General features: G+C 49.5%; 33 protein-coding genes across 33 annotated transcripts; 17 read left to right on the forward strand and 16 right to left on the reverse strand.

Annotated features, from left to right (window-relative positions):
* Positions 1-3,849: 3,849 nt before the first annotated feature.
* BKA55DRAFT_510536 (uncharacterized protein) lies at positions 3,850-5,380 on the reverse strand (the record flags this gene model as incomplete). Its single annotated transcript, XM_046187614.1, has 3 exons — positions 3,850-4,508; positions 4,568-4,630; positions 4,720-5,380. 3 exons carry the CDS (start codon positions 5,378-5,380, stop codon positions 3,850-3,852), a joined length of 1,383 nt encoding a protein of 460 aa, XP_046050220.1.
* A 282-nt stretch (positions 5,381-5,662) lies between these two features.
* On the reverse strand, positions 5,663-7,810 carry BKA55DRAFT_349424 (uncharacterized protein). The gene is made up of 3 exons (XM_046185793.1): positions 7,176-7,810; positions 6,758-7,121; positions 5,663-6,710 (listed from the first exon to the last, which is right to left on the reverse strand). Exons 1-3 carry the CDS (start codon positions 7,393-7,395, stop codon positions 5,825-5,827), a joined length of 1,470 nt encoding a protein of 489 aa, XP_046050221.1. The 5' UTR covers positions 7,396-7,810; the 3' UTR covers positions 5,663-5,824.
* Positions 7,700-8,862, reverse strand: BKA55DRAFT_727057 (uncharacterized protein; the record flags this gene model as incomplete). The annotated part of the gene is made up of 3 exons (XM_046201149.1): positions 7,700-8,197; positions 8,269-8,408; positions 8,490-8,862. The coding sequence occupies 3 exons, from the start codon at positions 8,860-8,862 to the stop codon at positions 8,051-8,053; spliced, it is 660 nt and encodes a 219-aa protein (XP_046050222.1). The 3' UTR covers positions 7,700-8,050.
* Positions 8,863-8,973: 111 nt separating this feature from the next.
* On the forward strand, positions 8,974-11,841 carry BKA55DRAFT_689479 (Sec39 domain-containing protein; the record flags this gene model as incomplete). The annotated part of the gene is made up of 3 exons (XM_046199355.1): positions 8,974-10,492; positions 10,545-10,704; positions 10,755-11,841. The coding sequence occupies 3 exons, from the start codon at positions 8,974-8,976 to the stop codon at positions 11,839-11,841; spliced, it is 2,766 nt and encodes a 921-aa protein (XP_046050223.1).
* A 1,298-nt stretch (positions 11,842-13,139) lies between these two features.
* On the reverse strand, positions 13,140-14,974 carry BKA55DRAFT_349513 (uncharacterized protein). Its single transcript, XM_046185794.1, has 5 exons — positions 14,792-14,974; positions 14,505-14,613; positions 14,101-14,447; positions 13,529-14,050; positions 13,140-13,476 (listed from the first exon to the last, which is right to left on the reverse strand). The coding sequence occupies exons 1-5, from the start codon at positions 14,841-14,843 to the stop codon at positions 13,451-13,453; spliced, it is 1,056 nt and encodes a 351-aa protein (XP_046050224.1). The 5' UTR covers positions 14,844-14,974; the 3' UTR covers positions 13,140-13,450.
* A 1,131-nt stretch (positions 14,975-16,105) lies between these two features.
* Positions 16,106-17,757, forward strand: BKA55DRAFT_663346 (uncharacterized protein; the record flags this gene model as incomplete). The annotated part of the gene is made up of 7 exons (XM_046197657.1): positions 16,106-16,571; positions 16,604-16,813; positions 16,844-16,872; positions 17,203-17,215; positions 17,252-17,372; positions 17,480-17,579; positions 17,719-17,757. 7 exons carry the CDS (start codon positions 16,106-16,108, stop codon positions 17,755-17,757), a joined length of 978 nt encoding a protein of 325 aa, XP_046050225.1.
* Positions 17,758-18,596: 839 nt separating this feature from the next.
* Positions 18,597-19,779, forward strand: BKA55DRAFT_689483 (uncharacterized protein; the record flags this gene model as incomplete). Its single annotated transcript, XM_046199356.1, has 2 exons — positions 18,597-19,222; positions 19,275-19,779. The coding sequence occupies 2 exons, from the start codon at positions 18,597-18,599 to the stop codon at positions 19,777-19,779; spliced, it is 1,131 nt and encodes a 376-aa protein (XP_046050226.1).
* A 2,658-nt stretch (positions 19,780-22,437) lies between these two features.
* On the forward strand, positions 22,438-24,343 carry BKA55DRAFT_509230 (WD40-repeat-containing domain protein; the record flags this gene model as incomplete). The annotated part of the gene is made up of 3 exons (XM_046187511.1): positions 22,438-22,742; positions 22,792-22,919; positions 22,974-24,343. The coding sequence occupies 3 exons, from the start codon at positions 22,438-22,440 to the stop codon at positions 24,341-24,343; spliced, it is 1,803 nt and encodes a 600-aa protein (XP_046050227.1).
* Positions 24,344-25,188: 845 nt separating this feature from the next.
* BKA55DRAFT_538830 (uncharacterized protein) lies at positions 25,189-26,880 on the reverse strand (the record flags this gene model as incomplete). Its single annotated transcript, XM_046190068.1, has 1 exon — positions 25,189-26,880. One exon carries the CDS (start codon positions 26,878-26,880, stop codon positions 25,189-25,191), a length of 1,692 nt encoding a protein of 563 aa, XP_046050228.1.
* A 6,448-nt stretch (positions 26,881-33,328) lies between these two features.
* On the forward strand, positions 33,329-34,661 carry BKA55DRAFT_642749 (uncharacterized protein; the record flags this gene model as incomplete). Its single annotated transcript, XM_046197161.1, has 3 exons — positions 33,329-33,512; positions 33,575-33,670; positions 33,725-34,661. The coding sequence occupies exons 1-3, from the start codon at positions 33,418-33,420 to the stop codon at positions 34,659-34,661; spliced, it is 1,128 nt and encodes a 375-aa protein (XP_046050229.1). The 5' UTR covers positions 33,329-33,417.
* A 266-nt stretch (positions 34,662-34,927) lies between these two features.
* Positions 34,928-36,352, reverse strand: BKA55DRAFT_538833 (uncharacterized protein; the record flags this gene model as incomplete). The annotated part of the gene is made up of 1 exon (XM_046190069.1): positions 34,928-36,352. One exon carries the CDS (start codon positions 36,350-36,352, stop codon positions 34,928-34,930), a length of 1,425 nt encoding a protein of 474 aa, XP_046050230.1.
* Positions 36,353-38,627: 2,275 nt separating this feature from the next.
* BKA55DRAFT_510849 (uncharacterized protein) lies at positions 38,628-39,705 on the forward strand (the record flags this gene model as incomplete). The annotated part of the gene is made up of 3 exons (XM_046187646.1): positions 38,628-38,841; positions 38,911-39,490; positions 39,624-39,705. The coding sequence occupies 3 exons, from the start codon at positions 38,628-38,630 to the stop codon at positions 39,703-39,705; spliced, it is 876 nt and encodes a 291-aa protein (XP_046050231.1).
* Positions 39,706-40,086: 381 nt separating this feature from the next.
* Positions 40,087-42,331, forward strand: BKA55DRAFT_566704 (uncharacterized protein). Its single transcript, XM_046192662.1, has 2 exons — positions 40,087-41,028; positions 41,079-42,331. The coding sequence occupies exons 1-2, from the start codon at positions 40,289-40,291 to the stop codon at positions 42,271-42,273; spliced, it is 1,935 nt and encodes a 644-aa protein (XP_046050232.1). The 5' UTR covers positions 40,087-40,288; the 3' UTR covers positions 42,274-42,331.
* Positions 42,332-42,465: 134 nt separating this feature from the next.
* BKA55DRAFT_566706 (uncharacterized protein) lies at positions 42,466-47,386 on the reverse strand. Its single transcript, XM_046192663.1, has 2 exons — positions 46,665-47,386; positions 42,466-46,598 (listed from the first exon to the last, which is right to left on the reverse strand). Exons 1-2 carry the CDS (start codon positions 47,050-47,052, stop codon positions 42,778-42,780), a joined length of 4,209 nt encoding a protein of 1,402 aa, XP_046050233.1. The 5' UTR covers positions 47,053-47,386; the 3' UTR covers positions 42,466-42,777.
* A 1,585-nt stretch (positions 47,387-48,971) lies between these two features.
* BKA55DRAFT_689491 (uncharacterized protein) lies at positions 48,972-50,645 on the forward strand (the record flags this gene model as incomplete). Its single annotated transcript, XM_046199357.1, has 1 exon — positions 48,972-50,645. The coding sequence occupies one exon, from the start codon at positions 48,972-48,974 to the stop codon at positions 50,643-50,645; it is 1,674 nt and encodes a 557-aa protein (XP_046050234.1).
* A 128-nt stretch (positions 50,646-50,773) lies between these two features.
* Positions 50,774-51,683, reverse strand: BKA55DRAFT_349877 (uncharacterized protein). Its single transcript, XM_046185796.1, has 4 exons — positions 51,490-51,683; positions 51,269-51,426; positions 51,041-51,212; positions 50,774-50,986 (listed from the first exon to the last, which is right to left on the reverse strand). The coding sequence occupies exons 1-4, from the start codon at positions 51,522-51,524 to the stop codon at positions 50,902-50,904; spliced, it is 450 nt and encodes a 149-aa protein (XP_046050235.1). The 5' UTR covers positions 51,525-51,683; the 3' UTR covers positions 50,774-50,901.
* Positions 51,684-52,119: 436 nt separating this feature from the next.
* BKA55DRAFT_349851 (uncharacterized protein) lies at positions 52,120-54,522 on the reverse strand. The gene is made up of 3 exons (XM_046185795.1): positions 53,266-54,522; positions 53,035-53,214; positions 52,120-52,982 (listed from the first exon to the last, which is right to left on the reverse strand). Exons 1-3 carry the CDS (start codon positions 54,104-54,106, stop codon positions 52,237-52,239), a joined length of 1,767 nt encoding a protein of 588 aa, XP_046050236.1. The 5' UTR covers positions 54,107-54,522; the 3' UTR covers positions 52,120-52,236.
* Positions 54,523-55,295: 773 nt separating this feature from the next.
* On the forward strand, positions 55,296-56,567 carry BKA55DRAFT_538840 (uncharacterized protein; the record flags this gene model as incomplete). Its single annotated transcript, XM_046190070.1, has 2 exons — positions 55,296-55,379; positions 55,434-56,567. 2 exons carry the CDS (start codon positions 55,296-55,298, stop codon positions 56,565-56,567), a joined length of 1,218 nt encoding a protein of 405 aa, XP_046050237.1.
* A 306-nt stretch (positions 56,568-56,873) lies between these two features.
* BKA55DRAFT_509239 (uncharacterized protein) lies at positions 56,874-57,819 on the reverse strand (the record flags this gene model as incomplete). The annotated part of the gene is made up of 3 exons (XM_046187513.1): positions 56,874-57,551; positions 57,615-57,704; positions 57,763-57,819. 3 exons carry the CDS (start codon positions 57,817-57,819, stop codon positions 56,874-56,876), a joined length of 825 nt encoding a protein of 274 aa, XP_046050238.1.
* Positions 57,820-58,268: 449 nt separating this feature from the next.
* BKA55DRAFT_593619 (glycosyl hydrolase family 47-domain-containing protein) lies at positions 58,269-63,470 on the reverse strand (the record flags this gene model as incomplete). The annotated part of the gene is made up of 7 exons (XM_046195570.1): positions 58,269-58,355; positions 58,413-60,486; positions 60,539-60,727; positions 60,778-60,930; positions 60,973-61,023; positions 61,587-62,723; positions 62,776-63,470. The coding sequence occupies 7 exons, from the start codon at positions 63,468-63,470 to the stop codon at positions 58,269-58,271; spliced, it is 4,386 nt and encodes a 1,461-aa protein (XP_046050239.1).
* Positions 63,471-64,919: 1,449 nt separating this feature from the next.
* BKA55DRAFT_613882 (EF-hand protein) lies at positions 64,920-66,326 on the reverse strand. Its single transcript, XM_046196688.1, has 6 exons — positions 66,180-66,326; positions 65,937-65,993; positions 65,851-65,866; positions 65,573-65,698; positions 65,305-65,517; positions 64,920-65,244 (listed from the first exon to the last, which is right to left on the reverse strand). The coding sequence occupies exons 1-6, from the start codon at positions 66,180-66,182 to the stop codon at positions 65,210-65,212; spliced, it is 450 nt and encodes a 149-aa protein (XP_046050240.1). The 5' UTR covers positions 66,183-66,326; the 3' UTR covers positions 64,920-65,209.
* Positions 66,327-66,777: 451 nt separating this feature from the next.
* Positions 66,778-68,213, forward strand: BKA55DRAFT_642782 (t-SNARE; the record flags this gene model as incomplete). Its single annotated transcript, XM_046197162.1, has 3 exons — positions 66,778-67,060; positions 67,153-67,700; positions 67,750-68,213. The coding sequence occupies exons 1-3, from the start codon at positions 67,038-67,040 to the stop codon at positions 68,211-68,213; spliced, it is 1,035 nt and encodes a 344-aa protein (XP_046050241.1). The 5' UTR covers positions 66,778-67,037.
* Positions 68,214-68,390: 177 nt separating this feature from the next.
* On the reverse strand, positions 68,391-70,949 carry BKA55DRAFT_593623 (uncharacterized protein; the record flags this gene model as incomplete). Its single annotated transcript, XM_046195571.1, has 1 exon — positions 68,391-70,949. One exon carries the CDS (start codon positions 70,947-70,949, stop codon positions 68,391-68,393), a length of 2,559 nt encoding a protein of 852 aa, XP_046050242.1.
* Positions 70,950-71,265: 316 nt separating this feature from the next.
* Positions 71,266-71,940, forward strand: BKA55DRAFT_566728 (uncharacterized protein). The gene is made up of 4 exons (XM_046192664.1): positions 71,266-71,355; positions 71,489-71,573; positions 71,631-71,691; positions 71,757-71,940. Exons 1-4 carry the CDS (start codon positions 71,351-71,353, stop codon positions 71,813-71,815), a joined length of 210 nt encoding a protein of 69 aa, XP_046050243.1. The 5' UTR covers positions 71,266-71,350; the 3' UTR covers positions 71,816-71,940.
* Positions 71,941-73,191, reverse strand: BKA55DRAFT_566729 (clathrin light chain). The gene is made up of 3 exons (XM_046192665.1): positions 72,904-73,191; positions 72,637-72,851; positions 71,941-72,583 (listed from the first exon to the last, which is right to left on the reverse strand). Exons 1-3 carry the CDS (start codon positions 72,944-72,946, stop codon positions 72,125-72,127), a joined length of 717 nt encoding a protein of 238 aa, XP_046050244.1. The 5' UTR covers positions 72,947-73,191; the 3' UTR covers positions 71,941-72,124.
* Positions 73,192-73,616: 425 nt separating this feature from the next.
* BKA55DRAFT_689502 (RNA polymerase II-binding domain-containing protein) lies at positions 73,617-74,979 on the forward strand (the record flags this gene model as incomplete). The annotated part of the gene is made up of 4 exons (XM_046199358.1): positions 73,617-73,714; positions 73,764-73,855; positions 73,904-74,104; positions 74,162-74,979. The coding sequence occupies 4 exons, from the start codon at positions 73,617-73,619 to the stop codon at positions 74,977-74,979; spliced, it is 1,209 nt and encodes a 402-aa protein (XP_046050245.1).
* A 382-nt stretch (positions 74,980-75,361) lies between these two features.
* Positions 75,362-78,446, forward strand: BKA55DRAFT_566733 (P-loop containing nucleoside triphosphate hydrolase protein). The gene has a single exon (XM_046192666.1). The coding sequence runs from the start codon at positions 75,749-75,751 to the stop codon at positions 78,143-78,145; it is 2,397 nt and encodes a 798-aa protein (XP_046050246.1). The 5' UTR covers positions 75,362-75,748; the 3' UTR covers positions 78,146-78,446.
* A 530-nt stretch (positions 78,447-78,976) lies between these two features.
* Positions 78,977-80,217, forward strand: BKA55DRAFT_566736 (Alpha/Beta hydrolase protein). Its single transcript, XM_046192667.1, has 2 exons — positions 78,977-79,171; positions 79,228-80,217. Exons 1-2 carry the CDS (start codon positions 79,106-79,108, stop codon positions 80,056-80,058), a joined length of 897 nt encoding a protein of 298 aa, XP_046050247.1. The 5' UTR covers positions 78,977-79,105; the 3' UTR covers positions 80,059-80,217.
* A 1,095-nt stretch (positions 80,218-81,312) lies between these two features.
* On the forward strand, positions 81,313-82,677 carry BKA55DRAFT_509943 (uncharacterized protein; the record flags this gene model as incomplete). The annotated part of the gene is made up of 1 exon (XM_046187556.1): positions 81,313-82,677. One exon carries the CDS (start codon positions 81,313-81,315, stop codon positions 82,675-82,677), a length of 1,365 nt encoding a protein of 454 aa, XP_046050248.1.
* A 2,247-nt stretch (positions 82,678-84,924) lies between these two features.
* Positions 84,925-87,660, forward strand: BKA55DRAFT_538852 (uncharacterized protein; the record flags this gene model as incomplete). The annotated part of the gene is made up of 6 exons (XM_046190071.1): positions 84,925-84,963; positions 85,019-85,046; positions 85,099-85,205; positions 85,267-85,851; positions 85,905-86,356; positions 86,418-87,660. The coding sequence occupies 6 exons, from the start codon at positions 84,925-84,927 to the stop codon at positions 87,658-87,660; spliced, it is 2,454 nt and encodes an 817-aa protein (XP_046050249.1).
* Positions 87,661-88,480: 820 nt separating this feature from the next.
* BKA55DRAFT_593628 (uncharacterized protein) lies at positions 88,481-91,218 on the reverse strand (the record flags this gene model as incomplete). The annotated part of the gene is made up of 4 exons (XM_046195572.1): positions 88,481-90,186; positions 90,234-90,927; positions 90,992-91,096; positions 91,186-91,218. 4 exons carry the CDS (start codon positions 91,216-91,218, stop codon positions 88,481-88,483), a joined length of 2,538 nt encoding a protein of 845 aa, XP_046050250.1.
* A 320-nt stretch (positions 91,219-91,538) lies between these two features.
* BKA55DRAFT_566742 (AhpD-like protein) lies at positions 91,539-92,774 on the forward strand. Its single transcript, XM_046192668.1, has 3 exons — positions 91,539-91,933; positions 91,988-92,302; positions 92,395-92,774. The coding sequence occupies exons 1-3, from the start codon at positions 91,661-91,663 to the stop codon at positions 92,569-92,571; spliced, it is 765 nt and encodes a 254-aa protein (XP_046050251.1). The 5' UTR covers positions 91,539-91,660; the 3' UTR covers positions 92,572-92,774.
* Positions 92,775-97,284: 4,510 nt separating this feature from the next.
* BKA55DRAFT_538855 (uncharacterized protein) lies at positions 97,285-98,436 on the reverse strand (the record flags this gene model as incomplete). The annotated part of the gene is made up of 5 exons (XM_046190072.1): positions 97,285-97,601; positions 97,743-97,821; positions 98,048-98,064; positions 98,123-98,209; positions 98,421-98,436. The coding sequence occupies 5 exons, from the start codon at positions 98,434-98,436 to the stop codon at positions 97,285-97,287; spliced, it is 516 nt and encodes a 171-aa protein (XP_046050252.1).
* Positions 98,437-104,268: the final 5,832 nt, after the last annotated feature.

Consider the following 104,268-nt stretch of genomic DNA (forward strand, 5'->3'; position numbering starts at 1 on the left):
TGCTGTGTGTCCATAACGTCTGAGATAGAGACATGCAATTGGATAGGTACGTATGGATGGATGGATGGATGGATCTTGGACGGACGGCAGCTGGGGTTTATACCTAGCTTACAAGGGGGGAAGATGGCAGTCTCAACGGTTTCTTTCCAATTCACGATTACTGATCGCCAGGGGCCTTCCTGATACTGAGTGTCACGTCACGACGGCTCTGTGTTTCTGCCTTTGTGTTTCTGTCTTTGGTTGGGAGCTTGGGCCATGTCCCGAAAATCTTCGGGCGCCCGTTGCGTTTCGGTCTTTGGGCTTGTCGCTGCCAGTTTTGATTGGGTCGTTTGATCCCCCAATGGAGCATCACATCACGCCCTGTTCCCCGTTAAGAATGATCTTCCTTGGTTTCCTCTGGGTCTCTGTAATCCTTGTCCCCAAAGTCAGACCCCTCTGACCCTGTCAAGCTGATGCTTCCCTGGTGCTTCCACCGTTCTGGCGGCGCCTGTCATGGAGACATGCACACACACACACACGGATGGAGACCGTTGTTGATCAGATCCATTGTTTGTCCAGCTGCTGTAACTTGGCTATTATGCCATGCCAGCCGAGCGAGCGAACGAACAACTGTCTTGTTTACTGATGCGGTTGACTAGCTCAATAGCACTATTGATTGATTCGGTCCACCGTTCACGCGATTCAGAGACTCATATGCGGTCATCAACCATTCACTCACAATCAAACTGGCTTTTCTGTCTCTGCTTTGAGCCTTGACCATGACGGTTGAAACTATTTGCGGTCTGTCGACACTTGGACGACTGCTTGCGGCTTAGATCATGCCGCTACTTGTAAACATCGAGTCAGCCACAGGCGGACGGGGGATGATCCATGCCAATGTCTCGGATTTGAGCATGGATCGTTAATCCAGCTAAAAGGTCCACTACCGACCGCTCCCGCTCACCGTTGGCTAAATCGACTCCCCCTCCATCTTCTTTCTGCCCTGTCTCTCTTTCTTAGCATTAGCGCACAAAGGCCGCCCCCCCGGGCCCCTGGCAGCTTGGCATTGCTCAAGCCTGAACGCTTCTTGAGTCGTCCATCTGTCCTGACTGACACCCCCCCTGCTGGGTTCTGTTGTTGGTGCTGGAGGTGGTGCTTCTGTGTCGCAAGGGCCGTTGCGATGGATGGTCTCAACCTGGATCGTGGGAAGGTTTCATTGCACCTCATCTTATCTCCATTGTCCTACAAAAAAGAAACTACTCGTATGTATGCACATACACGACATTAGTTGGGGGAGCTTGCCCGCTTTCTGTTCCGAGGTCGCGTTCACTGCATTTGTACTGGGTCGTAGTGGAAGCCCTGGCCTTTTAGTTCGTCACGACAACGTTGAGATTGTACTCGATATCCTTGTCAGTTTCAAATGGTGAGATCGAATGTTTACGTGTCAGGTAGGGCCCATCAGCTTGAGCATTACGCTGACTCTCTCTTACGAACGTATGCATGAGAAAATCATTACCGAATTGTGGTCCTGGAGACACCTTGACCGAATTTGAGTTTCATTCCTGTGTTCTTTGTGTCTTCACTTTGGCTTTACCAGACACGCTGAAAACAACGCAGAAAACTTTCCTCGAGGATGTGATGTAATCCGTTTACTCTACCAACAGCCTATTTTCATACTTTGATCGGCGATTTTGCCCGCGGCAGAGGATGGAATCTCACCAACAACTACCTCGGTATGGATATGCAACCTGTCGCTACGTAAAACCTGTCCCTCCATTGTACTGCTGCATTGGACTGGACTTATCGTACAACCAACGAGGCAAATACCGGCTGGCACGAATGACAAATCTTTTCAAGGCCTATGACCGGACCCAATGCGTCCATGAGGCCTCGCGACAGAGACATTGCATTGGGACACAGTTCCTGCTGCTTCCGTCCATTTCTTGTTGTCGCTTTTCTATTTTTTTGTGGCTTTGTTGGTCATCGTGTTACTGCAAACCGGCCCTCTGTACCGGGTATTCCGTCGCGACGGGAGCTCTGACTAGTAGGTAGCAAGCAAACAAACAAACATCACGGACCAAGAGACCCAGCCCTGCGGAGCCAGGCGCCCTGAAGCAGAAGGAAAAGAGACAACTAAAATATTAACTAACTAATAAGCAAGCAAGCAAGCAAGCAAGCAACAAACAAACAAACCTACACACTCTGCTCGACGGTTGAAGAAATGACTTCCTATGTCCGATCTTCCTAACCAAGAACAGATAGGGGTGCGTGAATTGGATGGGATGGGAATGGATACAAAATGGAGACAAGAGAGAAAAAAAAAAAAGGAATGGAAAGGGAAGGGGAAGGGACGGACGGGAGGGAGGGAACTCAACGAACGCGGATGTTTATGGCCTCCGTCTAAACCAACAACAGGTCTACAAGACCCAGGGATCTGGATTCAGCAGTCTCGCTTATCGCCGCCGTTCGGGGGAGATCGAGCAGGCACTCACTAAGCTAAACGTAGGTAGTGGTAGGGTGCTCGATCCGCCACAAACAGCGCCAACACACTCTAATTGGCGCTAATTAGTCATCCACTATTTTCACCTCGGGCACCCCTACAGCTTTACTGAGTCGGCCGCATATGGATCACCTCACTCACTACTAACAGCTCGGAAAACTTTATTCCTCCTTCATCGCCCAATGTCCAATGACTTGGCCGACGATCGAGCTTTGGTGAAGCCATCACCATCGTCTCTGACGTATCTGCTCCGTATCATCGTAATCAGAATAACACATTCGTCGGTTTAGACAGACATGGATTTGCCCCAAGATCTACTTCACAGATGTCGAATCTTGGTGCTCGCAACATTTCGGTGCATATCTTGGTACAAGTAACATGACACTCGCTCGAACACACAAATTAGCGTGTGCTTCAATCGACCGCGGCTCGCTCAATTAAGCGAAACCGATGAACACCAAGGACGTTGCACGATTCAGGCACGATTGATCTCGCCGCTCTTGCCCTCAGGCACAGCTCTAGACTTTGCTAGACCATCGTTTGAATAACGGCATGCCCTGGTCTAGTTGCATGCCATGTTGTCGCTGAGGAGACAGACTGATAGACACTTCATCTGCCTTACCCGTCCCGTTGATGGTTCCTTGATTTAGCGACAGTCACATTCCTCGCGCTGTCGATGAAGCGTGGCTCGATTCAGCACGCGCTGTATTGGCATTCCTATCGCAAGCGCGCCACTCTGAGCGGTTCCAAGGTCTTTTAACCTTAATTCGTCAATTGACTGAGTCTTGAACTCGATATAAGGTTCGGCACCGGCGTCTTTGCCTTGTCTTGACAGGCTTGACAGGCTGTTCCGGGCTTGTCTAGTCTTCTCCAGGTTTTACCACAACTGCTCGTTTGTTTGCTCGCTGCCTTTGTCTTCTAAGGCTAGATCCCGTCTCGCCCGCCGCGCCCGCCAAGCCCGCCTCACCCGTGTCACATCCGCCGTCACATACTATGCTTCTTCCGTCGAGTCCTGAGCCTCGTCGATGCGACGCCTCTCGGTCATCCGAATCGCCTTCCACTCCGGGCCTATCGCTTGCATCATTTGTCACAGTCGAGTCGAGCCAAGTTGTTAACCTTCGCCCTGTAGGACCTCTCATCGTGTGATCTTCCCAACACCCCATACTGTCCGTCTTGCGACAAACTCTCCATCGAACTCACCCCTCGTATAAACTTTCGCCGTTGATATAATGGAAAACTCTAATTGCCCTCCGTCCAAGACTCCGCATGCTACTGACAAAAGAACCCTTTGCGGGAGTTAGTCAATCACCTCTAGGCTCGATATGAGAAACGATACCGAGGTCTGACGGCTGGCTTATTCTCTGAAGTGGCTAGAGTCGCAGGTCTGATGCTTTGGGGTTGTCGTCAGTGTCCGGCCGTCGCCGCTCCATCGTCCATATCCACTCGGCCGATCTCGACCTACGGTTCTCTTCACAGAAACGACCAGTCTCTCTACTAGTTGTTGGTACCCGGCTGTTTTGGCTTTGTTTACCCAGAGCGCTTCCTGACGCCCTGGGCCCGCCCAATCGTACAGCTGTTATATCGTCTTCAGGCACAAACGAGAATTGACGATGATGGCGAGAATTATTTGGGTGGGCTTTTCGATCGCACCTGAGCTCAGTAACCGTATCCTGGCTTGACTGGTTTGGCGTGAGAGTTGTGGATGTAGAATTTGTCCGGCTAACAATACCAACCTCCTCCATTACTGTTGATTTTTCGGCAGAATCGCGCTCCTTCTTGGCACTACCTTTGTGTGGCGGCACGTCTGCTGTGCCTCGTCCATCTGGACCAATTGATAGCACAGAAGCGCTTCGTGAATGCATTTCTTCTCGGCCTTGCTCCTGACGTGTCTTTCCATCGTCGTCTGCATGTGTCTCGAATCGGCGAACGCCGTTTGCTGCTTTCTTCTTCTTCTTGAGGTGATCTTGAACTCGGAAACCTCTACTCAATCTGACCTCGTTGCTGGTGTCCATGGTTCGTGTTCGAGATACTATTGATAAGATGTTAGTATAGAGCGGAGATTATATAAGTCCGAAAATGAACACTTACACACTGTATCCTGGCGTGTTAGTAAGGTAGGATTACCCTCGTTCTCGACAGTGATTTCAGGGGCTGATTCACGTCAAGTGTCAGGGTATATTGAGTGCTTCACGGTTGGACATACTTGCATCTGTTCGACGTGTCCTCGCCGACCACGTCACTTTTAACCGCCCTTCGCCCTCCTGTGGAAGCTCCAGCTCTTCCCCCTAGGAGACTTCCGGCCCTGGCAAGTGCCACAGCCTCCATGCCTTGATCAGACATTCGATGAATAAACATCTCGAGACGTTTGACCTCAGCTTTGTACCGTGCATCCTGGACCATCCAATGTTCTTCTATGGAGTTGTGTCGATTTACCTCGTCCTTGAGTGCTTCTTTTGCTCCTGCAAGCTCTTTTTCGAGCTTGGCAATCTTTCTGTGTCGAGTACCATAAGCTTCGCATAGAAGTAGGATATGTGAGCGATACTCTGCAGACAGCGCTTCGCTTGCAGGGTTGGTCATTACTGCAACTTGCAAAGTTTCTGCCACTTGGTCAACGGAGGGGTTGTGCCAGATCTGCTGGCCTGCGTTGATGAACAACTTGTCTACTTCGTCCAAGCTGTATTCCGCCTCAGACGCCGAGGTAGTCGCCTGATTCGCCTGAGATATTCCTTGCCAGCTAGGGAGTCGTGTCATGCTCTTCTTCCCGCGGTGGCCATGCGTCTCTTTGTTTTTGGGAGCATCTTTGTACAAGTCTTGTAGAGCTGCTTCGGAGCGACGATACTTCAGATCGTGCTGTCGAGCTCTGTTGCCTCCAAGGAATCGTAGCCAGCTTTGGTCCGCCATAATGCGTTGCATTCGTTTTGGTGCTTGTCTGCTATGAAATGGTGATGAAGGTATTTGGGCAAGAAGCGCTGCAATGGAATACTTTGACTGCCTGATTAACTGATCATTGGCAAGCAGGAGCCTGACGCAGTATCTGCCACTCCCGGTGACAGTGGCAGTGGCAGGGCAGTGGCAGTCATTTTGCCTCCAAAACAACAAACTCAGTATACACGTACGTCACCGCTCTTATTCACATCCCTATTCCATCTGTCATTTAGAGGGCACATAATACAGACATTTTACTCAATCGAGTTGATATAATTCATCTGTTCGGGTCTACAGATGCTTCCTTTGTAAGCTCATCATTATCACATATCTAACAAACATTCCTCCGCGAGATCAGAATCAAGTAGTTCTGTGTTACGAACTCTCTCCTAGTTGCCATTTGTGTACCTAAGTCAGGGGTCATTCTCCTACTTGAGTGCGACCTCCTTTCACATCATTCATGTCGGGGCCCTCAAACCTCCCCTTGATCCACTCACTCTCACTCAACCTCCAACCAGTTCTGAATGAATATTCTGCTTCTGCAACAATGGATTTCATCTCTGATGTTTGCTCAGGCTGATCCGTTTCGAGGTAGCCCATCGATGTAAATAGCGCACGGTTTTGTGCCAGTTCAGAATGTTCTGAGTAGTTCACAAGTGATTCAAGGATGGTCGAGCTGGTATCTCTCCTTAGAGCTGGCTGAAGCGGCATTATACCACAATCGTTCAATTCGAGAACTCTCGCCTTGATAGTGCGAGGAGAATCGATTCGATCTGGGAAGCTGGTAGTGCTGGTTGTTATGCTGGTATCGGTGTGTTCTACCTCCTCTTGGATATCAGACAGAGAGGTGTATTCATGAGCCTGGACCTGCTTTTCAATGTCTCCATGGTCTACAGGCTTCTTCACCGGAACCTCGGGGAGAGGACGAGCTGAGGTATTTGGCGGTGCAATTATAGGGGCTGCTTCGGTCAACCGCCTTGGACGTGTTGACGAACGGGGCTCCTCCTCGACCGACAGAGCGTCATCCAATACTGAGCTACTTGGACTCTCTGTTCGAGGATTTCCAATACGAAGTGGTTTGATGGAATAAAACCCTTTGCTTGTGTGCTCAACCATGTCCTCTTCCATATCGACTGAACTGTCGTCCAACTCGGTGGGATCCGGTGCGAGGCTCAGTTGGCGGAGGTTTAATAACGATCGATAGAGAAAATGGAAAGAGACGAAAGGTGATTCCTTCGAGTCGATCAGGATCCAATCGTAGAACCAGGCCTCATCTGGTGAATCGAGGAGTCCACCTGAGGGTGACCTGCAACTGATTAGCCTAACGTCATTGAACACCCAAGGCATACAAACCCAATACCATATGACTCCTGGCCACGATGCCCTTCCAGTACAGGCAATCTTCGGATTCTGCCCTTGGCCCGAAAGACTTGGACCTCTAGCAAGCCGCCATCTTCTGCAGCTGATTGATGCGCATGTGGTAGAAAGGAGAAGCAACGCGCCTCTATCCCGTCCCTGATGCGTAATACGCCATCTTCCTTGTATTTCCAGCGCTCACTTGGCTCACAGAGGGAGCGCGTGATGGAACCTGAAGCTTGTCTGAGAACCCTCACGCCGCAATTTGTAATGTTTCTGCCATTCATGAAAATCTTGAAATACAAGTAGCGTGGCAGCTGTGACGTTTCGTTGAGTGCATAGTGGATTCCAAATCGTGATCCTAAACTCAGTCAGGCAAGATTCTTTGAAGACTTTGATTCAGACAAAAACAAACCTGGGTCTGAGGGGATGTAGACAGAAATACGAGGACTGGTCTTCCGAAGCTGGTGTGGCAATGAACGAAGACGGCTCGAGCTGGCGAGACTTGAATGAGACAGTTGATCAACAGACGGCAGAACACTCTGGGAGGAGGAATCTGAGAGAGGAAACTCGGGGAGCTTAGCCAGTTCAGGCTGAGTGACGATTGCAACTTCGATACCCTCAAAAGAAGGCATGTTGCGCAAGCTCTGGAAGACCACCAGCTGTTTACAGACGAAAATGAAGGAAATACGTCTTTGAGGGGTAGAACTGGTAGAAATTAATTAAGTAAATACTTGGGTACCTGAGTGTAGAGAATCCGAGGCGCTTGGAGATTGTTAATGAGAGGTATGATGAGGAACTGGCAGCCAGCTGTTGTCGGCTGGCGAATATGCCCGGTTACCCATGCACCTTTCTTCCCTAGCATTTGAGCATTGCTTGGTTCCTGCTGCCCGTAGACCTAGAGCTTGGGAGAAATACGACACATTTGCAATACGCCAATCTGAATAAGGCCGCCCTTCGCCTGGTTCATATCACATGGCTCCGTACATCAACGGGGTTAAGTAATGGTGGCTAAGGTTCTCTAAAGCACAATCCCAACTTGCATGGTGTTGTCATTGTCGAATTCGCTCAAAGCGGTTTGTTGAATGCACTGTTCGTATCGAAGCAGCAGGCAGTCCTACCTTCGATAGCTTGTCAAAAGCCCCAGGTGGTTTGGACGTTGTCACGATTGGCAGCTTGAGCAAACCCAAGGTTTATTCCTTCATGTGTAGTCGAGCGATACAGGTAATCCGGCAAGCATAAATAGCATTCGAGTATCATTCATCGAGTATTTCCAGATCCGTACGTCGTCTAGCTTTGTCCCAGCACCTTCTTCGTGTCTTCCTCCTTGTCGATGAGTCCTAGACTCCTTATTTGTTTAACGCTGGGCGCATCATCGCGTGCTGTAGCGGACTCGCTTCGGGCGTAGGCGGCTTGCATAGCGAGAGCTCGAGCATGCTGCCAATTGCTGTTAATTCACTGTCCTACTATGCCGAAAGCAACGTCGAATCTGCATGTTTAAAACCTACCTCCTTCTTGTGGTGGAGGCACTCGTAGTAATCTTCGAGAACCAGACCGCACTTCTTCTTGCCAGAGTCATCAGCGGCAGTGGTGTTGACCACATAGCAACCCATAACCTCCTGCCAGAAGGGAAAGCAGCGGCCAACGCCTAAAGCCCAAGTAGATGTCGTCAGTCTAAGGTATGTTTGACTGGTTGTACGTGGGGTGGAAGCTGCCTTGATAGACTTACCGCCGTTCATTCCGTATCCCGACGCCATCTTGAGCCAATTGAGTATATGTCGAGGCTTTGCGCGGGTCGGACAATGTCTAATCGTTGAATCGCGGTTCGTTTGACGTTGTAATCGTGAAGTGCTTCCGGCTCTTGAGTTCACCCGTACCTTGGCCGAGTAGCAAATCGGTGCGCGTGGATTGGATGGTGAAGTGGATCCTGTCGGCTCACTGAAAATAACGCTTGAACAGCCAGCCACATATATGCGTGTGTGGCGTAGTAGCTGTGGCTGTAGCTCCCTACCCAAAGGTATACACCTTACCCTGACCTTGTCCACTCTGTTCAGTACTAAGGTAACCTGCCACTTTGTTAGTTGAAGTTGGCTAACCAACATATGACCTCTCCTTTTCCAGTCCCAAAGTGAAAGTATTTCTAAAAGCTTCACTCAAACTTGAAATATCTTTTACCCTTCCATCCGACTGGGAATACTATCGTCATCATCATCATGGCGGCTCATGTCCCGCTGGGCCCTGCGAAACTCGTGCTCTTGGCTGTACACTTTGCAACCATCGCCGACATCGATAGCTTGACCTATCTCATAGGTCAACATGCCACAATACTACGGCCAGAGCTGGTGCTCCGAATCATTCTCACATATCTTCCTGAAACCCTCAGTCCGGCGGTGTATGTACCTCTCATACAAGCCATAGTCACTGGCGAATCACCATTACAAACAAGTTCAGACTACCAGCTTGACACTTCTTCTGTTCAAAGTACAGCAGAAGAACAGGCTTCAAGAAAAGTCAAGAAGCTTCATCTTCTCTCTCTCAAAAACACTGATGTGCCTCTCACTCTCACTCATGAGGCTGATCCACTCACCTCTTTCTTACTTTTGAGAGCTTACAGAATGGACGAAGAAGCGGGCATGTTACCACAAGTCCCTGACCTGGTATCCCCGTTTCTGCAACATTCGCAAGAACTCCATACATGGATGATTTCAACGGTACTCCCCCTAGTCAGACGAAACTATGAGTTTTATCCACAGAGACCTATACGGTATTCGTTGCTCGAGTTTCAGAATCTGCCTGACAGAATGGCCATCGATTATCTACTTTCTGAAACAGGTGCCGTCAATGACGAGTCTGGTCTAGCTGGTCGTGATCTGAGTGGATTAGTTGGGCCTTGGCTGCATAACGACTCGAGGTGGAAACGCGAGGCCTTTGACCAAGATGTATCAAATGAAACGGATGCAGCGCCCGAGCTATCGTGTCCTGGTTGGGAGCAGGCCCTCGAGTGGCTCGCCTCTAAAGCGTCAACATCCTGGCCAGTCGCTCTCAGAGCCATTGAATCCTGGGATGGGCCATCGGATATAGACCTGGGAGATGATGCTGGCTCGTGGCTTCAGGAAAATCAACAGCAGTATCTCGACCGCTCTTATGCCAGGGCCGTCCTAGCTTCGGCATATCTTGTCTCTGATGCCGACGTGGGGGCTTTGGGGGGAGCTTTCAGAATCTGCAACAAGATTCGGTCTCTCTTGGATGAAGACTCTGATACAACACTTCAATCGGCAGTAGTAAATCTTGCCCCTATTCCACCTTTCGATATGGATGCATTTGGCGGAGCCAAAGCTGCGACATACCTACGTAACGACCTATTACAAAGCTCAAATCCTCTTACAACCCCCAAGGAGGAGTCTCTCGATCTTCTCCCTGCTCTCATTCAAAGTGCTTATCTTCTCACACACTCGGGCGTCCCCTGTACAGTACGTAGAGCTGGAGATCTAGCGTTTATTCAAGATCAGCAGGAACAAAAGTCGCAACTTTGCCGGCTTATACGAAATCTTCCAACCCGTGCATCTGACGACGACGATTTTTGGATCAGGGCACGAAAAGAAATACTATGGTTGTACGGTTGGGGAAACAGTCCAAAGTCCACTGGGGACGAAACTTTACAAGGCATCTTTGGCAATGTGACCCTAGAGTTCATTGAGACAGAGCTTTTGAAAGCCATGCTCTCGCGCTCACGTATGTATCATGAGCATGTCTATATGGCCACTTTACACCTGACACATCTTAGGATACAACCTAGCAAGAACCCTTTACGACCAAGAAGGGCCAGATGCGCCCCTATCGGTATCTGCCGTGCTAAGTACCGTACAAAACGCAGCTCTTGAGGCGTTCGATAATGCTTCAAATCCGAACCGAAATAGAGGGGGATTGAAAAAATGTGACGAAATGTAAGTCAGTTACTATGTCCTTGGGACACCATTGTTGACAATTAAATCAGCATCAAAGCTTTTCCGACAACGTTAGGTGTAAATCATCCTGTCAGAAAACGCATCGAGGCATTATTAAAGGCTACTCATGCCTTGAGCGACTATCGCCTGGTACTCAAACAAGGCGAACCTTTCAGTCCCGTTGTACTTCGAGTGCACTCTGATCCAGTCTCGATCATCGAGAAAGTTCTAGAACAGAATCCCAAAGCATACACACGTTTGCAAGAGTTTGAGGAACTGGGAAGCAACATGATCCAGGCGAACTTGCCAATTTACCTAAGGCCAAGAAAGCAGCAGCCGATACCAGAGGATCGAGATGCAGTCAAATCATTGGTTGTAAAACGGATCGTCGCCATGTGCATCGAAGCTGCTTTGCGCGAAGACGACTTTGAAACAGCATACTCTTACGTGGTTACCCGCCTAGGTGCCGACGAGAACGTACACAAGTCGCAGCCTGAAGGCATATCCGACGAATGGTCATGGAAGGCAGCACTAGACGCTGGCAAGTATGTCCGCACGGAGAGATCTCAAAAGCCAACGCATCTCGGCACGGCAAGTGGAAATCCCGAGATTCGCCATCTCGAGCAGCGGATTGAGTGTCTGGCAACTTCTCTACGCATTGCACCCCAGTCTCAGCTTCAGGAAGTATTAAAGACTTTCCGTCGTTGCGAAGAGCAGTTGGATGCTGCAATCAAGGAGGAGGCTGCTCGAGAAGCTGCCTGGGATACTGCAGGCGATCTTTCGGGGCTCCCTGGCTCGTTCGATACACCAGACCCAGACAAGGCTTATCCACCCCGCAACATATCTGCCAGCGCGACAGCTCGTCAGGCTGAAGAAGCACCAATGTCTCTCTTCGATCTTTCCAGAGCCACAGCTAGGGTCGCATCCAGGAACCTCACCGTGTTGTCAAGCTTGCAGGGTTCTTTTACATCAGATAAGGCGAATCCAGAGTCAGAGTCTTCTGAGTCCGAGTTGCATGAGCAGAACAGAACAAGGAAGAGAGATCAACTTCGAGAGGCTGCGACTGGTACACTGGTATCTGGCGTAGGGTGGCTGCTTGGAGCAAATCCAAATCGACCTGCAAGTGGCCAGCAGTAACCAGACATGCCCTATTGGAGACCATTTATCAAAGAGGAGGGCGAGGAAGTGACCTTGGAATAGCAGGTCAGGTTCTGTGAAAATGATAGGTCATTAAAAGCATACATTCAGTGTAACCGAGTAGCCATTCAACTCGTTTTCATGTATCAATGCACATGCGAAGGATGCAGGCGAGGCTGGCTCCCCATTATGAGTCAAGGGAATAATCTCGATATCGTCCCCTACCTACACATATAATACGAAGCTGTCATGGCTATAACTGTTTCGAAAATGTGACGGACAGGTCAAAGTACTGGGTTAAAGAAGTGCGGAGACGTCAGGCGCAAGAAGGGTTTTTTAAAAGTTCAATTACACAAATATTTACAGTCATAGACTGAAACTAATCGAGAGGTTGCTTGTATGGCAGCTGTTACAGGCAATGTCTCGATGTTCTTTGGAATAAATATAACGCACTGTCAAAGGTATGCATCGCTGGATGCTTCGTAGCCGCATATATGCTCTTTCGTAATCCACCTTGAGTAATAGAGAAGCTGAAATAGCATTTCCGCACGGTAACAACTCTTATTTGACTCGGCCCGCAAGTAGCGTCCGCCCAACTCACTGTTCGGACTTATTGCAGCGAACCCTCTGCGGTTGTCCTCGTCTATCAAATCTGTTCTGCTTAGGGAATCACCCTACCATTCAGTCAGCAGGATCACAACTTGCAGTCCTTACCAGTACACAGATCCAGTCTTGTAATTTTTTAAGAACTTATACTAGATGTTGGCGATAAGTTTGCAGAATCATAATCCCAGGATATGTTGGAAGAGCTTGGCGAGAAGACGTTGGTTGAGAGGACTTCGTGTACCGTGTCGCTGAAAGCCGAGAAATATTATAAACCCCACGCGTGAGCCTAGCGATAGCGGTTTTCATTGATTTTCAGAGTTGTAGGGGGTGTCAAGTTGTTTTACAGCGATGTGTGATTTGATTGGCGGTGGGTGAAACATTTTACAGGCGTCTCTGAGTCAATAACTAAAGTCAGTCAGGACGAGCAGAGCAGAGCAGAGCAGCAGCCACAGATGCCCGTCTCGCATACCCCATAATAGTATGTGTATGTGATACGAGGACAGCACAGGCAGGGCAGTTGAGTCGCGAGGCCGCATTCGAAGTTGAGTTTGATAGTCCATGTGATTCACCGATTAGGCCGGAGTCGACATCTGGTTGATGTTGTGCTAGCAATAGCTATCATAAAGTCGTCGAAGACGCGATGGATGACTGATGAAGTGTTTGATTTGCAAAGATCCGGAAGCTGCCAAATGTGGTCCATATGTGACCTTGTTGCAAAACCGACGACCAGCAACAAGAAAACTCAAGTGACGCAGGCCGAGTACCCATTTTTGATTCCAATCCCTTAACTGTCGCAATCACACTAAACTCCTGTGTGAGCAGAGCCCGATTCAGTCTGCTGTGGTCCATGAAAGATAAGAAAACAACGAGTAAATAACAGTTAACAGAAGAAAAATTGAACAAGCAAAGTTACGGGGTTAGTAGAGGAAAGGAGAATGGACGTGTGATCCCAAAGACTGATCGTTCAGTCTCAGTCGAGTCGTGGCAAACATCAGCTATGCGTTTACTGAATGTTGCGGTCGGGGGCGCCTAGTAGGATTAGCGGGTACATAACTAGGTGGAAGTCAGTAGTAGGCCGAACCTCCATACGCATCGCGTGTCTCGGATCGAGAGGCAGATTCGCCATAACCAGCTCCTCCAGCGCTGGCAGCTGGGTCGCGAGTTCGAGCGGCATCTCGGTCGCCTCCGCGTTCGTATCGGTCACCACCACGTTCATAGCCAGAACCGCCAGGACCTCCACGAGGACCATAGCGGTCTCGCTCATCACGACCGCCGCCGCCGCCGCCACCTCCTGCGTAGCGATCACGGCCGTAACCCTCGTCACGGTCACGGCGTTCATAGCCTCGATCGTAGTCGCGGCCACCATAGCCGCCTCGATCCTCGTATCGACGCTCATCACGGTAGCTGCGGTCGTAGTCGCGGCCGCCGCCGCCTCCTCCTCCGCCGCCGCTGCTGCCACCATAACCACCTCCACGCTCCTCGTAACGTCGCTCGTAGTTGCGGTCGTAACCACGGTAGCGGTAGGGGTCATCACGACCGTAACCACCGCCGCCGCCGCCGTAACCACCACGACGGCGATCATCGTAACGTCCAGGACGGGGTTCTGTGACTAATCAGTACAATGTATACTATGTCGTTGCCGGGATTCCTTACCTCGCTTGGGTGGGCCAAAGTACTTGCCAGGAGTCGGAGTACGAGGACGAGCTCGGCGGGCCTTCTCGATGCTCAAGGTGCGGCCCTCAATCTGTTCGCCTTGAAGACCCTCCTTGGCAGCTTCGGCTTGTTCGGATGTGACCATCTTGACAAACCCGAATCCACGGGACTCTTTGGTGTGAGGGTCACGCATGATTTGGCACTTCTCAACATCCCCATATTTTTCAAACATCTTAGACACCTCAGCTTCGGAAAGCTTGGGGTGGATACCTGTGACAAAGAGGTTGGATCCAGGGTTGATAGCTCCATCATCGTCGTCCCGGGAAGCAGACACGTCCTTCATGTTGCTGTTGTAGATATTAATGTCAGTATTTATTGATCAGGTGATAGTCATCAAAACGAACCTGTCTCCATGGCCGCCGGGTGAAGCGGAGCGACGACGGCTGCCTTCGTTGTCGTCACGAGCGCGAGGCGAGGCACTTCGGTTGTCGCGTTCATATCGAGGAGCCTCGTCTAGAACAAGTAGGTTAGCTATGTGCGCAAGCGGAATATATACGACAGGGCGAGTTCATCGGGTGAAGGGGAGGTGCTGAAGATAAAGTGCTGAAGGCGAATTTGATGGAGTGTTGTTCAAGCAAACAGCAATGAAGAGCAAGCGCGTGCATCAACGCGCTTGGAGCTGGCAACGAACCTTCGTACCGGTCGCCATTGGCAGCCTCGTAATCCATCGCGGTAGTAGCCATCTCTTTTGATTTGGTTTTGTCTAGTAAAACACGAAATAGACAATGGGGCCAGAAATGGTTTAGGTGCGGTGGCTGACGATGAATAGCTCACGCGCAGGCTGGTTTGGTGAAAAGGCGATGTTGAAGAAGGGAGAAAAAAAAGTCGGCGTAAGGGGAAAGGGAAAAGCAAAGGCGCCGCAAGGCAGCAAAGCCGAGTATTAATAAGTGCGATAAAATAAAATAAAAAGGAGGGCACAGGAATGCGGCAACTAAGTTGACAGCTTTTATTTTGAAAATGCTGTGCAACAAAGAAAAAGAACAAAGAAATCTCTACGTTGGTTGAATAGAAAGACTTTGGTTGGGCCAAATATCAAACGTGATGGGCAAACAGCAGCAGATGAGATGGCTCGGAAATGGATGGGCCTGGTGATGGGGACGGATGATGAATGGAAGCGTGCGTGCCCGTGTTTGGTTGGAAATTGATGGGGACAAGGGCGAATCGAATTGCGACGTTGGTCCTGTCTGTCAGCGAGGCAACTAACCTAGCAGGGGACAGGGCCTGTTCACTGATTGCTGAGGCTGAGGTACCTGAACATGCGTCAAAACTAAGTCAAGTTTTAGGTATCGACTCAGCTGCAAGCCAGTGTCATTGCCTGAAGAGAACACTGTTCATTCAAACGAAGTGTGTCCCGTCGTAGTCTACCCGACAGTTTGGCAACTACGCAATTGCCTTATCACCATTAGAGCTACCCATCCTATGGATACCTTATTTGTCCATGCCTAGAGGTAGAAGGAAAGATATCTCTCGTTGCATTCTTAGCAGTCTATGCTGTGTATAAGAAACCAAGGTTATCTACAAACTATATAACATGATTCTAAAACTACCTTATTTTTTAGAAGATATTAAGAGGTACTAGCTATAAGACTATACAGAACAGGTATAACTGCCTACCCTGGAGCTACATATGCAACCTACAATGCTTCTTGCACCGATTTGTTGCTGCAAATATTTGACAATGGATTTCACATTCCGACTTAGCGATTAACCAATCACGGGTGATATGGGACTCGATTTATGTGTTCCTACAAAAAAGTTGCGCCTCGAGGACAATGTCAATTATCCCCCCAATTAACCAGCGGCTGTTTCAAGCGGGGGGATCTCGATCCAGCCAGCCGTGAAACCCAAACTCATATCTATAAATCTCCTCTTATACCATAGCATTTGACTCACCACCCATTTCCTATCTAGTAGCCAACTCACGACCTCCAAGGCATCACAAATCATGTCACTCAAAGGAAAAGTTTACGCGCTAACTGGCGGTGCAAGCGGAATCGGCTTCGCAACAGCCAAAGTTCTTGCACAGCGCGGGGCTACTCTGAGCATCGCTGACATTGACCCCGATGCCATGTCAACTGCTACAGCATACTTTAATGAGCAAGGCATCGAGGCATTGGTTTCTCATGTCGACGTCTCACAACGGTCTCAAGTCGAAGACTGGCTAGACGCTACTATTAAGAAATACGGGAGACTCGATGGCGCAGCAAACGTGGCTGGTATTATTGGGAAGCATCACGGTCTTCGTGCCGTAGCAGACCTGGAGGACGAAGAGTGGCATAAGATCATCGCTGTGAATTTGACAGGAACAATGTATTGTCTACGGGCACAGCTCAACCGGATAGTAGACGGAGGCTCTATCGTCAACGTCGCTTCTATTCATGGTATCAAGGGCACGTTGCAAACTGCGCATAGCGGAATCTCTAAAACTGACCAGTGTAATCAGGATTTGCCAAGCACGGCGCCTATGACACCAGCAAACATGGAATAGTTGGATTGACAAGAGCGGCAGCAAAGGAGAACGGCCACCGAGAAGTGCGAGTCAACGCTGTTGCTCCTGGCGCTATATATACCCCATTGATGAAGAAGGCATGGGATATGCACAACCGACCGGACGACGCCGCTTTCGACGAGCCGACTGCCTTCCAGCGCCAAGGCACGCCAGAAGAGTGTGCTAATGTGATAGCTTTTCTCCTCGGCCCCGAGAGTACCTTTGTAAGTGGAAGCGTTTACGAGGTGGACGGAGCCTGGATATGAATAGTTAGTATTCGTCAAATCACGATAGGGGCTGTAAGCTCATACACCAGAGTTTGAGTTGAGTTTCGAGCTTGATGGAGTTATGGAAGGGCAATCGCACATTGATACCGTTTACCAAACATCCTCGGGATCAACCATATGAGTTTCTCCATCATCTCGAATGTGCTGGCGATCCTTGTCTCGCTTCATGGGCTTGCGCATGTCGAATGCGTCCTCGCTCGTCCTGGAAGGGTCCGTTGCGTGATCACCATAGTAGTCCTTGACCACGCGGAAGACGCTGTAACCCAGATTCTTGTAAAGGGTAATGGCCCTGTGGTTGCTGCTTCGAACGAATAAGTCTACGAACCAGGCGTTCTCAGCATCAGCTGCAACTTCCAGCTGATCAGTCAAGATCTTGGCAATGCCGGATCTCCTCGCTTCTGGGGCAACAGTGAGCGCCGTTATATGAGCGTGCCATGGTAGGTAATGCTCGGAGAATTTGTAGGCGTCCGGAGAGGACTCAACCTTGCCCATGACTGCCAGCCAAAATGTTAGCCTCAACAAGGTCGGTACTCTGAACGTCAAGGAGAAACCCCACTATATCCAACTATGTTTCCATCCATATCCTCACAAACTTGAAAGAGGGACGGCCATTTTGCATGGTATTGGAGGTAGAAATTGAGCTCGTAAGTTTCCGTGAAAGGGTCAAGATTGCACTTGGAAAATTTGTTCACATCGTCAGGTCGAAACCGCCGAAATGTCGCCATATTCAGAGCTGCTTTTGTGGTTTTCGATCAATGAATACCGGAGCCGCACTTTATGTAGAGGAATAGCTATATGAAGCTGGAACTTGGTCGTCTTTAGCCGAATAAGTCAAATTAAGACAGTTTTGGGGGCGTGTCTGATGAGAATGCGAGTTGTATTTGAGAAACATGAGCTTTATCAGACTGCCCCGCGAGAGCATCTAACAAAAGTTCAGTTTGCTTCTTTTTATTGGTGTAACGTGGCTGTGCGATTTATTTCGAGTCAAGCCACAAATGATAGCAAACGTTTTAACATTCCCTCCAGGTAGACATTCTGCATAACATTATCTCCTCCACTGGGTTGGCACTAATACCAATACCCTTTGCCCGCATTAGCGCCAGTCCTGGAAAGACCCACCTTGTGTTTCGCTACCAACTTCGAACCGCCACGACGACATCGAGAAATATTAGACGCTGTAATCGTCGAGTCGAGTCGAAATACTCTGGGATGTATTCGTAAGATTGTGTATCATCGAGAGAAGACATAGAATATCGCATAAAGAAATGAACCATAAGCATATGAGATGGCCTGGGAGCTCGGTTCGTTCATTGTCCTGACCTTTTTATGGCGGCCAATTTGGTGTGATCAATAATTAGTTAGCCAGTACCTAATAAGGGTCCCTGGTCACCTAAGCCGATATCATTTCAAGCGTCGCCGACTCTCCCTCGACATCCCCGATTTTGAAAGGAGATCAAACGACCATTAACTCTGCGACACAATATTTTATTGCGAGAGAGCATCGAAAAAGATTCCCGAAGCTTCCTGATTTACGCAGCGACTCGTGAAATAAGGCGGTGTCCGATACGCTGCATTTGGCGGTGGAACGGTGGCAGTCATAGGCTTGTGAGTCTAGCCAGGTTGTGGGAGGACTCCTGCATCTGCAGTTTGACGCATCAAAAATGCCATCCTCGCCGCATACTCCAAGACACTCTCGGAACTCGTCCGCCTTCGATAGCTTCTCAGGCTCGCCCCAAGCCCGAAGGCTCTCCAAGTCATCGGTGCAAGAACCTTCCACCCCGTTCCGAAACAGCTTCAATCAGCAGGATGCATCCGACTTGGGTGGAAACGGCATGGGCAATCTAGCTGATGAGCTTGCCGATGCCTTTTCTGACTCAGGAGACGAAGGGCAATATACAGATGGTGATGCCAACAGCGACATGTTTGGACCTGAAAGGGACGGGCAGATCGATGATCAGATCGACGAGATCGGAGATACCGAGGACACCAGCAGTCCAAAAAAGCAAGGAAGTGATCGGGCCAAGGCTATGGATCTCACACTTCTATCACCTCGACGGAAACATCAGCGTCAAACTAGTAATTACGATGGTAGTGAATACGGATCGGAATCCGACCTGGACTCCCCTGGTATGCCACCTGGCTTGGTGTCCAAAATGGATGCTGTAGAGTCGTTGGCTCGAAGAGGAACAGAGAACTACGGCGGTCCAGCAGACGATGTGTTCAGGAGAGTGACGAACGCACTGCGGGATCTCGGCTCCCAGTCAAGTGTTGAAGCTAGCGCTTCAAGGTATGTAGATGCGATGTCGCTTTTGATACACTGAGACTAACATAGATCACAGGTTGATAACGGCACACTCAGCATTGACGACACATCTGAATCACCAAGCTCGCCAGATCCATAACCTATCATTCTCTTTGCTGTCTCCTCTTGTCGCACCACCGGACCCAGAGACTATTGACGACTTGATACCGTTGCTCCTAAACCTCTCTGATACCATGCCACGGCCGTCCACATCGGCCTTCAACTCTTTAACAAGCCTCCACACCCTAACCACCGAGCTTGTCCAAAACCTCAACTATCTCTCTGACACACTACACATGTCTCGCCAGACAACGACAATGGCGACAAGAAGGCTGAAGAGTGCAAAGGAGATTGTGGCTGAGATGAGGAGGGAAGAGGAGCTTAGAGAGGAGGGCGAGCGATGGCTTACAAGGGGCAATTGGGGAGAACGTCTGGAGAAGAGAGAATGCGCAGGAGTGTGCGGAGAGGTAATTGGCGGATTCGAGGAGGTCTGCAATGGATGGCGAGAGAGACTGCTCGCGCAAGCAGAGGCCCAAGCATGAACAATGGAATGAGTCGAGTGCTCGTGTGCTAGTGGTGCGGGTCATACTCACATGCTGACCTTTCCAACATTTGGGACTTTATTTTGTTGCGCATACATATATATCCCTGACTGACTGACATCATTCTTTTTCCTTTTCTTTTACCCCTTGAAAACGCCATCCCATATTTTCTTTGTTCAATTTCACAATTTTCAGGGTGGCTTGACCGTGCTTGGAAGGATCAAGGCGCAGCAAGGTATAGAGGGAGTTCTCTAATTGGGAGACTGGCCTCAACATGATAGAACAATTCTTTAGAGGAATCGTCAAAGAACGAACAATAGAATGAAGTGATGACCCAAGGTTCCCATAACCGTAAGTTGCAGGATATCTGACCTCGAAGTGTTGGAGATTTCAGCTTCCAGTCGCGTGTACAAGAACATTCATGATAGCGTATAGCGCGAACTGTTGTTATTATTTACCACAGCTTGTTTCCACCAGAATCGGCATCTGTTTGTGGAGTGGAGTTTAGAGGCCATCCGAGCGGCCACAGGCGAGTATTCATGACCTTCCTGCGACCCATCATCTGGCCAAAACATTCCACTGGAATTCAGGTGGGGGAAGAAGAAAAAAGGGGACAAGAGGGGAAAAGAACGACGCGGTTTAGACGCGTTGAGTGGCGTGTCGTCGCGGATTAACGCGAACCGTGTCAACAGTATTCCTCATTCGTTATAGCACTGTAGACAGCACCAGGCGCCTATTGGACGCTGACACGCTGGTTGTCTGAGAGGCCACAGACAAAGGACACAAACAAGCAATGCAATCGATGACAATTCAGAGCCAACCAATTGACTTGAGTCTCGAAGGCTGGGGCAGAGATATCGCGCTACATACGCGCGTGTTACGTTCAGCTGCGAACCAATCACTGAATGAACTACATTTGTTCAAGATCACTGATACCTAGGGATATGTCGATATATAAATGCTAAAATGAGTAAAGCATGTCGTTCTCGTCATCTGTGATCGCCGAATGATGAGGTTTGAACTAACTAGCTGCGGAACGTCCCGCTTGTTTGTTATACCTTAGCTTGTAGACTGCTCCGAGGCCGGATCCAAAAATATTGATTTTCTGCATACAAACAAAATAATAACAATTGACTGTCTCACATCCAGACAACAGGCCCTACAAATATATGTATATTGCTAGGAATCAGCCTCATTCAATTAGCCTCAATCTTCATTGCTCTCCCACTTGTTATGTCTCGCACCCTTCTCGTTGCATTGCCTGCGTGCATGTTGTTGTTTTGTATGCGTGTAAGTCATGCATAAGGTGTAGGTGCTCTCTGATGAAATTCAATATATGCAAATCTTCTTGTGTGTTTTTGTTAGCCTGACAGACTAGTAGTCTCAATTTCAATTATTAGTATGGCGGTTGTGAAATAATCATAGGTAGTTAACAACCTATCTCTTGGTGTTTACATAGGTCGAAATTGAATACACAGCATTGTTTGGTGATCCAATGCTTTCTTCCAGAGCCAATGCCTCTTCTTCTCTCAGCCGTTGAGAATAACGCAGCAGCTGACACCAAAGGCAGACAGATGCCGTGCCATGTGCTCGCCGGCACCAACCGAATACCCGGATTGCCTGTGTTGGTAAGTAAGGTACTAGGTATCATGAATCAAGACGGGAGGGACCTCCTGATATGGAAGAGAGGGGGGACAATATAGTTTCAACGGTCTCAAGCAAGAGAGGAATGGAAAGAACAATTGAGAATCAATGAGTTCGATTAAGGAATAAGAATACTGTCTATACGAACAATGATCGTCCACTCAATCGCGTGTCATTATGTCAAGTCTATTGCTCCTCTCGTTCAATAACAGAATCACGGTTCTTTTGCTATTATTTTGGTTGTTGTTATTGACCCGCGCGTTTCCTGGTCGTCCGCGGTCCCTCCTTGTCAAGTCCGTCCGGGGGGGCGCAGGGGGTTTGGTACCGATGTTTGAGCTGTCTGATTGGCCACGCGCTTTCTAGCGCGCCATGAGAGCCCCAGTTCAACCTCCCTCCAGCAGCAACAAGCAACATCCCTCACGAGAGCTGCGACCCTCTTCCCGCCACCCCTAGTGCATTTCTGCCCAGCACTGGACATTACCGCACCCGCCCGCTTCAACCTCCGTCCTCCACTACTGCTGGCTCTGGCCGACTTGGATCTTGCACCTCACGCCTGATATCGTCAACTATCGCGTCGTGCATCATCACAAGTTTTCCTTTTTCACTTTCTTCAAGTCGACGGTCACCAGTCTCTTCAACATACTATTACTTTTATCGATTAAGCACGAGCTCGCCTCACTAACGTCATCGACTATTGTGATCAACCTTTCCAGTTAGGTTGCTGTCTGGGGTTCTGCGAGAATATCGGGACGATGCGATAAACGCCTTACGACGAACAAAGATTGATAATAGCTGGACGGTGCTTGGGACTGCGCCCTCGCCGTCTCGCCTCGACTCTCTTTTTATACTCATCGCTTGACCAATATCAATCAAACGACGCTCTTACGACTGCCTCGCAATCTTCATCTTCATACGCGCCGTCACCATCGCCTGCTACAACGACCTTTCAACACATTGACTGCAAACTGTATTGCCGATACGACAATCATGGCGGCACTACCAGAAGCCGCAGGCATGGCTGCCTTGAATCATCAATCAGCAAAGCGAGCTATCGACGAATCCAAGAGCCATACCGCCACTCCTCGCTCATCCACACCTCCCCGCTCAGATCGCGCCCGTTTAGAGCCCAGACATAGCCTTGATAACGCACCAAGCCGTGCTCTCCGCAGCAACGCAAGAAAAAGCGAAGGCGCCCGCGCGAGTCCTTTCGACATCGATGCCGTCGACAGTGCGCTGCTCCGAGAGTTTCAACGTCCGCAACGTGAGAGCACTCCAGGTGCTAGCCCTCATCGTAAGCGGCAGCGAATAAATGGCGATCGGTTTGTTGACCCCTTGCTTTCACCGCTGCATATACTCATCGTCCTGCAGATTCATTCCGACCCGCTCTGGCCAGGACCTGCAGGCAAGCTTCAGTCTATTGCATGAGGATGGATCTCCTGCCACACCATCAAAACAAAAGAAACGTACACCACATGGCGAACTCCATTTTCAGAAGAGTATGTTGAACCCTGAGCACCCTATCTAATTCAGACATTGACATGCATTTCCAGCGGAAGAAGCAAACCGGACCTTCTCCCACCTGCTACGTGCTGAGCTCTTCGAGAGCTCTGTACCACAAGCAGCTACCCCAACCCTCACCCCAACTCAAACCCTTCCTACAAGCTCTCATATTCCCGCGAATGATGGCACGCGGGCTCATACCCCTCCCACAAATGCGACAGCTCCATCACTGCCATCATCATTAACACCGTCAACTCCTCACAAGAATCTCTTCTCCTATATGTCACCTCGACATCACAACCAGGTCGCAGGGCATCCCACACCCTCAAAAACACCGCAAAGCCGACATGGCCCCAACCTCGATACTCGGGCTGAGATCTACAGCTTATCGCCAGTGCGATTTGGAAGTCAACAGATGCTACTAAGTCCCAGACGCCAACCCAGAGCTGTCAGTAAGGTTCCTTACAAGGTTCTCGATGCTCCCGAACTCGCCGATGACTTTTACCTTAACCTGGTTGACTGGGGGAGTGCCAACATTCTTGGAGTTGGCCTGGGCTCCAGTGTGTACATGTGGAATGCACAAACTAGCAAAGTCAACAAGCTCTGCACACTCGATGATGACACTGTCACAAGCGTTTCGTGGATTCAAAAAGGCACGCACCTTGCTATAGGAACGGGCAAAGGCCTCGTACAAATCTGGGACGCGGAAAAGGCCCGCAGGCTACGAACAATGACCGGACACACAGCGAGAGTAGGGTCCCTAGCTTGGAATACGCACATTCTCACATCTGGATCACGCGATCGATTGATCTATCACCGTGACGTACGGGCCCCGGATCAGTGGCTGAGGAAACTGGTCGGCCATAAACAGGAGGTCTGTGGACTCAAATGGAATTGCGAAGACGGTCAACTAGCGAGTGGTGGCAATGACAACAAGCTCATGGTCTGGGATAAGCTCTCGGAGACACCGCTTTGGAAGTTCTCAGATCACACCGCAGCCGTCAAAGCAATATCGTGGTCGCCCCATCAACGCGGCCTTCTGGCCTCAGGAGGTGGCACTGCGGACCGTCGCATAATATTCCATGACACCGTCAAGGGCTCAGTCATCAACGAGATCGATACTGGCAGTCAGGTTTGCAATATTGCTTGGTCGAAAAACTCGAATGAGATCGTATCCACGCATGGATACAGCCAAAATCAGATTGTTGTTTGGAAGTATCCTTCTATGACCCAGGTGGCCAGTCTTACAGGCCATACCTATCGTGTGCTTTACTTGGCTATGAGCCCAGATGGCCGAACAATCGTGACTGGCGCTGGAGATGAGACCTTGAGGTTCTGGTCCACCTTCGGCCGCAGACCTGGGACTCGAGAAGACGGAGATAATGGAGGTCGGCTCGCCGACTTGGCCGTTATTCGCTAAATACTCCAGCTGATGGCGATCAGAGGTTACCTTGCATTATTTTTTACGAGTTGTTCAGAAGCGTTTCGATATATTCCCTCTAGACTATGACCATATACCACATGGAATGCGCGTTTTTACTACAGGCACGGTGCAAAGAGTTTCAGGAACTCTTGAAAGTCGCATATTGTGCGCTACAATTCATACCCCCAAGGCTATTGCATTATGCATTTATTGGCGTTGTATCAGGACTCGGTGCTTCACTGGGCTATGGATGGCGGGTGTTGGTAGGATTGCTTTACTGGTTTTTGGGATTTGGGGGTTTGTGACGGATCATGACACCCCATTTGGATGACAGGATGGGTTTGACAATGGAAAGGGGCGCCACTTTGCCTTTCGGGCGGGCAAAGCGAGCAAGCTGGCGAGCTATAGCGATTGTGTTTTCTGTTCATTTTGGCCATTCGGTTCGCATAGCGCAACGGATTGCCTGGCGGCAAGGTAAATAGATGCCTGATGAATCTGACGGGGCAAACTTCCCCATTCAAGTTCAACAACAAGACTTCCCAAAATTGTGGTGATACGTCGTGATCAAGTGTAATAAGTTATGATAGAGTGCACATATTAACGCCGACACTGATATGCAACTCACGAGGGCTGTCATAGTAACACAGTAGTTGGGGGGTATTCATAAGTAGTATCTTGAGTAAAATTAATTGACTGGTAAATGTCCATTGAGCGCTAAATAACATCGCATTCCTTGATTATCACAAACCATTGGTGGGAAAAGTGAAAAAGAACCTCATCACATAAGTCATGCCACTAACAAAGCATTTATGACTGTATGCTTCTCAGTTCATCGACCAAGTTCAACGTGTTCGCCTGCCTCGTGTTGTGTCACCTGAATTCCCAGCAACTCCAGTGGCAGAAGAGCTTCGTGTTTCATCTAACAGAGGGATCTTATCCACACTAACAGGTCGGTTAACATCATCCTTAGACAGAGATGTTCCCTCCATCAAGTCTTTCTCTCGATTAACCTCATTCATGGACGGAATCTGGCCAGTAGATGCTGAGGGAGCCGCTCCTTGGCGAGGGGCAGAGGATGCTTCGGGTCGGGGATCCAGCGGAGGCGATAGTGGCATGTGTTCGGGTGAGTTTTGCCATTGAGCCACCTCAGCCTTCATAGCCTCCAGCTCTTTCTGGAAGCGCACCCCAAATACATCGATATAATACGTGGCGCCATTATAAATACTCCAAGTGAAGACCACCATAAGGAAGCCTGCAGAAGCCCAGCGGCTTAGAAACCATAAGGGGCAAGGGAGCATAGTCAGAAGAGCATATGAATACTGAATCATCATAAATGTTGCTTCTTGCATGTGCTCTGGTTGTCGGAGGACAAACTTTCCCAGCCAGGTTTTGGCGTATGATCTCTTGAGCCAAGTAAACGAGGTTGGGCGACCAGCCGCAATCTTGTCTCTTCGGCGCACAGTGATGAAGATGTAGTACAAGAGTTGCCAGAAAATATAAGGGAGGGAACTCCAAGCAAGCATCGAGACTACATTGGCATACGCTGTTGGCGAGCCTGGGGGGGACGTCTTGATGGTCCAAATTGCGGGGAAGCGTTCTTTCTGCTTATCAGGAGAAAACAGGTGAACGATGCAATGCAAAGTCGCACATGGCATGATGTGAATGAATAATGAGGTAACTTTGTCAAAACTGTGGAAGACAAGTGAATTACGCCACATGATAATGGCAACTGCGTTGTTACCAAAAGCCAGGCAGTATGAGGCGGTGAAGAGACGCTTGGAGCCGGGAAAGATCCATATCGAGAGAGCCAGTAGCAGGTTGGTGAAGTAGCAGAGGTCTGCGAGGAAGTAGTGGTAGCCACGCCGATGATACGTGAAGAATCGAATCGGCATGAAATACAGGAGTTGCACTGTATACCACAAATGAAAGTACTCTGGGTATGCGCCAATGAGGTATCCGCTGACGAAGATGTTCATAACACCAAAGATAAAGGACACCTTTTCTCTGGCACTGATAACCTTTGTATCGTTCCATCGTTTCCCCAGCTTATCGACACGGCGTTGCATCTGTTTGCGGTACCGATCGAGCTGTTCATCAGCCTCAGGGACTCGACGTCTCCACTCCTCAACCATGCGATCCCGAGCAGATTGTGTCTTGGTCTTGATTGCCTCTCTGGAACGCCTGACCTTGTCCGTCTGCGCGGAGATGCCCTTTTGTAGCTTCTCGAGCTGCTGGGGAAGAGCGAAGTTATCGAGAAGGTCAAGTACAGATAGGCGATCTAGAGGTGGAAGACCGTCCCAGTCCTCATGGTTGGAACTGCTACCAGAAAAGGACGGATTTCTTGAGTGCATCGAGCCTCTGGGCGTGGTCGCACCCAGCATTGGAGTGTCAAGAAGGGCGGAGTCGGCAGGCGGATTGTTCGGAGAGGAAGGAGCTTCGTGATCAGGTGTAAGGATGATCTCGCTATCGGTTGAGATATTGTCGGATTTGAGGCCTTGGGCAGTACCCGAGGCTCCCTTTGTATCGTCATCCATGACTTGGGCGTATCCTTCCTGTCCGATTTCACGTGCTGAGAGCGATGTCTAAGTGGTTGGTTTCGACTTGGGAAGAAATGTATGTTAGCTGGGCAATATAGAATGAGAGTCAAGGCAGTGCTCGCCCAAGAGGGAATACTCACGACGAAGAGGAAGCGTGGCCAAAGCAGTATGGGTAAAGAGTACCTAGTGCAAGGGAGCGCGACACAAATACTTATATAGGACCCTGAGACAAGCTCTGTTTAGCGGACAGGGAGTAGCTAGCGGATCATGTCACTTGGACCTGGAACAAGGGGTCGGGTGATTCGAGAAGCAGATAATAAAAGGGTATTCAGGCTGAAGATAAGCCAAGGCAAGACAAGACAAGACAGACTCGAGCTAAATCGGGAGTGATAAGGTGAAGTGGAAGAGAGGTCGAGTCGAGGTGAAACCAAGGGAGACACCAGCGGTGACGAAGCATACACGTGGGATAGAATGTGATGCGAAGCAGGCAAGACCACCAACACAAACAGCTCACCCATTCATTCAGCCAGAGCTGGATGGACCCCGGAACCGATGATGAAATGTATAGGTAACTAAAATGACTGGGCTGAAAGCTTGCTTGTTGGGGAAGTGGAGCCAGTTGCACATGCACTTACGCTAAGAACAAGAGTGCATGTTCATATCTCAAAGTACTATACGGAGTAGCTAAGGGAGTAATAAAGAACTGTTAAATGAAAGAAATAGTAAAAAGGAAATACAAACTATATGGGTTCTCTTCTCGAGCTTTTGGAAGGTTGAAAAGGGAAGGTCAGGTTAGAATAGTATAAACTATCACAGTCAAAGAGACCTTATTCCCTGAACCACGAGGGGTAGTACGGATACGCCACCCAAGTCGACGATCCGCCCCAGATACCTATTAAAATAGCGTCCATCAAACAAGCATTTTGCCTACAGTAAAGATCTCCCTCCTACTGCCGTGCGACTTGGTAAGTTGTTGCATCATGCACCTTCTTCCAACTTACAAGGGTAGGCACTAAAACAACAGATATACCCAGTATCCCTGTGTCATGTAGACTAATGGCCTTCCAAGATGTGGCTGTTCGACTCTGTACGGCATATGGTACTTCTCCTTGACCTTTACAGAGTCTCGAGTCCCAAGGTAATCATGTGGATCTATTCATCCTTTGTTTCGACGTTGCGTGGTGATTTCTCGGAACCTGGTTGGCTATAGATTAATACTAGACCACATACCACATTACATTATCCTAGTCTCAGCCTGCCTATCTGTCCTGATTCATCACCTGGTACGTGTCGCTAGTGTCTGATGGAAGCATTTGACCTGGTGAACAATATAGACAGTACCAGAAGGTTTCATCTCGAAGCACTATATTAAGATTGCATGCCTGAGGCAACAAGGCGTCGCTTCCTCTTTCGAAACGGTAGAGTCTCGTTTGATTGGTCCGAATTAAGGTCCCGCATCTGCAATTGCTAGACTCAAGTACAATACCAGGACCTACTCCAAACTCAAGCCGAGTCGCGCGACGCGTTACCCATCATTTCAACTTCCCTAGCACGCGAAGAGACTTGATTGTCTGTCACTTATTCTCGTAATCGATAATGCATGTTATTAGTTGCAGTTTGTCAGATTTCGCAACATAACTCGACTTCTGTTGCGCACAACATTCGCGCGCTTCTGATTCCGGTTTTATTCTTTTGCGCGATTCGTTGGCACAATTCGAGCCACGGCCACCACTCTGACGCGCCCTCACTCAACAGCACGAGTTGAACTCAGAACCAGGCGTACCCCTCTAATTTACCTTAGCATCGCATTCTCTCGTCTCGACTACACGCCTTCCACTCTCTCTTCATAGATACCCGGCCGTACTGCCACACGACCTCATCATGGGCAAACTAATTCGTCTGGAGTTATTCAGTGTGTTTTTCTTCACGCGTAATCTCGGACGAGATGAACGGCATTCGAACTAACCTGCGCTACAGACTTCAAATCGTACAAAGGGCATCATGTTCTTCTCTTTGGAGATTCATACTTTACCTCTATCATTGGACCCAATGGATCCGGCAAGTCCAACTCGTATGCCGCTTCTCCCGCTTTCCATTGAGCCTCTCTAACATGGTTCTAGCATGGACGCCATCTCTTTCGTCCTGGGTATCAAATCCTCACACCTACGTTCCGCCCACCTTAAGGACCTTGTTTACCGCGGACGAGTTCTAAAAACGGCCAAGATCAACGATGATGGTTCTGCGCAGACCAACGGCGACGCAAACGGTGACGCTGATGGTAACGATAAAGCCTCCCGTGGTGACCCCAAAACGGCCTGGGTCATGGCTGTGTACGAAGACGATGCTGGCGAGGAGCAGAAATGGAAGCGCTCCATCACGAACCAAGGTGCCAGCGAGTACCGAATCAACGATCGTGTCGTCACAGCCCAGCAATATAATGAGTCTCTTGAGAGCGAGAACATTCTTATCAAGGCACGAAATTTTCTTGTATTCCAAGGAGATGTCGAGGCCATTGCTTCACAGTCCCCTCAGGATCTCACGCGCCTGATCGAGCAGATCTCTGGAAGTCTTGAGTACAAAGCAGAATATGAGAGGACACAGGCCGAGGCCGAACAGGCTGCTGAGAACCAGAACTTTCAGCTTCATCGACGACGTGGCATCAACTCGGAAATCAAGCAATACAGGGAACAGAAAAAGGAAGCAGACAACTTTCAGAACAAGACTGACGAGCGCGATGCGGCAATAGTTACACATAGTTTGTGGAAGCTATATCATTTCCAGAAAGCCATGGAGGATTCGTTTGCCGCTATTCAGGATCACCAAGAAAACCTCAAAGAACTGCGCCGTAACGTGGAATCGTTTGAGAAGAGGCTTGAAGCGGCTAGGAGGGAACAGGCTGCCGCTAACAGGCAAGTCGCCCGTTTAGACAAGGAGATCAAGGCCAAAGAAAGAGATATCGAGGACAAAGAGAACAGTCTCGTTCCCATCGAGGAAAAGATAAACGAATCCACGCAGGCTGTTGAAACACTTCAGGCCGCGATCGCCAAGGCCACCAAGGAACGTGACGAGCAGGCCGAGGTTGTTCTCCAGGTCCAGAAGGATATTGAAAGTGTGGAGAAGGCCCGACAAGTCTTCGAGAACGACTACAAAGAACAAATGAAGAAACAAGGCCGCGAGATCAGCGATGAGGATCGTCGAGAGTACAACAGATTGCGCGCTCAGCTCATGTCCAGGACCGGTTCCAATCAGGCCAAGCTTGAGAACCTTGACCGGCAGCGCAAAGCAGATGAAGTCACCGTCAACAATCTGAAAGGCAAAGTCGACAGCATTGCGGCAAGCATCGAAAAGATTGAGGCAGAATTGTTGAGCATCGAGGAACGCAGATCCGCCGCGCAGGCAACCTCTAAAGACCTCTCGCAAGAGATTGAAGCCAAAAAGAAGGAGTTCAATCAACTCCAATCAGAACGCGTCAGGACCAACCAGAAGCGAACCGAGCTTGAGGAGAAGCTCGAAGATGTCGCTAGAAAGCTCAGAGAGGCTGATGATGGTCGGCGCCAGAACGATAGGGAGGCCAGGCTGAAAGAGATGGTGACCTCCTTGAAACGCATGTTTCCGGGTGTCCGTGGTCGAATTGGCGACCTGTGCAAACCCAAGCAGAAAAAGTTTGATGAAGCTGTCGGTGTGGCACTCGGAAGAGACTTCGACGCTGTCGTTGTCGATTCCGAGAAAATTGGTGTCGAATGTGTCCAATACCTCAAGGAACAAAGATTTCAGCCCATGACTTTCATCCCTCTGGACAACATCAAGGTCAACGCAGTCAACACTGCCGTCAAGGGGTTTTCTGGCGCTCGGCTGACGATTGATACCATCGACTTTGATTCTAGCGTTGAGCGTGCCATGTCGTATGCATGTGGAAGCTCTGTTGTGTGTGACACTCTTGATATTGCCAAGCACATTTGTTACGAAAAAAAGATCCCCGTCAAAGCTGTGACGCTGGAAGGCTACATCATTCACAAAGCAGGTCTGATGACAGGTGGCCGTGGACCCGAGTCGAAGAGTAAGAGACGTTTCGAGGAGGCAGATGTTCAGAATCTCCAGCGAATGGCCACCAAGCTTAAGGACGAGATTGATCGACTGCCCAAGGCTGACCGCCGGGGCTCACAAGAAGAAACGCTTCAGATTGACCTGTCCGGGCTCGAAAGGCGATTGGCAGCCATCAAAGACGAATTGACAGCCTTCAACAAGAACCATGCCAGCAAGAAACGCGAGCTGGACAACCAAAGGAGGCAACTTCGAGAGCTCGAGCCCAAATACCAAGAACAGGCTTCACAGCTTGAAACCACCACTGCCACGTGCGAAGAGTTTCGTAATGCTATCGCACGAGTTGAAGATGAAGTATTTGCAGATTTCTGCAGACGACTCGGTTACAGCGATATTCGCAGCTACCGAGACTCGCAAGGCAAGTTGGAGCAGGAGGTCTCTGAAAAGCGCAATGAATTCGAAGTTCAAAAGCAAAAACTGTCAAGTCGACTCCAATGGGAGCAGCAGCGTTACGAGACTGCCACTTCGCGAATCGAGCGGAACCAAGCCCATGTTCGAAAGCTCAGAAACGATATCAAGTCCTATGTAAGAGAGAAGGATGCGATTGAGAACGCGATGCGCAAGGAGCAAGAAGAGTTAGAAAACCTTCGCGAGGCACTAGACGAGAACAAGTCAGAGCTCGCCGAAAAGAACCAGAAGGTGGCAGAGGCCAAGCTCGAAGTACAAAAGCGTTCAAAGGACATCGAAGCACATCTGAAAGAGATCAACTCACTTGAAACCGTAGTCCAGAAGAACAGCGCCAGCAAAGCGGCATTACTTCGACGATGCCGACTAGAGCAGATTCGCATTCCGCTTGCAGGGGGCACATTAGAGAACCTACCCAACGACGACCGTCTGCTGAACCAGGACCCAGATGCCATGGACATAGATGATGAGGATGATGATGAGGAGATGATGGGCATGGCACTCGATGATCACGGAATTACCATTGACTTTAGTGGACTTGATGAAGAACTTAAAGCTGTAGGTACTATCCTTTTGAAGTCAGTGATGTCGCTAACACTATGCAGTCGGATGACCCGAGCGTTGAAGAAAGTCTATCAGAGAAAATTACGAATTTGACTTCGGAGCTCGAGAAGCTGAACCCCAACATGCGAGCAATGGAAAGGTTAGAAAGCGTTGAGTCCCGACTGAGAGTCACAGATCAAGAGTATGAAGACTCAAAAACAGCGGCACACGAGGCCAAAGAGGTCTTCAATGAGGTCAAGCAAAAAAGATATGACCTCTTTAACAAAGCCTTCAGTCATATTCAGGAGCAAATATCTCATGTATACAAGGACCTCACCCGGTCAGAAGCATACCCTCTCGGTGGTCAGGCCTATCTGGACATCGAGGAAGACACGGACATGCCCTATCTGTCTGGCATCAAGTACCATGCCATGCCGCCTCTGAAGCGTTTCAGAGATATGGAGCACTTGTCTGGAGGCGAAAAGACAATGGCAGCACTAGCACTTCTGTTTGCCATCCACAGCTACCAACCCAGTCCCTTCTTTGTTCTTGACGAAGTGGACGCCGCTTTGGACAATGCCAACGTGGACAAGATCAAGAAGTACATCAAGGACCACCGTGGTCCCGGTATGCAATTCATTGTGATCAGTCTCAAGGCAGGTCTATTCCAAGACAGTGACAGTCTGGTGGGTGTTTATCGAGACCAGGAGGTCAATAGTTCAAGAACCCTTACTCTAGATGTGAGTTTCCCCATACTACTGGCTCGACGATCTCCGACTAACATTGAACAGTTGCGACAATATGTGTAAGTGAGGCTAGAGCAGTTAGACTCTTTGTGATTATTCCTCTCGGATCTAAGGGGAAAGTTGGGTGTCTGGCGCACGTCATCGTGGAAGAGGCATGGAATTTCGTATGGGTTAATGAATTCATTACATCATTCAACACCGCAACACTGACTAGGGCATATGAATATTGCAGGCCTCATGATATAACGTGATGAATCTATCCATTCAAGGTGTATGATTGTCATTATCTCAGACTTTGTGACTGCCACTGGACAGATTTCTGTTGAACGAACATAGAAGCAATCAAAGGTCCTACTTTTTGCTGATACCCGATTGGCTTGGCGTCAGTGCATTGCTCTGTATGTAGTATCAGATGAATGTGGCTATTCAGGTATCTCAAAGAAGTGTCCATGCTAGAATGATAGCTCTACATCAGCAACTAACTTGTACTCCTTGCAACACTACCTATTTCAATCCGTATCGAGACCATGTAGCCTAAGAAGCTTCATTACTAATATCGCCGTCTGAATTCTCTTCGTTAACTTAAGATTATCAATAAATACTTCTTAGGCAGGCTGCCTTCACTCTTCTCTTGGTTGCCTGGAGTTGATAACCGATTCTGATTACGTCATCACACCTTTAATTCATACCCCTGCACTTGATATTCGCGACCACATTCTCGCATTGAACCAACATCATCATGGATCTCGCAATCACACTTATCAAGTCCGTTGCGCGGGCGTTCTATGAAACCCGCGACATACTTGTGATTGATGCGCTCATACTGCATGAAGCGTAAGTATAACTATCATGCTTCTGCGCTTGAAAAGTACTCGCTAACCACAGTGTCTTGCCAGGCTTCGAGACGATGATTTGGCCTACTTGATGTCTACCAACACAAAGGAGCTTCACAAGATCTGCGGAAAGCTACGCGAGGATCGATTCTTGGTGGTGTATGTGAAAATGATCCTTGCTGAATAGCGCTTGACTGACTGGACCCTGCGCAGACACACACGATCAGAGCTGCGAGAAGGCAACCCGAGACCGAGCAACAAAACATGGTATTACATCGACTACCGAGCCACAATAGACGCCATCAAATGGCGCGTTTACACTATCGATAAAGAAGTACAGGGTACTACACAAGTCGCGAGCGAGAAAAAGGAGTACTTTTGCTCATTTTGCAAAGCAGAATGGACGGCGATGGAGGTCCTGGACAACGTGGGCCCGGAAGGGTTTTTATGCCATCGTTGCTCCCATGTTCTGACTTTCGAGGCCGATCGGACATCGACTGGGCACGAGCAGTCAACGCGACTCAACGACCAGTTCAAATTCATAAGTGAACTGCTTCCCAAAATCGATGCAGTTCACATTCCCGAATGCGATTTCGATCGCGCATTTGCTAAAGCCCGCCCAGTGAAGCGCGACGAAACACATCAGCGCGCTCAGACTGTTGCAGCCGACTCTGGCGCGAACCGACCGATGGCGGTCAAGGGTTTGACCAACACAGGGCCACAATCGATTGCAGTTAACATCTCAACATCTGACGGTCCTACGGAAGCCGAGAAGGCAGCAGAGCAGGCGCGCAAGGAGCAGATTGCGAAGCAAAATGCGCTACCGGCATGGATGTCCAACAGTACTGTCACTGGAGAGTCCTTCTCAGCAAGCGCTACTCCTGGCACTGCATCCGTTGTCAAGAAGGAGTCCAGCAAAGATGCAGGCCCAGCAGCACCAGCCGTGGCTAATGCTCAAATAGACGACATATTCGAGAAGCTCAAGGCGGAGATAGCACAAGAAAAATCAGAGGACGAAGAGGACGACGAAGAAGAGGAAGACTTATTCGAAGATGTCCCTGCTGCCAAGAAAGTGAAATTGGCTGGACCAGATCCTCAAGAACAAAAAGAAGACGAAGACAGCGAAGAGATAGAGTTCGAAGATGTTTAGAAAACATAAGTTTGTCTATGGTTAGACTACCTATTCTTGTACATAAATAGCCCCTCTATCATCTAATATTCTAATTCCAATTCCTCTGTCTAACCTAACCAAGCCCGGCCATGCTTTTGAAAAAAGGCCAGTGCGGTGCCCGAGGTATCAAAGCACATATTTGAACGCCCCGTTGTATGCTGGAAGAAAAAGGTCGCTTTCATGATGTTTACACCTGTCCCAAATAAAACCCAAGTCGTTCATTTCCAGTTTTCCAATACTGCACATCACGCAGTTTCTACGCCGCGTCGCATCTCAAGTTGAGATGTCTTACATGTTCGTGGCAACTTGGCCAACGGTATTTCGGTGTCATCGAGAGACGAGCATGAAATCTCAGACATGCTACGCTTTAGGCCTGTCAAGGCTCCAACGATATTGCCGGCGGGTGGTGACTCGTCACCTTCATCGCCGTGATGATCTCTGGACGATGGGTCTTGTTCCTCCTTTTTGTCGAGCACGCTATCGCGCTCCCATGCGGACTCTAGTCCATCCAGATAGACTGGGGACCGCTTCAGAAAGTTCCATGACAAAGAGTCGTGCTCCATTGCAATATATAGCGAGTCCATCTTACCACTAGCATCCAGTACGGCGCAGTGCTGCTTGAGGAATGCGCGGTCATACTGACCATGGACAAGCCTGGGCTCCAGGGGTCGTAGCATTGGCAAGCCTTGTAGACGCTCAGCATCGCATAGCTTTGCTTGCAATGGAACCCATGGCCGTCCTTTTAGCAGAGGTTCAAATGCTCGTGATACAGCCTCTGTGACAGATTTGGCATCGTCTCCTTCCACTGCTAGCATACGGTGAAGTCCACGGGACAGACATCTCTTGTATGAGGTTGTATCCTTTTCAAATGGGAAGGGTGTGTCCTTGGAAGGCATCAATGACACATGCACTGTCCATGACCTTGGGCGATCAGTTGGAGCGGTAGGTTTTGTCGATAAGCTGTGTGCTGGGCTCAACTGCAGCTGTGAGGGTACAGTGGTTGTGGGCGAGAGATGAAGGGTGTTCACGGTGGCATCGCTTGGATCGGGGTCTTGGGGAGGTGACAATAGAGGCTCGGCGCTCTCTAACTTTTCGATCCTTTCTTCCAAGCATTCGTCGCTGTCTAGCAGCTCAAGTTGGCGATTGCGCAAATCGTCAACTTCGCTTCCTGTCCTTGCCAGCTGTTCACCTTGTGATCGAAGGGTTTGTTCCAAGCTTTTAACGTGTTGCTGCAATTGTGTAACAAGCGCCCATGCAGCAGATGCGTTGCGATATGAGCCTTTAAGTTCAGTATCGGTTTCGTCCTTGTTCTTCTCGACCGCCTCTTCCAACACGCTGATGCGGCGAACAACATGGGAAAGTCGATCACGGTCTTGTGGGTTCGAGAGTTCTTCCAGGGCTCGTACTCGCTGTTGAATAGCATCGATCTCGGACTTGTTAGTGCTTGGTGTGGGGGTATCGGCATTGGCGACGTGAAAGCAGGATAGATGTCCACAGTTGCAGGTGGCACCTGGTAAAGATTTGTTGTGGTCGAACCCCACACAGCCGCACCGCTGACCCTTGAGCTCAGGTATCATGAGAATATAGCGACATTGACCCTTTGGCAACTGAGACTCGTCGGGCTGCGGCGTCGAGGCCGGTGGGGGAGAGCGAGATGGTGAGGGTGACATTAAGTTGCGTCAAACCAAGGTATCGAAGAGAGGAATCGAGGTTGAGATAGGTCGTCCATGGAAATGTCGGTGGCAGTAGGAGCCTGATATGGATGGAATGGGTACGGGTAGTCTTTTAGATATGAGAGATGGAGCACGGAAGAAGAAAACAACCTGTAGGTACAGTATACTGTAGGGCAAAAGACAAGGTAAAAGGTAGGCAAGGTTGGCGGGCGGCTCTAATCATAAAGCAGGGCGATGTCGAGATTTGAACCCCCAGGGATGTTGGGGTTGTGTGATTCCGTCTGGCCGCGTTAGGACGGTACCTATGTCCAGGCGGGAGTACCTGAAAGCAGTGGCATAATACACGTGAGAGGCTGTAGCCTGTTAACGGTTCGTAGGTATCTAGGGTCCGCTTTTGAGACGTTATCATCCGCTCTAGTCTCGCCATCAACACAACCCACGAATCTTAGACCGGCTGCGCCCGCAGGCCGGCTGATGGCATCACAAACTCCCACGTTGAAGACCCGCAGGTGGTCATGGCACCACAAGCCGACGATTATAGACAGTGGGGGTTAGCCGTGGCTAACTGCTGAGGTACATACCCAGTAACACCGAGAGGATAAAAGCAGAGATTGCCCAGGGCCACGACCATATGACCACGATCAACAATATACTCTATAGTCATGGAACGCGGTGAGAACAATCACTCGCAACTTCAGTCCATTGCCAGAAGAAATCTAGGTCCACGCTAGACCACGGGGAACTCAGGGGATGCAGTAGAGTCCCAGCTAAGAGAAGATAGCGCCGTTATCTTGTTGGTCTGTTGTCAAGTTCAATCTATTCGTTGCAACCTGTGTAGAGTCTGCAGTGTCGTTTGGTTACCTGGCGCAAGGCGCGCTGTTTTCTTCTCTTCTCTTCTCTTGGGGACCCCCTGGACCCATGAGAAGATATCCCACATCAGAGTCCGATTGATAAACAAATGTCTCAACTCTGACATGAAAAGCTTGGCTGCTCGTGCCGCACCCTTTTTCAAGCTCCCATTGGCCCTTGATGCTTTGTCCCTGAAGCCGTCGAGTTGATCAAGGAGACTATCAAGACACAGAAGTCAAGTTGGAGGGCGGCCACGCGATCTGTAACGGGCGGGCGCAAGAAATCAAGAGTTGATATCAACCAGGGCCCTTGCGCAATGATTGTGATCGTGGCCGGAATCGCAATGGTGATTGATGGAAGCATCTGCATGGGGTCTCACAGATTAGCAGACCTTCTCTGGCTGGTCCACCCCCACACCCTCTTTGTTGCCAAGCCTGCCACTTTCTTTGGACGGGAGTGACAAAATTTGACTCTTGGAGGTTAGGTAGTGTGTGGCTCTTCCCGCACCCGTACCCGTTTATTATGGTCCTTGTCCTTACTCAATCACTCTCCGGTCTGGCGGGCCCCGTTCCGTAACTACTACTGTAGCTAAACAGTAGCGGGAGGGACCTGATGCCAATGGACGGGAGGGCAAACCTGTCATTGGATTGGATAGCCCAAGTTAGTTGGTGTATCTCATGAGTTTTGTGTAGGTAAGTAGGTATCCATCAGGTACTTTACAAGAGGGAGCCCCCAAAGTGCGGTCGAGAGAAGTGAGATGCCCTTGGCTCGTTGCATAAGATCGCCTCTTCTCTGTGCCCCTGGTCCCAGATATCGGATGCATGTACTGTAGGTATAGAGGTCGTGCGTGGTGCGGTACGCCTTATCGGCGCCTATTGTTGATGCAAGGTTATCGACCAAGTTGCCCGCACGCATGTGATACCTCCCCAGGTCCTCATCAGAGGTTGGTTCCTTGCAAATCATAGCAATTCGTGTTTTCCTGCGTGCGTGCGTGCGTGCATGCGTGTGTGCAGTGCAGTCTGTGGCATGGATCTCCAAATTGAACATCAAGACCGGCTGGAACCGGCATACTAACGTTAGATTGTCCAAGACCGAACCCATCTTTGTTATGGGCCATCCCAAATTTATCGTCAATCCTGAGACGTAGCAATTGAGAACAGCCTGAACTGGAGGTACATATTATGTACGTAACGGCCATCAGGGTGGGTTGTGTGAAGTAGCAGTAGCAGAAGCAGAAGCCTTGACCCCTGGCTCTACCTTAGTTAGCAGTGGAGGATTTCTTCGCCCACGTGCAGGCAACTCCTTGCCACCTACGAACTACCAATGTATACCGATGGAGCAATCTTGGGCCTGTATGTTGCAAGCCGTGACTTTGAACAGCGACACAACGCACCTGGAATTGAGTTGTTATTTGTAAACAACCATGGGTAATTTCGGAACTGCAGTCAACTCCTTGTTAGGCACTTATACGAAGTGTCTGTCTCTTCTGAAAGGCTTCCCTAGGGATGAGGATGCGGGGACATTGAGTGAGACTCGCTCAACACTGAGCACCTCACTTCGATCTGACAGAGCTCGAGTGCGTCGAGAATATGCTTCGCGACTTTCACAAGATGGCTCTCGATTTGAAAAGGGCGATGGTGAGTCACTTCTATCTAAATTAGTTTCGTATAAAAATGCATGAGTTGTTATTCTGAAGCCTGTCCTAGCTCCTGCACGATCGGCTCTTAGATGCATTGTGAGGAAACTCACAAACACCCTGGCCGACGTTGTCCGCTCATTTCATGACCCGAAAGGACAGCCGATCAACTGCGAGTCTCTTCTAGCTCTATCCACTGGCTCGAGTCTAGACGCCGTTCGTGCAATGAACGACTTGTCAAGCAGAGTAGGATCAACATCAAGTTCCAGTTCACGGGGTAGCATCGTGAGCAGAGGGCGACAGAGATCCCGCCGTCATAGCCAGAAAACCGGAGCCAGGTCTAAGAGACGGTCAACAGAAGAGCGGTCTAAGCGTGAGAAGGCGAGAAGCAAGAAATCCACGAGCCGGAGCCGGAGACGGACGTCCTCCGATCGGCGGCATCATCAACATGGTTCCAGAAGTCGGCACTCACCGGAAATAAAAGGGACTCATAACCGAGTCTCCATAGTGACCATTGCTTCGGATTCTACAAAGTTAGGAGAGATCAAGCGGCGCCTATCGAAGCAGGTGCCTTTGGAGGAATATGAGAACAGGGTCGCATATCCATTGTATGCGTACCATGCCCAAGAGGCGCCGCCACGCAAGAAATGGTGGAACCCTTTCAGACGCTGATGACTGATGAAACCTATTCTTGAGTTGGATTTAATATATGTGATACCCGATGCTGTAGATAAATATTGATGTTTTTGGTGATGCACTATCATACTCCGTAGATGATGTTAGGCTTGAAATCTATCTCATGCAGACCAATGAACAACCCAGAATAGACTCGCCAAACCACTCTCGAGGGGATTGTAAAGCTTAAGTTAGTTATAAATACAAATTAGTAGTTATGAATCCCATCTCATATTGTTTGCCTATTCATATAGCACGATGGACTTGCCTCCTTCAGTCTATTTATCCCATAACGTACTCATACAGCTAAGTAGGTAGGACGTAAATAAATCATCTTACATTACAAAAGGGAACATTTAGTAAGAATTCAAAAAGAATATCGAATATATTGAAGCCGTTCTTCTCATTTTGCTTTACATACAAAAAACTATATGTACCTTACCTATACTGATATGTGAGTGGTCGAATAAAGTAGGAGTATACTATTTGCACTGTATGATACACTGTCGAGGCTGCAAAGCCACAGAAAGAGCTTGGAATTACTTGTGCCCCGCTGTCCAAAAATGCCCCGCCAGCATCACGGCTAACACACGACAGGTCATCGCATTCAATACTTCATTTTACTTGACGACAACGACGGAGGAGAGCAACGAAAAACGAACAAACTACAACCGATCTATTCTCTGAGCTCGTCCCATTTTCTCTCCATCTAACGGTATCGTTATTAACTTCACTCCTCACGGACATGCATTCGTCTTGATAGCATTGCCATCATGCCTCAAGATCCTGCTGCCGCTCTCAGCGCCTTGTTGCGCCAATCCTCTATCGAAGATCACGACGAAGCCCTCAAGATTGCCAACGCTGCTCTCAAGGCCAACAGGAACGATGTTGACAGTCAGCATACCCGCATTATCGCCCTGCTGAAGCTCGATCGATTCGACGATGCTTTGCGCGCCATTGCTGATGGCTCTCCCGCTCTCCACGCACGAATTGCACTCGAACATGCCTATGCGCTCTACAAGACGGGGAAGCTCAATGAGGCTACTTCGGTCCTTCAGGCTTTTGGTTTAGAGAAGAAGAGGAGTCTACAGCATGTTGCCGCACAAGTTGCTTACCGTGCCGAGCGCTTTGATGAGGCTTGCAACATCTACAGCCGTCTACTCGATACCGATCCCGCAGATGAGGAGAACGATATCAGCATCAACCTTCGGGCCGCTTTTGCCCAGTCTAGTTGGCTAGGATACTCGGTTACTGACAAGATTTCTGTCCAAGACTCTGATGGATTTGAACTGTGTTATAACGCTGCATGTGCGCATATTGCCGACGGCTCTCTTGAGACTGCGGCCGATCTATTGCAGCGCGCAAGTAGATTGTGTGATGCCTCTGATGACTTAACAGACGAGGATAAGCAGGCAGAAATGCGCCCTATTCTTGCACAGCAGGCCTATGTCTTTGCCAAGTTGGGCAAGCTCAAGGAGGCCCTCGATCTCTATAACTCTCTATCAAGCACAAAGTAGGTTGTTCTGCAATTGTGGTCAGCGCTGGACTGACTGTCGTGAATAGAGAAGAAGATCCCGATCTGGCACTAATAATTGGCAACAACCTGGTCGCTTTGGAGCCAAAGGACGAGAACCCCTATCTTCTTGAGCGAAATTTCTCGACCCTGACGGCCAAGGCGGGAAACGCCAAGCTCTTCCAGCACCAGTCTGACATCTTGCGACGCAACCGACTAACCGTCGACTTGCAAATCCTCAAGGGCGCCGGAGTCAAGCGCCGCACTGATGCCCTTCTTGCCGAAGCAAAACACCCCACGACAGCCGCCGAAACTAGCATCCTTTCTGTTCTTAACGCTGCTGCGAGCGCACAAGGAACGTCTGGGAAGCAACTGCTGAAGAATTTACAAGGACTGGCCCAGAAGAGATCACATGATGTCGGCCTTGTGCTGACCATTGTGCAAATACAGCTCAATGAAGGAAAGATAGGCTCGGCACTGTCTATCCTCGAGTCTTTCCTACAGCGTCTCGAAAAGAACGAGACTGATGATTCTCAAAATGCTCGTTTCAGCCCTGGTATTGTTGCGCTTACTGTGACCCTTTTGAGGACACAAGGACGAGAATCCTCAGCAAAGGCTGAACTTGTCAAGGCCGCGACATACTGGCAGTCTCGCCCGGCTAGCTCGGCTATCTCGCTTCTCGAAGAGGCTGGCATCGAACTAATGAAGTCATCCAACGCCCAGGATTTGCAACTTGCTGGTACTTCATTCCAGAAATTAATCGATGAGCGGAAGGGTTCGGATATTGCTGCGGCTGGTCTTGTCGCATCCCTCGCTCCCTCGGACCCCTCCCGTGTGGAAAAGCACCTCCAGAACCTGCCTCCTGTGGATTCACTTATCGAGGGCATCGACGTAACAGCTCTACTCAGCGCTGGCGTTGCCACCGCAGCCAGTAAGACAGGCTCATCAGCTTTGAAGCGCTCGGCTCCCCCAGGACCTTCCGAAAAGACACGCAAGCGGCGCAGAAAGATTCGTCTGCCCAAGAACTATGTCGAGGGTACCAAGCCCGACCCTGAGCGCTGGCTGCCTTTGCGTGACAGAAGCTCGTACCGTCCCAAGGGTAAGAAGGGCAAGAAAAAGGCCGTTGATTCAACACAGGGAGGAATTGTGAAGGAAGAGGAGACTCTGGAGCTTGTAGGCGGAGGAGGTGTCAAGGTTGAGAAGGCGCCTCCGCCTTCTAAGAAGAAGAAGAAGGGCAAGAAATAGTACAGCAGCTTACTGCATATCGCATATGTTCGTCCAAATTACCCTGCTTCAACATGATATTCTTGACCCTTCACATGGTTTGTCCGTCCATGTATACGTCCTGGGCCAATCCGTGAAGTTCCCCAAGACTGCCATTAAAGTCAAGAGAATGAATGGCATGCTATTTGCTTATTGACGCAATTCGATTCGGATGAAAAAACCAAGATTGATTTCTAACGCTGACTTTTAATGCTCTGCCCAAGCCCTGGTGCAAGCAAGTACAAATGAACAAAAGGCTTCGGCCACTGTAAGAATATCTAGAAACATATGGCCTCGTCATCGCCCCCTTGACATGAGTCCACCAAGCTCGACATCTCACGTCTGCTTCTTCCGTGGCCACTCAATAACACAAGTATAAAACGAAGGTATTCACAACGCCCGTCCCAACAAGCCCCAATTCTATATAAATAAACGTTATGCACACGGACTGTACTCCACACGGGAGCCCTCCGTTTCTTCCCAGTTTCAGGCATTGACGGGCTGCACAGGCCGGCTTGGCAACTGCTCTATATCTTGAAGCGACTCAGAATCCGAGTCTCGGCTTTCAAGATCGTCCTTCTTGATGCTTCGGCCTCTTCTTACACCGGTACCGTCTGACTCCTCGTCCGTCTCTGTCTCCATGGGAGGCAGGGGACTACGGCGCCCATCTGAGAAGCTGACTGCAACCTCGCTCTCCGTGTCCGAAGGTATTGTTAACCTACCGCCAGCTGACGTGCTTCTAGCTGCTTGGGCGGTCGAATACTTCCTATGCAGTTCGCGGAAGCTTCGTGCGGTTGCAGTGCTTGCGCTTGCAATGGATTCTCTACGCTCACTCGGCTCCATGGGCACACCGACAGCAGAGTAGAAGTCCTCATCCTCCGGCCCACTAGGCATAGGCGACAGCGGAGGTTCTTGCTGCTGCGAGGACTTTCGGGCACGGATCTTCTCATCATGGGTCATGTTCTGCAGACCATCGCCGAAGTTAATGACTGATGCCTTCTTGCCATGCACCACAAAGCTCCCCGTGCCTCTAGAAAGTTGGTGCTCTTGGGTCGATTCTTCCCCTGATCCAGCGACCTCCTTGCCCTTGCGGCTGCCACGGTGGTGCGAGAGATGTCCAGCGCCTTCTCGAAGGGTGCGTTGGAGACTACGACGAATCTTGCTCCTGTCACCCTTATCTGTGGGTGTCCCAGACTCCCCGGGCACATCAGCACCTGTTGAAACAGTTGCTTTGTCTGTAGGGTCACGGCTAGGTCGTTGCTCAAGTAGGCCAGCCTGCTCCAGGAAGTCTCGTTCATCGGCGTCAGGATCATGGTTACCGTCGTCTTCCTTGCGCTGCGCTGGCTTGTTGCTTTCATCTTGAGCCGAAGGGGGTTTCGCAAGTGGTGTGGAAGGGAGGGACGCTATGGGAGACTGGGCGATGCTGGATATTGACCCGTGTCTGGTGCTGGCAGCTTCTGGTCGAGCGAAGGAGAGATCGCGGGAACTATGCCGGCGTTTAGTGGCACTCTGAGGAGGTGTTGTGAAGACCTGGTCCAGAGGTGAATCGACATCCTCCGTGACTTCGGCCGTGTTAGGGACGTGGACGACTTGAGGCTCGGTGGGTGTTCTCGGGCCAGCCTCGGTTCCAGAATGATGCGTTGATCGCGATCCTCTACGCCCCACATTGACCCGTGGCGTTGGTGACCCTGTTCTCTGTGAAAGTCGGTGTGACTGTTGCTTGGTTGGAGTAAAGGTCGACGATGGGTGCTCTTCTTCGAGATCTTGAATCAAGATATCACGGTGGCACTTGTATTTCCACATATCTTGACGTGTCCACTTGAGCTGAGCAGATATTCGTGCAGCAGCAGATAAAAGCTGTTCCCTTGTTCTTGGCTGGATGGGAGCAAGAATTAGCAGATGGCGCGCGTTCCTGAGCTGGTCTTCCAGCTGTTTCTGAATCTCCTGCACATGCTCATCGGCTTCAGCAATCTTCTGCTTCATCACATCCCTCCGAGCAGCCGAGATATCTTCAGCCATTTTATGGTCTATTCGACTCCTAGCGATAGACACGGGTCCGGTTGGTGTTTGAATGAGAGTGGCAGCATCGGCGCTATCCAGTCGACGTAGACCTCGGCGACTCTGTCCGTCATAGTTGCCGCCGATGACACCACGCATTTTGACGCCCGTGGTCCGAAAGGCGGCAGCATAATTAAGTTTGGCGAGCCAGTCGTTCATTTCCTCTTCATTATCTGCCAAGAGCACTTCTTCTAGACCCCCCTGCCGCACGTAGATGAAAGCGTTCTTGTGCTTCTTATACGCCGCATCATGGAGGGCCACAGCAGCATAAGTTGACATGAGACCGTCTGGTTTAAACTCTTGCAGCGGGGGTGTAAAGATTAACGGTGTTCCATCATGTCCTGCCTTGATGTGGTTCTCATACTGATGCATTAGAGACTTCACCCAGCCGGTATTACGGAAGAAGTAGAGCTGCGCCCCAGTAAGAATGGCGCCCCATTCCTGCCACGGAGACCTTGCCTTACGTTTCTTCGCATCTTTCCGCCAAAGTAATCCTACCTTGGTGACCTTGATGTCGACAATACCGGGATGTGCTTCAGCCGGATTGCTAGCTGTCTGTTCTGTCATGAAAGCATCAGGTCGAGACCGGGCCGACACGATCTGCAGCACACCTGTTCTGAAAAAGGTTTTCTGCAAGTCCTTTAAGTTCAGGCTAGTCGCAGAGCCTAGATAATTGTAGTGATCCTCCAGCTCCATGGCGTCCTTCAAGTTTGGTCTCAGAGCATCAAGACTTCCGTCCAAGATCAGGGTATAGGGGTCGATAGGCTCTTTGACAGCTCGTTTCGCAGGGTCGTTTACTGTAGAAGAGATCAGAGGTTTTCGTCGAGATTTATGTGAAGCATAGCGGTCGCTTGTAGGGTCTAAATCATCCTCAACGTGAATAAAAGGGGTATAAGTGATGTTGTCATAAAAACATTCCAGAATGTCGTCAAAGATGCCCTCTCCGTTTGTGTTCTTCAAGTAATCAGCTTTTTGCATTTTGTGCTTGTTATTCTTGTTGAAGACATCAGTATGTAGAATGAGTAAGGAAAATGCAATGAAGTAGGCCTGATCAGGCGATGAGTAAATGCCTGGGTTACACTCATGGTAGCGGTTGGCAAATGCTTGTAAGCAGCGGTCGATCTGTTGTGTTTCCTTAGGTAGCTCAGCTTCCATGAGCAGCTTTCGAATAGCCATATCCATGGGATCGCCAAAAAAGCTGAAACTACGCATGTAGCTCCGAAGGACAGCAGTCATGAATGGATCAGCACTTTTTGAAAGAGTCGCAGCAATGATGCCTCGACTTGCAACTTCTTCGACCCGCGCAAGATATTTTGCAGGTGACTCGTCTTCGTTGCGTTCTGGAAGAACAAAGGAGTCCCTGGCAAGCTGGAGTGAGTTGTTTTTAGATCCAATGGAACCAGGAGTTGTAGGGGTCATCGTGCCCTGACGACTGAGCTCCGAGTTCTGTCGCAAACGACTCAGACCAAACAAATCGCCGAAACTTTTACGGCCAGTAGAAGACGACGTCCGGGTCGTCGGCGGCAGAAGATGATCGTCATTGGAGTCGCGGCCGATCGAACTCATAGTAGAGGACCTTCCTCGCAATAGATCACCCCTAGTGGGTGAAGAATGCCCCGACTGAATCCCTCCAGGTGCCACCAGGGTGGTAGCTGGTGATTGGCCTGACCTTAAATCGGAATCTCCTTTGGTGGTGTTTCCACCAGCTGTTCTGCCGCTTTGAGCGGAAGCTGGACGTGGCGTTGTGGAAATTGCAAGGGATGAAGCCGAGGAGATGCCTGGTGGTGCTTTTCCTTGCTGCTGGAGATGCGCAAACGGAAAGAGAGGTTCTGGTGCTTTCTTATGCCGTCGCAATCGAAAGAACGGGCCTGATTTCTTAGGTGTCGTCTCTGGACTCTGGTAGGACGAACTCTGGTGAGACAAGCGATCGTTGGAGCTAGCATCGGACCTGGATGACTCGGAAGGGCGGTTTGGAGGTGTTAAGATTGTACCATTAGGACTACTTGTTGTGGCTGTTGTCGATGGTCGTGGGGATTCGGGTTCCTCCAGTGTAGCGAGCATGGGGCGTCGTCTGTCATCAGTGAAGGATTTCCGAAGTGTCTTCTGGCGCCCCGTTCCATTGTTGGTGTTGGTTTCATCACGGGGTAAATCTGTCGAGCGACGGAACCTGGCAGTCAGGCCTATCCGTGACGATTTCTTTTTCGGCCCATTGAAGTCATTTGTTGGAGCGGTGGTAATGATTTCGGGTGCTAAGTCGAACATAAGTTAGCTAAGCATGTCCCAACTGCGAAGTATGGTAGATAGGGGTGTATTACGTCGCGGAACCGGCGGCGGCTTCTCGGATTGTTGCTTGGCTCGCAGAGATAGTTGAGAATCGCTCGCGTTTCGGAAACGTAAGACGGAGAAGCGATGATGTTTGCTGTTTTCTTCTTGTATAGGAGGGGTGTCCGGGCGACTTCCAGGGCGACTCTCGGTTTGACTCTCGGGGAGACCTTCGGGACGACTGTTTGTTGATTCGCGAGCTAACTCACGAGATTGCTGCGGGCGGGAAGACTCTCCAGGTCCTTGTCCTTCGTCATCGTTCTGGTCGGGTTGAGAGGGAACTGGAGGAGGAATATCGCCGGATGCGCTGGGTTCGAAGAGTGTATGACGGCGTTTTTCAGTCTCTTCAGACAAGTTGCCTCGGCGGCGACGAAAAGCCATAACGGCGACTGATCATGATACGCAGCCAGCCCAGGCGTTGTCAAGACTAGGCGACGTCGATGAGAGCGAGCGAGCGAGCGTGGCAGTTGAGGGCGGCAGGCGTCTCACGACCTACCAAGCAAAAGGCTGGTACCCAGTCGCGGTGGTGTTCATTGAGACAACTCCTGGTGTCTATATCGATGATAAGAATTCAGCAAGAGTAAATGTCGCGTGGAAGGGTCGGATTGTGAGCGTTGTTGATGTAGTGTAGTAGCATGGAAGGTAGTTGGAGGTTGATCCGTTTTCGATCACTTTGAGCATACGCTTTCCGCGGGAGCTTTCCCACCAAAGCCAGGGGCTGCTGGTCGTGGCAGCCTCAATTAACCCAGCGAGCCAGCTGGAGCCCAGCGCATGTCAGACTACCAATGCACAGTGTCCAGACCCACTACTACCGTAGGTAAGGCATGTGGCTGGGAGTAGGGGGTTCCTGGAAGACCCGCTATAAAAGGCCTTTCAGGTGCAAAGACGCTAGCCCGCCAGGGTATATTAATGTGGCTGGTGTAAGGAGGTGATCATTGAGAAACATTATCCTAAGAATGGGCTGAAATTGCAGCTTAGGCATCACAATGTTTTTTTTTTATGTCTTTCGATCCTTTCTCAGGTGGCTATCTTGTATCTCTGTAACGTGGCGCTGCGTGTAACGTAAGCCGAAGTGGTATTATACAGTATCATCAACACTGGTGATCACTTAGGCGCTCTAGCATGGAGTACAAAAGGTCGATTTCATTTGTCTTAATTGCCTATTTTAAATTAGGATCAAGAATGCGAACTTGCTTTGATAGCCTCAGAGTACATAAATCCACTAATGGGTTCGATAGTATTTGAAAAATGAACAATAACATCATATTGTTTCTATACATCGCGAGTCTTGAGAACAAGTTGTTTATGTTTTAACCTCTCCCTACCCATGATCTATTGAGGTGCCACGCCACATATCATAAGTGTCAATATGGGAAGTTTGATCTCTTTAGAATGATCATAGGGTAATATGGATTGCTATACTACTCAGGCGACCTATGCAATGCAGAATATGCAAGCGCCTGTGGGTGTAGTTGCATTTATACCGAGCTATGTTAATATAAGGTACAGTAAACTTATATCTGTGTCCTAGATCTGAGATAAAATAAGTTGTTTCTTTGAATCAGTGCCAAGCATATTGAGAGGACATCATTTACTGAATAATATTGGCATCTATTGAGAAAAAGTTGATGTCTAAGTAGCTCGGTGCTCAAAACCATATCTTTCTTTCCATCCATCCACCTAATGGAAGCCTTAGAAATACTTGGCGGTTTCTGCTTATCTATGGTCTAGAAATCAACTATCAGCGGCTGCAATATTGCCTTGTTATTCACTCTTATCTAGAGTGTGCTTGAGAGTGTCGATAACTATTTATAACCACCAGCTATACGTAGGTAATTTGAGATCCTGATGTGCTAGAACCTTGGTAGACAAGGCCCCGATATATTTCTGTGTCACATCGTCCTCATGAACTGAGGATTGAAAAACCGTCACGCATTACCAAAAATAACCTATTATAGTTGCCCTATAACTTTACAGTTAAATATAATTTCCTTAACTTTAAACTAGTACTTCAAGTTGACGTTTGATTTAAACAACCTCTCAATGAAGCAATCCAATGACTTCCACGTTGGACCCACATAAGCCAACGGCAAGCGTCAGGTTGCGTGCGTTATCATCCAAACTAAGGTAGGGTAATCTTCAAACATCGTCACTCGTATCTTCAATAATTAACGCTACATCATACATTGTCATCGAATATTCAGCTGAGGGCTGACTGTCCTCCACATCCAATCTCGGCCACTTCAGGCGATCAGTAACAATTGATCGCGTCGACTGCGCATCCTCTCATAGGACTCAAGATGAGATTGCCTTTGCTGGCAGCGAGTCTACTGCTTCTGCAGGCCTCCAGCGCCCACGCCGCTGGCATCGATACACAACGTGCCGTCCCAAATCTACCGAACAACGAAAACAATATTAACGACGCGAACAAACGACTCTTTCCTTTCCTTTCTAAACTTCGCGACAAGGCTATCGAGACCATCTTCGGACGTCATCCGAGTAAAAACACCCCGCCGCCCGTCATCAATCAACTACGCGCACAATACCTCAATCAGTTGGTCCTCCGCTTCAACGTTACTACCTCGCACGAAGAAGGCGCCCTTGCCGATGCCGCTGCTCGATTATTTCTCGATGTTTGGGCTTTTACCGATGACTATGTCGACATTCGCTTACACGCTGACGAGGTTCGACCTCTGCTGAGCTTGCTTCCCAAGACACTACACGCATCGCACTCGATTCTGATCCCAGACTTGGCCGCGGCGGTATATAAATCACTGCCGATTGGAGGAAACCCAGCTTATTATGATCCAAAACCCGCCCCTCCGGTCTTGAAAGTCGCTTCTTCGCCTGGAGACAACCTCTTTTTTCAGGATTACCAGTCTCTGCCGGTCGTGATGCGATGGATGCGTCTCCTTGAGGCTATGTTTCCGTCTTATGTCAGGTACATCAACATCGGCAAGTCATACGAAGGCCGTGATATACCTGCCCTACGAGTGGGAATTCCGAACACAGCACCGGATGCGCCTCGGCGCAAAACAATTATGATCATGGGCGGCTCTCATGCTCGCGAATGGATCTCAACAAGTACTGTCAACTACCTGGCATGGTCCTTTATTACTAGCTATGGTAAGGAACGGATGATCACAAAGCTATTGGACGAGTTCGATTTGGTCTTCCTCCCAATTGCGAACCCTGATGGCTTCGAGTATACCTGGCATATCGATCGGCTCTGGCGCAAAACACGACAACAGACTAACCTTCAATTTTGCCGTGGACTGGATCTGGACCGAGCTTACGGGTACGAGTGGGATGGCTCACAAGTTCAACGGGACCCATGCTCTGAGAGTTACGGGGGAGAGAAGCCTTTCCAGGCCGTTGAAGCGGTGCATATTGCCAATTGGGCGCGTAACCAAACCTGGAACAACAACGTTCGATTTGTCGGCTTGATTGATTTACATTCATACTCGCAGCAGATCCTCTACCCTTACTCTTACACTTGCTCAGTTGACCCTCCCAATCTAGAGAACTTGGAAGAGCTTGCCGCAGGTATTGCGAAGTCTATTCGTCTATCAAATGGCGAGTCGTACACTGTTGCATCAGCTTGTGAGGGTGCGGTCTCAGCACGCGAATTCAGCGGTGGTCGTTATTGGTCTCGCATCGAATCTGGCGGCGGATCAGCTGTCGACTGGTTCTATCATGAAATGCGAGCTCACTACAGTTACCAGCTCAAGCTTCGAGATACCGGCAGCTACGGTTTCCTGCTTCCCAAAGAACACATTGTCCCAACAGGAGAAGAGATATTCAATGCGATGAAGTATTACGGAGACTATCTCTTAGGGAACAATGGCATCGAGTCCGTTGCTGAATCTGGAAAGGATGACAAGGTGGATATAGATGAAAATCAGCCAGTCCAAGATTCTGAGGATAACCCGACAGTTGGCCAGGAGCTAAGAAGGAGAAGGTTACGAAGGTGAAGCTGAGATGAGCTTGTACGGGATGCAGAGGAGAAGATTGAATAAGGGGTTGGTATGAGATTCACGATTGAGCATTATGATTTTTGGGAATTGGTCAAGTGGCATGTAATGGACGGATACGCAGGCGTCTAATGGTCACAGCAAAAATGCAGGAAATGGTAACGATAGGAATTCGTGGCACGTCTAGTTTAATAAAACAGAAACTAATATCATGCATATATTGCATTTTTTTTCAAAACTTGTCCATCAGTCCAACTCAGTTGCCCAGGGCATACATGATGGAGGTATAGGCGGCCATGCACTTGAGCGAGGTATCGCAGAGGAAAGAGCCGATTGAGCCACTAGGTTGGTCAAGTTAGAAAGGTCACAAGAAGAAGTAGACTACCAATACATACCCCATACGTCCCTTGGGGCCACCAGCAGAGTAGCCAATGGCGTAGAATACACGAGAGAAGGCCCAGCCAGCGCCAAGAACGGCAGAGGCAACGGGGAAACGAAGACCAGAGATGAGGAGAGCACCAAGGAAAGAGATCTGGTTCTCAGTGAAGTTGGCGTGCGAGCGCTGGGCTGTAGAAGAGAGAGGGTCAGTAAGGGCATGACATATCTTGAGACTTAGTACGAACCGCAGTTGAACTTGAAGGCCTCGGCGTCCTTCTCAGCGAGCTCGTTGGAAGCGTAGGCGACGGGGTACTTGATACCACTTCGCTTGCGAGCCTTGCTAGTGAGGAGAACGTGAAGAGTGTTGATGAAGAAGGTGGAGGTGGCGGCAACGAGGACGAAGCTAAGAGTGTCAGTTGTTGTTTGAGGTTGAGATTGAGGTTGAGGCAAGGGGTTTGTCCCTTACCCGTATTCAGCAGGGAGCTCAAGGACGAGAGACATGATGAGATGATTTAACTACGGAGTATAAAACTGAATGTAGATGTGCAATGGCAAGAGTTGAGTTGGTATGGTGTATGGTGTTGTCAAGGTGTGGTTGGCCCCTTGGTCTTAAATAGTGATTAATGGGTTAGGAGATCACCGAACAAAACACTTCCAGTAATGGATGAAACTACCAACGGAACGGACCTAACGTGTCCGGGAGAGTCAGGTTAGCTCCACCTGGGGGAACAATCCACCGACTCTTCTAGTTGTCTCTTTAGTCCATGGCATGGCCAAAGCACAATCGGAGGGTTATTAATCCTAGTTGCGGTAAAACATATCAATTCTCCAGTAAATACTGTCTGCATAAGACCGGTCGTCCAGTGTTGTTCAGCTTCGGAGTATCGCTTATGCGTGCGAGATCCGCTCCGCCCGACGAACCGACTTGAAATATTTGATGACGCGAGTAATCACCGACTCTTGATTTTCGTACCGTCATCAGATTTCGGATTTCAATGCCGTCGGCATGATTGGATCCTCCGAATCATTGGGTGTGAGGTTGCAAGTTGAAGCCTGGCGTAATTGATATGGGTCTAAAAACCAAACTCCGCACCTACCAATGCAGGTACAAACCAAAACTCCGCAGGGTACTCCATATGATCCACCAACTGCTGGAGGTCTGACGTTTTCCAGAAACATCAGGGGGGTCGAGTTCAATATAACTCGCTCTTACTCATCCAGTGCACCTCTCTTCAGGTGACCGCCATTGGAGACCCAGCCCTGCAAAGACTCTCCGTTCTGCTGTTTCCATATCAGGGGCCTCATCACCTCCAGAGGTTCCTTCAAGATCAACCCATCTGCCATCTGCCCTACGCCGTATGCCACTGCTGTCGAACTTGTATCCCTTGACTTTTTTGCAATATCGTCGTATATCCCTCTGGAATGTTGTACCGCCACTCCAACCCAGTACTGCGCACCCCACCGTCTTCCACGGACTGATAATGATATCAACACGTCGATGCGGTACATCGTTTTTGCTGGAGTCCTGCCACACCACCAAAGCCTTGTCGAGTGTGTCGAAGCCTGAGCTGTTGGCCTTTTCTCCTTTCCATGACACCGGGCGTTGTCCTCGATCAGAGTTGTGAGTGGACAGTGTCAGTGTATGTGTGATGAGTTGGGCCTTCTCGAGGGCCACGACAATCTGGGCTATCACATTCAGCGTCTTGTTCTCATTTCGGTGACTCAAGACAACATCAACGTCGCCAGATTGCTGCTTGCCTCGCCGATAACCACCCACAATGACCATCTCGAATCCTGGGTCAATTAGGCGGGCGTGTTCCAGTATTGCGGCGGCAATGGACGTAACCTCGTCTCGGGGGATCCCCAGCAAGAACTCGTTGTAATATTTGACGCCAAGTTGCTGCGAGCGACTGAGTGTGTTCCATCCAAACTCGACCAGATCATCTAGATCTCGCCATCCTGAAAGCCATTAGTTTCTTTTGTGTTTGGGATTCTCGTTTTCGATGCTCACCCTTTTGATAGAAGTCGCGAGCGGTGACAGCCCCAACCCCCCATATGTTGTAAAAGAGCTTGAGGACTGTAATTTTGGGGTCGGCGTTGGCTTCGCGTACTTCCACTGATTCGCCTGTCTCCTTCCAGTGATGCCACAGTTCGGCGATTCTATCACCGCAACCTGGCAATCGTGCGACTTCTGGATGAATTCTTAGCTGCTAGCGGTACCAAAGAAGACAGCAATGCTCACCTTGCGGATTCTTAAGTGCGTAAGGGTACGCAGCGACCGAAGCAATGGATGTGGAGTAAGCTCTCACGCCAACCTCATCCTCTCGAAGTTGACGAATGGTTCTTATTTCAGTGAGGATGTTCACAAACGCTTCATTCGGGGGGTTCATGTATGTAGGTCGCTGGCACGAATACGTGGTCCTTAGAAACTCGGGCATCACAGGGAGTGTGATGTCATGTTCCGATGTCGTTTGATGAAGGAGACTGGGTGCATTTTTCGATAGTGTTGTCGAGGCATCATGACGTCTTTTGTGCCGATTAGATGGTGAGGTGCTTGTTGACTGCGCTTTCTGTTCAAGAAGGGCACGCTCCAGAATACTACTAGCTGGTGAAGTAGAGCCTTTCGGTAATACAGATGCAAAGACAGGTGCAGGTGTTGTCTCACGAGGCGAGACTCGATTACACTGGAAGATCAAGTAGTGGTCCATGGGTAAGAGTTCTTCCTCCTTCCACGAATCTAGGAGCCATGCAAGTTTAACAACCTTGACTATGTCGGTCCTAATTTCGGATTGCTCCTTGATTCTCCTCCGCTTAGGATCTGGACTACCACCTGAGTCATCCGCCACAACTGGAGAATCAGATTCATGGCTCTCTTTTTGAGGTTTCTCTACAGAGACAAACTCGAGTTTTGCCCTTCTCAGCTCAAACTCGGCGCGTCTTTGCTGCGATATTTTGCCGATCACGATCTCAGCCTCATTGATGTCATACGTCAATGTCGGGATTCGTTCTTCGAGATGATGCAGTTCTTCGGATTTTAAATGTGTTGAGAGGAGAAAAATCCGCGGTAGGTTATCGAGCCTCATCACAGCAACCCTCCGGTAAACGTGCTTCAGCCTCTGGTGCGGTTCGGTTGGAGGATTCTGGCTATTCGTGGAATATCAAGACTGTGGTGGCTGACGTGAGTCTCATAATTGCACGCGCTTGGCTGACTGAATTAGATAATACGGTAGGTCGAATTGTAAGATTTGTTCTCCAAATATGAGTTCTCTCGCTTGTTCTCATACAGTAGTGGCGGCCAGATAAGTAGTTTACGTGAATGACGTGGAGATGGACAAATCGTGAGGGCATGAAGTAGAGAGGAAATGGCTTCATTGTTGTGGGAAAAGAAAGAGCCCATCTCATTTTTATCCATGTCAGCCACGGCTAGTCGCATACCTTATGCCCATGATTCCTTCTGCACCTAGATATGCGACTTCCCTTTAATGCCATTACAGTTGGACGGCATAATCATAATTCTTCATTATTTGTTTAGAGCATACGGCCAAGATTGACTGGAGTAACGAAGACAATCGTGAAGCTTTTCGACATTATGTATTTTCTCTTTCGATATCAGAGAGACAGGTATCAGAAACAACATTAGCAACTTGAATTCGCTTGTAAGGGTTTCATATTAATATATGCCTTATATTATATTGAATTTTGAAACACGCTGCGACCAACGTGTAAGTTGATGTCCGTGAACTTATAGGGTAGATTGTCACTTAACGGATGGCTCGTGGGGCTCAAACTCTGTGTTGCCGTTTCGGGGAAGTGTGAAGTGTTAGCGCATCTGGATCCGTTGATTGCTGACTTATGAAGAGGGTGTTACATTGCAGCAAGATGTTGATTTTCTACCGTAGCTGTTGTATAGAGTCAGAAGCATATCTCAAGATTGTTGAGAAAATATATTGCTCAAGTGATTATTTATTCTTTATCATGCTTTGGTACTATTGGAGCGATTGTAATTGACTTCAAGGGATATCCGTTGTAGATCTAGCGGCGGCGGAGCCGGCCATTTAAGCTCCGATCGACCCATGCAACAGTGATTGGGGTCTCTTCTAGAGGACATCAGCCTCAAAACCGCAAACCGCAACTGCATATTCGCATCTTTTCTTCTACTTCTAGCTTCTACTTATTCTTTCAACTGCGTTTCTAAACTTCGATGATTCACTGTTCAAAAGATTAAACTACAATCCACCTCCAACACTTACGCACTTCCGACCTTCACGAATCATGGATCTCGATATTGAAATGGACGATGCCGTCGACACGGTTCAAGACGCACCTATTGTCGACATCGGTCGCGATGATATTCTCGTAAGCTTGAATAACAGCCAGACTTCTGCGATCCGAAATTGACTCCCCTTTCAGCAACCGGACGAGCCCGAAGAGCCTGGCGAGGTGGCTGAAGACGAGCCTACGACCGATGACTCCAAGACCCTCGTCCCGACAAAGATTCACATCAAGGGTGTCGACTCTCTACATACATCCGACATCAAAGCCTATGTAAAGGCTCACTTTGGCGATGTCGACAGAATCGAGTGGATTGACGATTCTTCCGCCAATCTTCTCTTCCCTTCTGAGCCCACGGCCCGCGATGCAATTGTTGCCTTGAGCTCTGTCCCCGTTGCAGATGCCACAGCATTGGCAATTGGAGAGACCCTGCCTGCGAAGGCTTTTGAAGGGAAGCCAGAGATCTCTCTTCAGGTGAGATTTGCCATACTAAGCGACAAAAAAGAGGCTGGTGCTGCTTTGCGCAGCCGCTATTATCTCCTTCATCCTGAGTACGACCCCGAGGAGCGACGACGCAGGAATCAGGAAAACCGGTCAAGGTACAGGGATCGTGACGATGACTATCATAGGGGCGGCGAGGGCCGACGACGACGCGCCTCTGACGATGACGTTGAGACGTTCGAAGCCAGCATGTACGATGATGCGCCTCGCCCGACACGGAGAAGACGTGACTCTGACATAGAGGAACGACCACGCTCATATGCCCGCGAGAACCAAGGCAAGGAATTGTTTTCAGGCCGGAAAACACAACGCGACCGATCTGCATCCCCCAGGCGCGATGGTGACGGCGACGATCTAATGGGTGAGAGGGCTAGTTCATCCGGGAACAGAACGCGAGCCCGGGATCTCAAGGATCGTATATCAGGCAGTAACAATTATAAGGAGTTGTTCCCAACCAAGAAGTCGATCAAGCAGTTTGGTGGAGGAAACCTGGATACCCTCGAGCGAGCGATAGGATCAGCCCGACTCAAGGATGAGGATCGCCCCAAGATTGTTTCTGTACCCAATGCACGAAGCGATGGTAGCTCATTCAACATCCGTGGCATGGCGAGCCAGCAGGGGAGCGGTGAAGGCTTTGCGATTAAGGGTGCTGCCTCGGCTAATGCACGCGAGTTGTTCCCTACTAAGCTTGGTAGCAACAATACTGGCAAGGAACTATTTGGAGGAGGGAGATCGAAGCAACGACAGAAGGCCGAGGACCTTTTCTCCTAAACGAGGACTTCATCGAAACACGGTACACACTATACAACAGCAACGACCGAACTGGGTCAACGATACGGACGCATAAGTGATGGGTGCTGGTGAATATATAAATGGTTTTGTAACGATACCAAGGCGCAATAAAACAGATGCATTGTGGGCTCTTTCATCTGCAATTCCCACATGAGAATCCCAAACAGACGTCACATATAGATGATGGGCTGATTACTGTGAAGTTTGGTGGTTGTTGTGCTCCTGCGACTATTGATGATCCTCTCAGCTAAACTTATTCATCCACGAATGCGTTGCTACCGATGTCTACCACCACTTCTCAAGCATAACTCTGTTCTTATCCATTCCACCGTCTCCTGTCAAGCCATCAACTATTTCATCCGTCATCGTCGCGGGGCCACAGACATATACCACACTATTGTTCTTCTCACCCACAGCCTCCTTCACATCTTCAACTGTGAATCTCCTTTCATGAACATCAAGCTCACCGCTTTCGATATGACCATCACATCTTCCTGTCGCAAACACTTTCAAATCACCACTGAGTCTCTCCTCCGCAAACCATTCTCTAATTCTCTCCAGAAAAAGAACACCCTTCAGTCCCTGCGCAGGTAACTTGCTAGCATAAAGAACCTTGACATCAAGGTTGTATCCCTCTTCAGCTATATGCCCCGTCATACTGACGAGTGGGTTGATACCCACGCCGCCCGCAACAAACACCACACGGCTTATGTCGTCGAGGGGTATCTCGGCTGGTGGAAAGACAAAGCTCCCCCCAACGCGCACCTGTAACTTGGAACCAGTGATGTCAGGCGGCGACTGCCAGAGCCATGCCGCAGGAGGGTTCTCTGGAGATTCTTGTACTGCCAACTCCAGGTAGGGAGACTTGGGATCGGCAGCTGCGCGGGGCGTAGATGTGAGTGTGAAGCCACCTGGTTTGGGGTTCCCTGGGATATATGTATCAAGCCATTGACCAGCCAAGAACTAGATACTGTCAGCATTGATCTTGGACGAGATTCGGATCAATATGAGATATGCTATATGTACCTTGATTGGCCCCGACTCAAGCCTAAGACGGAACAGCCGAATTCGCTCATTTACCTGATCTATTCGCTCAAGTTGTACATCCAGAAGACTCTAATTTACCAACGATTAGTCAATGCTATGCAAAAGACTTGCACTGGTATGAACCAACCTCGTCTCGTGGCTCCTGAGCTGTCCTTTCTAGGTGACCACTGCGTTGAGTGGACATGACTTTTGGTCTTGCGCAGAAGACTGTAGGTTTGATGGCAGCAAGTCTCAATCTTCGGCCCAGTAAAGAGACACAAGGACTAATAGTCGCAAGGCTGAGAGGCATGAATTCGCATAAAACTGTCCAGGTGTGTGATTATAGTCGATGGCCTCATGTTCACATGTGCATGTCATAGTGGGGTGGACTACTATTGACATAAACTCATAAAAGCTGAGTCAGGCGACGACCTACACACCTACATCTGAATAAAGACAACGAAGATGATACTGCACGCTTCGGCGAATCTGATTATTGAATGAAATTTTGTTGCAAAGAACAATGCTTTACCCTCCGTTTTAGAATTCTATCTTCGCCAAGTCCAGCTCCTGTAGTCCATAACGTCGAGTTACATTACCTTCTCCAAGGCACCATATGCCTCCGTGTCCCGTAAATCGTCATGACGCACATATCTAGGACGACTCTGTCCAGTTGACCTGATCCATGACCTGTCCAGCAGTTGGGTGCGTATATCCAATTCTCAAGCGCAGACGCAGAGGCTAAAACGTTTGTCAGTATACCAAATTCTGTTGCCAGGAAATGAGAACATCACTTACCCCCTTGCAGCCGGACACTCGCATCATCTGGGTGGCTTCAGCCCCAGGTCCGAGGTCCGATGAAGAGATGCTCAGCAGTTGCAGCTTCTGAGACTTGGGAACAGCAGCTTGTAGAGACACATTGGAGAGATTCGCTGATCCAGAAGTGTTGATGAACCTTGCAGTGGCTTGAATCATACCCTCCGCGTTGCGTTGGATCTGGAATGTCACGTTGAGATCATTCGCGTTATAGCAGGGGATACCAGCAGGTGCCTGGGATGCCTGAGATTGAGGTGCTGACGACACGGGAGACATAAGGTCGAGGTTCGATGAAGGGGGAGCGGGAGAACTTGTAGATGGTACAGGAGCAGAGCCAAATAGATCCATGATGTTCGATACGTTGGATTGTTGAGGAGGCGGCGAAGAGGCAGATGGAGGAGGAGAAGAGGCACCACCCAAGATATCAGCAAGGAGATCAGTGTTATTTGTTGAGGGAGCAGCTGGCGACGCAGCAGGCGCATCCATAATATCCAGGAGGTCTTGTTCTGTTGGCTTGATGACTCTTGACTTTCTGTTGGCAGCCTTCTTCTTTGTAGGAGCTTGTCCAAGCACACGAGACTCCTCCTTGATCTGAGGAATAGGCATCTTCTCGAGCACACCACGTCGGACTTGGTCGAAGCTGAAGAGGTTGCCATATTCAACAACTCGCTGTTGAATCTCGATATCAAGACTGGTCTGGTGATATTGTAGAATCCGTCGGATCTTCTCAATCTGAGCAGGGTCAGAGAAGCGGGTTGTCAACTTCATCAAGGCTGTCACAATGTACTCTGTGGACACCTGGGTGGCGTATGCGCTGTTGAGAATCAGGGAGAACAAGTCAACAACCTCATGCTCCTTAACTTCCTGGACAAGCTCCTCTTCCTCGTATTGTCCACCCTTAAGCAAAGCATCCGCATATTCGCCGATGCACCAAGCACCTGCTTGTGTCAGACTCTCCTGAGTAATGTCTTTCTTAAGGTTGATATAGAGTTTTTGAACGGCATACGTCTGTAGCTCAGGGGTGGTAGCGACGAGGCGAACAAATGATGACAGAATTTGCTCCTTGACGTAGTTACCGGCCAGAGACAAAACCCGGAGCATTGTATCGAAGTGCCATCGTTTGTTAGGCGCAAACTTATCAGCGGCGATACCTATCTGGCTGGTCATTGTTGGCTTAAACTCGTTATCGGCAACCTCCAAGAAAGCAAGCAGCTCCCGAATCAACACTCGAACATTGCTCTCATTAATCAGGGTAAAGCTCAGGTCCAGAGCTCGGCGGCGAATACTAATATCGGGATCTCTCAAACATTCCAGGATGGTGTTTCGATGTCTCTGTACAGCATTGGGCTCGATGGCGACAACTTTGATCAGAGTGTTGAGAGCCACGTATCGGATGTTGTTATCGCGGTTGGTGAGGAACTTGCCCAGAATGTTGACACCGAGAACCCTCAAACCAGAATCGGCCTCGATGTCGAGGATCGTGCGCACAGCTTCGTACAGAATAGAGTTTCCAACATTCTTTGATGATTCGGTGTTGGTAGCAACCTGGGCTAAGATATCGTTGATCTGCTCGCTGGTCTCTGCATCACCCACAGCCAGAACTCTCAGCAGGTGGAGGATCTTGACCTGCAGGAAAGGGTCGGTAATGCCAGTAACGTCGTGTTCGGGTGCGTAACCTGAAGTAGCGAGCCCTTTCAAAGTTCTGACAAGTCCCGGGACGAAAGACCTAAACTTTTCAACAATTCCTTCTTCTCCGCCCTCCTCCTCGTCTGCCTCGCAGAGACTTGTCACTAAGGTAAGGCCGCAGAGCAAGACGCCGTGGTTTCTGTCGGACAGAAGCTGTGTCGCCTTGTCGATGAAGTGCTCTTGTAGATCTGGAACCTTTCGACATATACGCATTGCGCACAGAGCCGCCTTTCTTCGAATATATGGGTTGGCTGTGGCGACAAGGGTTTCGATTTCGGGGAAGAGATCTCGTGACATCTCAATCGAGGCGATGTTTCCTAGTGTACAGAGAGCAAGTCCAACAACATATTGGTTGGAATGTCCGAGATCGCTAAACCAAAGTCAGCAACCAGGTGTTTCACAGGGCGATAGGAGAAGTGTACTTCTTGAGCGAGTTGGTAACCAATGTCAAGACTTCTTGATTCTCATCCAACAACAAACTTGTAGCCAGATGTCCCAGACGTTTGTCGGCGAATCGAGGGGAGGCGAGGAGCTTCAAGCATTCAATCTGTCCAAAATGGGTTCGCTCTCCAAGTGTGAACAAGTAGAGTAACTTTGCGACATTGTTGCGACTACCTTTGCATCAGTATCTCCATCCCTCTAATAGCACTGTTGAACCCACCGAATGTTGGGGTCGTGGCTCTCCTCTCGAAAGCTGGCGCGGATGGCAGCGCTCTCTTTCTGAATGACAGCTCGCTCGTCGGCGATCGTCTTGGCCGCACGCACGTTTCGAATAAACTGCTTGACTATCCCGAGTAAAAGTAAAGGTAAGTCTCTGATTGATCAGACCGCGGAGGATAGCTCATCGGTGCCCTACGGGAACTCATCTTGGGAGGACAGACCCAGCGGTTGGGCCGTCTGGTCGATGCTTATCCAGGGGTTGTGAGGGAAGCGATGGGGGCTCGTCGAAGCTCAATCAGCTCTGGGATAGAGCAATGAGCTACTGTTGCTTTATGTACGTATCGAGGCGGAGGATGGAATAGGAGGTTTTGGTCGGAGCCTACTCAAGGCAGCTGGATAAAAGAGAAACCAAGTTGCGCCGTCAAGTTACAGGTCAGTGTCAGTGACGGTGTGTGCTGTGCTGTACTTCTGCTTGCGTTGCGGCGGACACCTTTCAGACGGGACGTGGGGCACAGAGCAGGCCTACGCCGAATTACCTAGATTTGCTTGGCAGTACGTACTGCGTTAGTCATCACTAAATATGAAATAAGCTTCATACCTAGAAGTCGTTGAGAGCTGTTAACGAAGGCAATTACCCATCATTCGAGTATTTAACAACTTAATTTCATAGCAATAGAAAAAAAGAATAAGCATACTTGTTTATTCGTACACGCGTGATATTATGACTCTAGGAATACACATAGAAACCGCTCATACAGTGTTTAAACCCTTTCCTTCCCATACACATCCGTCTTCCACAAACAAGCTTACTTTACATCTGGACGACTCAGAGGGTGTGCTTCAGTGTTAAGCACCCACTCATCCAAGCTGATAACATCGAATTCGCTGAAGATGAGATAAAAGTACTTGAGAGTCTCTGCCAACCAGAAACTCTCCATGCTGTCCATCTTGGTGGGCTCCGCTTTGGTGACATCGTCTATCGCTGAAGCCGCAATCTCAGTTCGTGTCACCTTCTCGATCGTCTCGAACATGGTCCACGCCTTTTCCATCCACTGCGCATCTCCTGTGACGCGATACATGATGAAGATGGACTCAATAGCCTCTGGCCGGAGAATATACCGTCCATCGCTCACATCGATCATACCCTTGGGAAGGTTGTGCTTTTTGATCACGTCGTGAACTGTGGGCTTCTTCCAGTCTGATCCCCTCAGTGGTGGTGCCCTGAAGTCAGGAGCGTGCTGCTCTTCAATAGCCTTGAGCCACCGGTCCTCGTTCCAGGTGCAATCGCTCGAGTCCTTAGCATCGACGCCGCCACACGAGATGAAGTTGAAGATCTCAGGACCAAGACCTGTCTGCGTAGCCTGATAAGCCCAGATACAGCCATCTGTGAGTTGGGTAGCGATCTCGAGATCGGCTGGGCGGTTGAAAATCTTGCTGCCCATTGCTACCATACCGCCAGCGAAGCAGGTCAGATGCTGGCCTCGTGCAACATAGGTGTACTTGGGTTGCTCGCCTGGCAAATCAGTTACCTGGTAGTCTCCAGAGATGAGGACCGGCTTGGCCGAAGGTGTCAATGCTCGCTTGAAAAGGTGCTTGATGGCAACAGGAATGAAATTTTCGTATAGTCGGCGTGGTTGCTCGAGTTGACCGCCGAGAAGAAGATACCACTTGGGAAGATACTCGTACAGCGAATCAGACATACCACCAAGGGTGAAGTCTGAACCAGCATGGAAGGCTGGCGTATAAGCATCAACGACTACCGGCCACATGCCAGGAAGACGAGTGTTGAGTTGCGTAGACTCAAACTGGTCTCCAATTCTCTTGACAGCGTCGTAGAATCTTGGGTTGCCGGTTAGTTGAGATAATTTAGTGAGCTCGAGACTCAGAGAACCAAGTTCAGAAACAAGGGCTTCTCGTGAGGGAGACTGGGCTTGGCCATAAGCAGATCTAAGCATGTTAGACACAATGGTAATCCATAATGAATGTTGATGAAACTCACTTCTTCCATTCCCATCGAGTAACTGGCATATGGTTTGGTGTATCAAAAGCGCACATGAGAAGGTCTCCCAGCTCAATAGCCTTCTTCAAGAGGATAGGATGAGCTCTTCCGCTTAACTCATATGCCGACAGGAATCCACCAAGATAGCGAATGTTGGTCTCGAAAATGTTGATAGTTGCCATGGGACTCCTGGTGAAATCAATGCCGTCTGCAGCGGCAACAGCTTTTGTGAACTCATCCTTCATGTCCATGATCCAAAGGGTATCGAGCGCGTCGACCAGCGTGGCAGCCCAACCGCCAAAGGGGTCCTTGGACTTGCCGGTCAACGGGGTCACCTCGTCGTGCATCCAGGCATAGTTGGAATATCCGCTCCAGCTGTGCTCGAAGCTTTTCTTAACTGCAGCCAATCGCGACAGTCGCAGCTCCTTGGCCGCGGCGCTCTCGACTGGAGCAGCAGCTTGAATCTTGGGGACCTTGACATCTCCGGTGATCTTTGGCAAGGCAGCTAATTTCTCCTTTGGAATAGGATATTTAGGTAATCTTCGCGTCCAAGCAGTGGCGCCTTTTCCAGCAAGAGGATCTCCATCACCGAATAACTTGAAACCAGAGTCTGAATTTGACCAGTACCAAAAGCACAAGATCCAGATGAAGGCGACACCGATCCAGAGTCGGCCTCGCCGTAGGGGACCTGCCATTGTGTAGATAGTGGACTGCTAATAAGCAGCACAGGGTCTAGGTGAGAGAAGATAGTGAGGTGCAATCTGTGACCTCACATCGCAGACCCAGGACGGGGAAAAGGCTGAGGTAAGTTCAAAGGCGTTGATGTTGGAGCTGTCAAAAAGATTGGCGATGTGTCTCGACTCGAGGGGGACCAACAGCAAGTTTCATTCAAGCCCGAGGCCGAGTCTAGACACGTCTTAGAGCGAGTGTCGAGTTTAGGTAGGTACCTTATTAGGTAGGCTACGGGTAAGGAATTGAAGGGACAGGACGGGGGGGAGTAACGGGAAAAGGGCAAATGCCTCTGATTCTTAGTCAATGAATAAACCCTCAATCTTCAGCGCATAAATATCTGAAATCAGTGTCAATGTCAGTGTCAGTGTCAGTGTCAGTGTCAGTGTATGTGGCTGAGGGCTGTCTCGTCTCTTCTGTCCAGTTGAAAATACGACATGAAATTGCGGCGGGCGGTCTACGTCTACTATCACTAGCCTACTAACACGTGAAGGAATGCGCCGTACGAATAATGATGAATCCTGCGTGTGGCATCTTACATCCTGTACTGTTGGTATGGTAGCAGCAGGGTCCTTTTTCCATTAATTACCTACTGCACTTGTAAATGCTTCCCTTGCTTGGCATTCATCCTTCAATACCTTAAATTGGATAGAACCGTTATTAATGCGGCTTCACGTAGCACAAACGTTGAGTTTTGAACTTTTTTCGGCTCTTTTGCCTTGACTGGCCAATGCCACATTTTCCTCTCTGCCAGCCCCTTTCGAACCCTTAAATGGCAGAAAACATCTCGAGACTTGGGGAGAATCAGCTCGTACTGCTGTGGGGTCAAACCTAGTAGCTCCCTTGCAATTAATTAGACGATGTGGCATAGCCATAGCGCCCCTCGTAAGCTAAGCTGACCCGGTTGCCTTCTCCGACTGGTCTAGCTACATACTTGGGCTTTGGTTCTTTGGAGCCTTATATCGGCCGTGAACCACTCATAGTCAATATAAGCTTTCAAGGGTTGGCTCCCTCAACAAAGGAGTTCCCATCAATGGATACCTGCCCCTAAACAGTAAGATCAAGAGGGTAGCTCGAGCTGGCCATTCGCGGCGAGGGAGCATGCATGTCAATCGCATTTATAGTTTCGGCAGCCATGTTGAAAGAGACTGGACATGCTTTGAGGGCCCTGGATTAGCAGATACCCTTACATGCATTATACTCGACAAGCCATGCCTCCAGGCTCCCGCCCAGTGGGCTGTAGGGCTGATTCAGCGAGAAATTGGCTCCAACGGCGGGCACGTTTCTCAGACCGCCCGCCGCCCATTCATTGCCCCTCACCAAAGTCATTGGATGAGTATTAGTTGACATGCAGACTGGCGATGGTAACAATCACAAATTTAAACAGCAGTAAAGATACGGCACGAATATGAAGTTTGCGGGCCAAATGGAAAATTGTTCAGTTGTTAGAAGCCATGCAGGTAGATTCCATGGCACAAAAGCCGCAGAGATAGCAAGTAACACGGGAAGCAAGCCGATTACCCTCCACAACTTCAGTCCAACCAGTCCGAGATGCCCTTCGTTTCGCTTGCAGTTTTGCCACTAAGTAAAGAAGATTCAACCAGTTCCCTCCTCATGCCATGCGTGTTCGTTACTCATCGACTAGCGAGAGTCTAAGGATAGCAGGACTGAGGGTTTGGTCGATGAGGTATCAGAATATTGTCCCTTATTTTTGCATCATCAGCTGGACGAACTCGTTGTCTATGATTTTGTTAGTAACTGTGCCGTTGGTACCGTATCATCTAATCTCTAGCAACTCACAGTCGATTCGGCCATCACCGTCCTGGTCAGCCTCTCGGATCATCTCATCGACCTCATCATCAGTGAGCTTCTCGCCGATGGAGGTCATGACATGTCGAAGCTCAGCAGCAGAAATGAAGCCGTTGTTGTCACGGTCGAACACCTTGAAAGCCTCACGGATCTCCTCCTCAGAGTCGGTATCCTTCATCTTGCGCGCCATCATGGTGAGGAACTCTTTACCCAATTGTTAGCACTGACCGTCCTTTAATCGTCCTGGAATATTACGCACCAGGAAAGTCGATGGTGCCATTGTTGTCAGCGTCAACCTCGTTGATCATGTCCTGAAGCTCGGACTCGGAGGGGTTCTGGCCGAGAGAGCGCATAACGGTGCCGAGCTCCTTGGTGGTAATCTGGCCTAGAGCGAGGCGTTTAGCTCATGTGTTCGATTCAAGAATATCGCATGGGGAGAGATGTAAAGAAATATAGCGGTCCGATGCTTTGTTGGATCGATTTGGGCTTCGCATGGGGCCAACGAAGAAACATCGCGAAAGGGGGAGTATCACTCACCATCGCCATCCTTGTCCTACATCAAGAGGTTAGCGACAGCTTCTAGCGAGGAGAGGCAAGGCGGCGAAAGAAGAGGGATAGCTTACAAAGAGAGAAAAGGCCTCCTTAAACTCGGAGACTTGCTCTTCGGTAAGTGAGTCGGCCTATAGAAATAACGTTGTCAGTCCAAACTATCAAACAGCATCACCAGAACATCAGCTGCAGCCCCTCTCACAGAGCCGCGGGGTCAATGCTCATTGGCGATAACGCCAGAGGACAAGGCGGTAAAGCAAATGTTGATTGACAGGTAGGTAGGTCGCGCAACCAAACAACGGATGGGTCATGCTCACCATGTTGGATGTATATGGTAGCAACGGTTGTGATAGTAAAAAAAAAAAGGTGGATGTCGATCGCACGAGAAGGAAGAAAGATGACTTGGGCAAGTTCTGAGGTCGCGGGGTCTCGAGCCAAGAGTGTCGGACCTTTTCGTTTCACGGGTTTGGTTGGAGCTTTCGTGGGGAGACCCAAAGGTCAGGGGAAAGTCGGTACCTAAGGCAGGAAAGTTGTACATGCACTAACAAGGGAGAGACAATGCACTGTGTTTTAGATGTTCAGGGGGCTGATGATTCTGAAATTAGGGGATACAGCTTGTCATGGCAGCTCTATCACACTGTGCGGCTTGTCCTGAGGTGATGTTTCAGCTGCAAGGAGCGGCCTTTGCTGAAGCATTGTTAGAATGGGAGAGGAAGGAGTTGATACTTCTGCAGCTTATCGAGATCCAATAGTATTACAAGTTTTTGAATGAAAAGCTAAGTTTTGGATACCAGTCTAATCAACTTGTTTGAGAAATACCTAGGTAGTGTAATACCGGGCTACGATAAGAAAAGAGCTCTGTCTTTAGTGGAGGTAAGCACTTCACTTCCAATGTAGAGAGGTACATGCCATGAACCTAAACAGAAATGGAAGGGGACACTCATCCCCTGTCATTTTAGCCAACGGAAGTGGTCCAGTGTCGTAATGCTTCCAGCCAAAGCCAGCTATCAGCCTCAACCCGCATCTCGGCTCTATTCGCGATCTTCTCACTCATGACGACAATACTTTCCTCACCTCTCGTCCTATGACGTTCACACTCGCGATTTAATCTAGTCGAAAACCCTCATTCTATTGCTCCGCCTGACGATAGCTTCAGTCCCTAATTTGCGTCCGCCATGTGGCGAGACCGCACGAACCTGTAAGACGCCCATTGTTACCTGTCATTGTCTATGGATGTCGAGTTCACCTCCACATAACGAGTCTATTTGCTGATGCAGCTTGGAAATAAAGATACATCTCCTACCGGCAGTCTTACGCGCATCACCCTACACAGCGAAGACCATATGGACCGGGCGCCCTTGCTTCTGGTCCGCTTGCCGACACCTATACCAGCAGCTATGCAAACGATGACCGCCGCGGCCTTCTGTCGGCTGGCGCATTCGAAGACGATGGCGATGCCGTGATTGAGATGGACTTACTGCCCCCTCGATGGGCTGATGTTTCGGATGAGATCACAGACTTGCTCGCCAATATCGCGACAAAGGGCCAGAGCTTGGAGAAGCTACATCAAAAGCATGTGCTACCTGGGTTCAATGATGAAGACGCTAAAAGGGCTGAGGAAACGCAAATAGAGAAACTTACACAAGAGATCACCAAGGGTTTTCATGACTGCCATCGCTGCATTCAACGAATCGAACAAATGGTGCGGGAATCACAGCACGCAGGTACGATCACAAGGGCAGAGGAGACCATGGCCAAGAACATACAAATTTCGCTGGCTGCTCGAGTTCAAGATGCAAGCGCTAGCTTCAGAAAGAAGCAAAGTGCTTATCTAAAAAGTTGGTTGCCCCCCGATTCTTTCCGATATATTCTGACTTGGACTCATAGAGCTTCGTGGCATGGGTGGCTTCGGCGGTTTGAGTCCTGGCGAGAGATCTAGTACACCCCAGCCAGGTTCCTATCTCGACCCGTCTCTTCAAGAATCTGATGCAGATCGATCCTTTTCACAATCGACACTCCAAGCAACTCAACAGCAAAGAGTACTCCATTCTAATGATGCTGCCATTGCTCAACGCGAACGAGAGATTGAGGATATTGCCCAAGGCATTATCGAACTGTCGGATCTCTTTCGAGATCTCCAGAACATGGTCATCGACCAGGGCACAATGCTGGATCGTATCGACTACAATGTTGAGCGCATGAACACTGATGTCAAAGCCGCTGACAAGGAGCTAGTTGTAGCTTCTGGCTACCAGCGGAGGACGACCAAGCGCAAGATCATTCTCCTCCTCATTCTTATCATCTTTGGCATGATCATTCTGTTGGTGATCAAACCCAAGAAGCATGGGTAGAGGCGTTTTTCGTGGCAATCTCAGGGATACCCGCTGTCTCCCTTGACATATCCCGGCACGGGCATGGAGAGGCAGCAATTATTATACACATGTACCAATACAATGTAAAGCAAGCAATGGGACATGTCACTGATGTGTTTGGAGTCACGGTTCTCCGTTCGTTTTTTATTTATTATTCTATCTAGAACCAGCTTTTTCTTTGGTCCTTGAGGCGTATGGGTTAGATGAAACACTGTCGTCGTTATCATAACTCTTTTCGAAAAGTCTAGGATAGCTCTTCCACAACTTAGGTTTTTGGTTCTCGATCTCTGACGCCAATTGCGCCGCACTGGGGAGTATCTCAGAGCCCCAGGCCCCTTCCACCAGTTGCTTCATGTTCGCCGGGGAGAGCTCCCTATCGTCTCTCGCCCTAGCCCTGGGTCTCATAGGCAATTGTGCCACTGCGAGACGCTTAATCACTGCGCTTCGCACTATTTGTTGATCAATGTAAACACCTTTGTCTCTTAGTATAGCTAGCAAGCGAACACCACAAGCCAGGTCGAAGTCTGCGATTCCCGCTGGGTTGATGGTTACGAGAGAAGACTGAGTCGGCTGTTGTCCCAGGGTCTTATCAAACCCCCATCGGATGATGGCGCGCTGCAGACTGATATCAAAGATCTTCTGTATGGGATGTTGTCTGTTCGTGAATGGTAGATCGGCTGGTATGCGAAGTTCGTAGTTGGAATCGTTTCGGTTTTTCGATTGCTTGTGAGACTTCCGTCTGGGTTTTGTCTCGTTCTGGGGCAGGCCTATTTCGGCTCTCCAGAACTCTTCCTTAAAATGGCTCTTTTTTTTCTTACCATCGGGGAAGGAATAGTATTCAGACCAAGTCTCTGACTCCACGTCCAACTCTTTGGCTTTGGCATCAGGCTTCTGGGGTTGGTCCAGCCAATGCACCGGTATTAAACCCCCTGGCTCCGGGCTGTAGAGTTCACATATCTCATAGCTTAGCCCTTCTAGATCATTAAAACGTCCCAGACGCCCGAGGTTATAGAGCAATATTTGCCAGTATTTAACAGGAACGGCAACACCATGTCGTGCCACTCTTAACGAGAGGTGAATAGCTCTGTCAAGTTGTGGATCTTCTTGGTAGCCATGAGTGTCCTGTCTGATGAGCTTTGGGTGATACCATATGTCTTCAAAAACACGGGTCAGAAGTTCTTTCGAGTTCTTCTGCTCCATGGTAACATCCAGGCTATCCATCCTATCAAGGACATTCCTGACTTTGGCGAGATGTTTCATGGACAGAGCCATACTCAGGTGCTTATTGAGATCCTTCGAGAGGATACTATCCTTACTTGGTCCTGGAGTAGCTGCCAAACCCTCAACTTCTTGAAGTAATCGCTCCAAGCCCCAATTTCGCCGCTGGGCCGAAGATGCAAGTAGCATTGACCGCTTCTCTTGATTCTCAAACTCATCTGGGTGTATATCGCAATGCAGAAGGGTTCTGAGCAGGTCGTCTTCACCTCGTTCAGCGAAGGAGATAAGTGCTTTGCAATAGACTCCGGATGTAATTTCAATCCCTAACTTTCGGAGTTGTTTCAGGCGATCAGCAACTCCACGGGCGTCATCTTCTCTCAATGCAATGGATTGCAACGACTGAAAGCCAATTGTGCGGAGGCCAATCTTATGCATCAGGCTAATCGCGAATTCTGAAGAAGTCCACGAGCTGGCGAACCACCGCGCTGTGAACTTGTCGCTGAAAACCCCACTGTTCGTTTCCAATCGCGTATCATTTTGTACAGAGGTACTAACGGCATCACCAGCGCTGGTGTCTCCGTTGAGTACTGCCAGCTCTTCCATCGTAAGCTGGATTGCGGAAAAGTAGCGGGAAAGAAAATCCAAGAAGGGCATGGACTTAGGTGACTTGGGATGGTCATTGAAAAGAATGAATCTTTTTCTCCAGACACGCGCGGCATGCGACTGGCCACTTTCGAAGAGAGCCGGCACAACATAGTCGTACAACTCACGGTATGGACTGAAGACGTATATCTTGGTTAAAGTACTCTGAAGCTTGGGAGTGAAGTCAATGGCAAAACTTGCCAGAAGAGCACCGAAGCTGTCCAGATCAGGACGGAACATGGGCATGAGTTTGAAATGCCAGACCAATGCAGTTTCGTAATCAGTCTGTGCTAAATAGAAATGAACCACTGTCAGGTATAGCTCAGGCCAATTGAAATCGTGAGTTTCTAGAAGTTGTCCTGCGACCTTGAAAAGCTCCTCCATCCGGCCAGAATTCGTCAATGCTGCCTTCAAGATGTTATCACGCAGAAACAGAGCTCCAGTTCTGGTTACAAGATGCAATTGGTTTCTGTCCCGAAGCTCCAGAAACGTCTCCCAAGTTCCTTGGTCTCCGCGATCATGACGGCTCGTTATAATGCGACGCTCCCACGAGGATATGGCATCCAAATCAGAGTTCTGCCTGGAGGGAGTATCGTGTTCGCTTCCACGCAGGCGAATGCCCAGTGGAAAGGGCAATCCGGGCTTTGGCCGCCATTGTGAAGTCTTTCGTTGAAGATTGTGCTGCCTCGTCCCACTCCCAGCTTCTCGGTCAGAGATCAGCCTGTCATCTTTTTCGTGTGTTTTCGTAAGTGGTGGTGTCAGATCCGTATATTGAGATCTGTGTTGTGTGAGTGTCTTGATGCATCGAGTATATGTGGATTGGCGTATTCGAAATTGTGTAGGGATTCGATGCATGGCTGGGTAAATTCACCAGCATCAGCTGGTCTCGTATCATCGCATCGGTCGTAGTCGAGAAGATAACAGCGAAATCATCGAGGCTGTCTTAGGATTGAGACTTTGAGATGTTCAAAAGGACCTTCATCATAGCTCCAAATCTTTTTCCCCGGGGTTTGCGCATCATAAACTTAGGTACTAGGCACTCTACAGACAGTGAGTGGCAGGGGGTGCACCAACACGTGCCCACCCACCAACGGAAACGTCAAGAGCTCTGCTGAGTCATACTAGAGCCCAGCTCCCAATCAAGTTATGGCCTCATTTCTTTACCCGAACTTCGACATCCTCCGTTCACCAACTCAACCACCCCACACGAAACCAACCTTCGAAGCCTCCCAGAACTCTCATTAACCGACTTCAAAATGCCGTACGTACAATTGAGCCACGACCGACTCTCGCGATAGCCTTGGCCACCTTCTCCGACGTCAATGGCTCATCCCGAGCTCCGGACACTGCAGGATATAACATCATACGAGAACCCGTCACTGACGCTCATCCAGTTTCGTCAACGCCAAGAACCCGGTTCCCCAGAACCAGCGATTCTACCAGAACGCTTACAAGAACCACACCCGTCTTTGGAAGATTGTACGACCAAATTGATTGTTCAGCCTATCTTTACTATTCAGCTGACCGACATGACAGAACCCTCGCAGCCGCGTCCTCATGACTCCCTACCTCATCCTTCTCTGGGGTACCCTCGGTGGTAAGTAATTCGCAATTTTCGATCAGATGGAAGTCGATATGGACTTGCATACTGATGGATACAAGCTTCCTTCTACGGTGCCGGTCGCAAGGTCCTCGGCTACAACTCTTACTTCGGAAACTAAGCGGTGGTGGGTGATACAGCTTGCCTACGATGGAAGGTCAACGAGATTAGTAGATTGAGTCAATAGACGGAGATGAACCCAATGCGAGATCGTTACAGTCGTTCATGTGCATTCTGGAGACCAATACCTGTTGTCAAATCGTGCCCTCTATTCACACGTCATTGCCATTAAACCCGGACTCCCAAAACTTTAGAATACATGAAGAACTCAAGAAAGTTGCATGCCTCAAAAAGCAACGTCTAGCGCGCACTGCACCGGACCTGCGACTCCATCCGCGGATAGTTGGAAAAAAATCCAATCGGGCTTGTTCTAATAGCCTGTGGCGCCGGGCGCCTTTTCGTCCTTTCGTAGGCTGACTAGCAACTCTCGGAATCGCTCCTTGCCAGATCCAGAGGCACCTCCCTTGGCACCCTTGCCGCTAACATCCACCAACTTGGCGATACGATCCCAGCTGGTGCCACCAGAGACGGTGTCCTCTCGGCTTGCCAAAAACTCTTCAGCTTCCTTTCGTGTCTGCGCGATTCCCTTCTCCTTCTTGTTGTTGTAGTTCTCGTAGAAATCATCGATGTTCTGCTGGGCCTCCTTGATGGTCTCTTCTCGCTGCGCAGCGAATTGTTCGGCGCGCTTGGCAATCTGGTTGTCACGACGCTCCCGCCACTCCTTGACGACCTCGGGCTCTTCCTCTTCCTCGGCGAAAGCCTGATATCCGGAGTTGTAGCTTACAGAGGGTCCTCCTGTGATGGCGGTTCCACCGGAGACGCCAGTACCCTATTTGTTGATGTCAGCTCCTCAATTCAGAGTGTCTAAGCAAACCAACTCACAGCCTCGGGGTTGGTCAGGTCAGGGAACTGGGATTCGAAAGTGGACTGCTCATTGTTGCCAGCGCCGCCGAGAAGGTCATCATCGTTACTAGCGAAGGCAGCAGTGTCATCGTTGGTCACGAACTGGTCTGCATCATCTCCGAGAAGAGCCTTCTCGCGGGCGAGGAAATCATCGGTTGAGGGCTCAGCAGTAGGGTCCTTAATATCGGTTTGCGCTAGAAATACGTCAGCGTCGGATCCGCGCATTTCTTGTGTTGATGCACTTACCCCCAGAATCGAAGTCCTCAAGCGAAGGGAAACGGTCGGCCATTTTGAAAGCGCGGATATTTAAAGATCAATACTGAGTGTGTGAATATTGGAAGGTGCTTAAATGCTATCGGATGAAGCTGGTGGAAATTCGAAAAGGTCTTGTTCGGATGCGAAGATTGTCAGTGAATGTTGTTGCTATGGTCCTCCTATTCAGTTACTGCCAAGTAGGCTATCCTAGCTGATGAGGCGGATTCTGCCGGGCGGTGAGAAACATAGAGCACGATGAGCTTGATGGAGTGGGTCAGATTCATGCACTAAGACCATATGGTTATGCACTTAGAAACTACTTCCACTTTATCAGATGTTTGTTCTGATTGACCTAGCTCTTGATCTATAAACTCTCCTTGTTTTACCAAAGAAAACATTTCAGTTCATCACACATTCGAGTTACGTATCATTCTCGTTTTGCAGCATTCATCTACAGGCGAACCAGATCGTAACAGGATTCAATTTTGTGTGATTTATGCGGAAACAAGTTAGCAGAGACTCCGAACATTATTCCTGCAAGTAGCTGTAGTAGACGTTTCCACAGTGATACTACGGTAACAGCTACAATCCAGCTTCTAAAATAATTGTCGCGACGTCTGGTCCATAATCCTGCGCTTGAGTTCGCTCTTGAAATTTGCCTTTCTTTATTCATTCCTTTTAACCAAGGAGCCGTTGCTACCAAGATGGCTTACAACGATGACTCTGTGTTGGCGCGACTCTCTTCACTCAACGAAAGCCATGATAGCATCGCCACAGCTGCACAATGGATCATGTTCCATAGGTACGCTTTCTCGCTCAGACATCTCATGAAATATGGTTAACAATTTCAGGCGCCATGCTGAGAGGACTGTACAGCTGTGGATGCAGCGCCTCAAAGACTCTTCCAGCACAAAACGATTGAGCTTGGTTTATCTCGCCAACGGTATGTTTGTCTGTCAGGTGTGATGAGCTTTACTGATCCGACTTTCAGAGGTGGCTCAACAGTCTAAAATCCGGCACAAGGATGACTTTATCATCGCATTTGCGCCTGTGATTGCTGAGGCCGTTTCCGTCGCCTATAAAGGAGCACCCGCTGAGCTTCAGGCGAAATTAAAACGCGTTATAGACGTTTGGAGAGATCGTTCGATTTTTGAAGCACCAATTCAATCCGCAATCGATGCCCGCATTGGAGGTGAGTACAATCTGACATGAACGGGTCCAAAAAGCTGGTGACTGACCACCTGTTCAGACCTTGACAAGGCCCGTGGTATGTCCAAGCCCGGATTTGGAGGCTCTCCATTCGGTAGTACGAACACTGCCACTTCTATTCCATCTGAGTTTGCACCTCTGGTCACTACTCACCAGAAAGTAAACAAATTGAGCACTCCTCTCAAGACCACTATCACATCAGCAGACCAAGAGTATGAGAAGCAAACTAACCCATCTACGCCTGTGCCTTCTGCTCCTGTTTATGCAGCTCGGTTGAATGGCCTTCTCAAGACCTTGGCCAACGCTGAGAGCGCGGTTGCTGAGTGTGTAAAAGCAAGAGAAGGCCTTGTATCTGGCCTAGAATCGCTCCTCAACGCTAACCGTGCTGCATTGGAGGAAGAGAAGTCTGCTGCGACTCAGCTGACACTCCGAAAGGCTGAGATTGAAGAGAAAAAACACCAAGTCGAGGTTGGCATCATGCGAGCACTGGGCCCAGCGGACAGCAACGGCTCTCCAGGACAAGGGGACTCTTCCGTCACGCCCCCAGAGCCAGACAGACCAGAGATTGAAGCATTGACTCCACCGGCATTTGAACCTTTCGAAGCACCCACCCCTGAGGCATTGACACCAGAGGGAGAGCCTGCTGCAGCTCCTTCTCTGTCTCCTGTCCCTGTTCCTGCTGCTGCTGCTGCTTCTCAAGACGAAGAAGAAGCACCCTCGTACCAGTCATTGCCAATCTCAACCAATGGGTCGAATAAGCGCCGTCGGGTCGACACCGAAGAATTTCCTGATCTAGGTGGAGATGATGGCATCGATGCTGACGTTGCTGAAATGCTGAAGGAGCAACCTCAATCATAATTGGATCATATGTTATCAATAAGTTCGGGGGTTATTGGCTTGCTAGTTTGGGGGTTGCTTATATTATGTTATGTTCTTGCAAACAGCTCTGGTTGGACTAATAGATTGCTGAGAACAGTCGGCACAGATATTACTAGTATAGTGTATGATTAAGTACAGTGAATTGTTTGATTGTGTTGAGTAGATTAGTAGAATTGGAATCAGTAGCAATACTGGTCGTAGTCTAGTGGTATTCAAAAGCGCACGATTTGCTAGTCATTATCAAATGGATGTTTGCGGGCCAGATGCGAATTGCTCTAGCAAACCTAGATTGCACTCTTTCAGCCTATATCTTTGTGTAATCTTTATAACGCGGTTTTGAATTCGTTATAGCGCTCAAATCGTATCCGAGAGCATTCGGTTCAGGTCGGATCAATTGAAGCCGTAATCGCGTAGATCCGACCGAGGGATGCAGCACGCACACCATAGTCTAACGCGAGGGTCCCACCCAAATTTTTTGTGAGCAACGGATCCATTGACTCGTCTGGGCTGGACTGGACCAGACTTGACTGGGCTGTCGCAACTCGGAAGCTGAGAAATGCCGCTACGACGATGACGGCATCACAACTTCGATAACTTTGATTCTTTTTGTAAATGTCAACGTCTCTGTCAGCTGCTTCACTACTACTCCCTTACGGCTCGAGCCCTCTGCTTTTTCTCCAGCGATAGCGCCGCTCCTGAATATGCTACGCTGAGTGGGCGTCTGATCAATTCCTACCCTACCGTCATAATGGTCTCGGGAGTAGCACGCCGTGTGCTGCTCCCACGCCTCGCCGAGCCCTCGCAAGTGTCTCTGGCTACATCGCGATGTCAATTAGGAGCTTCGTTCTACAAGTCCGAAGCTCTCCCTCTCCAGTCGAGGCTTTTCCACGCTTCCAGCACCCGTCAAGTCGCTCTACCTCCGTTCTCAACTGCCACCTTCCGGTCGTTGGCAAATAGTTCTCTACCTCGTAACCAGCTTTCCCTCGCGCAGAATCGACCCTCTCAGTTTGGTCCCGTTTCGCACGCCTTGCGACAGTTCTCGACGGCACCTCGTCTATTGCAGGAAATCCAGACTAAGGTCGAAGAAGGCGCCAAGAAACCTGTCGAACTTGAGGCCAACCGAGCTATCGCCCAAGATGAGCATAAGCAAGAGTTTACCAAGAGTGAAAAGGCTGCTCGGGCGGCGCAGGTCAACCTGGCTGCTAAGCTCTCCAAGGAGGGAAAGCAGGCTGGTAAGGCTGGTACGGATGAAATTGTGCGACTGATCAAGATTGCTCGCCCCGAAATTCGCTGGCTCGGTATCGCTTTTGTCTTTCTGGTCATCTCTTCTAGTGTCACCATGTTGATTCCCTTCTCCGTTGGTCGGATTTTGGATCTTGCTACGAAAGGCGAATCTGAGGATATCCGTCTTTTTGGCTTGACAATGAACCAGTTCTTTTTTGGTTTGGGTACTGTCTTGACTATTGGAGCTATGGCCAACTTTGGTCGAGTCGTCCTTCTCCGAATCGTTGGCGAGCGTGTTGTTGCCAGACTTCGATCTCAACTCTATCGACGTACATATGTACAGGACGCCGAATTCTTCGATGCAAACCGAGTGGGAGATCTCATTTCACGACTCAGTTCCGATACGGTTATCGTTGGCAAGTCTGTGACGCAAAACCTCAGTGATGGTCTTCGCGCTCTCTTCAGTGGAGGTGCTGGTTTTGCTATCATGGTCTGGACAAGCCCCAAACTGACTGGTCTTTTGCTGCTCATGTTCCCTCCTATCGCCGTCGGAGCCTTCATCTACGGTCGCGCTATTCGAAATGTCAGCAGGTCGATTCAGAAGAACTTAGGTACCCTTACCAAGATCGCCGAGGAACGACTTGGTAATGTCAAGACCAGTCAAGCGTTTGTCGGTGAAGTGCAGGAAATCGGCCGCTACAACAACCAAATCCGAAAGATCTTTGCTCTTGGTAAGAAGGAGTCACTTATTGCTGCCACCTTCTTTGCTTCGACCGGTTGGGCTGGTAACATGACCATTCTCGCCATGCTGATCGTTGGAGGTGGCTTCGTACGGAGCGGAGCCATGTCACTTGGAGACCTCACTTCGTTCATGATGTACACAGCTTTTGCAGGCTCAAGTCTCTTCGGTCTTTCTGGTTTCTATTCAGAGCTCATGAAGGGAGTTGGTGCCGCGAGTCGACTCTTCGAGCTCCAGGATCGCAAACCAGGAATTCCACAAACAGTCGGTGTTCGAGTCAAATCGGCACAAGGCCCCATCAAGTTCACGGATGTCAGCTTCGCTTATCCTACCCGACCTGCTGTCAAAATCTTCAACGGATTGGACTTCGAAATCCCTTCAGGCAGCAATGTCTGTGTGGTTGGCCCGTCAGGAGGAGGCAAATCAACAGTAGCATCTTTACTACTAAGATTCTACAACCCTACGTCAGGATCCATCACCATCAACGGCCAGGATATCTCTGGAATGAATGTCAAGTCCCTGCGAAGGAGGATCGGTATGGTTTCTCAAGAACCTGTTCTCTTCTCTGGAACCATCGCCGAGAACATTGCCTATGGAAAACCGCAGGCCAGCCGTTTCGATATTATCTCTGCTGCTCGACGAGCCAACTGCAACTTCATCAGTGATCTGCCTGACGGTCTAGAAACCCAGGTTGGTGCTCGAGGCTCTCAGCTCTCTGGAGGTCAAAAGCAGCGAATCGCCATTGCACGAGCTCTGCTCAAAGACCCTGATATTCTGATTCTCGACGAGGCTACATCTGCGCTAGATGCCGAGTCAGAGACTCTTGTCAACGAGGCTCTGGCTGGCCTTCTACGTGGCCGTAACACCACTATCTCCATCGCCCATCGTCTCTCTACTATCAAAAGATCTGACCAAATCATCGTTCTCAACAACGAGGGTAAAGTCGCCGAGATCGGCAGCTACAAGCAGCTCGCCTCTGACAAGGATAGCGCATTTAGCAAGCTCATGGAGTGGCAGATGAGCGGTGGTGAGGTTTCTAAGGATGGTGGCTCGACTGCTTCCCGGGCACATATTACAGAGGCCGAGGAGCTCGAGGACGATCTAGAAAGGGGCGATGAGGAGGAGAACTTTGAGCATGAGGAAGAGAGCAGGGACCCAAAGAATGAGGACAAGCGTCCTTGAATTCAGCAAGATGGCATAGAGCAGGCAAACTTCCCCAGAAGATGTAATGCGGTAAGGGGTCACAGCAGGGCGAAAGATTAGACGAATCATGTACATTATATATCCCGATATCTATGTCTGAGTCTCTATGACAGGCAATTGTCCTGTCAACAGCTACAGAGAGAACTCCACTCGACATGTATCTTACTTTCATTGGCGTCGGTCCGGTCTGGTTATTTAATCTCCAAAATGGAAAACGGGTGGTAGGGGTATGGACAGCCGTGTATAGAAAAGAATCTCATTTTTATCAACCTTGTGGTACACTGTGAGCCTCGAGTTTTGGAAGGTCTCAAGCTTCGTAGTAACACACAAAGTTTGAGCTAATAAGAGAAGATGTTCCATCTTGGGATTGATACAATGCGTCCTTGGTCCGTCATTATGCTCACATCTTTCGAGTCGCAGTCCATGTACTCATGCTTCTCAAAAAGAGAACCTGTCTCAACTCATATAAATGCGCCAAGTCTCATCTCACATCAATTTCAAATCAAACATGACATTTCCTTCTTTTGGAATCTCATCGTGAAGCTGCTGTGGATTGAAACATACCAACCCAAAGTCAGCGTCACAAAAAGATACAGAATAAAATATAAGCAATTTCCACAATCGAGCAGCTAGAGAAGTAAAAACGAAGCCAGAATGTCCCTTGTCGCACCAACCAAGCCTCGTCGAGATTAGGGAATAGAGACCAATGAGACCAACTCCAGGTTAAGCTCTCGGTAACGGGTTTGTCACATGTGACCCAGTCTGGCTCAAAGCATGACCACCTCAAGGTCCTGATTCTTCATGGCCTGGTCTGTTAATCACTTTATCATACCAAAAAATAGTGTTTTCACGTCTGAGTCGAGACTTACAACCTTCAACTTGTTTGGTACCCTTTAATTTTCTGTCTTTCTGGTCCTTAAGCATCTACCTTCAAACGCAATGTCGACCGAGACCGAGGGAACTTTCGAGGTGGCAGATGCCAGCCTGTATACTAAGACCTGGACTGTGAGTACCAGTGATGATCAGCTTGAATAAGTAAGCATCAACTGATGCGTCAACAGCCTCAAGGCCCCATCAAGGCAAAGTTAGTGCATGTCCATGGCTTCAGCGATCATGTCAATTGGTACAATGACGTATATCGAATTCTAGCCTCGAATGGCATTCAAGTCTTTGGTTTCGATCAAAGAGGTTGGGGCCGAAGCGTGAAGCAGCCATCCGACAAGGGAAATACAGGCCCAACATCACGCGTTATTGCGGATATCGCCGCCTTCATTGAGAGCAAACTGCCTTCGGATGTCCCGGTCTTTGTCCTGGGCCACTCTATGGGCGGCGGCGAGGTCATCACGCTTGCAGCTGACCCTCAGTATGCCAAACTCGTGAGCCAAGTGCGTGGCTTTCTGCTCGAGGCACCATTCATCGGGTTCGCCCCTGAGGAAGTCCCAAGTTCGTTCAAGATCTTTGCAGGACGACTAGCCTGTAAAATTCTCCCCCGGTTTCAGCTTAAACACGTACTCGATGTTGCCAACTTGACGCGAAAACCAGAGGTGGCCAAGGGTTTCAAAGAGGATCCTCTGTGCCACGACACAGGCACACTCGAAGGGTTGGCATCACTCCTTGATCGCACGGGAGCTCTTCAATCGGGTTCCGTGAAGCTGGGTAAAGAGGTCAAGTCGCTTTGGCTTGGCCATGGAGACCACGATAAAGCGTGCAGCTATCAAGCGGCCATAGATTTCGCAGAGAGGCAAGATATCGAGGACAAGGTGGTCAAGACATACGTGGGAGGTTATCATGCGCTACATGTAGACCTGTGCCAGGAGGAATATGCCAAAGATATCACTGACTGGATCTTGGAGAGAAGTCAAGACCAGAAACCGATCGAGGCCAAGCTATAGTGTAGCTGTAGAGGACTTGTGGATGCGCGAGTATCACGGGATTCAAGCTCTCTTGTTTTCGAGATGATCAACATCATTCGATGTTATTGTAATTTTTTTCAGCTTTTAGCAAATAGCGAGATCATGCTAGTATTTATATAATATTGGATGCCAACCAACAATTGTGCAGTACCTATATGCTATGCTTTGTGTGGCTGGCTGTACAACATCACCGCTTATCTCTTGGCAGGACAGAAGCGGTTACAGCTTGCCAACCAAAGCCAAGAGATTGACTTGATTGATCACTAATTTCAGCTTTTGCAGTCTTGGCATAAAGTCCTCCATGGAGACGCATACGTCGGCGGGTCAAGGCAGACCCATGTTCCGTATCCTAGCTCCGTAGACGCCCGAGAAACAGATGCTCTTAGAGGTTAAAAGCCACGGAACCCCGAAACCAGCTCCGGCTGTTTCCTAGACGTTTCGGGGCCGTATCTGAACTATAATTCAACGTCTCGCGCACTCGATTTCGACTTCTGCTTCAACCTCATTGCATGAATTCATCGCCGCGGCCTCAAACCTCACACGACGACGCGGAAACGATGCTCCGTTGGGCCATTTCGGCTCGCGCGGGGAACTCGACTCACTAACCCCAGTTGGTCTTTTAATAGCCCAGGCGCTGCTCTATCGCTGCAGCCAACGGATTTATGTGCTGTAAAGAAAGGAATGGATATCCATTGCTAGCACACTCCTGTCCCTTACCTATCAGCGTCTTTGAAATGGTAATCCACCAACAGACGAGATGGACAATTAAAGACGTTTCCTCTATGCTCCTCTTCTTTTGGAGTGAGTCCAACGTGGGAAGATGACTGGTTTGTCAGTTAACTTACGAACTGTTCATATCCACCTCTTTTCTTAATTGATCGATCCTTTCGCTGTGCTTCTATCACATATCCATACTGATATCATTAACTCAAATTATCATTGGTGCAAGACCGAGCGATTGACTTGACCTTGATCTTCCCGACGATCACTCGATCTCATTGTACAGCACTAGCTGACTCTTGAGTGTTGAGGTGACTCTGGAGATCAACGCCGCTCGAGGCCTCATTCTTGCTCTCCCATCTACTTTGATTGCTTACCCATCAAACCAGCTATCTTGCACAATTACCAGCATCGCTATTGCTTATATGATTCTCTGATATACCCCATCAAGAGACTGATCACCCGAACTGTCGCATTCTATCTCTTTCGTTATAGAAGCGGCAGTCGTCTATCATGTCACCTGATAACAACAACCACGTCGCCCACCACTCACAGGCATTTCACCTACAATCTCTCGAACGTGCCCGCAGCAGTTCACGACATTCAACCACCCGCAATGGCTCAAGCACAGCATTCGAGCCTGCGATGGCTGACGATAATGAGACTATCGCTAGAAACGTATCTCATATGACTGATGTCGAAAGCCAACTCACCGCCACTGGTCGTCGACAACCCAGCTGCCTTGATCATGATCCATATGGTCTCTCCCGCGGGTACAAGACCGAGTCTGATCTGGAAGAGATCAAGGCCAACACTTCACGGAAGCGCGATAGCCTCCCTGGCCGTAAATGTGTTCCCAGCAAGGCCGGCTCCAAGATCAAGGCTCGCAAGCTGCAGGGCTTCTACAAGAATCAAAATGCGGCAATTGATCGCATGCTCAAGTCGGTTGAGGAACATCGTGACGAAGCCCGCGACCAGCATGGAGAAGATCAAGTCAAGTTTCGCATTGCTGTCTGGGGCTCTTTCGCAGCCAATGTTGCCTTGTCAGCAGTTCAGCTCTACGCTGCCATCTCTTCAGGGTCACTCTCGCTCTTTACCACCATGGCCGACTCCATATTCGACCCTCTTAGTAACCTCACCCTCATTTTGTCGGCTCGAGCCATTCGTCATGTCGATTCTCGGCGTTTTCCTGCCGGTAAAGCTCGTCTCGAGACTATAGGCAATATTGTCTTCTGCTTTCTCATGATCGCTGTCTCACTCATCATCATTGCTTTTGCTTGCCAAGAACTGGTCAAGAATGAACAAGACAAGAAATTTCACCTCCCTGCAGTCATCTCAGTCTGCTGTGCTTTCCTGACCAAGTTAGCACTCTTTCTCTACTGCTGGGCACTCAAGGACAAGTATAGCCAGGTCAACATTCTTTGGCAAGACCACCGCAACGATCTTCTCATCAATGGCTTTGGTATCCTGACATCCTGTGGCGGTGCGAAGTTGAAAGGCTGGATTGACTCCATGGGCGCTATCCTTCTGTCTGTTCTTATCTCTTGCATCTGGTTGCACACCGCCTTCGGCGAATTTCTGCTCGTCGTCGGAGTTACTGCATCTGTCGAAACGCAGCAGCTCATCACATATGTGTGTGTTACACATGACGACGCAATCGTTGGCATCGATACCGTACGTGTGTATCACTCGGGCCCTCGTCTGATCGCCGAAGTGGACATTGTTATGGACCCGACACAAACACTCCAAGAAAGCCATGATATAGCAGAGGCGCTGCAGATCAAGCTGGAGGATCTGCCAGACATTGAGCGAGCATATGTCCACATTGACTACGAGACGACACACAAACCAGAACACGCATTTAAGAAGGATATGTAGGTCTAGCTACGGAATGTGTTTTCAGGGGAGTTCGGGGCCATGAAAGGCATTTTGAGCGGCTGGGGAGGGGTTTGGAGTTTATTTAGTAAGACAAGTGAGTTAAATGCCATACTCGGATACACGATTAAGGAACCGGGAACATTTGTTCTTGAGGGAGGCTGAAGATGTGATGACGAGACTCGAATGGGCAGCGGGGAGTGATGGTGCAAATCATATCTTAGTTGGTTTTTGGGTAGAAGCAAAAGCATCATAATGCAACAATGGCTCACGTGGACTATGCAAGTGAGAGCGTGTGATGCATATACATCAAGCTGATAGCACGATTAAACCAGGTCGAGGCGAGCTAATGCAGATGCTGGCATTTCAGAAACGCTAAGATCTGGAGAACACACAAGGGGCTCTTTTTTTCTCTAGTAATTTTTATCTGTCAAATTTGAGATATGAAGTGAAGTGAGACACACTGGCATGAACGGTTTCTACTCGCCTCGCGTGTCTTTGTCCCGATCTTACAGATGTCTCGGTGCGCCATGTCCGAGTGGCACACAGACTGATCTGCAAGACAAGCTAATAAGCTAAAAAAATCTACGTCACTTATACAACTTTTTTAGAGACTGGCATCTGGCACGGGCTAGGGAGATTTGAATGTCTTTATAATGGCTCAAGGGACAGAAAAGGGGTCCTGCGGCACGGGCAGAGCGAGATTTTTCGTGCAGATAAACAATTCTTATGTTGAGCTTTTTATTATCTCAAGGGGACCAGCCTGGAATGGTTGAGATTACCTAGATGCACGTATCTCAACGGTGCGTCGCATACTCGCAGCAACTTACAAGGGGGAACATGTCCAGTTCGGGCTGTATGCAGAAGCCCGTTCCAAGTTCATCCCTGAAATTTTGATGATACGAGAATTGAAGACGTTAAAAGCTGTAAGAAAACCTTGAGGTGTTATGCTTTGTGGATATCATCAGCTAAAAAGGACCTGGCCAAGAAGTGATGAGGTTGAAGCCACCTGAGGTAGGTAAGGTACCTGAGAGCTAAGCTAAGCTCACAGCAATTCCATCATCGTGCAGCCGTTGAAATTAGTGGCGATTCACTAGAGCCGCCACCAGCGGAAACCCGCCCCGAAATACGGATATGCATTCCCTGGGCCTCAGGCTGTGCAGCAGGATCCTGGACAGGCTCAGGCTCGTAGGGAACACTAAACCGGTCCCAGGTTCTGTGTAATTGGAGGCAGTGAACCTTCAATTTCTTTTGTACGAACGTGGGGGGACCATTCAACAGCAATTGGGTTACTTTTAGGACACTGATATATGTAGTGTTTGTGTTGGTGTTGCCCTTGAACGGCAGAAAATAGAGTGAGTGTCTGGCCTCGGCGCTTCTAGAACAGCAAATTTCCTCAGGGTCACTGTGGCTTGAAGTAGAGTTTAGTACCTGAAGGGTCAGACCCCAAGGACTCACTTCAGGTGTAACTTGAACGAAAAGAGGGAGGTTTTTTAGGTTACTTGCTGTTGATGATCTGAGGTGCTGGTAAACGGCCGGCCATCTCGGGTGAACCTAACTTTACAGGGAGCTGTTTGACGTTCATCCGTGCCCGTTGATAGTGCCTCACAGGTGATGGATAGTTGAAGAGTTAGGTGACCTGACCCACAGGAGCTAGAGTCTGGCCCCAGGTGAGCTAAGGTACTTTCCATGGATTAGCAGGTTCCCCCTCCAAAATCGTCCGGGGCCATCATCGAATCATCACATCAATTGGATCCATTGGATCTACCTCGAGTACCTCCCCAAATAGTGCTGTTGCTGCCATTCTCACGTCACGCCTGACTTTGACTTCACTTGTCTCTCCTCTCCTCTCCTCTCCTGCCCCTTCCCCTCTCCTCCTCCTCCAACTCTCTCCTCATCTTTTGGCTCCAGACAAAAGAGGGATATAGGTTACTAGAGATTCTTGTATTGTTTCAAAACCCAGTGTACACTAAGGATACACTACAGTACCTTACCTTGCGTACTCTGTCTGTACTAACGCACAGCATCCTTGCTAGATCCAAGCGAGCTTTCTCTTCCTTCTTGTTGACTTGGACTTGGACCCCTCGCCTCGACGAACGCGCCTCTTCAAATCGATCGCAATATTACGACTTCTCTTGAACTTTCATCCATGGGTTGCTGACCGACCTCTTCAACTTGTTGTAGCTGACCTGGACAATCTGCGCCGAGGTTCGTCTAACAGCTGGTCAACTACTCCTGTCCTACGTCGCCATGGCTGCTCAAGGTGCTGGAGAGCATGTTTATGCCACGGTTCGTCCTCTCTCTGCCTGACCTTGTCGATGTTCTCTTTCTAACGTGCAAATAGCTTCTTCTAAGCGATTCCTATCTTCCTGGTTCGCCAATTGACTTTGCTGCTTTATCACACCTCGGCTAATTCCTCTCCAGGCGCACTCGTTCTCGCTCACTCTCTTCGCGATGCGGGAGCCCATCGCAAGCTGGCAGTGCTGGTCACACTCGATACCGTGTCCGCTGACTCCATTACACAGCTCAAGGTAAGCCCTCCTGAGTGTATGCGCATCATTGAGCCGGCCGATGCTAATTCGATTGCTCCAGCGGGTCTACGACTACATCTTCCCTGTGCCGCGCATTCGCAATGACCACCCGGCCAATCTGTACCTAATGAACCGTGGCGACCTGCATTCAGCGTTTACCAAGATCAATCTATGGAAACTCACACAGTTTTCCAAGATTGTCTACATCGACGCTGATGTGGTCGCATATCGAGCTCCTGACGAGCTTTTCGACACACCTCATCCCTTCGCAGCTGCCCCCGACATCGGCTGGCCAGATCTGTTCAACACCGGTGTCATGGTTTTAGAACCCAATATGGGCGACTACTACGCCATGATTGCCATGGCGGAGAGAGGAATTTCGTTTGATGGCGCCGACCAAGGTCTCATCAACATGCATTTTGGTCAACGGTATCATCGATTGAGCTTCACTTACAACGTCACACCATCTGCACACTACCAATACGTCCCCGCGTACCGACACTTCCAGTCAAGTATTAATATGGTGCATTTCATCGGATCCAACAAGCCATGGTTTACTGGTCGAGACGCCCCTTCTAGCAATAATCCCTTCAGTGAGATGACTGGACGATGGTGGGCAGTCTACGACAGGCATTACCGACATCAGGTAAGCTCAATTATTCTGCAGGCAGATACTTGTATGTCTGACTCATTTTATAGGAATCTTCTCCCGACAATGCCTCTTCAACTCCCCAGTATGTCCAATACTTCACAAAAGGAGAATGGCACCCTCAACCGGCCCATGCGCAGTCTTCTACCAGTGACCATCACGATCACAGCTCCAGTGTAGCTGAGGGTACGCATCATTCGGCTCCAGGTCACGAACACCATGAATCTCAGGGGGAGCGAGGCGCAGGACACCAGCAGCACTCGAAAGGATCTAGGCACCATGAAGGATCGCACCATGGCGGAGGATCTCATGATAGATCAGATTCTGGTTCGGTTCATCACGATCACCATTCTGCACCCCCTAGTGGTCAGCCTGTCTCAGCTCCTGGCCAACACCATGAACAACACCACGGACAACACGCTTCTGAACATCAGCACCATCACCACGAAGAACCAAAGAACGAGCCACCCCCGATTACGATGCATGATTGGGATGCTCAGAGGTAGGCCTATCGTCGTTGAAAGTATTGTGCTTAATCGGACATGAGATACTGACTTTGCCAGACATCCCCCTCCTGCTGATTCGAAACCCGAAGCTATGAATTTTCCTTCCACTCACTACGAAATGTCACGCGATACAGCCCCATTTATCCCGCCTGAACGATACCCAAGTCCACCAAAGAACATGTGGTATGAAGTACCGAAGGAGAAGCCAGCTCCTCGATCAAAGCCAGCTCCGGAGATCTTCCCGTGGGAACGCAACCGACCTCGTCCAACCAGATCGTTTATTGGGGAACCAGAACCAGTGCCTGAACCGGAGCCTACCCCTGGAGAGTCCGGCTCAGACCCTAGCACGGGGTCTACAACGCAGCTTTCAGTGAAAACTGAAGGTCTTACAGAGCCTTCCGAGGTGGCAACATCGGGATCTGGGGCGAAGAACGAGTCGAGTGCATCTACTCCGATAGTACAGATTACTCCATCAGACCCTTGGACGTCATACACACGCACAAATGCATGGGATGAGGTGCCTGAGATCGAGCGGTACGTTGACCGCCTACATGGTGGTCACCGACGTGGTAAGAGTTCGACATCTACGATAGGGCGCGTAAGGAGCCCATCAACTGGTACATGGAGAGACGATCGGAGCAACTTTAAGAACCGCGGCCTGAAGCTCACCGATTTCCCTAGCGCTGCAGAGCGCCCCAGCTTGCCGGTCACCCCGGCCCCTATTCAACGGCACTCATTCTGGGCAGGAGACGACGGGGAACACGAGGACGAAGCAGCAAAGAAGCTTCCTGAGGCTGAAGGCGTGCCTACGCAGTCTGACTGGGTATGTGTGCATGGGAGACGTTGGAGACCCGCGGACTGCCTGTGCGAGGTGACTGACTTGGTGCTGCATCACCAGGATCCGCTAGCACAGCTCCAGAAGCTTGCTAAGCAGCAATCGGATGCGTTGTTAAAGAAGCTCGGTGGCGAAGGGGACGAGGGTCGAGAAGGAGGAGTGAGTCGAGATATTCCAACACGCTCATTGCCTTTTGGTTCAGGTGATGTCAAGTCACCTACTTATGTCGCGCAGTCCGCCGCAGGTGTGCTCAGCCCGCAGCCGGTAAAAGGCAAAAGGTCGGCAGGCATCTTGCGTGACATGAGCAGTGGCCGTCTCGAACCTGAATCAACTTCGCAATCGACTACGATTCTCGAACCGAGCTATGCCGGACCTGGCGCTGCCTGGGAGAAGGATGAAGATATACCGCAGTTTGAGACACCGCTCCCACCTAAGGAGGAGGAGCTAGATGCTCTCAACGCATAGCAGGCCATCTGGGCACCAGCTACCTCCATTAAACAGGGGAAAGATATCGAATCTTTTATCGTTACCCACTACGACAAATGAGATGGGAAGAGTCAAGAAGGAATGATTGATGCGTTACCGTTTCATGGCTATGAACGGACATGGTAATAGATACAGGTACGACGAGGGGCTCTTGGGTATGTGCAGCATGGACGCGGGTCAACTTTTCTTTGTTTGTCATTGTTATTTTGGTTCCCTTATGCCACATCGTCAACAAGCTTCGAGGATTCCCGCCAATGGCAGAGGAAGAGAGAGGAGGATGTATTTTTGTTGGAATATGGACACTATGGCAGCGCCTTTAAGGTGTCGTTAAAGTGTAGGAAATTACCTCTGAATCGTCTTTGGATTCACCCATATGCTCTTTTGTCTCTTACATTCTTACATATCTCGTTGCGTTCGTATTTTATTGCTATGTTCATGTTTTGCACGCTTTCGATTCACCAATGCTCTGCACCCATTCATCAGCGTGCCTTGACTGGTCTCATTCATCATGGAACGGTGTTTTCCGGATTACGGATACTTGTATAGTTACAGATTGCTTTGGGTACCTGCATGCACGCCAAGTTTCAGATGTATAATACTGGCTTCAACAAATTTATATTTCGGGTTTTAGCTCCTCTGTCATGCATGCCATTGAGACGAACAAATAGTACAACTCCTGAGAACTCCATGCCGCTAGCAACCGGGAAATACAAATGCAGTCTTGGTCTTTACTAGACCAACAGAGATGGGTGCATAATATGATACATGCATAGAGTGCCTATTGGTACCCAAGGCACAACTAGTCCTTGTTTATTGTGTCCTTAAAATTTTCCTCATCCTCAACCTCCTCGACAGTTACGGCTCTCGCCTTGCCCTTCTCCTTTGAGTTAATCCCAGATGCTTCATCTTCATCACTATGGGATGTTGGAGTTCCTTGCGGTGTATGTTCCGCTGTTGGACTCGGCTGGGACGTGGCCTCAACAGGGCCAGTTTGGCTTGAGCTTCCTTCGACCTGAGGCTCATTATGCGTTACAGGGTCGGTATGGTCCAGGCGAGATCCGTTGCCAAACAGTTGAGCGGATCCGCCCCAATTGGGCATGCGAGGGCTAGGTGCAACAACATGGGATGGCTCCACCGCCCGTGTGAACTGGGGTGTGAGTTGAGGGGGTCGCTGTTCAGTTGGAGTAGTAGAAGAGGCGTTCTCAACGGATTGAGCTTCCTGGTTACGGCTACCAATTGGCGAGGGTTGCCTAACAGTAGACGTTGGCTGAGGTACATTAATGTTATCTGCAACAGTTGCCTGAGGGCCAACCTGCGGCGAAGGTTGTGTCGAGGCTTGGCCGCCATCAAGCCGCTGTAGCGGAAGCAGAGACCAGCCAGGCGGGATAACAACGCCTTCTGGAAGCTCAGCACTTCCAGCGGGGATAGGTACAGCGTTGAGGGGAGCACCATGGCGAGCCATAAGGGGGCTAGGGTGTCGCGGAGGTATGCCTGGGAATTGAGGGAAACCTGGGGGCATAGACATCTGAGGTGTCATAGGAAATTGCTGGGGAATTAGAGGTTGGGGGAGAGGTACCGCAGTAGGCGGTATAGCCTGTGTATGTATATTTGGTTGTTGTTCTGGATGTTGCTGTCTCTGTCTGAGACGGTATAACTCTGCCTGGAGGAGATGAATGGTTTGTAGTTCCTGATGCGCGAACTGCAACGATTGCATCTCGCGCTGGATCAGCTGGTCTGCTTGACTGATCAAGTTTCCAACATTCTGCAAGTTATCTCCGGTGGGCAGAGGAGTCGCTGGAGCAGTCTGACCAGCAGCAATAGGGGTACCAGCGCCTGGCGTGGGGGGAACCAGCCCCTGAGGGTTGGGAACAGCTGGTGGCACACCGAATTGCTGCGCAAGTTCTCTGACTTGCTGTCCGTTGGCGCCAAATCCCACTCGAAGAGGGCCAATATTGAAGATACGCGCACCACCTGGCCGTTGTTCAGGTTGTGCTCCTCCGTTCTGTTGCCCCTGAGCGGGAGCATCCCCGGGGTTTGCTGCTGGTTGGTTCGCCGGACGCCTGCCTCCAAGCTCAATTCGAAGACCAGCAGCCCGGTTCTGACCGGCACGAGGAGCCGTCTCGCCAAGAGTAACAGGGCTTCGACAAGTAGGGCAAACCTGCTGTCGCTCGAGCCAGCTCTTGAGGCAGCCGAGATGCAAAATGTGTCCGCAAGGTAGCTTCTTGGGTCGAATTCGATCCATTGCGCCTGGGTTGTTCTCTGGATCCCATGGTCGCATCTCCTCGCGGCAGATAATGCAGGTATCCTCCCGTTCAAGTTCTTCCTGGGTTGCATCGGGATAACGATTCATCTCTTGGATGGCTTTTCGATATCGCAATAAGGCACCCAAGCGCTTAATGAAATCCCGGGCTGTCATAAAGAGATCCCTCATAATATGAATGGGCAGTCCATAGAAAGCCAGAAGCATGAAGAAGAATACGATGTAGATACCAAGTTTAACCAAGTCTGTCGATGTCAGTAGTGCCCCTCCAAGCCATTCTGCTTCAACATACCTGTGATAAGGTCCAGCCAGAGGACAAACTCTCCCTTTGCAGACCAACCTGGTACTTCAATATCCATTTCATCGATATCGTCCTCGTTGGGCAGTGGCTCGTCAGAAATTTCTTCACCAGCGGCAGCCGCTATTTCACGCCGTCGAATGATAGCCTCCCGCTCCTGTCTGACCTCTTGTCTCCTTTCGGCCAGTCGCTTACGTTTCTGCGCTTCCTGGATATTCTGTTCTGTCAATGACAGCGCATACCGGGCTGCCGTCCGCCATGAACTGGTTGCCAAGACTGCGAACTCGAAGAGAAACATGACCATCATGTTGGGACGTGCTTGTTGGATAACGGTATTGATCGTGTATCGGAGGATATAGATATCGTAGATGAAGCTTAGCGTGAGCGACACACTGAGTCGCAAATGGAACAAGCGGGGGTTCGCAGGCGGTTGTTGCTCGAGAACCTCAACTCTCCCATCACCAATCCATCCCCACACCTTACCTGTCACCAGAGCTGCAAACATGACCAGGAACCAGGCTCCTATCTCTTCGCGGAATATGGTCATTGCTAAACATGTCTCTGTGATCGCAAACCAGGCACGTTCCGTTAGTTGCTCGACTTCGACGGCGCGCAGAGGGCCAAAGAACATCCGTGTAAGACCGTAAACGAAGCTACTGTAGACAAGGAAGGAAAAGTTGACCAGGACCTGGACATGATGAGTTTAGCATCTCGCAATAACTCCGGTGCCAGGATCGCGCGGGATAACGTACCAACAAACAAAAGTTGCTCTGGGCGAGATATACCATTGCCGAGTAAAAGTTGGCCCTCTGATAGAAGGCCGAGAGGATAACGCCGCCCGCGAGGGCCGTCGAGGCCTTTGAAGCAAAATGTCAGCATTGGTCCAGAGTGATCAGCTATAGCTCCATATAGCTTCCCCGAGCTCTCCCACCACAGCAATACTTACCCCAGCATACCAGCCAAGTCGCATCTTGGGCATGGGAGTTGAACGATGAGTAATAAATTGGGTACTTGTTAAAATGGAAAAAAGTAACCAATCACTCGTCCATCCCCATGGCTGAGTTGAATTCGTATATATAACTTTTGGTGAATGTGCTGTAATTACCTTACTGTATCAAAGAACAGCCGAACGACTTGATGCCACGTTAAGCAGAGCGACACACGACCGATGACGCAGGGGCCGAGCCGACGCACGTGATTCTGCTCTGACGTGAGAAGGTGCTGTAGTGCCGATATTTCCCCGTCAGTTAATGATAATACCAGGGGCACGAATGGCTGGTCAAAAGTGGCTACCCTAAAGCTAGACGAATTATCAGCTTAGTGAGACTAAGGTTATATAAATATCGCGATGTTGAGCCAATGCAGCGATGCAATTGAGCTTGATATTATTGTAGGTCAATTCCTAGACATCTCGTGCCATCATGACAGCAATGTCACCCATCCTCACGCCAGCATTGCTTGCAGCGATTCGAAAGCAACCAAATCTACCTTGTAATACATGGTACTTTATCACTGCTACCACTTTGTCGGCCCTCAATAGGCCGGACGAGCTGCCAAAGGTTTTCAAGGATGCCATAGGAGACTGTCCAGACACTACTGGGAACGGTGTTCCGAGCCGGGACGATCAGTTGCGCATCTCTAGACGTCTCAGAGAAGCCCTCCTGAAAGCTTCTGCCGTTGGCGGCATGCCCAAGGTTCGCGGGCCACAAGTATGATGAACTCACCTCGATGCTGATATTTTCTGATAGTCGATTAATGCTCTGATGTCTCTGAAGTCCGCGACCCCTGAAGATCTACTAGACGAACCGGGAACGGGTACAACATCTAGACATAAGGACATATACGATACTGCACCAGCGCACGTGCTCGAGCGAGGGCAATACTTCTTCGAAGCCATATATGGCAAAATTTCCAGACGTATAATGGGTCAACTAGACCGGTCAGGTGCATCAGACTTGGGCTTGCTGGCGAGGTTGACATATGGGTATGTACTCAGTAACACTGATGTGCTTACACCGGCCGAAACCTCGTTCGTACTCATCGCAAGTCTCATTCCCCAAGATGTAAGTAGGCTTTTTTTTTTCTTCTTTTTTTTGAGCAGCCACTGGGCCGCACTAAGGCTACCTATGTGCAATGCTGATGCCAAGTTTCAAAGGTGAACCCTCAACTCAAGGGACATTTGCGGGGTGCACTCAATGGAGGTGCCAGTGTAGATGAAGTGAGAGCCGTGAGGGATGTAGTCATCAAGATTTGTGAAGCTTCAGGAATGAAGAAGCTCGAGGAGAACGCCATTGGGGGATGGGGCTGGAGAAGTGAAGTTGCGAATGTATAGATGATTTGGATCTCGAGGCCTTGGGCTTACCCTAAACTAGGTCAGATTCATAGCAGGAGATCACAACTTGGCACATGCCAACCAACAACTAGTACCACTCCGAACCTCGAAAGGCATTTCAGAATTACAGTCACGGTCACGTATCATTGAAACAAATAGTGATGCTTTGTTTATGAACCTGTGGCTGAGAGCTTATAATCACCACATAGAACTTAGTATGTCTTAAACATGCGTTGTCGATCACCAACATTAGATTGGATCTTATTGTGAGTGATAGACAGAGCCTCATCCTCTGCTATTTCGAAAGAGGCTGTTTACACGGCCTAAAAAACTCCGCAACCTATTGTTTCATGTCCAAACGGCGCCTAGTCTGCCAAGAGGCCGGCCCCCGTTGCTCTTTGGCGAGTTCAAGTTGGAAGACGGAAGCCATTCCGCGTTTAGGCGAGTCCGCGCCCGGAGCCAGCATAGCCAAGTCTCCAAGTCCGCTGTCACGCGCCAAAGCAAGGGTCGCAACCCGCCCCTAAAGATTGGCTTTAGGTTGTGAGCCAGGGAGCATGGTCGGGGCGTTTGTGTCCGTAGGAGGGGTCGGGCAGTGGAAAGTCGATCAATCTCCAATGCCGCTCTCAACTGTAATCGAGGCCACCCAAGGCCTAATTCGGGTACGCCACGGTTTACTGATCTGCTACTGCTCGACTCTGGTTCGTCAAAGCTCGACAAGCACACTAAAACCAAAGGTCCAAAGGAGCTTCCCGTGGCCAAAACGTAAAATCATCAACCCCCAGAAGAGCTTGCACAGTATAGTGCACCTGAGACATTGCAAGGCACTAAACCTACAGTAGATCGCCATCGAGTCTGGACTTGCACTTTCCAACGGCGTCTAGTGAATAGGTACTATGTAGTCGTTACTCGCCACGTCAGAGTGATTCGAATGGCTCAGATAAGGTGATCTAAGTTAAATCAGACTTCAATAAACCCCGCGTATGATCCTAGTTAGACGCTCGCTTTCCCAACTCGTTCTGAAGGTCATGTTGACTTGGTAGCACTCACGATGGATACTCGTCTCATTGATACTGTACAAGCGAGAGCCTGTTAGCCAAACTCTCCGTCAACTGCGCATTGTGTGTTCTATTATGGAAAAGAGCACGAGTCTCCATAACCAATGTCGATCTGGTGGTGCGGAAATCTCCTGATGGCCCATGGGTTTGCTGATCAGAGTAGTATTTTACTCTCTGGCAGGGCAAAACAGACGGAACTGGGCCGTTCCCCATCTTCGCGATACAACATCCCGAAGGAGTCTCACCCATGTCTATCAGATCAGAACAAGGCTCCCCTTGCGTCATGCCGAGTATGGATAAGGTAGGTAGGCAGACTTGCTCACTCACTCACTCACTGATCGCTGGCGAGAAAGCCTAGCCGTGGGGTTCACAATGACCGTATCGGCACTCGGTAGACAGTTGAGAATGGCAATGACAACTATGAATCACTCAGCAGTGTAACTGCAAGTGCTCTTGATATGGGATCGCTCTGGATGCAGCATCCACACCCTCCCTCCTTTGAGAAAGCCCTCGACCGACATTGGGGTAGCACAAGGCGAATTTGGCGATCTGGCAAGCAAAAAAGGCAACCGGAACACCACGAGTCTGGGAGCGAGGCGTGCGATTCGACCGGGGAGAATATGAGTGGTACCATTCACCTACCTTAGGTTGCAGGAAAGGCTAGGATAGACTTGTACGTCTACGTTGGTAGTACAGACAGTGCAGTGACTATGAGCCAAACATACCCAGAATTAGAATGTCGACCTGCAGCAATAATCTCGGATGCATGACAGTCCGAAGTAGTCACACGCATACATACATATTGGTTTGTCTTGTTGTCTTGGTTTTCTGGGTCCGTCCAACCATGACAAGCTCCAGGATCAGAGTAACATCATGATGAATTATATCGGACTACGCACGATACATTGCAGATGTATTGCATTGCCTTCTGAACCCTCCCGAAAAGCGTCGGCGTCGGGACTCCCAACGACAGGGCCAGGTCGAGGGGCAAGACGGGGCAGGATAGGGCAAAGCAGGGGTTATTAACGAGCCTCTCTCTTGTTTCCCTTTCCCCCTCTTATCCCCCCTTGCCAGTTTCAATCACGACTCCCACACGTGGCCCAAGATGCTCGAGGGACGAGGGCATAGGGCATCTCAAGCCTTGTCCAGTCTATGTCCAATATTGACAGGGGCGCGGCTCACAAGCGGCAAGGCGCGCATCAATCCATTGTGTCGGGTCACTCTCACTTTCTGAATTTTATCGATGTGACGATGTGAAACCACGGGAATATTGATTTTTATTGATCCGCACGCCTCTTTGACTTGCGATTTGCGAACCCAGCCAATGCTAAAAGACCACAGGGAACTTCCCAGCACCTGGATTGTCGTTTCCCACGCTACACTCGCCATCTCAGACGGGAATCTGTTCTCGCCAAAATAGTCTGCACGTCACATTGAGATTGGGTTCTCAACATCTATGTAAGCCAATGCCCCGCGCACTGGGATCCAGTACCTTAACAGTCCCTACTATACCCCAGGATCAAGCTGTCTGTCTCGTGGTGCCTATAAGATGTGCGTGATATTAATTGTGCTTTGATGACAACTGAACTTGAATCAACAACATGAATCAACACCGCTGATTTCGACATCATACGTTGTGCAACAGCAAAAATGGAAAGTTCATGGCATCGCACAGTAGGTTCGTACATCTTCCAGTAACCAAATAGTCGGGTCATTGATTCACAAGTAGCCCATCATGAGCACTTTTAGCTTCAATAACTCAGTCCGACAGTCTGGATGTGGCTGAATGGCGTCCAGGCCGCTGGCTCCAAGTGCCGTCCCTAAAGTCTAGAGTGCGAACAATGATAAAGGTAGAGTGACATCGACGCTCACCTGCATCAATTAAGCCAATTTCAATATTCCGAGGATATGACCACCATCTGGGAAGCAGTGTCTCTAACGAATCTGGACCGCGATATGCCCTCAATATCGAGCGACAACGGCGGCTCAACGTCAGTACCTGTGTACTTTGATCCATGTAAAAAACTGCCGTTGTTTCTTCCCTTCTCCTCCTTGTTCTAGGCCGCGATCGCGTTATTTACCGGTCGTTAGTATTGACCTAGTCTGTGTGTTAGACTGGTGGCGCTCGCGTAAGGCTACCACAGTTGGAAGTTTGGAACCAAATTGCCTCCGCGTCCTCGCCTTTACAAGGCTGTTCCTTGGAGAGATTAATGCCTAGACCACTGCTAGTCTGCCGGCGAAGGAGAAGAAGTTCAAGCGCTTCAACCTCTACCGGTATCTCTGAGTGTTTCACGCAATGGACACTAGGCCTCCACACGGGCCATGCAGGACGGTGGAGTTCGTTTGCGTTGTCATTGTCTTGAGGACGCCTTTCTGCGCTGGAAAATGATTTCCTCGCCGAGTGGCGGGCGGTCGAGCTCGGTGGGAGTTTTCCATCGCCTTTACATCCCCCAGGAGAGGATTCTGTTGGGAGATGAGATGCGAGATGAGATTGGAGCGCCAGGAGACAATGATAGCCTAACAGCTTCGATAGCAACTAAACGCGGAAGCATTACGGTGGTATCTGCTGGTGATCCTGAAGATCATCCATCGGATACTGAAGGTCTATGATGCCTTTCATGATATGATCCGGTCCGACAGTGAATGTGGATATGTATGTGATACCGTGGAGCGTGGCCCATCAGACGCCAGGTCGATCCAGTATAATACGGTGGTTGTGGGTGATCGACAAAGCCTGTCCTTGATTTCTGGCGTCTAGTCTGTGAGACAATAGATGGCACAACGGCAGCCTTGTTGACCCAAAAGCTATGGCTATCTTGTCCAGTTTGACAGCTCTCGGACTGTTGAATGTCCCCGGGGACAAGCATTGATCAGCGTCAATGCCTCGGTAGGATTCAATTGCCCAGACATTTATTTGTGCGACATTGTTGTTCCTTGCGGATGGTTGGTACGAGTCCAAATGTAGTGCTTCGTAAATATGGGTATATTGAGTGACAAGGCTACTGAGAGATATGGATTGGAGACGGGGGCCATGATTGAAGCGATGCCAATGCCAAAACTACTCAATTCAACAACGCGAGCAATACGACATATCGATGATGGCATAAAATTACCAAAATTGGCGAGGGAAGAATGCTGTGCATTGTACATAGTAGGTGGGAGAATGGTGATCTGAATTCGAACTGGGTCACTCGTGTAAGCACATGTTGATTCACCCACGGTTCAACCACACATTCTGTAGTGGGATAGGTGGGCTTCCAGCCAAAAACTCCGAGTTACCAAAAAGCAACAGCCAAAGATCTTTGAGATTAGGTAGCATCAATGTTCCGAAGGATGGTGAACTTGAGAGTGTTGTTGGTGTCTGTCTCGCTTGTCCAGTGGGGGCCGTTCTCTAAGCCAGGGTCATGTTTGGTCATGATGCAAGCAATCAGGTGCAGAGACTTGGCCCTCAATTCCGAATGGAGGACCCCGTGATGAACCCAGTCCCCAAAAGAGGACACAGCGGAGCGTAGGCCACGGAAATGGCGGCGGCGGGAGAGTCAGATTTGGTGGTTTATTCGCATCGCGCATCGGTGAAGCCGAGAGAGCTTGGCAACTCTATCGACTTACAAGGATCATGATAACCAATCAGAGACTCCCAAAGAGACAGGGTCAACGGTCAGAAACTCAGAGTCTCAGAGACAGATTTGCTTGGGGCGGCCGACCGCTGGAATGTGAACCGGGTGCCCATGTGGACACCACTGCAGTCTGAACCAAACAGCGACAGCGCGGGTGCCGAGGTCTTTGATCCGTGGAGTAACTGCATGTAGGTATCTCCATTCATGATGTTTATCAACATGTTTTGCTTTTTCTTCTTGACTTTCCAAGCGCTGCTTCGTATTTCATTCGAGCACTCTGACGATGCAAGCATTGCTTCCACTCGCTTCAACTGACACAGCATCTTTGTTTTAGGAAGAAAACCCGTTTCTGCTCCAGCTGAGGAATGCAGATTGACTGTGTCGAGTGGACAGTCCGAGAGGCACGGCATGTCAGATAACCATCGTATGTCCAATGGCTAGGTAGGTGTGAGGCATCGTCAACGACGACATATGATTGATGAAAAGACGACTCACAAACCTTCACCAATATTAAGGTGGGTGGTAATAAGCGGCATCACCATTGGATCCCAGCCATTGTAGCGGTGATGACGGTGATGCTACAATGTCCAGTATCCATGGTTTCAAGAGACAGCACAGACAGAACCATTCAGAGATAACTTGCAGATGCATTCGCGCTCGTTACCAATCTGGGCACCTATTGGAAGGTTGAAGGGTGGGTTAGGGAGCGGCTTGGCATCGAATCCAATGACAGGCCATGAGACGCTTGGTCTGGCCGTCGGTCTGAGTCTTGAGGCTACAGGGGGCCTTGAGTGAATCACTCACTGAAGGTTTGACCTCGACTGTAACTGCAAGGAGAGTTCCGTTCCATCTCTGACGCAGATCACACCTAGTACGTACCACGGACACTTGTTCTTGTTGGGTTGCCTGTGCTCAGCCCTACGCGCCAGCCTGATCCCAGAGACTGGAGGAGCCCGGCTTTTAGTGCTGCGACCTTTTATTATTATTAGCGTCAATCAACCATATCATCAGCCACACCCATCCTGTAGCGTTAGGCGGGGCTTCCCGCCATTGAGGAACACACCCCACTAGGACTGGATAGGTGTTGATCCTACCGTCCAATGGAGGTGGATGTCCATATGAAGCCAGAGCAACAGTATCATGAACCGCGGTGAAGGCTGTGTTTTGCAATGCATACCTTGGTTGAAGCCCATTGAGAACCGAATACTGTCAATGTTTCAAAATAAGAAACAGCTCTGATTGGCAATGGTTTCTCAATGCATCAATTCGTACCTATGCAGAACAACAAGGCGAACCTGGGGTAGTGGTGTCCTCGCTATTCGGTCGGTAGACGTCGTGACGAACCAAGCCCAAAATCTCGGTTTCAACCTGCTGCTATAATCAAGCGACAATATTCTCCTTTATCAACTGCCGGCATTCAAAATGGCGCCACTCGTAGCGTTCAGAACGGAAGCTGTGGTCTCAGGCGGCCGAGAACCTCAGTGTATTAATTGAATGACAACCTCCATGTCACGAAACGGAGGTAATATTGCAAGGGCTAAGGGGAAGCATCAAGACAGTAAGATGTGGCTTACCTCCAAAATGTGTGGACAACGCCAAGGCGGATCTCTGCTGTTTGATGGATGATGCCCAGGGTCTTCTCCACCTACAACACAAGCCCACAAGCAGGGGTTAGGAGGTGTGAGGTCGCGCTGACTGAACGGGAATAGCCGCTGCAGGGGAGGCTTAGGATTGGCTGTGGGAAGAGCGAATGTCGGCTACGTAAGCAAATGAAGACTGCGGAAAGCCGCTCACAGCGGAATTCGCGCCTATCCATCGATGAGAGTGGTCGCGGTTTATTCAACCCTTGAAACACATGCCATCAACGGCACGACTCAGACAGCCGAAGCCATGCGGCAAGGTACCTAGTCACAGTCTGAGATATCTTTCTGATACCAGACTGCAATGGAGCGGCCGCCCGATGCACGGTCGTAAAACGGGAGAGAAGATGAGATTCAGGGTCCTCATCCGCAAACAGACAGGTCAGAGCGAAACGGTTAATTCGTGGCTGGCTGGGGCCAACTGTCAAGTAGCCACAGGGAGGAGGAGGTTGTTGTGGTGTTTGATACTTTCGTCGTCTTACTCCTGTACAACTCATGCAGCCTGCGATGGATGGTTACTTTCGTATATCACCATCGTCAGCAATGCGATGCGTGTTGAAGGCGGTCTATTGACGAGAAGTTAAGAATGACTAGTTGGCTTCGGTCATCAAGACAAAAGAAGCTACAGCTAGCAACATCATCATGTAAGGGCAGAGACTCGATAGGGCTGAGTACTCGATACCCCAGTGCCACGTCGAGATGGCTGTGTGCATACAATTGCATCCATTTTAATGTACGGTGCCAGGCTGTACAAGGTTCGTGCACATACATAAACCGCGCTGTGCATAACCGATACCGTAAACGTCCAGTGGGTAGCTGGCCCTATTGGCTCGTTATACGTGGTGGTGAAGACTCCCCCAGTAGGGTCTCATTCGGGAACCCCTCGTCTGCATCTGCATGCTGTTGAGGGTTAGGATGAAGATGCTTGGAGTGCCAGATTGCTGGAATAAAACCATCTAAGTAACTCGGCCATGACCGATGCAGGCTGACGCTGACCCATGGATGATTACCCAGTCAGCCACTGAACCGGCCAGTGGGAATCGATTGATGTTTAGGAGATCTCAAGCAGTCATCTCATCGAAACTCATCAAGACAGACACAGCAAAAAAAAAAAAAAAAAAAAAAAAAAAAAGGGTGATACGTGGAGGCACTAATAAAATGATGCACGATGACATTGGTCAGATTATGGCGGAGTGAAAGTGGAATGCGATAAGAGAGTGAGAGAGAGGAGACCCGCTGCATCGGATTTCCCTTGTATCCTTTCGTGACCCACTTCTGAGCCCCTGTCCATGTTTGTCAACATCTTCCCCTTCTCCGATACGTACCTGTCAACAAGACATTAGAGAGTGTTACTGCATGTACAGCAGTTTTGATGATCAGTCCTGTGAGTGATGCCCAATCTGTCTTTCTTTGCTTTTGTTTCCTCAAAGATCTAGCGGTGAACGTATAATTCTTGCTTATTTGTCTCGTCAATATTACCTCTGTTATGCATCTATAAGCGTTCCAGCATGCTGGATCAACCCGAGCCACATCAAGCAAGGGTTGACGATGAGCTAGTGTCAGAGTTGTACGGGAAGGATGACAAGGTGTGCGTGTTACTCCGGAGTATAATTAATCAATCAATTTCATGTCGATTATTATTTTCATTGATGCTATGTAGCAGGCCTGAGATGATAGGGTATAGTTAATGCATTCTGAGGCTCTGCATTTAGGCAGCACCGCCAAAGAACTCCTGAAATCGGGATCACAGTTGCTTTGCAAACTAAAGATGGATCGTGGAGAAAGAGTTGCCTACTTGAGAAGGTCAACTGCTCATCCATATGCCGTACCCGGTGTCTCGTGTATCTCGTTTTCGCTAGGATGCTAGGGTATGACGTTGACCAGCATTAGACCAGTCATAAGGATCTTCACCAGAGCTCGATCAATCGATGTGCCATGCAACTGCATCCCTGGTAACGCGGTGTACCCAGTGATGAGAGCTCTCGTGCGTTGATACATCGCGGCGTAGCTGCAATAGTGTTGCTGCCTTGAGAAGAATGCCTAGCCTAGACTCGAAAAGGTTTCACATATGCAAATCCGCTTTCAGGTTTCAAGAAACGTATGCAGTTACTAAAACCCATTGCGACTGTTCTTTGACTTATTCACAGCACACCCTAGATTCGTTCTTGATATATTCTAATCGCGTCAAAATGTCCAGTAGCGGGTGTTGCACAGCCATCCCGCTTCTTTTTTTAAACCCCCACCATCCACAGCAACTTGACAAGCTCTTGCCAAGAGATTGCTGGTACACAGCATCCAATAGAAAGTGCATATCCGTCGATGATGGCTTAGCAGCCCTCTACACACTCCGCAACGCTAAGCCAGTTGCGTCTCCAAGAACCAACTTGAACCCATCACTGCCGCCGTCAATAAACGCAGGAACTCTGCACAGCATGCGGTACAGTGGGATGGACCTCTGAGGAAACAAAGCTTCAAATGAAACCCTTCTAGAGGCGCTTTCTACCGTTTTACGTCGCCTGGACATGGCGTTCGGATGAAAGGGAGAACTCAGACCTTAAACGGTTCAAGCCCCGGCGCCACGAGGGACGACATTCTTGTCTGAATCATAGAGTTTGCGTGAAAGAATGTCCGTCTGAGATGCAGAGAAGTCGATATTTCAGACACATGATTCCTGCTATCTGTAAGGTTATTTGAGACAAGGTTTGCTAAGCCCTACGAATGAATGATGGATGCCCGCCTCGAGACTTGTTAGCTTGCTTATACATCATATGGATCTGGCACCCAAGACACAGCCATTATCGCAACACCTTTTTCGTACCTATCCTGATCAATTAAGACATATAGGAGTAGTAGAACGCCAAGCTGCTTGACTAGCAACCGCGTTACATTAAGATAATGTATTAGAAGCAGTATTGTAAGCCGGACCAGACATTACATGGCGTTTCCGGAGATGCAGGTCTAATTAACTTTGATCTTAGGTATTTTCTTTGATCATTTCCCTCGTGGATACTTCACTCTCTTAGACTCCACCTAGAACAATTCATCGAATTGGAAGTTTGTCTGCTAGTGAATTAGATTCCGCCATAATTTCTTATGCTTTTGATCGTATCCAGTTGAGTGCATGTAAACATTCCGATGCCTGTCTCATTGCGCGCCATGTTGAGCCGACGCCATGTGGAGATGACATCCATTGTCAACGTGGTGCTAGGCGTTTGTTTTATTCCGCAAGGCTTCTGAAGTTCATTTTAGTGTGGTCTACGATGGTGAAATGGAGACAATATTGCCTTGGACCAGCTAGGCCAGGCATGAAACACTTGACAGTAACATTCTGTCATAATGGAGATCTGTGAGCGCAGGGACATTGACAGGCATGCTCAAATGAGTAACTCTTGACAGCAGTGATCTTCCGGGTCAGCAAAGACGCGAAGACACGAGTGACCAGTTTGGGAATAGCCAAGCAAGATATGCTTGAATCCAATACTTTGACCACCCTGACTGACTTGACTGATGCTGGCTGGTACGCCTTCCCCTGGAGATGCAACGCAACGTGCGAATCGATGGAGCCAGTGACAAGGGCGCAGCGACCACGTCGGGAAAGGGTTTGAGGGAGAGGCAGGGGGAGGAGGCATCAGGGGACAATATGTTCAAGGGTCCCAGATTTGGGAAGACGGGCGAGGCCGGACTGCGCCCCCAGGCCTCGGGGCCGATTAAGACATCAAGCAACCGAACAAGATGATTGGTCCCAGTAACTGATTGATTGATTGATTCACAGCACAATTCTGTGAGAGGCACAGCCCTCTGTTCATAGGGCAGGGCAGCACTATTTGATGCATCGATGGGTTACATCTGGGTTGGGTTGTGCATTGGTCTATCGATAAAAATATCTGCCATTTGCACCAGCGCCGTTCGGGGCAAAGCCTCTCTTGGAACCACCACGTTTTAACAGACGCTTCAATGTCTCGCGGCCCCAGATATTTGCAGACGCGGGCGGGTAGTGTTGCTGGACTTACCCTGAAGATGCTTAGAATGCTGCATGTGTAAGTTCATTGAGGCAACTGAGGAATGCTACGCCTGTGATGCGATGTGAAGTCTATTGTACCGATAGTTTGAGAGAGCCAAGAGCTTACCTTACCGACATGATAACCAATCGTCTTCTTGTTTGGTCAATTGCCGATGTGCCGTGGTGTTTGACACAGTAGTAACAAGTAAAACGCAATTACCAACTGCTTGTGCAATATCACCAATTTTGAGTTATCCTGCGAAAAGACATAATATTGCAAATGACCAAACACTCCAAATAATTTAAACCGACAACCTGGAACCTTACAACGGGCTGGTCCATGTCAGATCAGACTCATCGAGGATCAGGAGGACATCATTGGATGCAATGTGATGAAGGGAGGGAGGGGATGATGATTGGGATATGATGAATGAAGAAGAGGGGTTCAGCGCAGTAGCTACAGTAGCAGCAAACAGTGTAGGTTAAGCGGATCACCGCGCGAACCATGGACGGAAGATTGACGATGGTTGCCGCACGGGGTCTAAGTTCATAGGTAAACTCTGCCTTACCTGCTCTGGTGCATCTGCATCTGCATCTAGCATTGAGTTTAGACTTCCGCAACTCTCATTCAATCGCTTCATTTAGATTTAAACCACCATCACAATTGGCTTACCACGAATAGCAACCTGATGACATCCAGCCCGTATAAACATGCTATATTCTGAGGGGAAGCGGTACGGTACGGTACGGCACTGGCTAGATACAGTCTATCTTACAGAGAGTTGTGACGTGGGACAGCCTTGGGAGACCCCTGAAGATGTGAAAGACGATGATGGACCTATCGACTGCGGACGGTGGAGTGTCCTTGGAGTGTGCTAGGGTCATCAGTACGTACCAGAAGCTACATCCTCCGAGTACCGGGACTTGGAGCAGAGCCCCCCTGCCTGAGAAATTCCTCTGTCAACCCTTGGAATCGCCCCGTCACACTGCCAAATATTAACCCTGTCCATCTAGGAGGCCTTCCTCTTTGTACTGCTACTTACGACGCAAGTCCCTCTCATTGACGTCTTCGTAGATCAATTTGTTTCTCACGCACACGCCTCGGTGGTCGGGTCTTTGGTTCACCCCATGTTTCCGTACCAAAACGTTACTCTGCTCTGTAACCTCCGCCTTTTCGACGTCAAGGACAGACAAAGCCGCAACTTCAGGTAATTATTGAGGGCGGTGATACATAGCGGACCATTTTCTTCAAGGAGCGATTCTTCTCCGTATCTCGCAATGAGAAAGGCGGGAGGCGACACCCTTCAATCATTGTCTCTGCTCCCCCTCAATGATAATGATCCTCCCGAAATCCAGGGCCCCCAAAACATGGATGCATCATGTCT

The sequence above is a fragment of the Fusarium redolens genome, assembly GCF_020744475.1.
Source record: "Fusarium redolens strain MPI-CAGE-AT-0023 chromosome Unknown BKA55scaffold_7, whole genome shotgun sequence".
Classification (NCBI taxonomy): domain Eukaryota; kingdom Fungi; phylum Ascomycota; class Sordariomycetes; order Hypocreales; family Nectriaceae; genus Fusarium; species Fusarium redolens.

Bases quoted from the DNA above. Each gene is read 5' to 3' on its own strand.
- BKA55DRAFT_349513 (XM_046185794.1), bottom strand. From the start codon at position 14,843: ATGGCTACTACCGCGATGGATTACGAGGCTGCCAATGGCGACCGGTAC. The intron at 14,614-14,791 runs GTTCGTTGCCAG...TACTTGTTCTAG, and splicing joins CAATGGCGACCGGTACGAAG to ACGAGGCTCCTCGATATGAA. The intron at 14,448-14,504 runs GTTCGTTTTGAT...TATCTACAACAG, and splicing joins CCCGGCGGCCATGGAGACAG to CAACATGAAGGACGTGTCTG.
- BKA55DRAFT_349424 (XM_046185793.1), bottom strand. From the start codon at position 7,395: ATGCCTTCTTTTGAGGGTATCGAAGTTGCAATCGTCACTCAGCCTGAA. The intron at 7,122-7,175 runs GTTTGTTTTTGT...GACTGAGTTTAG, and splicing joins CTACATCCCCTCAGACCCAG to GATCACGATTTGGAATCCAC. The intron at 6,711-6,757 runs GTTTGTATGCCT...AATCAGTTGCAG, and splicing joins CAGGAGTCATATGGTATTGG to GTCACCCTCAGGTGGACTCC.
- BKA55DRAFT_349877 (XM_046185796.1), bottom strand. From the start codon at position 51,524: ATGTCTCTCGTCCTTGAGCTCCCTGCTGAATACGG. The intron at 51,213-51,268 runs GTTCGTACTAAG...TCTCTTCTACAG, and splicing joins GGCCTTCAAGTTCAACTGCG to CCCAGCGCTCGCACGCCAAC. The intron at 50,987-51,040 runs GTATGTATTGGT...TGACCAACCTAG, and splicing joins GGCCCCAAGGGACGTATGGG to TGGCTCAATCGGCTCTTTCC.
- BKA55DRAFT_566728 (XM_046192664.1), top strand. The intron at 71,574-71,630 runs GTACGACCAAAT...CCGACATGACAG, and splicing joins ACACCCGTCTTTGGAAGATT to AACCCTCGCAGCCGCGTCCT. The intron at 71,692-71,756 runs GTAAGTAATTCG...GATGGATACAAG, and splicing joins TCTCTGGGGTACCCTCGGTG to CTTCCTTCTACGGTGCCGGT.
- BKA55DRAFT_566729 (XM_046192665.1), bottom strand. From the start codon at position 72,946: ATGGCCGACCGTTTCCCTTCGCTTGAGGACTTCGATTCTGGGG. The intron at 72,852-72,903 runs GTAAGTGCATCA...ACGTATTTCTAG, and splicing joins TGAGGACTTCGATTCTGGGG to CGCAAACCGATATTAAGGAC. The intron at 72,584-72,636 runs GTGAGTTGGTTT...ATCAACAAATAG, and splicing joins ACCTGACCAACCCCGAGGCT to GGTACTGGCGTCTCCGGTGG.
- BKA55DRAFT_349851 (XM_046185795.1), bottom strand. From the start codon at position 54,106: ATGAGGCTCGATAACCTACCGCGGATTTTTCTCCTCTCAACACATTTA. The intron at 53,215-53,265 runs GTGAGCATTGCT...GAATTCATCCAG, and splicing joins CGCACTTAAGAATCCGCAAG to AAGTCGCACGATTGCCAGGT. The intron at 52,983-53,034 runs GTGAGCATCGAA...AATGGCTTTCAG, and splicing joins TCGCGACTTCTATCAAAAGG to GATGGCGAGATCTAGATGAT.
- BKA55DRAFT_566742 (XM_046192668.1), top strand. From the start codon at position 91,661: ATGACAGCAATGTCACCCATCCTCACGCCAGCATTGCTTGCAGCGATT. The intron at 91,934-91,987 runs GTTCGCGGGCCA...ATTTTCTGATAG, and splicing joins CCGTTGGCGGCATGCCCAAG to TCGATTAATGCTCTGATGTC. The intron at 92,303-92,394 runs GTAAGTAGGCTT...CAAGTTTCAAAG, and splicing joins CAAGTCTCATTCCCCAAGAT to GTGAACCCTCAACTCAAGGG.
- BKA55DRAFT_566736 (XM_046192667.1), top strand. From the start codon at position 79,106: ATGTCGACCGAGACCGAGGGAACTTTCGAGGTGGCAGATGCCAGCCTG. The intron at 79,172-79,227 runs GTGAGTACCAGT...ATGCGTCAACAG, and splicing joins TGTATACTAAGACCTGGACT to CCTCAAGGCCCCATCAAGGC.
- BKA55DRAFT_613882 (XM_046196688.1), bottom strand. The intron at 65,518-65,572 runs GTGCGTAATATT...AATTGGGTAAAG, and splicing joins TGGCACCATCGACTTTCCTG to AGTTCCTCACCATGATGGCG. The intron at 65,245-65,304 runs GTGAGTTGCTAG...ACAAAATCATAG, and splicing joins CGGTGATGGCCGAATCGACT to ACAACGAGTTCGTCCAGCTG.
- BKA55DRAFT_566704 (XM_046192662.1), top strand. From the start codon at position 40,289: ATGCCTCAAGATCCTGCTGCCGCTCTCAGCGCCTTGTTGCGCCAATCC. The intron at 41,029-41,078 runs GTAGGTTGTTCT...TGTCGTGAATAG, and splicing joins AACTCTCTATCAAGCACAAA to AGAAGAAGATCCCGATCTGG.
- BKA55DRAFT_566706 (XM_046192663.1), bottom strand. From the start codon at position 47,052: ATGGCTTTTCGTCGCCGCCGAGGCAACTTGTCTGAAGAGACTGAAAAA. The intron at 46,599-46,664 runs GTAATACACCCC...TGTTCGACTTAG, and splicing joins GCCGCCGCCGGTTCCGCGAC to CACCCGAAATCATTACCACC.
- BKA55DRAFT_566733 (XM_046192666.1), top strand. From the start codon at position 75,749: ATGGTCTCGGGAGTAGCACGCCGTGTGCTGCTCCCACGCCTCGCCGAG.